Source organism: Tachysurus fulvidraco, chromosome 1 (genome assembly GCF_022655615.1).
Source record: "Tachysurus fulvidraco isolate hzauxx_2018 chromosome 1, HZAU_PFXX_2.0, whole genome shotgun sequence".
In the NCBI taxonomy this organism is placed as follows: Eukaryota; Metazoa; Chordata; class Actinopteri; order Siluriformes; family Bagridae; genus Tachysurus; species Tachysurus fulvidraco.
In genome coordinates, this window is record NC_062518.1 from 12717960 (window position 1) to 12861409 (window position 143450).

The 143450-nt window shown below is 38.4% G+C and overlaps 2 protein-coding genes and 1 long non-coding RNA gene across 9 annotated transcripts; 2 read left to right on the forward strand and 1 right to left on the reverse strand.

Moving 5' to 3' along the window:
• The first annotated feature begins 6312 nt into the window (after nucleotides 1-6312).
• otog (otogelin) lies at nucleotides 6313-100984 on the forward strand. Its single transcript, XM_047822785.1, has 57 exons — nucleotides 6313-6508; nucleotides 6695-6752; nucleotides 7076-7130; nucleotides 10138-10201; nucleotides 10635-10742; nucleotides 11043-11200; nucleotides 11754-11875; nucleotides 13710-13918; nucleotides 20848-20978; nucleotides 21065-21171; nucleotides 21401-21510; nucleotides 21642-21767; nucleotides 26161-26269; nucleotides 26379-26425; nucleotides 27778-27923; nucleotides 30614-30746; nucleotides 30858-31035; nucleotides 31355-31479; nucleotides 34169-34381; nucleotides 34480-34645; nucleotides 36560-36634; nucleotides 36756-36799; nucleotides 37109-37274; nucleotides 43416-43523; nucleotides 43695-43833; nucleotides 43945-44079; nucleotides 44619-44762; nucleotides 44957-45076; nucleotides 45943-46059; nucleotides 52980-53136; nucleotides 53327-53353; nucleotides 53584-53751; nucleotides 54386-54664; nucleotides 54744-54861; nucleotides 54950-55029; nucleotides 55304-57732; nucleotides 57984-58161; nucleotides 58282-58430; nucleotides 65219-65308; nucleotides 65984-66170; nucleotides 66267-66487; nucleotides 66576-66714; nucleotides 67040-67228; nucleotides 72360-72566; nucleotides 73694-73798; nucleotides 73873-73977; nucleotides 74324-74425; nucleotides 74521-74619; nucleotides 88689-88729; nucleotides 89891-89966; nucleotides 90073-90251; nucleotides 90385-90489; nucleotides 93979-94098; nucleotides 94275-94320; nucleotides 95072-95143; nucleotides 99906-99985; nucleotides 100155-100984. The coding sequence occupies exons 1-57, from the start codon at nucleotides 6433-6435 to the stop codon at nucleotides 100353-100355; spliced, it is 9438 nt and encodes a 3145-aa protein (XP_047678741.1). The 5' UTR covers nucleotides 6313-6432; the 3' UTR covers nucleotides 100356-100984.
• Nucleotides 100985-112096: 11112 nt separating this feature from the next.
• Nucleotides 112097-124435, reverse strand: tnnt3b (troponin T type 3b (skeletal, fast)). Of its 7 annotated transcripts, XM_027168426.2 has the most exons (15): nucleotides 124336-124432; nucleotides 123211-123250; nucleotides 123114-123124; nucleotides 122480-122494; nucleotides 121510-121602; nucleotides 120047-120064; nucleotides 117153-117171; nucleotides 116755-116800; nucleotides 116413-116529; nucleotides 115997-116074; nucleotides 115704-115817; nucleotides 115255-115364; nucleotides 115075-115165; nucleotides 112859-112899; nucleotides 112097-112588 (listed from the first exon to the last, which is right to left on the reverse strand). In XM_027168426.2, the coding sequence occupies exons 2-15, from the start codon at nucleotides 123228-123230 to the stop codon at nucleotides 112552-112554; spliced, it is 810 nt and encodes a 269-aa protein (XP_027024227.1). In that variant the 5' UTR covers nucleotides 123231-123250; nucleotides 124336-124432; the 3' UTR covers nucleotides 112097-112551. The 7 variants fall into 7 exon arrangements, with proteins under 7 accessions (XP_027024227.1, XP_027024228.1, XP_027024229.1 ...); XM_027168427.2 differs by lacking the exon at nucleotides 122480-122494 and having other exon boundaries at nucleotides 124336-124435; XM_027168428.2 differs by lacking the exon at nucleotides 120047-120064.
• Nucleotides 124436-133220: 8785 nt separating this feature from the next.
• LOC125146035 lies at nucleotides 133221-134270 on the forward strand. The gene is made up of 2 exons (XR_007144536.1): nucleotides 133221-133453; nucleotides 133971-134270. It is a non-coding gene; the product is annotated as an uncharacterized LOC125146035 (long non-coding RNA).
• The last annotated feature ends 9180 nt before the right edge of the window (nucleotides 134271-143450 follow it).

Below are 143450 nucleotides of genomic sequence, written 5' to 3' on the forward strand. Positions count from 1 at the left end.
TGGAAAATCCGTTGACAAATTGGCCGCTACTATGCTGGTCTCTGCTCCTAAAACAGCCGCTGCCATGCCTGCCTCTACTCCCAAAATGGCTGCCAACACACCTGGCTCAGATCATACAATGGCCGCTACGATGCCTGAACCCTTGTCTAGGAGGGCAATCCGAAGAAAACGCTTCGCAAGCAAGACTGCCGTGTCTGCACCTACCACTAAAATGGCTACCGTTTTACCTGCACCCGTTTTCAAGATGGCTACTACTGTATCTGCACCAGCTGTTAAAGGAGCCACTATCCTGACAACACCTGTCCCTCAGAGGGCTGTTACCATCCCGACACCTGTTGTCAAGATGGCTGCTATTCCTGTCTCCCAACCACTTCACAAAATGGCTGCCACATCCGAGCCACTCCACAAAATGGCTGCCTCACCTACCTCTCCTGTTCCTGCAAAGCCACAACTACTAACGTCTAGTCTACTGGACCCCCAGATGACGTCTGTACGGTTGTCTAAGAGCCGAAATCCAGTTATGTCAAGTTTAATGATCCCCAGGGTTACTGAGGTATGTTCTTTCAGCTCCATGCTTCCTGCATTTGCTATGGCACCGTGGTATGCTTGCTGCTCTTCTGCTTCACCAGGCAGCTCCCAAATCCATGACTCTGAACCATCTGACTCTTCCGGGGCATCTGAATTTTCTGACTCTTCTGAACCATGTGCACCAATTGAGTCACCGGAGTCATCAGAATCATCTGATTCAACCAGACCCACTGACCCGACTGAATCACCTGCCTCGACTGAACCATCTGAACAATTGGGTCACCGGAGTCATTCGAGTCATCTGAAACAAGGGAATCATCGGAATCCTCTGACGCAACCAGACCCACTGACCCAACCGAATCACCTGATCCAACTGCATCATCTGCCTCAACTGAATCTACTGAGTCTGCTGAATCAGTTAGTTTGGTCACTCCTTAGCTCCAAGGACTCTCTACCCCTGCCATAGCTGTGAACAACCCCCAGAGACTCTGTCCCATCTAAGATGGCCAACTATGAACTCTCTGCCTGTCCCAAGATGGTTGTTTCCAGGTTCCCTGAACTCACTGCCTGGCCTGAACCAACCAATTCTCCTGTGTTATCTGTCTTGTGGTTTATTTCACTGGCTTTGCCAGCCCCTCTACCTCCTGTCCCTGTTTACAGGCCCAGAATACCTCCAGAATCGCCTTGGATTGCGATGCTGACCAGTTTACGGAGTTGCTCTGCGGCACCACCCTGGTCTCCAGTCCCGCTCTGGGCTCTGGCTCTGCCTGCGGCACTGCCCGGGTCTCTGGACTCGCCTGCGGCATCGCCCGGGCCACCGGCTCTTGTCTGCGTTCTGAGCATATTATCGGTTCTGTCTATTGCCTTGTTTTGACCTTGCTTATTTTTCGTGTTTGTGAATGTTTGCTACCTGCCCTGACCTACGCCTGGATTATTGACTTCTGTTTTTGGATTTCCTTTGATGTTGGTGCCTGATTTTTGGATATCGCCTAATAAACCAGCATTTGGATCTAACCTGTTTCACGTGCATGACACATAGGGCATAATATGGTGTAATCTTTTGAACACTCCTGGGCAAAAAGAAAACCTTGCATGACTATTATAAACCAATGTTTTTTTTTTTTCAATAAAATGATTTAAAAGTCCTTTCACTCATTTCTAATAAACAGAAATAAGTAGTGTTTAGCTTTGTGACACTCTGTCATAATGGATATATTAATGCAATGTGGTACTCTGAAGGCAGAATTATTGGTGAGTGTATGCACATGCTTGCAGATATAAGCCACAACAGTATAAATCAGCATTATAAAGTATTAATTTAATACCAATGTAATGCTGGTATAATGCCTGGAAATATTTGTACTCAGTTTTTTTACATGCCAGTTTCCATGACTGTGACCTTTAAAGACTTTCAGTTTGCATGATTTGAAGGACCATACTACATTTCTCTTAGTTTGTCAGTAAATAGCTACAAGAATGTGGGCATTTTAGTTGTGGGGCTCTTTCTCCTAGCCCTGTTGGATTTCCTGTTGGGGCAGTGTATACAGTAGTTAAGTAGGAGTTCTATGTCACAGTCCCATGGTCGGTGTGGTGGCAGTTTGGTGGCTTTTTCTTGGCTGAATTCTTTTTGGAGGTCCCAGTATTCTGGGATAATGGGTCCTCTTGGTCAGATTTAAGGCTCTCAACTGCTGTAGCTCTGCAGGGTAGGAATAACTGTTTCCTAAAACATTGTATTTAGCAGTTAGTGGACCATTGTATTAACTTCTTTTGTCACCATGAGATGAGTAGATCATACGTTTGAAGCCAGGGAAATGCCAGGATGATGAGGCTGTTGGCTGAGGAAGTGACAAATCAAAAACTGAAAAATTGGACGTGCAAAATTATTCGGCCCCTTTACTTTCAGTGCAGCAAACTCTCTCCAGACGTTCAGTGAGGATCTCTGAATGATCCAATGTTGACTTAAATGACTAATGATGATAAATAGAATCCACCTGTGTGTAATCAAGTCTCCGTATAAATGCACCTGCACTGTGATAGTCTCAGAGGTCCTTTAAAGCGCAGAGAGCATCATGAAGAACAAGGAACACACCAGGCAGGTCCGAGATACTGTTGTGGAGAAGTTTAAAGCCGGATTTGGATACAAAAAGATTTCCCAAGCTTTAAACATCCCAAGGAGCACTGTGCAAGCGATAATATTGAAATGGAAGGAGTATCAGACCACTGCAAATCTACCAAGACCTGGCCGTCCCTCTAAACTTTCAGCTCATACAAGGAGAAGACTGATCAAAGATGCAGCCAAGAGGCCCATGATCACTCTGGATGAACTGCAGAGATCTACAGCTGAGGTGGGAGACTCTGTCCATAGGACAACAATCAGTCGTATACTGCACAAATCTGGCCTTTATGGAAGAGTGGCAAGAAGAAAGCCATTTCTTAAAGATATCCATAAAAAGTGTCGTTTAAAGTTTGCCACAAGCCACCTGGGAGACACACCAAACGTGGAAGAAGGTGCTCTGGTCAGATGAAACCAAAATTTAACTTTTTGGCAACAATGCAAAACGTTATGTTTGGCATAAAAGCAACACAGCAGATCACCCTGAACACACAATCCCCACTGTCAAACATGGTGGTGGCAGCATCATGGTTTGTGCTTGCTTTTCTTCAGCAGGGACAGGGAAGATGGTTAAAATTGATGGGAAGATGGATGGAGCCAAATACAGGACAATTCTGGAAGAAAACCTGATGGAGTCTGCAAAAGACCTGAGACTGGGACGGAGATTTGTCTTCCAACAAGACAATGATCCAAAACATAAAGCAAAATCTACAATGGAATGGTTCAAAAATAAACATATCCTGGTGTTAGAATGGCCAAGTCAAAGTCCAGACCTAAACCCAATCGAGAATCTGTGGAAAGAACTGAAAACTGCTATTCACAAACGCTCTCCATCCAACCTCACTGAGCTCGAGCTGTTCTGCAAGGAGGAATGGGCAAAAATTTCAGTCTCTCGATGTGCAAAACTGATAGACATACCCCAAGCGACTTACAGCTGTAATCGCAGCAAAAGGTGGCGCTACAAAGTATTAACTTTAGGGGGCCGAATAATTTTGCACGCCCAATTTTTCAGTTTTTTATTTGTTAAAGTTTGAAATATCCAATAAATTTCATTCCACTTCATGATTGTGTCCCACTTGTTGTTGATTCTTCACAAAAAATTACAGTTTCATATCATTATATTTGAAACCTGAAATGTGGCAAAAGGTCGCAAAGTTCAAGGGGGCCGAATACTTTCGCAAGGCACTGTATGCATGTCACATCTGCACTGGAAACACAAAATTACATGGAAAGGGATGTAGGCTTACCTCGGGGTTTGTGTAGATTTCCTGGGGCAGTTAGCACACAGTTGTCCTGATTTGCCACAGTAAAATTCAATTAAATTTATTTGTATAGCACCTAACATTTCTCAAAGCAGCTTGACAGAAGTATAGAAACAGAAAAAAACAACTAAATAAATAAAAATAAGAATAAAAACAAATGAATAAATACATAAATTTAAAGTTAAAAAATGATTTATTAATTTAAAAATATTCATTTAAAATTTAAAATACTAAATATCTGAGCAAGCCAGAGGTGATGGTGGCAAGGAAAACTCACTGAGATGATATGAAACAAAACCTTGAGAGAAACCAGACTCCTAAAGGAACCCTTCCATTCCATTATTTATAATGCTTTGGGTGACTCTGGAAAGTAAATAAATTAAATGTAAATAATGTCATTTATTACAGCAGATTATAATATAGCAACCAAGAGTTTCTGAGGAAGTAATGGGTCAGTGCAAACTCTGAGTTCACCAGGCACCCAACACTAATTCCTTTCTTGACAAAGTCTTCAAGTGATTGCTGATAAAGACCAGACCATCCAGCTGACTGATGCAACAATGGTTCAAATAAGGCATGAAAGTCTGCAGGTGGCCTCATTCAAAGCAATCCCATGAGTCACTGGCTGAGAGAGAGAGAGAGAGAGAGAGAGAGAGAGAGAGAGAGAGAGAGAGAGAGAGCCTAGGCTCCATGAAGGTGCAAATAAAAGCTTAAAACATTGCAGTACCCAAGTATCATCCTAATTCATTCATTGCAAAATTATTGAGGTATAGAAAAATGACATGCTTTAGCTAGGTTTTTAACATCATTTATAATGCATATAAGATGTGCTACAACTATATGACTTAATTATGTGTTCTTAAATTATGTGTTATGTTATTTTTTATTGATTATGAATAAAACAGCATTTTATGAAGCAGGTGGAGCCAGGAAATATAGAAAATTACTATGACCTCTACTCGAAAAGATGTTTGTTACTGTGGCCATGTCATTTTCAGACATTGTGTCACAGTAGTTTAGCTGATGCTAACAGGAATAAGACACATTTGCGGCTTTTAAAGTGATGAACAGACGGCTCTACTAAAGGCATCTGCCAGGACAGAAATCTCGGACTCATAATTTGGAGTCTTTTAAACGCACCCCTTGGTTTCTTGAATGCCTTGATCCCTGTATCGTCTCGTCTTCTAGTCTTCCTGTTTCGAATGGAGGGCTACCCCACCTCCACTGAAGTCTGTGCTGCTCTGCTTTATTGGCATTGTCGCCTTTCTGTATCTTGCCTGCGCGATACATCGCTCCATCTCCGTGCGCCAATAGTGCGCCATTTCTCCGACTCCCTGCGCGGCTGTCATGAATTAAGATACCCCTCTCATAAATGCTTATCATGTGGGTAGATAAATGCACATGGTAATTCAAACATCACATAATTTATTGTGAGATTTTAACATGTCCCTCTAGTGCAGGCGAGGTAACTTTTTTTTTGACAACGAAACATAAAATCAGCTGTTCTCTGAAAATGTAAAAGGAGGTAACTAAGTAAAATAATGGTAGTGAAGGGGCCGAGTCACCAGCGTCGATTTGAGGATCAAGCCGAATGCGTCGAAGATTCACTTCACCCAAGAAATTTCTGATCAACCAACAGAAACGGCACGACGCCATACCCAGTGTCACCAAACTTGATGTTGTTGATAATAAATGTAATGTAGCTAGTATAACACGAGGTTGTTTTTTGCTAAATTATTAGATGTAGTGTTAACTAGATAACATCACATTATCCTACAACAAATGGTGTATTTTATTTGTTACTCTCTTTGACCATTGATACGATGCAATATAGCTTATCGTCTTCTTCAAAGCTACATGTGATCTGCTCTCCAGAGAAAAGGAATCACACTGTGTTATCAACTCGGATATTTTTATCTGATTCATGATGACAATCTCACAATTGATTAGATGCACCAATAATAAAATAGGCTACTTTCTAAACCTTCTTCTTACTTTTAGAAATGAATAAGATTGTTTCTCATTCAAATATCTAAATATGTGAAGTTTCTGAGCATGCAATAAGTTGTACAATATGCTGGAGATTCATCTGGAAAATAAAATTCATAATAATGTTTAGCTATTTATGTGTTTATGCTATTTATGTGATAGTCCACAACAGCTACGTGTATGATTCTGTTGTTGTTTTGCCCAATTCTCGTCCCTTTGCCAAATTCTGTAACCTAAGTTAGAACTTATTTATCGGTGGGTTCAAATTATTCTTGCTCCTTTAGCCTAGATATTTGTGTAAGGCGTATAAAGATTAGAATCTATGTTTGACTGAATACATTATGATAATGAGCGCGAGGTTCTATTCTCCAGGTGAGCAGCTTGAAGCTACCGGAAACAGAAGGAGGAACAGAGGAAGGCGTGAGCACTCCTAAGCTGCTATCTCTGACAAAATGTGTCGGTAGTTCAGTAAAATCAGTTGGCTATAACAAGGGGAGAAGTTTAAGTGATTGCACTTAAAGTTGTATATATGACTCACGAATGGATCCTAATTCAAACCTAATCCAGAAAGGACTGTTTTACGTTTTATTGGTCTGTGTTTGTCTAATACATCAAGGTAAGCATTAATCTATTAGTAATTTATTGTAGTTTTACATTTTCTTTAAACTGAGTGATAAGTAATGCTAAACGTAGAAAGGAGCAAATGATTGAAAAGGTCATTCTGCCTGTACGGAGATGCTGCAGTTAATGATGCCGACTTGACATATAGGCTGTGTTCACTAATGTAGAAATCTCGTTTCAGTGTGTATTTTTTGGGCCGTTGAAAGCGTGAATTTAACTCACCAGCATGATCCTGAAAAGTAAGTTTTATGATCCCTGTTAGCATAATATACTGTAGTTAAGTAACGGCATACTAAACTGGTCGGGTCTTCTAATGCTGTGATATGCATTTATATGCATAGAAAGCAGGTTAAACTATATATTTTTAAGGCTGAAGTGCGGATTACTAGTAAGGAACAAACCTTGCCTTGTTCTCTCTCTCTCTCTCTCTCTCTCTCTCTCTCTCTCTCTCTCTCTCTCTCTCTCTCTCTCTCTCTCTCTCTCTGTGTGTGTGTGTGTGTGTGTGTGTGTGTGTGTGTGTGTGTGTGTGTGTGTGTGTGTGTGTGTGTGTGTGTGTGAGCAGCGGGAGCAGCGGGATAATACTGCCGAAATGGGAGACCCGTTCCCATGCCGAGCAGGTAGGAAACCTATGCTGAGGCGGTGAAGCATTGCACTCAGTGGGCTTCGACACGCCGGGTCTGCACACCTGAGCTAAATGCAGTCACATAAAGTTAAATGCATAACATCAGTTAACTGACAGTCATTACAGGACGCCTTTGGTGCATGGTATTAAAAAGGAAAGAATGTTGGTGTTTTCTCATGAGGATTAGAATTAGAGACTTTCGAAAGGGAAATTGTCTGCGTTCCACACAACCTTCAAGGGCTTCCCCAAACGGACCAAACTAAGCCCCTTTTCCCAGTTGATCTCAGCAGTAACATCGCAGTTGTACAATCTCCGATGTTCAGATGCGACAGGCGCTTCACATTCACTTTGCCACTATTCGGTAAATGGTGTATGTTTGTAGTAACGAATGTACTGACAACCAAAAATAATCCGTTTTCCTCTATTTTCCCCCACCAAAATTTATTTCCTGAGCAGAATAAAAGGCGTCATTGCGAGAGTACAACAGCCCGGTTTCAGGTGTCTCTGAGGTCAATAAACGGCTCTTTGAGCGGCTCTTTGTGAGCTATTCTCTCTCTCTCTCTCTCTCTCTCTCTCTCTCTCTCTCTCTCTCTCTCTCTCTCTCTCTCTCTCTCTCTCTCTCTTTTGAATGGGCGCTTTTTGTAAAAGTGAGACTAACCATGTATCTGAAATAAAAATATATATGTATGAAATAACATTGTATTTCAAACAGAACAATAGCATATGGACAAGAGTTGAATAATATGCATTAATGGATATGTCAATGAACATTCTCAGTTCATGATTAGCTTATTTTGTTGGATGGACATCCACAAAATAAGCCTCCAAATTCTAACCCCCGTGACCAACACTACTGGCATATTGTCAAAGCTAAACTGGAGTGGTTTAAAAGCAAGGTCCGAATCTGGTACTGTACAATGCCCCAGACAAAGACCAAATCTCAATGCCTCTTGGAATCCTTTTTTAAATTGTTGTTATCCAAAGGCTTCATTCAGTCTGACAAGATTAATTAAGATTTTTGAAGAATGCCAAAAAAATGTTAAATCTCTGCATTTTTCTGAAATGTGCAAAGCTGTAACATATCACAGATGGCTTGATTGCAGCCAAATGTGGTATTGCTAATTAAAGGTGAATACCTTATTGTAAGGAATACTCAGAGGCTGAATGTGTAGAATCCATGTGTAAAGTTTATTCAGACATACAAAGCATATACTGTAATCCAAAGCCTTAATCCAAAAAATGTAGTTAAACAGTGTCAAAAATCAGAAAAGCAAACAGTGAGGCAAACAGATCTAATGACAATGAACAGAAAATGTGGTCATTAGGCAGGCAGAGTTCTAGTAACTATAGAGCAGTCAATGTGGCAAACAAATAAAAAAAAAAACTCACTGGAAGGGTGTGAGGCTGGTCGAGGAATGGATGTGTGAATTTTGGCCGTACTCGGCCAAGGACAAGAACTCACTTGGCTGATTTGCCTTGGTTGAAGGTCTCACATTGTTTTATGTACTCCAGGTTTCTGTGTTGGAAAGAGACACATGACCAATTAATAGCCATTATTGTATAGCCTTATAGCCTACAGTGTTTTAGGAATACAGGCTACATTTGGTATAGCATGGTATGCATTGCCAAATAACATGTCAACACCTTATTGGACTGCATGTTTTGCAGAGATTTTTAACCTTATAAATAACAACCTTTTTGGTTTGATCACCCTGTACCACTTGTGAAACAGGCCACAGCTTCAGTGTGCTTTTAATTGTGCATAAGTGGTCTTTAATGTATTTGATTCATTATGAGATTCAGTGTTTGTTTATTGCAATATAGCTCTGAATAAATTGACTGTTAGCTACAAAGCTTTGTTGTTATCACTGAATAAAATATCAGTTTTACATGATTTATGACTATGGATCAACTGAATAACTAATGGAAATCTAACCCAGAAAGCTAACCATTCCTTGCATGGAGATCTTACATTCTCAACTTGCCAGCTCCAAGTTCTTTAATCATGCCATGCAGCCAGAACTGAACTAAATTACAATTTTTTCCATTACTTACTCAAAGTAAACAAATAGCTCTTCCAGAAATTTTGGCAGATTAATCCTATAATACCACCTGATTGATTCCCCCAACTTAATGTCCATCGATTGTATACATAAATACATTCTCTGCTTTGGTTATATTATGTGGAAACACTATAAATCTTACTACAAAATAATAAATAATGCAAAAATTATTCATGATTACTATTAGATTACATTAACCCTTGTGTTTTGTTCACTACTTTGGTTTCATCTTCATGTGTAATATTACTTTGTGCAGCTGAGACAGAATATATATATGGAATAACTAATCTGGAATACATATATACATGTTTTTGTATACAGTTAAGAGACACAAAACCACCCTTCATTCCTGTTTATGTATATAATCAGATATGACTACAAATAAGACATGGAATTCATGTGAATTTAAATATTTGTTATTTATTTTTGTGAAAAGCAGTTGGTATCAATTAATACTTTGCAACGTTTGTAATGTTTCATTCTTGTGTCAAAACGACAATATAATGTGTGTCACAAAACAGGCTGAAGGCAGGTGCAAAATTCTCTTTAATTTCAGTGCAGAGAAACTAGGGACAAAAGTGTAAAATGTGTCATTTTAATTTAAACAGACCACAAGAATTTGTAAACATATCAATAATTCAAAAGCTGAATAGGTCTATTGAAAAAATCAGTAAACATTAACTTTATTCATAACACATTTCCTCCAATGGGAATACCATGGATACTTTTTCCACTAAAAAATGGAAAATCCTTTGGAACGCTTTATCTCTTAGATTAAAGCAAACATTTGTTGCTTCAAGTTTTTTGTTTTACACTGATTTACACTTCAGTGTGAAACCTCTTAAATTAATGTGATTTTAATTAATTTTAAATGTTAATTTTAACTAATTAACATTAATGTGTGTTGTGTTAACTCCATTTAACACTTTCTTTTCAAAGCAAGTCCAGTTAAATAACACATCCTCAGAGCAGAGAGAAGCATGGGCTCCCCACAGATCCAGGGGTAAGGGCCACTTCTATGGATAAAGCTAGCAAGATGTATACTGATACTGATATCAATATCAATATTTATATTTATATCTATTAATTTTTCAGCATGCACAAGTGAACTAACTTGTGAAGTATTCAAGTCTGTATTCATAATCAAAATCATTGTTAACTTTGGAAATTTTATAAAAACACCAATGCTTTCATTTTGTTATTACACCTCATTATTGGAAATGGAATACATAATACTGAAGTTTTAACAAACAAGAATTATTGTTAAATAACATGACAAAAAATTAATATATTTATAATATACTCAGTTATATCTTTGATGGCTCAAAAATGAATGGATCCGAAGATTTTGTAATACTGGCATATTAGTTAATAGATATCAATATTTGTTGGGTACTTAGAAACAGATCATTATATGCCTAATTTAAATTCCACAGGGAGTAAAGATCCTTGTATGTTTCTATGCATGCATGGGGATCATTGTCTCTATCCAGGCTCCTGCAACTGTTCTTTCTCTCAGGCTACTGGATCACACTGCCGAACAGGTACATATTAACTTTTAGGACTTAGATTTTTAAATAATTATTTAATATTATTTTTATTATTATAATAAATGTTCAAATATGAATAATATATATTTAAACTATCCAATCTTAGAAACTATTTTGAATAAACATTTGGAATAAATATATTTGATATACTGTAAATTGACATTTCATGAATACTGTGATAGAAAATAGTAGCCACTGACATTATGACAACAAATTACGAAGAAAAATCTATTTTCACTCCTTGACTTGGTGCTAAATGTACTGAATATGTAAATGATATTGCACAATTTTAAGTTCCAAATACAGGTTTGGAAAGAGAGATGGCATGCAGATCATGGGGGCAATACAATTATGAGACATTTGATGGCCTTTACTACTACTTCCCTGGCAAGTGCAGCTACACACTTCTGAAAGTCTGTGAGGACAGCACAAAGTCAAGTGTGTTTATACAGGTGCAATTTCATTCACAGAAACATGTTATCCAATGTTGTTTAACATTTACATTGTTTTTTTGAGTAGATATAGTGTGGTATATAGTGTGTGGTAGCATTATAAACATTAATATGTGGCATGTACTTTTTAAAAATTCATTAGCAGTTTTTTTGCTTAGATATAGCTGTAAATTCCCTGTAGCACTACAGTAGCTGAGTTGTAGAGATGGCTTTGTTTTAGTGTGTGTATGTGGAGTACAGTCTTTGAGCCAGTTTAGAGACAATGATCTCATTACTGTAGTTATTTATGTCCCTTCCAGTTTCACAGAGTAATTATGGGCAGGGCCAAAACAGCAAACATCAGTGACTTTGTTCTCTGAGATTAGCTGATGGGAATTCAGAGTAGAGAAGCTGCTTTATCCTTGCCAAGATCATTTGCCACTAAATTAAAGGACTGTTGAACAGTACCTTTGTCTTTGATGATTGCTATAAAGAATTAATTTATGGACAGAAAGACATTTTTGTAGGTTTATAAACTTTTATTGCATATCTCTTTCTGTGCTGTCTTTTGCAGGTCCATAATGATCAAGACTGCAATTCCAATCCATACTCCTGCAGGCGATCAGTAAGCCTCTTCTTGCCATGGGAAGGCGAGATTAGATTACAAGGATTCAATGTAACATTTAAAGGTCAAAGGTAAAAAAATAATAAAGGATTTTTCAAACAGTAGGAGTGCTTGTGCAAATTAGACTTTTTTTTTCTTTTACAAATTTTTTAAATAAAATAACATAAATTTAAATTGTATTGGAAATTAAAATACTATTTTGGGGTGTGGGCAGCAGGACCAATTTACCTAGGATGTGGCTTGGTACACATCTGATGCCATTTGGCACCAACAGTATCTAAATGCCATTGAACAGGAGGGGAGCAGGATTGGTTCTTCTGTGTCCTCACAGATTTCAGTGGAGTGCAAGCCTGAGGGCATCAGCTGTGATTTATTTTTTGACACAGGGCGATATAGAGTTACCTGAACCTGAGAGAAGAGTGGCCAGCATGCTTCTCAGAAGTTCAGGCACTTGGCTGTTCTAAGTTATTCTAAATTTTTCTGGCCCATGTAAATAATGAAACAATATCTGACCCCCTCAAACCAGTGCCTCCATTCCCCCAGTGCTAGCTTGAAAGCTAGTTGTGTTCAGCAGTCAAAATCCTCTGGGAAAATAAGGCCAGTGATCAGATTACTTGGCTCACATGGGAAACATGGGTCTTGAATGAGGGTAGACAAGAATGTTGGCAATGATAGCCACTACAAATTTATCCTGCATGTCTTGAAGAACAACACTGATGAGGCACTGGAATATGGGGCACTAAAGACCATACACTTTATAGTATTTGTGTAGTTCTGTGAAGAACTTGGTGGAACAAAGTTGTTTAGGGTGAATGGGATGAGTGGCAGATTGTAATGGTACTGTAGTTTGAGTGACCACTAGAATTAGTACTGAAAAGGATATGCTAATTAATGCTAACTAATGAACACATTTCAGATATGTAATCTAGTCACTTTGCTGGTTGGGGGTGATGATACATCATGTTTAAATATGCAATGTTTTATAAAAAGAGATTGTAGTCCCTTGAGCTTCATTACATATCTCATTAAACTGCATTGTCTATGTAACATTTATGTTTGTACACATCGAGGTACAAATATATATATATATATATATATATATATATATATATATATATATATATATATATATATATATATATATATACGTATATATATATATATATATATATATATATATATATATATATATATATATATATATATATATATATATATATAATTTTATCTTACAGTTGACAGTTTTTGCAAATTCATTACTTATTCATTACAACACAACAGTTGTAATTATCTGCCTAAAACGATCTTTAGGTTAACATTATTGAGTTACTCATCCTTAGTTATTCATCATCATTAGATAATGTACTGTCTATTATGTTATGAACAAATAAATTGTGTGTCTGTATTACCTTGTCATACCCAGTGCCATATCAAGACCAATTGTATATATAGTAAATAGTCAATACCACAATTAGTAGGAACAAGTAATTTAATAATCTGAAAGGGGCACCTAGAAAATCAATTAAGGAAACTCTTAAGTAAGCTTAAGCTGTATATGGATAATTTCAGTATTGTATATATTGATATATCTTTCAATATTCTAAAACTCTGAATGCAGTACCAAGGTCCAAAATAGTTCTGTTCTAGTTAAAATATAGACATATATTGGAATAACAAAATCAAATTAAAACAGTAAAATAGTACATTATGGGTATTTCTCTGGTTGTAATACCTTGGACTACATTTACAATCAACAATGACATTTCTAAAGCTAAATGTGCCATCAACTTGTGCTGCAGATGTCTGCGGAGCAGCAACTTTACAAGAATATGCAGTTTGAAAGGTCACCAGAATTAAAATCACTTGTCCATATAATTCTAATAATATTTATTTGTACTCTTCCAGTTTACAGATCCCACATAATGTTCATGATATTGAGCTGGAGAGAATATCTGACTACATCCTGGTATCGCAGCATCAGGTTTTCATGCTGGCATGGCAGGGCCATAGCAGCTCCATCTATATTAAGATGAATCCAGAATTTGTGGGTCGTACCTGTGGGCTGTGTGGCAACTTTAATGCAGATGTACAAGATGATCTAAAAACCAGTTATGGTAGGTTTTTTTTTTTTTTGGTGGTGGTGGTGGTGGTGGTGGTGGTGGTGATGATGATGATGATGATGATGATGATGTGTGTGTGTGTGTGTGTGTGTGTGGGGGGGGGGGGGGTTAAGTAGTTCTACTTATGTTTAGAGAATCTGAAATCTGTAAATGAGCTTAGATTATCCAGTAAGTATTAATATCCAAATATGTATATTGATAAATTAATATAAAGTATATAAAATAAAATGAATATAAAACATATAAATGAAAAATCAATGTATATTAAGAGGCTTAACAACCTGTTTTAATACAAAGCACATTAAAAACAATAGTCACATGTTATAAACATAAGAGGAAAAAAACTCAATTCATGTGTCAGTCTGTGTCAGTGGCAAAGCACAGTGCAAATCTTAAATTTGAATGTCAGAGTGAACAGATTTTTACTGAAGTTTTCCTGGATAATTGCATATTGTATTTGCCACCATTTCCAAAAGCGTTAACAGCTCTATGAATCTACACCTGGTCACTTCCTGTGTTTTCTGTGATCGGATACCTAATCCGATCGTAAAAAGACCAGGTCTAAATGCCCCCTGAAACGGTTTCGAGACGGATATAAATCCGATCGTTCAAACCATTTCAGGAGGTGGTCTGGAACGCATTTCAGATGAAACTGGACAGGTGGAATTTATTTATTTATTTGTTTTTGTTTTTTTATTAATGCAAAAAGACACACACAGATTTTTGTTCAATGCCATACAACAAAAGGTACTGTATCAGTCACATTGCCTACCAGAAAAGAAAGGAAAAGAAAGGAAAAAAGTTACAAAAACTTGAATTCTTTTAAAATATCATGTTTTCTGAGTTTGTTTTTTCTACTTTCTCCAAAAGATTACTGTATAACTTGAAATCATTTATAAAACGGGACAGATTTGGTTTACAAAGGGCCCACTTTGTTTTGTGTATATGGTACTTTCCTAATACAATGAATAGTTGTATAATATATTGTTCATTATTTTCCAAATTATCTCCCTCAAAATAAAAAAAACACATCACGTACACCAATTTCTACCACACAACCCAATTTTCTACTAACATAATTTTCCATATCCTTCAAAAAACGTCTTGAGTAGATACAATGATAAAACAGATGCAAAATTGTTTCCTTTTCCTGACCACAAAATTCTCAAGAATAAGAGATATTAAGCTTAAATCTTTCCAAAACATGTTTTACAGGATAAATCCTATGTAGAATTTTGTAAGACACCTCCTTAATTTTATTTTAGATTTTGACACAATCTTGTTCAGTATTTTCCATGTTTTGTCCCAGTATATATAACCAAATAAGGAAGACCAAAAAAACCTTGCTGCAGGGAAAGAAACAAAACAGAGGGCATTTCTTATAATATAATATTATTGCTACACTTTTGTTTCAAGATATTAACATTGCCGATGTATAAACTACCACAAAAGTCATTATTAATTTGCAAAGAACTCGAATTCTTTAAAATAAATACAACAGTCTTTGGAATTGCATCAAAAACAATAGCAAAATCTCTTAGTTTAACTGGTAATTGGAATTTTTCAAGAAACTTTGTGTAAGACAACAAATTCCCATCAGAATTTAACAGCTATTTTACCAAAATAATCCCTTCATTAATCCAGATAAAAAAAAATAAAAAGTGATTTGTTTTTAAATAATATATCTTTGTTATTCCAAATGCAATAACTGTGTGGTGAAAAATTGTGTTTATAGATCAAATTCCATGCCAACAGGGCCTGTCTATGGAAACCAGCCAGTTTAACCGGAATTTTATCAACAGAAAAATTGCATTTCAACAAAAATTTTATGCCCCCAATAGAGTTAAATATATAATTAGGAAATACATTCCAAACACTATATTTTTCATAAATTCTATTAACCATCTAATCTTGAAATTATTATTGAGTGTACTATAATCCAGAACCTCTAGCCCCCCTTATTCTTTAGTATTGCATATGACCTCTTTCTTTAAATAATGTTTTTTTTCTCCAATAAAGTTATACAATATCTTATCCAAATCTTTCATCACAGTAGAGGGCACATCTAATGATAAAGAAGTGTATACAGATTTGGAAATACCTTCTGCCTTGGACAATAACACCCTCCCAAAAATTGATAAATCTCTCATTAACCACAAATTCAATTTCTTTTTTGTTTTTTCAATAATTGGTTCAAAATTTAACTAGCTTCTTTGTTTATCATTTTTGCAAATGACTATACCCAAATAAGTTAACTGGTGCTTAACTGGAATACCTTCTATATGTGTAAGGGAGCAAGTTTTTATGGGAAACAATGCAGATTTATCTAGATTCATTTTAAGACCCGACGCATCAGAGAATTCCTCAATAACTCTAATTATAACTGGAACCTCAATTTTGTTTTTTTAAAAAATAGCCATGTCATCAGCAAACTAAGTTTAAATTCTGCACCTAAAGCACTAATACCCTTAAGTTGACTTTTTTTAATACTGTATGTACTGCCAAAACTTGAGTGACTAACAAAAATAAAAAGAGAGAAATTCCACAATTGATATAAAACCTTTGTGAAGTTCCACCAGCAAGTTTAACCAAGCTATTACAACCGTTATATAATGTTTTTACTGCTTTTAAAAACAAATAACCAAAACCCAACTTAATAACTTTGAAAATAGATTTACAGTATCAAAAGCTTTATAGAAGTCAATAAATAAAATAAAACTGTCATCATTTATAAGGTGATTATAATCAATCATATCCAAGACCTGCCTAATATTATTCCTAATATGACGGCCTTGCATAAAACCAGACTGTTCTTCATCTATGAGTTTGTTTAAACCTTGTTTCAATCTTCTTGCAAAAATCATCGCAAACAATTTACTGTCATTATTGAGCAAACTAATTGGTCTCCAATTTTCGATAAGTAACTTATCTTTGTTAGGTTTGGGAATCAATGTTATGATGCCTTTTTTTAATGAAGCTGGAAATTCACCTTTATTTATTGCTTCCATAAAAACTAATAATAAAAAAGGTGAAAGTTCCTTGGAAAAAGTCCTGTAGAACTCCCCTGTTAGCCTGTCGTTGCCTGGTGATTTATTGCTTTTTAGCAGGCTAATACACTCTCTCACCTCCTCAATATTAATTTCTTTATCACACAAGTACAAAAAATCCTGATCTATTTTTTTTATGTCACTCATAAATTTTATTAAAAAACTATCAATACTGTAAGTGGTCAAGGTGGAGGAATACAAATTACTATAAAATGGGGCTACATACTTTGAAATAACTAAATGATTATCTACAATTACGTTGTTGATCATTCATTTTGATACTAAGGCAAATTCACTGTTTCTCTTCTCAAGGCCAAAAATATATTCAATATTTTTTAACCCCTTTTTCTTAACATTTAAGTCTAGATCGCACAAATGCTCCTCTTGGTTTTTCGTCATATGTGTTATCTAATTCAGTTTGTAATACATTTAATTTCTCAATCTCTGTAACACTCAAGGCTTCCTTTTTTGTTCAACTCAACTTTAATATTCCCTCAATAACGGATTTCTCTTTCAGTCTTTTACATTTTGCTAAAAGTTTTCCCTGGTTAATAGCTTCTGTTCTAATGTAAAACTTCATTAGTTCCCAGTATTTTCCATACAGGTTTTCTGTATGCCCAATATTTCTCAATAATTTGTTAAATTTGTATCTTGAAGCCTTCATTTTCTAGCAATTTACTATTTAATTTCCAATAATTACCATTTCTTTTACCTGATTTACCCTGCACCAAATCCGTTTCAATAAATATTCCTTTATGATCTGTCATTATTCATGGTTCAATCAGGACTGAGGTCACATTATTAATTATATTGTTAGACACTAACCAATAATCAATACGTGAGCACAGTGATGCATCCTTATTACTCCATGTATACTCCTCCCTGTTTGGATTTTTATAATGTCATACATCTATAATACACACATTGACCAGTTCACTACCAGGGCCAGGATATCTTTTAGGAGGCCATCTATCAAGTGTTTCATCAAACACAGTATTAAAATCCCCAACCCCCCCCCCCCCACACACACACACACACACACACACACACAGACACACACAATTTTGGCAAAAGGATATATGACAATAAAATACTGAATTCTAGACTCAATATGGGAAAAAAGTATATTATTGTTGGCTTTGTTGTTGGTGGCATAACAGTTAACCAAAATAAAAAACTCGTTCTCCTTTACTATAACAAGTAGTATCCATTTTCCACAATCATCCTTTTCAAACTCTAATATCTGCCCGGTAAATCTATCTTGTAAAATAGCGACCCCTGCCGATCGATTACTACCTAATGATAACCAAATTTCTTTTCCCCATTGACTTGTCCAAAATTTAGCATCTGAAGAACATGCATGTGTCTCCTGGATTAAACAAAAATCTGCATTTTTTCCTTTAAAATATAAAAACAAAGCTTTTCTTTTTAACTGATCACGAATACCTCTGGCATTGATAGAAAAAACAGAAAGTGACATAGAAAGAACAAATAATTACTAAGATCAACCACAAGAGTAAATAAAGAACTTAAACTTTCCCATAAATATTCCCACAAATATTCTATATTAATGAACTATAATAGCATGTTTCATATTATTATAACCAACATTTCAATATCAACACTTACATCCGTACAGTAAAATTAAGCCTTTACTGTCTGCTTCATACATTAGTTACATCATTGCTAGTTTATCTGTTTCCTTCTTCAAAACAAATTTCTTTCCCATCCACAAACGCCCTTGCTCCGCTGAAGTATGCATCATCCTTCCTTGCTTTCTCAACAGCCGGCCAAAGACAATTCCTTGCTTCTCTGTCCGATGCATTCAAGTTCTCTTTGAAGAGTAACCCTTTAATAGTTAGGTACTCGTTGTTTTTGGAATTCTTCCATATAAAATCTCTGGCAGTACGAGATATGAACCTCATGATAACCGGTCTTGGATTAGCTTTTCTGCCTTTATCCAAAGTTTTTTTGCATACATTTCACTGACCCTTTTCTCCAGACGTGCATTTGCATTTTTTAGGTTTTCATTTTCCTTCTGCAGCCCCATTACATCATTGTGCACTGAAGTAAAAGATTTGCCTAACTCTTCTATGTTGGACAAATTCTGCTTTACCATTTTTTCAATCTGATCAGATCTCTCGTTAATCTTTTCGGAAAGAATTTGGATGATGTTTTATTGCACGTCGCTCAAAGAGAGTTCCTTTTCTTTAGCCGAGGTGACATTTTTTTGCCGTTTTGTGGCCTGATTTTTGCTTGGTGTGTTTGGACAGGAATTACAATCTCCTCCTGTTTTTACTTTACAGGCATACGAGTGAATTTCGTTGAAGTTTCTTTTCTGATTTACAGACTTAGCTTCCATCTCTGCACCAACATGAGCACCCTCCGCCATTTTTAAACGTGTACAACACCACTTCGGAAAACTTTGTAGGAAATGTTTGCACTGTCCAAATACACAATTGTTTATATTATCGACAACCAGTAACAATCTTAGATATGTTAGTTAGCAACTATGTGAATATTATATCTTCATTTATGAGAAATACCCGTTTCTTCCTCAGCTTACAAAACCAAGACCTCACCGGGCACCATCTTGAACCCCCCCACCACTGGACAGGTGTAAATGCATGTGGTTGTTCAAGCATTTTGGGCGGGAGTAAAAAGATCGGATTGATATCCGATTCGCCAATACATGTGGCCTAATGTAAATGGAACAGTTTTAACAAATCAGAGAAAACACATGAAGTGACCGGGTGTAAAAAGGCCCTAACATGAACACATAAAGCAGATTCAATGAAGGCAGAAACATCCTACAAAGTTCAAAGGACTCCATCCTCATATCTGACTACATCCTGGTATCACAGCATCATATTTTCATGCTGGCATGGCAGGGCCATAGCAGCTCCATCTATATTAAGACTTTAATGCAAGAATATTTATTAATATATAAAGGCAACTTTAATGCAAATGTTCAAGATGATATGAAAACCAGCTATGGCACATTTTTTGGCTTAGGTTTACTTAGTAGTGCTAATTATGTTTGGAGAATCTGAAATATGTAAATGTGCTCAGATTATCCACTAGATATTCATATTTAAATATGTATATTGATAAATTGATGTAAAATATATAACTGAAAAGTCAATGTTTATTATATATTGGATAGCAGAGCTAACCCAGTCTGCTCCAGACTTGACAAAATCTTTGAATCAGACCACATGAATCTGGGCAAACCTAATCCTCTAATAATTTGTGATGTTGAATATTTGAGGTGAAAAATTAAGGACTTATCTAGGACTGATCCAATACTAGATTGTGGGGAGAATGTGGCAATATTCTATTAATAATACATTAATAGCTTTAGCAAATAAAAGCTTCTCAACAACATTTTTCACTTTAACTCAGTATTGAAATTTATATATACAAATACCAGTTAATCTTTTTTAATAATTAAGTACAAGACTTTAATCATTAAGATATATTTCTGGAGTTGCCTTTTCTGTCTTCCGGTCAGGACCAACATATTCACCAAGGTTATCCTCTTGAAGAACTGCCTTAACTAGATATTTTTTGTGCCGATCTGTTTAATGTTTAGAAATCACATATACCCCCACCCCCCAATTTTGAGGTTTGATTTCAACATTAACTAAGCTCTTGACCTGGATCTGTATGATTTTATGCATCGTGCTGCTGCTGAATGATAACATGAAGTTAATAACTGTGTATACTTTGTGACTACAGAAGTGAGACCAGAGCTTTATGGTGTCTGTTTAGTATTGACTTTAAGTTTACCTGTTTGTGTATTCTAGCACTGTTTTAGCAGCAGTATTTGGCAATGGGTATAATTATTGTGCTTTTTACGCTGTTATTGGACAGGTATGTTCACAGAAAATCTTGCCATGTTTGGGAACAGTTGGATGGAGGAGGAGCCACAACAGCTCACATGTCCAATGGTGCCATCTTTCTACCCATTTCCCTGTTCTACACAAGAGCCCCATGAACTGCTGGTATTGTATATACAAGCATGTGTGAATTAGTACTGTACACAGAAAATCTCAGAGTAATGCAGGACCTTTTGCACATTTTAATGCAGAAAGTGGCAGATGTGTGTACATCTTTACTGAAAGATCCATTTACATCCTGCCATGAATTTGTCAATCCATATTCATACATGGCCAGCTGTTCTAATGACATTTGCCTGTAAGTATATCAGATCACAGACACTATATTAGAAACAATATAAATTAGAAACATTGTAGATACCTTTATCTATCCATAACCAGTATAGGTTTTTAAACCTTTTTTCATAGTACTTGAATTTATTTAACTGATAATAATGCATAGACTTTATTATATTTGCCAACTGTGGACTATGATGTAACTGTGTGTGTTTTATATTTTACATGATGATACTGATTCCATTGGTTAGGTCTGGTTCCAGTGGTGATATTGTTTGCCATGTGTTCACTGAGTATACAAGAGCATGTGCCCATGCTGGACACCCACTGCACAACTGGAGAGCACATTTTCCTATGTGCAGTATGTAACACATTTTGTATGGTATTTGTATTTGTAATAGAATGAGTTAGACAATAAAAATATTATGCTGTTGAATATTATACAGAAATAATGCCACGCAGATAATTGCAGTTTAATTCTTGTTTGTGCAGAGATTGAATGCCCTGCAGAGCTTATTCACAGAGAGTGCATCACATGTTGTCCTGTGCACTGCAATACTGAACACATCTGCATTGACAGCAAACTACAGTGTTTGGATGGCTGCTATTGTCCAGAAGGTGAATAAGAAATTTCCATGTTTATATTTTGAAACAAGTGCCAACTCTAAATGAGTTATGACATATTTCATGAGCTACAAGATCAGAATGACTTGAATTTATTTAATTCCTTAATATTTAAATGCACAGGAATGTCAAGATCCCGTGCTCTTGTTGAAATGGCCTGGGTTCCATTCCTTGTCAGGGAGCTAACCCAGCCACTAAACTCAGTGCTGGTCCCAAGCCTGGATAGAATGGAAGGGGTGTGTCAGGAAGGCCATCTGGTATAAAACCTGTGCCAAATCAAACATGCAGAACAAATTATCTGCTGAACAGACCAAACAACAACATTGACATGTACTGTTCAAAAGTTTAAGGCAGATGTGAAAAAATGCTGTAAAATAAGAACGCTTTCAAAAATAGAAGTGTTAATAGTTTATTCTTTTATAATTGTTGTGACCACCATTTGCCTGAAAAAACAGCATAAATTCTTCAAATTAAATCAAATAAAATCAAATCAAGGTACACTTGCACACAGTTTTTGAAGGATGTTGGCAGGTAAGGTGTTCCAAACATCTAATCACAGATCTTCTGAGAATGTAAGCAGGCTCAAATCCTTCTGTCTTTACAGCCTCAGTGATGTTGAGATTAGAGCTGGGCCCAACCATCACTTGCAGTCACTCTTTTTGTAATTCTCTATGCTGAAGATAGTTTTTACTGACATTGACTGTATGTTTGGGGTTGTTGCCCTGCTGCAGAATGAATTTGCGGCTAATCAGATGCCTCTCTGATGGTTTTGCATGATGGAAAAGTATCTGCCTGTATTAGACACCATTTATATTGACCTCCAAAAATGCAACCCCAAAATGCAGTGCCTGAGCAGAATGTGTTGACAGCTGGGAAATGAATTTGGCCAGATACAGTATGTTACCATTCCAAGGAATGCCATTTCATGTTGAGTATTGCTGATATTTTTCTTTGGTCTGGCCTAATGCAGGACATCTCCAAAGAAAGTTAAGCCTCGGGGTTCATCCATGACTACCCATGCTCCTGCTCTTTATGTGTCACTGCCTCCTGGGTTAGCCCCTGCTAGCAGGCTGTTTCAGGGTACTAGTGCCCCTTTTCCACTGAGGCAGTTTGAGTGCTGGTTTGGAGTCAGAGCCTAGTTTGAAACCAGTTCTTTCTTTTTCAATACCCAAAGCACCCTCTCTGATCAAGGAAAAGTTGTTCTTAAGTAGCACCAAAACGTTGCTGGTTTAGACGTAAGAACCGCTTACATCAGAGGCTGGGGGCGGGCCTTCAGGCAAGGTTACTGTTAGTGCCTTTGATAATGTACCTTAAGTATACCAATGTTTAATACACTTTTACTTTACCGCATTATGATCAATTATCAGCACACATGATAGTAGCTAGCTACATGCTAAGGCTAACTTTTTTAATTATACAAATTACCTGGAGCTACAACAGTAATGCAACATCCGCCATTGTTGATGTTGTGTTTGTGTTTTCCGCTGCTGCGCTAACGTTGCTGTATAAAGTTGTATACAGTGACATAAGACTTGGCTCTGTTATGGCTCTCTAGCCCATGGAAAGGCAAACCGGTTCTTAGAAGGATCGCCAGTGGAACCAACACTTTTTGGTGGAAAAGGGGCATAGGTGAGATGAGCTAACCCCTCTCTCAGACCACCTGGAGGCATGGAAGCCCTGCCCCTGTCACAGTACGTTCTGGATACTGTGGGAAAAGGCTGTCAGGAGGAACCTCCTCTGTCAGGCACAGGGAGTGATTCTTTACACCCGCCCCAATATTTGAAACATCTTGGTGTGCCCCATGAGGGCTGACAAGCTCCTAGACTCCTGCCTCCCAACCAAGGTTGTTGAGACTACATAGATAAAGATATTGTTCACTGCCCTGTTAGTACAGTGGTAGGGTTTCTGCAGACACATCTATTTAAGTGCCTAATAATCCTCTACATTGATGTATACATGCCAGCCATTTCTGCAAGTCATGTGCCTGTTCTCTGGTCTCTCGCTTTCTAAGGCTTTGCTACAGACCGTGTTTTTCCACCTAGGATCTCTCAGTGGTCTCTGAGCCCCCTTTGAGCAAATGGAGTCAGACTCTGGGGAGTTTCTGACCTTGGAAACGGCTATTACGTGTTCTTTCTGTAGGCCTTCTGCATTCTGCCCCACTAGATGTCTGGGCCTGGACCTAAAACTCTTATTTTAATTCTCAATTTGTTTCAATCTGGGAGGCCATTATCCTCCCCAAGTCATGTTTTTCGCATGTACTCAATCCTAAAATCTGGACATTCTTTTCCACAATCAGCATCTGTGTCTTTAACTGCTATCCTTGTGTTTCAGAATCACCAGGAGTCACATTCTCAGCAGTGTATCCTGTTAATTTCATTTTCACTAGGTGTATTTTGATTTTGATTTTGATGGTTTTGTAGTCAGACTTTACAGACTTTTTTACAGACAGAAATTAACATGTGTCTAGCTTGAAGCCAATTAGTGTTTCATTTACTGTCAGTGGTACAATCCATTCAGCTTTGTCTAGTGTGATAGAAAATTCATCTTGCTTCTCTTCATCTGCATGTACTTTTGCAACACTTGGCAAAATGACAATTTTTTCCCCAGCTGTTGCAGATTTTGACTTAAGCTGGACACAACATAGGCATGTGTATGCCTCCACATCTTACACATTTACTTTTTGGGGTTTTTGCTCTTTGCTGATATACTAACAGATACCTGGAGATAGGATAGCATCAACTGAAACAAAAGGCAAAACATGGTTAACCACATACTGTAGGGCCTAAAAATCAAACAGAAAAAAAACAAATAGAAAAGGGCAAATATAAATAGGGCAAATACACAAGGAATAATGGGAAACATGTGATAAGGTGGGAAACAATTGGAGGGGTGGGACTCAACACACCTGAAGAAACACGTGATATAAACACATGACCTTAAACAACCTGTAGCAAAACATCTGCCAGCATCCCCTCTGGTGGTCTGGCAGGGAAATGTTCCAGCTTTTCCTGTTCAGTTTGCTTTGCTTTTATTACCATCATTAGTATGAAAGGAACTCAGATTGTTTCCTCTTTTTATTAAACAACTGCACTACATCTCTGGTAGCAACTCTCTGCAGATTCCTCTCCTCTTTATCCTGCACAACTTTCTTTTCTGCTTTTTCTTTCCTCTCCTTTGCATTGAGCTTGTCCCGCTGTTTGTTTTTTAGCAGAATGCAGGGCTTGTCCTCTGGCGTTTTCTTTCCCAGAATTTTGGCCATGTTAAAATGGGCATATTCCCTAGGATTATGTCACATGTAGTAGATATAAAAAGCCTATTATAGCAAATAAAAATATTTTAAAACAAATAAACAAATAAAATATTTTAGATAAAAAACAGCAAATAATCCTAGTTTGCAAAAAAAGTTACACACTTGTTACATATTGCAAAATACTTTATAAAATCCATTATCCTTAATTAAAAATAGTCTACCAACTTGGCACAGCTTGAGTTGGCAATGTTACTCCAGTCTTTTTGAAAGCCTTCCTGGTAAATTTTCTTCTTTAATTCTTTCTTCAGTTTTCTCCACACACTCCAACCTGCCTGTACTCACCTCTTAACCTCTTTTCTACACTCCCCATCACACTGGGTGATTCGCCCCAAAACTCCTGCACCTTCTTGAACTCAGCCCCCTGTAACCTCACTGTTCTACTTCCCTCCCTCTAGTTCATACACATGTATTCTGCCTTACTATGACTGACTTTCATTCTTCTTATTTCCAAAGTAGACATTCACCTTTTCAGGTGCTCCTCCACCTGTTCTCTACTCTCACTAAGGATCGGGGGGTCATGGTAGCCTAGTGGGTAAGGTGTTGGGCTACCAACAGGAAGATGGTGAGTTCGACTCCTACGTCCACCAGGTTCCCACTGCTGGGCCCCTGAGCAAGGCCCTTAACTCTCAGTTGCTCAGTTGTATAAAAATTAGATAAAAAATGTAAGTCGCTCTGGATAAGCGCATCTGCTAAATGCTGTAAATGTAAAATTTAAAATGTAGATCACAATGTTATCCACAAACACCATTCATCTCCACAGAGATTCCTGTCTCAGAGATTTTTTCATTCGTCTATGTTTGTGCATAGCTGTATTCACATTTTAAGTTTATTTCAAGACACCACAATAAAATTAAGGATGGGCAAGTATAACTTTTATTGTAGCGAAACAAGAAAAACCAAAAGGTGTCAAACATCAATAAACTGAAATGTTGTAAAGAAGAGTGGGCCAAAATTTGTATGATTGTATATATAAATTGTTTTTAGGCCCTGATAAATTAAAAAATGTAACTGAATAAGGGTAAGCATTCTTTTCCCATGCCTATATGTTATTACTGTACTGTGTGTATGTATTGACAGGGCTAATCTATGAGGATGGCATCTGTGTGAAGCCATCAGACTGTCCTTGTGAACACCGGGGAATGTTCTACCCTTCAGGACATACTATACAAGAGAAATGCAACAACTGGTTAGTCACAACCACTTGTCACACATTGTAATATTGATAATGATATATATCAATCATTATAGAAATATTTCTATTTACTCTGTGCCTGTAATGTCTCTGTCTCTTTTAGCACTTGTGTTGGGAGTGTATGGAACTGCACGGAGCACAGCTGCCCAGGTTCATACTCTTTCAGTCTTTAACTCTGTCCCTCTTTTTATTCAGTCCCTATTACTTGTACACACTCCACCTATGACTTAAATAAATAAATTACAAATTCTGAGTACTGAGTACCAATTGGAGTTATCGGGACAGATCATGTTTTTATTAAATCCAGTTAAATTAAAATTTATTTATGTTATTTAGAAATATTTAAAACAATGACCATTGCATGAAGCAACTTTAGATCCAAAGGCACTGGTGATGGTGGAAAAGGAAGGAAAATTTCCTTTGAGTGGAATAAAGAGAAAACCTTGAGAGGAACCAGGCTGAAAACGGAAATTACCCTCTTCTGGGTGACAGCAGATTGTGGGATCGTGACTTGTTATTCATCAGTTAGGGCAGCGCCACTTTCTTAACATATAATATTCATAATATTTGCCTTTACAGAAAGCTCTTCCTAACTTTTTAAATTTGTATTACCTTATAACAGGATTATATAAATAAATGGTTATCAGATCAGTGTCTGAAGTGTTCTGTTCCAAGTTATACAAAACACTGGAAATGGAATAAAATATGTGCATGACATAAAATTAATCAGTTTGAAAAATATCCCAGATGTATTGCAATGGAAGTCAAATATTGATTCAGAGTACCTGACACTATCGGAATGGTAAATTACATTTTGGATGTCGATAAATGTAAGCACAAACTCTAGGTTAAAAAAATAACTTGACAAAATTCTTTATAAGACAGTTAAATCATTTGTCTTGTATTCATTTACCTATTGTATTCAGTGTATATATTTATACCCTTACTGTTCCAATACTTTCAACAGGAACTGTAGCCATTAGAATTCATTACTGTTCACAAGTATTTGATCTGTACTTGTTATGCTCTGAGCCAAAAATGTTTGGAAGCAGGTAGCAAAAAGCTAACTTTGTTATTTCAAATAATTTCCAAATGAAGCATTTTTTTTACACCAGATGCAGTGCTTTATGGTTTGCATATCCCACTCATTCTGTGATGCATTTTACATTGGGTTACAAGTTTCTGTGTCTTCTTTCACTGACATAGTTAATATAAAATGCAGAATGCATGCTGATTGCATCCTGTTTAGAATGTGCTGCAGTGTGAGGAGTTTAATATATGATGTTCTTTCAGTCACATTTTATAATACATAGTGTATATGTAGCATAATTTATTTCACTGAAGAATAATTCTTAGATAGATTATAAATCTTAATAAGGTATTATTGGAAACAGGCTAACTGGATGTTATTATGTTCATGACTCTAGCTCTAAATCTTCCCAACAATCCTAATACGAAAGTAATGTGGCTGATAAACATGTAATGTGTGTTATATGTTGCAGGGGAATGCTCAGTTACAGGAGACATGTATTTCCAATCTTTTGATGGTCATATTTACACCTTCCCAGCTACATGTCAGTATGTTTTATCCAAAAGCCGAAACCCAGGCGGGTTCATTGTGACAATCCAGAATACCCCATGTGGGCCTGTAAGTGATTTAACACTGTCATTTTTCAAAATGTTTTTGATTCCACTCAAATGTAAAAACTTTCAGATAGTTTACTCTTTCCCATAGCTCCATTGTGTGGCTCATCAACTTTATACCTCTGTAGTTGCTACATCTATGCACATCAAACTTATTCTTAAAGATTCTTAAAGATTGTCACTATAACACTTCTCCTCCATTTCTCAGGCATATTTTCACTCTTCAAAATTGTGTTGAGCAATCTAGATATAAACTCCACTGCTGTCTCTCTTAGACACTTCCACACCTCCACAGGAATGTCATCTGGACCAACAGACCTTCCGCTCTTGATTCACCTCAGAGCCTTCCTCACCTCATCCTTTCTAATCTTTCCTATTTCTTGCTCTACAATATTCACTACTTTCTCCCATCATTCCCTCTTATTTTTATTTATCAGCTCCTCAAAATACTACTTCCATCTTCTCTGCGCAGTCTCCTCGCCTGTTAGCACCTTTCCATCTCTATTTTTAATCACCCTTATCTGTTGCATATCATTCCCATCTCTATCTTTCTGTCTCATTAATCTGTATAAGTCCTTCTTACCTTCCCTTGTGTCCAACCTGGCATACAACTCATTGTATGCATTTAATTTGGCCTTTACCACATCCCTCTTCACTCTGTGCTGTGATTACTTGTTAATCTGTTTACTTTCTTCAGTTCTAGCTAGCCTCTTCCTCTGAATGCTGTCCTGTACTTCCTCGCTCCACCAACATGTTTCCTTATCTCATTTTCTCCTTCCAGATGACACACCTAGCACCCTCCTAACTATCTCCATGATCACTTCTGCTGTAGTTTCCCAGTCATCTAGAAGCTCTTTCTGACCACCCAATGCCTGTCTCAGCTTTTGTTCCTTATGACATTCTACCGTTTTCAACTTCCAGCACTGGGTCTTCTTTTCTACTGTATCTTTCCTATCCTCTTATTCCTGACCACCAGAGACATCCTACACATCACCATCTAATGTTGTTTGGCTACACTCTTTCCTACCACCACTTTGCAGTCACTAATCTCTCACATATTACCTCTTCTGTGTAGAATGCAGTTCACGTGCATACTCCTACCTCCACTCTTGTAACTCTATGTTCTCTTCTGGAAATAAGTGGTAACTACACCCATTTCCACCGGCTTACCACCATCTGTTTTTGTAGGTTCCTTTCCTTAACAGCAAACCTGCCCATCACCTCCTCATCATCTCTGTTTCCCTCACCAATATGCCCTTTGAAGTCTGCTCCAATCACTACTCTCTCCTGTCAGTGCATACTCTCTATCACCTCATCTAATTCACTCCAGAATCTCTTTTTCTCTTGTAACTCACAGCCTACTTGTGAAGCATAATCACTGATGACATTCAATGTTACCCCTTCAATTTCTAATTCAAACTGACTAACTTGTCTGACACTCTTTTCACCTCTAAATCATTCCTCATAAACTCATCCTTCAGGATGACTTCTACCCAATCTCTCTTCCTATCCACACCATAATAAAACATTTTGTATCCCCCTCCAATTCTACATTCTAAAAAGTACATTCTAACCTTGAGCCTGGTCTCCTTCACACACAGTATATCTACCTTCCTTCTAAGTGTTTAGAGTCCTTATTCACCATTCTCTCTCCTCTCCTTCCTCGACCAACTGTAGCCCAATTTCCTGTTGACCTACAGGGTTAATCGTTGTTAACCCAGGGCCTTGACCAATCCGGTATGCAGTTCACACTGACAACTCGCATGTTTAAATTTGTCACGCTGAATGTTGTTTTATGCCCTTCCTGACACAACCTTCTCTATTTATCACTGAAATTACTGGCTTACAACCCCTGTGGCTAGATTGTGGGATGTCCTGTTATTTAATTTGCGTTAATCAGAATGATTTCATTGTTGACAGGTGTATGGTAATTCTTGTGAATCTGATTTTTTTTTTACAGGGTATGTACACTTTTTATATACACAGTGTTATCACTTGATATGGGACGGTGGCTGTTTCTGTTGCTGTTTATTGTCTTTTGTGTATTGCATTTTTTGTACTTTTTATATTGTCTTGTAAATTTGTGTCTGCACTGTCTTGTCTGTCTTGTTTGTCTTGTGCTGCACTCTTTGCACCAGGTTGCACAGTTGCACTTTATGTGGCTAAGACTACTTACATGTCCTTAGCCCTGTCTTTGTTTTATGTAGCACCATGATCCTGGAGAAACGTTGTCTCATTTCACTATGCACTGCAACAGCTATATAAGGTTGAAATGACAATAAAAGCTTCTTGACTTGACTTGACTTGGTATTGGCAAATATTTAATAATTACATTCCACTAGCTGTAAAGGAAACCATTTTAGTCACCTGAAACATAATGTAGTAAATAATTTTTTTAGAATGCTAAATATTTGTGGGATATAGCTGTTTATCAGATTTATTTTACTTTGTCACAGCTTTCTTTTACTTCTATGATCTCTCATGAATAATTGCCTAGTTACTGAGTTAAATAATTACTAACTTATCTAAAATGTAAGCTTTAGATTCAATATATTGTGTTACTTGTTTAGCTGTTCTTGACTGGTGCTTGTAATGAGTGTGTGTGTGTGTGTGTGTGTGTGTGTGTGTGTGTGTGTGTGTGTGTGTGTGTGTGTGTGTGTGTCTGTGCATGTACTGTACTGTACTGTTCTGTAGAATTTGGATGGGGCTTGTATTCAGTCAGTGAACTTGGTCCTGAATGAGGACCCTCGCACTGAGGTAATGCTCAGCCACAGTGGGGAGGTGTACATGGCAAGCCAGATCCGTGTCTCTCTGCCATATTCAGATGGTAACACATTGCTGTTTCTGCTACAGACAAAGATACATGTACTGTACTGTGTACTGAACATTATGTACTTATGTTTGACTTAATTGCACACATTTTTATTTTTCTACACAGAGATATTTCAGATCCAGGAGCTATCATCCATGTTTGTACAGTTAAAGACAGTGCAGGGTTTACGGCTACAGTACAACTGGAAAGAATTTCGACTGTACTTGCAGCTTGGGGAACTGTGGAGGGACAATACAGTGGGGTTATGTGGTACCTTTAATGGTAATATGCAGGATGACTTTCTGTGAGTATCTTGTGTTTCATCCTATTTTTGTTCCATGATTTTTCACTTCCTGCGTAAATCCCAAAGTTGTTGGCCACACACATTACTCTTGGTCACCCTTAATTTAACATTTTGTTTCAAGTCGTACTGCACCGATTTAGACAATCAAACTTTCCTATTTTAAGACTACAGTGTGACAGATTCAGTCTGATCTAGGCTGTTTGTAAACTTGATTTGAAAAATTATCCCCTGCTATAATCACAGTCTCTTTTGTCTCGCTATGTCTTGTGTTTATATCTTGTGTGTCTTTGTGTTAATTTGTCTATTGTATACTTTTTAGTGCACCCTCAGGTATGATAGAGAGCTCTCCAAACTTGTTTGGGAATGCTTGGCGCTTGCCATCAGCCTGCATGCCACGGCCCAGTTTGTCTCAGCTGGATCCCTGCGATACTCATCAGCAAACTGGTAACACACACAGACACATACTGTACTTTTAAAGAAATTATTATCTGTGCGTTGGGCCTAGATATCTGTTACACATTCATCAATCCCTGTGCAAAGTCATTTGTTACACACACTGTTATGTTTACATTTGTCATATAATTATTTTTGATCATGTTGAAGGTTCTCATATTGTAAATGTAAGGTTTCAGAGTTTAGATATGTACTCATATAATGAATGGCCACATGAGTGTCTCGCTGAATTCAACCAACTGTGCATATATATGTCCATCTTTTAAATGTCCTTTGTCATTAGCATATGTTAAAAACACATACCCTAAGCAGCCACAATAAAACTTTTTACTATGTCTTTTAAGCCTTCTTCTGAATGTACAAGGTTAAAAATTTGCTACAATTTAATTTATTAATTGTGGATGTCTTCAACATCTTACACTACAGATTTATTTTAGCGATTATTTACACTATATTGCTTACTGACTAAATAAACAGTCAATGCACTTTTATTTGTAAATGTAATTTCCATTTGTAGTTGCACTCACTGTGTCTAAAATTCATGTGTACAAATGTGAAACATGACTCTCCCTGCGGTGACAAATATTTACAGTTTGATCACCTCCCCAGTTTATCCATTTCAGTACTGCACCTGTAGATTTGAGAAAAAAAACATTGTAAATGTGCAACGGCAGCTTGTAATCATACACGAAGTCTACATATTTTTATGGAAAATGTAAAAGTTTGAATGTTGTGTGCATTCCGCCTTCTGCACTACCAACTGTACTCAACCTAGCTGCAACAAGTTGTTCAGACTTGTTAGTCATGTGAGCTGCACTTAAAGTAAATATTTTTAAAGAAAATATGAAAAAAAAAAAAAAACATTAAGGACATTCTTAAGCATGACAGTAAACTAGCTGGTCTTACTTTTGTTGTGTTCAACTAGCTCACATTATTTGGAGGCTAAATGCATACAGTACATTTCAGATTTGTCTTCATGCTAATCTTGTACATTTATGCTAATTCTCTGCCAGTTAATATGCTTTTCCTATAAGCCTTGATGAGACCTCAACCTCTCCCTCACACATACACTTAATATCCACATTAATAGGAACACTTGTACACCAGGGAACACTTGGTGAGACTGCAAGCTGAAACTCCTTGTTAATGAGAGAGATCAGAGGAGAATAATCAAATGAATAACCAAACTCAAATGTTTAGCAGAGCCATCCACGTCAAAGCTAGAGGTGAAACATGAGAATTTAGAACAAGAACAAGATGGGCTACATTAATACAATAGAACTAGAACAATAATCTGAGGCTCCTTGAAACAGACTCACCCAAACTGGGAATGGACCCAAAACTGTAGAAAGATGATTTTAAAGGTGATTTTACTGATTTTTATTTCAGTTTACATGAATCTATGGCCATCATAGCTTATGATTCTTGTGTTTTAAAGTCAGGAGTAGGAACCAATGTGGCCCTCTTCTGTAGTAGCGAATCCACCTAAAGATTCAATGTTTTGTGCATGTGCATCAGTATTTATAAGTGTTTAAAAAACATTATACATTACATTTGGATTAAACATTTAAACATAAGTTAAAAAGTAAAATTAAATTTTCATTACTCCTCCACTCAAATATGTAATTTTTCACTGATTACCACGCAACAAGTATGCTGATTGACCTACATTCTTTTGATGTATCACAAACAAGCTCTTATTTGAATTTCTGTACATAGACGTTTTTGATGTCGGCTGTACAGGCTGTTATACATATTTTTTGTTGTTGACTTTTACAAATCTTTATTGACAACCAGGGGCGGTTCTAGGATTTCATCTTTAGGGGGGCTTAGCCCTCAGAGAGAATTTAAAACAAGAAGAGTTTTATATTATATATTATTTGACTACTTAGTAAGCCAAAAGTTATGGTATTATTTAAAATGGCAAAAGTGGACACCAAAATTTTATGCATGATGTAATGATGCCAGTCTTGAATCAAATCAGTTCATGTACTGTACTGTATGTCTGCATTCTCTACGAACAGTGTGTCCAATTAATGCAGTCATTAATAAAAAAATATTCACAAGACAAAGACCAAACCAATAAATGTTATTTTTATTTAGTATTGAATGGATTGTTTGCATTAATATTTTGTTTGTGCTATCAACTCTGGTAATAAGAATAGTGAAATTTCACTGTTTTTGGTTGCAGTCTTTGCGGTTTTCCGCCAATTAACTTTATAGATAAATGCCTCCAGCTCTGACTGCGTGTGCACGCTGCACGTGCCTGAGCTCCTCCGTTCAAATAAACCAGACAGCTGATGACGCACTTTTGAAAGACTACAACGCACGTGCGTAAAAGCAAAGTAAAAAAATTGCTCTTGGATCAAACCGATAAATAATTTTCTTTCCCATCAACAACATGTCCTGCATTTTACCGTAATTTTTATTGTTTATTAATGAAAGTAAATATTAAACTTTTAGTTTTAGGGTGGCTGAGATCACAGACAGGGGGGCTGGAGCCACCCTAAAAAAGGCCTAGATCCGCCCCTGTTGACAACATTGTTACCATGTTAACACAAATATTTAAACATGAATACGGGAAAAAAAAGACTATTCCAGGGAATGATGAATTTAACATTATGCTTAGCCCACAGCCTAATTGAATATGTGTCTGTATACTTATATTGTCTGGATTCAGCATCCTATGCCATGGAGAAGTGTGACATATTGACACAGGAGGTATTTGCTGTTTGTCATGAGCATGTAAGTCCCATGGCCTTCCAGCTGCAGTGCCGTGCAGATGTGTGCAGGTGTGGAACACCGTGTCTTTGTTCTGCTCTTGCCCATTACACACGCACTTGTCGAAAGCATAATATCATCATTGAATTCCGCTCACATGTGCCTGAATGTGGTGAGTGAACAAAAATGCCTTTATTCAACTTCTAATCAGCACTACCAAACCTTTTATAGTCATTTATGTCCTTGTCCCATTCTCTTTATGTTGTGCAGCTGTGACATGTCCACCAACAATGGAATATGGCATGTGTGTGTCATCTTGTGAACGGCACTGCCTCTCCCTGTCACTCCCACAGTTTTGTGGAGATGAGTGTGAGGAGGGTTGTGTGTGTCCTCAAGGAACATATTACAATATGTACACACAGACCTGTATTAAAAGGTAAAGTGACTGAAACCCAGCTTTCCATGACTTAAAAGAAAGCCTGATATACTGATCTGTTTGTCACAGCAATTTTACCCTTCTTCACTGCAATGCTCACACAGACATCATAACAGTCAGGCAGTCCCAATTTAACACTTACAGTCTGAAGAGTTTATAAACACTTTCAATTAATCAATTCACTTACAGAATTGATTGTTCAATCTAAACATAAATATTAGTATAAAATAGAGCTAATTGTATTGTATATGTATAATTCATAATATATAACAAATATCAAAAGTCTACACATCTCTAATAAAATTGCAGGTTTTTGTGATGTAAAATATGGAATCAAGCTGTCTTCCAATTTTTTCCACCTTTAATGTGACCTATGACCTGTTCAACTGAATTGAAAAACAAACAAATATTTTAAAGAAAAGTAAAAATAAAAAACAAAATTAATGTGGTTGAAGAAGTGTGCACACACTGTTATAACTGGGGTGTGCCTGTGTTCAGAATTAAGAAATCAAAATCAAACTTATGTTAAATATGATACGTTTTAACAGTGAGATCCCTCTGATGCTTTGAAAGCTCTCTGCAGACAGTCATCATCAAGTGACAACAATCTCCGTATTTTTGATAGGTCTGAGCTATGGTCAGGGTGGCAAGATAGAAGACTTTTCTTTTAAAGAAAATCATCCAAGCCCAGCATGGATGCAATTTTGCAAAAAGACATTTGAAGTCTCCCAGAAGCATGTGGGAGAATGTGTTATGGTCTGATGAAACCAAGGTTGAACATTTTGGAAATAATTCCAAAAGGAATGTTTGGTGTAAAAACAACACTGCACATCACCAAAAGAACACCATAACCACAGAGAAGCTGGAACTTGGGCCTTAGTCAAGGTAGAGGGAATTACCATGCACAGAAAGCTTTCTGCTAGAAAGATGAAGATGAAGAGGAACTTCATATTTCATCATAACAATGATTCAAAGCTTACATCCAAATCAACAAAAGAATGACTTCACCAGAAGAAGATTAAATTTTTGGAAAGGCCCAACCAGAGCCCAGACCTGAATTGAAAATTTGTGGGGTGATCTGAAGATGGCTGTGCACAGAACATGCCCTTGCAATCTGACAGATTTGGAGCACTTTTGCAAAGAAGAGTGCAAGTCAAGATATGCTACACTGATAGACTCATACACAAAAAGTGATGTAATAAAATCTTAAGGTGCTTCAACAGTGTTAGTTTAAGGGCATGCATGTTTATGCAACACATTATTTTATTTTTTATTTGAAAAAAAAAAAGATTTCTGTTTATTTTTCAATTGATTTGTACAGGTTATAGGTTATATTAAGGGTGGAAAAAGGTCTGAAATTATTTATTATTACTAAATTATTATTAATTCTTGATATAATTTTTTTACATTACAGAAACCTGGCATTTTAACATGGGTGTGTATACTTTTTCTATCCACTGTAGGTATGAAGGGTAGTTTTCCACATTTTAGTCCTTCCTTTTTTTAAGGGCCAAATGGAAATATGTCCTTCAGTGGATAACATTTAGACCATGGTTGATAAAAAACAGTTTTTTCATTCATTCATTCATTCATTCATTCATTCATTCATTCATTCATTCATTCATTCATTCATTCATTCTTTTATCAAATACATTTAAGAACTTCAGTTAGATACAGCAGACATAACTTATATGCTTATAATTTTCTCAAAGCTAATAAGTTACCATGTTCATAATTATGACTATATAACATTCAGTTATAAAAAATATTTATAATACATTATTATGTGTCACACAAATGAGAATAGGTCCTCTTTTAAGTCTGGTTTCTGTCATGTTGCCACATGGAGATTTTCATTGCCATATAATGTATTGTAATTAAATTGTTAACGTAAGGCACATATGTACTGTGTAGGAGTGAATGCCCATGCTCCTTCCTGGGAGCTGATTACTCTCCTGGAGATGTGATTTTGACATCATCAGATATACAGTAAGATTCTGGCATATAATTTTCTACTGAAAGCATCTTGACTAATTTTTCTATTTTGTCAGTGTATAACTCTGTGTATAACTCTAAAAATTATATAATTATATACGTATTCTGCATGTAGAATTTGTCAAGATGGAAAATTTGTCTCACAAAGCATTATTACAGGTAAGTGTCATTAGTTATGGCTTCACATATCACTGAAATCTGAGCCTCAATGTTGAGACAGTTGCATTTGGTGCATTTGGTGTTTGTTAGTGTGTGCAGCTTGAAAGATATAAATAAATATTTATATATTCATGTACAGTATATCCCGAATCTTTACAAGGAGATTTGGAAGAACTGGGAATTTTGGATCTAAATAACATTGTTGGATCAACCATTATTGCATATGTCATATATATATATATATATATATATATATATATATATATATATATATATATATATATATATATATTTGTACTCTCTCTTCAGATAAATTTTGCCCTCCTGGGCAGGTTTATGAGGACTGTGAAAATATAGTGGAAGGACTTTCAGCTAGTAAAGGTTTAGCTTGTGTCCACACTTGTGAGTCATACCTTCTTAACCTGACCTGCTCCAGTCATGAGCCCTGTGTTCCAGGCTGTATCTGTCCACCAGGGTAAGTATACAGCTGGTTCTGTTTCTCGTTCATTTTTACTCCTATACAGTATTACTTATTCAACTTAGCAACAGTTATTTTAATCAAAATAGTAACTGTCAATTATTTGAAAATAAACACAAAATTATTTCTATATATAATTGCATTGATTTAAAGTATCGTATCTCATTTAATCTCATTAGATATTTAATCTCATTTTACTTACATTTACACTTACATTTACAGCATTTGGGAGATGCCCTTATCCAGGGCGACGTACATAAGTGCTTAAATCTCTAACATTGAATACATTAATGCTGGTTCACTAGGTTACATACTTAAGATACCATGAGTTGAAAACATTTGTTCAAAGTTACAATGAAAAAGTGTCAAAGGGGTTTTTTTTTTGTTTTGTTTTGGGGTTTTTTAAATGCAAAAGATAAGGAAAGAAGTGCTAGTTGAAGTGTTTCCTGAATAAGTAGGTTTTCAACCGCCGCTTGAAAATAGCCAGTGACTCAGCTGTCCGGACCTCTAGTGGAAGTTCATTCCACCACCTTGGTGCCAGAACAGAGAAGAGTCTTGTAGTATACTTGCCTCTTACCCTGAGAGATGGTGGAACCAGTCGAGCAGTGCTGCTAGATCGGAGGTTGCGGGGTGCAGTGCGAGGACTGATGAGGGCTTTGAGGTAAGAGGGAGCTGGTCCATTTTTGGCTTTGTAGGCCAGCATCAGTGTTTTGAATCGGATGCGTGCAGCTACCGGAAGCCAGTGGAGGGATCGCAGCAGCGGGGTGGTATGCGAGAACTTTGGCAGGTTGAAAACAAGCCGGGCAGCTGCATTTTGGATCATTTGCAGAGGACGGATTACGTTCTTAGGTAGACCTGCCAGCAGTGCATTGCAGTAATCCAGTCTAGAAATGACAAGAGACTGAACAAGTACCTGAGCAGTCTGTGTGGACAAAAATGGCCCAATCCTTCTAATGTTGTAGAAAAGAAACCGACATTAGCTAGTCAAATTAGCAACATGAGAGGAAAAGGACAGTTGATTGTCCATGGTTACCCCAAGGTTGCGAGCTGTGGCTGAAGGGGAGATCAGATCATTGTGCAGGGATATAGCAAGATCATGACCTGGGGATGAATCACCTGGGATGAACAGCAGTTCAGTTTTGCTAGGATTGAGCTTTAACTGATGAGCAGTCATCCATGATGAAATTTCTGCCAGACATGCTGAGATCCGGTCAGAAGCTGAGGGTGGGAAAGAGAAGATAAGTTGTGTATCATCAGCATAGCAGTGGTAAGAGAACCCATGTGATGAAATAACTTCACCAAGAGAGTGAGTATACAGGGAGAAAAGAAGAGGACCAAGTACTGAGCCCTGTGGGACGCCAGTGGAGAGTCTGCGTGGAGCAGATGTCACTCCCCTCCATGTTACCTGATATGAGCGTCCTTCCAGGTAGGAAGCAAACCATTCCCAAGCTGATGCGCAAATCCCAAGACTCTTGAGGGTGGATAAGAGAGTCTTGTGGTTGACCATATCAAACGCTGCTGAAAGGTCAAGGAGGATAAGGATGGATGACAGTTTGGCTGATCTAGCATCTAGCATGTAGCTTCTCAGAGACATCCAAAAGGGCTGTCTCTGTAGAGTGAGCTGCTTTAAAGCCAGACTGGTTGGGGTCTTGGAGGTTGTTTGATGTCTGATGGATCCAGAGCAGGTTTCTTTAGGATGGGAATAACCCTTGCTCTCTTGAAAGTAGTTGGTACTTGACCAGATGCTATGGATCTATTGACGATAGTTGAAATGAAGGGCAAAAGGTCTTGCGAGATGGTCTGGAGCATAGTGGTAGGGAGCGGATCCAATGGGCAGGTGGTAGGATTGCAGGACTGGATGAGTTGTAAAATCTCTTCTGCTGCCACAGTTGAGAAATGTGACAACGAAGTTGTAGGGGAATGCATACTCTGAGATGTAAGTGCAGTCGGGGCTGCTTAAGCATGGTTGTAAAGTAGAAGGGTCCAATCTGTAATAACAAATTAACAAATAACTAATAACAAATTATTTTTTATTTTAAATTATTTTTATATAGTTCCACCTGGAAAAACTTATTCTAGTTGTGTGGTTTCAAACATTATATTACAACATTCAGCCACAATAAGCCACGATAACAGAACAAGAATTTTTAGAAACTTCATAAATTTACTATACCATCAAGGGTGCTTGTAATGTTCAAGGCTGAAGTAACAAACAAAATACTCTCACAAATAGTGTAACAGACCAAAGAATGCATCGTCTTAAACAGAAAAAAAACAAATCCTAGTTCTCACATTCCCATTTTAAGTTCATATGCTAGCTAGAAATTCAATGTTTGATGAGAAATCTCTCAGCTTACTTGTTTAGCTATTAAAAAGTAGCACTGGTTTTAATAGTGGAAGCATTCATTGCTATAATGATTAAAAGATACATGTACATGTGACCAAGCTGATTTAGAAAGAGATCATTAATTCCCTTACTTTGGCACAAACTGGAATTGTTTTGATATGATGATTTTTTACCTTTACCTTTGACTGTCAAAGCTATGGAGCTTGAGTGTTTCCTGCTTAGCCTGTATTTGTTTGCCATTTGATATTTTTAATAAAGGTGAAACACACAGAGGTTGAAGTGCCAGAAAAACTTCTTTGACACAGAAGTGCCACAACAACACAAAGCCACCCTGAACTGTGAAGCAAATCCATTCACCAGCTAGTATCCAACATACAGTAGACAATTGATTTCAGGATATGTTGTGCAGTTTTAAACAAGTTCTGTTTGGGGAAAAAATGGTTTAATTATGAGTGTTGTATATACAACAAATACTGAAACTTTCAAAAGAGGGCAAAAATATACAGAAATGATGAAAACAATTCTGAACAAAAAAGTTTACAAATACAGTGCTGCTGAATATTCATCATGTAGGGAATGAGCACACCTCCATTTCTGACCTCTTGACTGTTATAACCCAGTCTATGGTTGAGCTGCAGAAAGTGATTTAGGGAACACAACACAACACAAGACACAAAACAGTATTTCAAAAAAATGTGTTGGTATATTTTCAGAAAGTGAATAAATTATATTGCTACAATGTAAACTAGTGGGATTGTATGACTTTGTAAAAATGTTACAATTGTGGTATCATGGCAATGGAATCCTAAGACTGAATTCTGTCATGTAGATGTTGATGCAAACTGACTGCTTGAGCAAGTTTACAAGAACCACTACAATGAGTTGTTTTTTCTTAAAATGCTTGTGATATACATATAGCACTGTTTACTTGGAATGACCTTTATAATAGCTACCTCTTTTATTAATTCATAAAAATTGGACAATGGTCATTGGGGTGGAAATCCCTTTGGGTGTGTCTGGTTACACACCAAAAGAGCGCCATTCATCATGACACTGTAGTCCAAGCTGTTTCACATGCAAGTAAGAAGCTGTTATTTAGTTCTGTGGTGATTTTATAATTAGGTAAATAGATTTTCCTATAACATTGTAGTTATTGTTTTTTAATATAATAATATCATGAAGCACCTTCATCTAGGTGTTTCAACTCAAGTACTACCTTGTCCTCTACCTATAAATGGCCATAGAATAAGGGTATTCAACTTATTTTATATTCAGTTGCTTTACACACATAACATTAATGCTAGAATTCTGGTCAAATAATCACTGCCAGAAACAACTGTACTGTATGCATTATTAAATTATATATATATATATATATATATATATATATATATATATATATATATATATATATATATATATATATATAATTTAAAAAGAGAAATATGTTTCTTGATGACAATAAGTGTCATCTAATTAGGCAATGCAGGTAGACAGTACAAAAGACTAAGTGCAATATTTCAGACTATAAAAAAATTCATGATTCATCATGAGTCTGGCCATTGTCTGTTGACCTCTTTCATTAGGCTTTTCTATCCCAAAAACTGCTGCTCACAGAATGTTTTTTTTCTTTATAACCAAATTCAGAGTAAACTCTAGAGACTGTTGTGCAGGAAAATCCTAGTAGATCAACAGTTACATAAATAGTCATACCAGCCCATCTGGCACCAACAATCATGCCACAGTCAAAATCACTATGATGACGTGTAATTGGCTAATGGAACACATTTGGCATATGCTGTTAATAAATTACATTCATTGCCTTTCTCACTAAATTATCACATTTTCATTACATCAAAATATGTATTTGTTTATGGTTTATGTGAATGAACATTGTCAAAAGCAGCATTAATTTAGGACACTGCTTCCTGGGGGAACATAACTTTCAATCACTCATTCACTTCTAGTAACCACTTTGTCTTGGTCAAGGTCACTGTGAATCTAGGGCCCATCTGGAACATTTGCAATGCACATTAGTAACTAAATTTCAGTTACTAGAAACTAAATACGTAATCCGAGGTTTTAAATTTCATTTAACATTTTTCATTTAACATATTCATGCTTTTTGTTTAGCTTATTTTACACTTCCTGTAAGTCATAACAAGGACCAACAAGTTATATAGCTCACTTAAAATCCTACTTTTGCTACATTATTGATTGTGTATTATGTTCTTGACCATGTATCACACACACACACACACACACACACACACACACACACACACACACACACACACACACACACACACACACACACACACACACACACACACACACACACACACACACACAGCCTGGGTTTCAGATATGTGTTATATGCTATTGCTTATAGTAATTTTCTAGGAACCCAAATTAAATTAGTAAAATTACCTCTGTAAATATGGCCTTCAAAATTCCAGAGTTTTTCTGAATAGAGATTCCTAAGATGGAGTTTGTCAATTGAATCCATTTGGACTAAAGAAGATCACTGTCTCTTCTTATCGGTTAATATATATAATAAGATGTAAGGTAAAGTAATAGAATGTATGAAAGAGAACACTGAAATGGCACAAGATTGAGGTGAGGAAATTTGGATTTTAGAAGGACAATGCCAGTAAATTTATTATTAGTTTCATATTTATGTATTTAATATGTATTTTATTTGAAATTATTATTATGCATTAATCACAAGATGTTCCAGTAGTCAATCGTTGTAACTCATATTGATTAAACATTCAACATATGTATTTATTCCATTTGTATTCTGCATGCTGTGCTTAACTACACAAGTCCAATGAACATAATTTTGAGAGAAACTCCTCACTACACACCCTGAGTACATCAATATGAGTTACAACGGTTGACTACTGGAACATCTTGAGATTAATGCATAATAATAATTCAATCTGAAAGTAACACAAATATGAACTATTTTTTCTGCATTATGCAATGACATTATATCTTTCTTAGCTGGGCAATATTTCTGAAAAGAGAAAAGGCTGTCTTAGTAATGTTATTTACTTTGCTTCTAATAAGGTAATAATCGATAATTGCAAAACAGTGTTCTAAGGTACTGCTGCACACAATACAACTGAAAGACCAACAAAAGTAACTTCATAATCAGAAATCAGAGAACTGATTGAGCTACCAAAAAAGATTCAGCATGTAGTTTGTTCAGTGTATGACCATTCCCTTGTATTTAGAAACGTGCACTTTGATTTTATCTAAGATTTTGCTGTATTGTTTCACAGCAAAGAGAGGAGAAAAAAGTGTCAGTGATATAGAGTATTAAATGATGTATGAAGATTCATGGCTATGATGGATGCTTTGAAGATTGTAAGTGATCGAGCATGCTGGCTGCTGGAGAAAGGGAACTGTTAGCACCTTTCTATCAAAGTCTAGCTTTCCACTGTACTCACAGACACTGCATTGCTTTTACTCATGTTCCATTCAGGGCCCTGAGAACAGCGAAAAAAATGATTTAGCTTTCAAGATTACAAGATTTTTATCTACAGAGAACTGAGACAGCTCTCTGTTTGTGTGTGTGTGTGTGTGTGTGTGTGTGTGTGTGTGTGTGTGTGTGTGTGTGTGTGTGTGTGTGTGTGTGTGTGTGTGTGTGTGTGTGTGTGTGTGTTTGGGATAGGGAGGAGGCATGGTAGGGAGATGGTGAGAATAACCAGATCACCAGTTTTTCCTTTGTCTGCAAAATAAAGTTTCTAATGCATAATTGTGTCTGTGTGTTTATCCTACAGACTTTTAAAGCAGGGTGATGAATGTATTGAGCCTGTTGCATGTCCATGTTTATGGAAGGGTAAAGAGTATTACCCAGGGGATAGAGTGTCCTCACCTTGCCACCAGTGGTGAGTACATACAGAATCGAAACATGCAAAATATTAAGGGAAAATATAGACAACATTGCTGTTTTGCCAATGCATTATCCAATTGAAATATTATCTAATTGAAACCCATCATTCAAAAAGAACTTCTGCAAACTAAACAGCAAGTCTCTAACTATGCATGTTGTGTGTTAGTGTGTGTCAACATGGTTTATTCCAGTGTGACTTCCATCCATGTGCATCAATGTGCACTGTGTATGGAGACCGACACTACCGTACATTTGATGGATTGCTATTTGACTATGTTGGAGACTGTAAAGTTTACTTGTTAAAGGTATGAGATGTCAAATGTCAGGTACATTATCAAAAAAATGTTATTTCTGTATTAATGATGTTTTTGCCAACATTTATGCATACCATCTCGATCTATGTGTGTCTTTTTCAGAGCTCAGCTGATGTAACATTAAATATTGCAGCAGAGAATGTAGACTGCTTTGATAATGGTGTGATTTGCAGAAAATCCCTTTTCATTTCCATTGGGCAGTCCATAATTTTTTTCGATGACGAAAGTGGCAAACCTGTGAGTTTAAAACTTTGCAAGATTTGACCGTTTATTCTTTACTAAGATATGTACAAAGATATTTAAAAAGAAAAAATCTAATATTGTGAAATATATTTATCACTTTCCATTATAAGTTGCTATTAATTTTATACTAGTAAAATAGGTAATTATGCATGTAACTCAAAAGAAGCGATGTCTGATGTATGATGCTAGAGTAATCTAGCAGGAATACCTCTAACAATGGTAAACAGTTAGAGGGGTGACAGTGAAGATATTAATAAAAGCATTTTAAATTGTGTTTTTTTTTGTTTCTTTTTTTATAACATCTTAATTTTGAACTATGTATGTTGTAATCCTCTTAAGGAATTGGGTGAGTTAAATGTTGCTTTCTCTACATACAAAGTTGATATATTATTTAAATAATGTGAAAGTACTGATGGAAACAGTTTTTCTGAGTATCTAATCTTAGAGGTTTTTTAATGTTTGCTAGTTAATTTTTTTTAACTCTAGGAATTAAAGGGATTACAGGGTGTTTATATTCTTCTACCTGTGTGCAGAATCCATCCAGTGTAATCGACAGACAAAATGTGTATATCCTGAATGCAGGCTACTTCACTATTATCCACCTAACACAGTATGAGATTTCAGTGCTCTGGGATAGAAAAAACACGATCCATATACAAGCTGGACACCAGTGGCAGGTCACACATACATATAGTTACACACATTAATTATACACATATACACACACATATAAACCCACCTCCCCAAAACACACACACATCTCAGATTGTGTGTGTGTGTGTGTGTGTGTGTGTGTGTGTGTGTGTGTGTGTGTGTGTGTGTGTGTGTGTGTGTGTGTGTGTGTGTGTGTGTGTGTGTGTGTAAACTTCAGAGTAAACTCTCTGGTCTGTGTGGGAATTTTGATCTCAAGACAGTAAATGAAATGAAAACCCCAGATAACATGGACGTGTCAACACCACAGGAGTTTGGCAACAGCTGGACAGCAGCAGAGGCAAGTTACACACATATAGTATACACTAAGTTACAACAACATGTTTCTACAGTCCAAGAGGGTGCAGTGTAAAATAATGCCTAAGTAATGCCCAATGTAAAAGTTACAGCAAACATACTTTTATAGAAGAGTAACAAATGCTGAGACTTTTTTTTTGCATGTTAGAAGAGAGAACAGTTCAAATTCTTTTTTTAATTTTTAATGCCAACATTCCTAAATCTCCAGTCGTCTAAAACCATGAAAAATTGTTTCTTTATTTTATTACTTTTCTTTTTTTTAAAATCATATGCAGTGATTCAAATGCCTTAAAGAGAATTTGTATAGATGGCCACTGAGCCTTTCAGGTATGTAAATTAGCAAGTGCTGCAAGCTGCTGTATGTAGCAACACTACAATATGATCAAACATGAACAATATAAACTACAAAATGTAATAGTTATAATAAAACATGATACTCACCATTGCAGACCCACAGTAATTGCTGTAGTTTTTCATAAGGAATGTGGGGGTGAAGGAACTTTGCTTTGCTTTGCTGAGAGTTATAAGTTGTCTTATATGTTAGTGTTGTTATATAACTATAGCTGGTGGGACGGTGAGCAAATTGTGGAGAAAATGGGGAAACGATAAAATAAATTAACGACAGATTATTTTAGGATAAATGCATTCACATTTTGGGACCATAAGAGATTTAAAAAAGTTCCATTGTCAGCAGGTTTTAAATTTCACATCCTCTTTTATTATAGCTTTTATAGAATAATTTCTTTCTGACAGAATTTCTAATCATATCCCTAATATAAATGTACATACAAAATATGTGGACTTTTTATGACTTTTTTATTCTTATTTTGCATGTGTGTGCATGTGTAGTGTATTAATAATCCAGATATAAGGCATCCATGCTCTTTGAATCCAAGCCGAGAATCTTTTGCCAAAAAGCAGTGTGGGATACTCCTCAGCGAAGTATTCCAAGCCTGTCATCCAGTGGTGAGTTGTTGAATTACTATAAACAGTAGAGACATGCAATATCAGAATAAAGGAACTGTTGCTTATTTTTGTGCATGCATAAGTGTGTAATTGCATTTACTGTATGCAGGACTACAGTATATAGTGCCTTGACAGGTATTTTGCATGTTTGTGTTTGTTAGATGTTAAAATGTATACGTCGATTCCAAAGTATAAATGAAATCACAGTTTAAGGGCTAATGTTACAGTGCAAAATCAAAGTTTAACATAAGCATGAAACAGTTGTGCTCAAAAGTTTGCATACCCTGATAGAAATTAGAAAACATTGCCATTTTTTGACTGATAATGCAAAAAATATGACTGATAATTCAAAAGAACTTTTTCTTGTTTAAATTGTTAAAAACTCCTTTTTAAGTCCTAATGATAACTAAAATCTGTTGCTATTACTTTTCTAAGTGATCCTAGTACTCAAATTGGCATTTTTTCCCATAGACCCCCGTTATAAAATTTGGAGGTTTATAATTCGGCAAGCTTTCGAACTGTCTACACCAAACTCGGCCAGCTCCTATAAGGTGATACTATGAACAAAGTTTTAAATCGGTGTACCGACTGGCCTTCCGGTTGTGCCACAGCCCTGCCCCCACCAGCCTTTGCAAATACTCGCCTCGTCAAAGCCAACATCAAAGTTTGTCGTGACGAACTTTACAAATCAAATATTAATGGTGCTTGCAAAGCACATTCTTATTATCCTGCATAGTTATTATTAATGGTGCTTGCAAAGCAACATTCTTGTTATTCTGCATACTTATTATTATGTTGGCTTTGTAGAAGCCAACATTCTGATTTCCGTTATAAGCTTATTATTATTATTAATATTATTATTATTATGTTGGCTTTGTAGAAGCCAACATTCTGATTTTCGTTAATAGCTTATTATTATTATGTTGGCTTTGTAGAAGCCAACATGATGATTTCCGTTATAAGCTTATTATTATTATGTTGGCTTTGTAGAAGCCAACATTTTGATTTCCATTAATAGCTTATTATTATTATGTTGGCTTTGTAGAAGCCAACATTCTGATTTACGTTATAAGCTTATTATTATTATGTTGGCTTTGTAGAAGCCAACATTTTGATTTCCGTTATAAGCTTATTATTATGTTGGCTTTGTAGAAGCCAACATTCTGATTTCCGTTATAAGCTTATTATTATTATTATTATTATTATTATTATTATTATTATTATTATTATTATAATTATTATTATTATTAGACAAAAATGTATTTAAAAAAATGCGGCCTAGGGCTTTCGAGCCACATGCACCAAATTCGGATATGTCGTAGACCCTGGTCTACGAAGTTTGTTGCTCCGATTTTTCTAAGCGATCGGAATTCCGGCATTCCCGGTACGGAAGCTCAAAGTGGCCTTTTTTCCCATAGACTTCCATTATAAACTTTTGAGGTTTATAACTCAGCAAGTTTTCGAGCGATTTACACCGAACTCGGACAGGTTCTTTAGGACCTTACTCCAGACCAAATTTTTATTCCGGAGTTCTGACGGAATTTCCGGCTTTCCCGTAGTCGACGATCGAACATCCCATAGACTTAAATAGGGAATTCCGAAAAGTCCTCTAAGCTCTCACACAAATACATTCAACATTAAGAATTGCATGTACTGTTCTATGAGGTATAATAAGTAGAATCCCATAATGACTGCAGTATTGACATGAAATGTCCAAACCCTCAGTAGCCACTTTTTGCCAAAGGTATTGGCACCCCACCGGGTATTCTGGTGACGTCACTCGACACCACGTGACGTCACGTGTAGTCCCGCCCCCAAAACAAGCGAAATCAAAAATTTGCACAACATGGACATGTGACATATCAAAACACTCAGCAGAATGAGGGGAACTGCCCCACGGGTATTCTGGTCACGTCACATGATGTCATGTGAGGTCACGTGACGTCATGTGAGGTCACGTGAAAATTAAAAATTTGCACAACAGGGACATGCGACATATCAAAACACTCAGCACGATGAGGTGAACTGCCCCACGGGTATTCTGGTCACGTCACGTGACGTCACGTGTAGCCCCGCCCCTAAAACCAGCGAAATAAAAAATTTGCACAACATGGACATGTGACATATCAAAACACTCAGCACAATGAGGGGAACTGCCCCACCGGTCTTATGGTCACATCATGTGACCTTACGTGACATCACGTGAAAATTAAAAATTTGCACAACATGGACATGTGACATATCAAAACACAGCACGATGAGGGGAACTTTCCACATTGGTGTTGGTGTTAGAGTTGGTGGCATGCCTTGGACAGCACGGCGGTCACATATGTTGTTGTTTCTTGGTCACATATGTTGTTGTTTCTGCCATTTGTATAACTTTTTGTTGTTTTCAACTATCAGTGTAGTTTTTATAATTTTTTATACAAATATCCTTTTAAGAACAGCAACGGCTCTTTTAAGAGCCACCCATTAATTCAAATTAAGTGCATGCTTTCTTTGTCTCCTCACATTACATAATTATTTTTTGACATGATATGACACGTATATCACAAAGAATGATAAGAATGACTTTAGCTTGGGTATTGTTAGACACGCCATTCTTCACATTCTTCACATTAGTGAATTAATACATAAAACCGCAAAGGCTCATGTTACCGCGAATCCGTTTAGCAGACATTCATGCTAATCCACCCTCGGACAGTTTATATATTTTCTAAAACTTTATAATAAAGGTTCATTAGTTGACATTAGTTACCACATTACTTAACATGAACTAATTATGAACTGCACTTCTACAGCATTTATTCATTTTGTTAATGTTAATTTCAACATTTACTAATACATTATTAACACCGTGTTAACCTTACTTAATAAAAAAGAATAAACTTTATTTTAACAAAGATTGCTAAATACAATAATTTATTGCTCATGGTTAGTAAATGTTAGTTAATACATTACATTTGAACTAATGATCCTTATTGTAAAGTGATTATATTTTTTCCCAGTAAAATCACTGATTGATGCTTTGGTTCAAGATCTGCATGGCGCTTGTTTCAGAAAAAGATACATGGATTTTCAGGTGTGCTCTTTTGTTGCAGGTGAGAAACTAGTCTGCAAATATAACCATAGTAACTGTGCAGCCATACCCTAGCAACCATGTAGTGCACCTTACGAACCATATTGCAATATAAAGAAGCCATATCAAGTGTGCTATTTTCAGGTGTGCTCTTTTGTCTATTTTCTTTAGGAAATGTACCGTTCTAGTTATTACTATTATTCCGGACACTTTTTCGGCGTGTAACTTGTCCCGCAGCTTTTGTCCTAGACCCATAAATGAGGTGTCAAATCGACCGGCTCATTGAGGAGAGGTGTGCTATCTATTTTTCCGACCAACGGAAAAAGCGCTAATTTTGGGGGCGGGGCTACACGTGACGTGAGCTTCTGTACCGGGAATTCCGGAATTCCGATTGCTTATAAAAGTCATGGCACACCTCTCCTCAATGAGCCCCATGGCACACCTCTCCACACTCAGCATGATGAGGGGAACTTGCCACGTGCAAGCACATTCACATTTTCTTTAGGAAATGTACCATTGTAGTTCTTCTTCTTCTTCTTCTTCTTCTTCTTCTTCTTCTTCTTCTTCCGGACACTTTTTCGGCGCATAACTTGTCCCACAGCTTTTGTCCTAGACCCATGGATGAGGTGTCAAATCGACCTGCTCATTAAGGAGAGGTGTGAAATGATTTTTATAAGCAATCGAAATTCCGGAATTCCCGGTACGGAAGCTCAAAGGGTGTTTTTTCCCCATAAACTTGAATGGGGAATTCTTAATTCTCTCTTTAGACGTGCTAACATCCAACAGATGGCAGCAGACACATGGACATGTCATATATCAAAACACTCAGCACGATGAGGGGGACTGACGTCACCTGTAGCCCCGCCCCCAAAATAAGTGAAATAAAAAAATTAGCACAACATGGACATGTCATATATCAAAACACTCAGCACAATGAGGGGAACTGACGTCACATGTAGCCCCGCCCCCAAAATTAGCGAAATAAAACATTTAGCACAACATGGACATGTGACCCATAAAAACACTCAGCATGATGAGGGGAACTTGCCAAGTGCAAGCACATTCACATTTTCTTTAGGAAATGTACCGTTTTAGTTATTCTTCTCCTTCTTCCTCTCCTTCTTCTTCTTCTTCTTCTTCTTCTTCTTCTTCTTCTTCTTCCGGACACTTTTTCGGCACGTAACTTGTCCTCCAGCTTTTGTCTTAGACCCATGAATGAGGTGACAAATCGACCGGCTCATTGAGGACAGGTGTGCTATGACTTTTATAAGCGATCGAAATTCCGGAATTCCCGGTTCGGAAGCTCAAAGGGTTTTTTTTTCCCATAGACTTGAATGGGGAATTCTTAAAACTCTTTTGTTCTCTCTGTAGATGTAAAGGAGACTGTCAATACATGTAACTATCAACTCCACACTATCAATCCAATGATTCCAAAAGTATTGGGCCCCAGTCAATACACTTTTTTCCAAAAGTATTGGCACCCCACCGGGTATTCACGTGACGTCATGTGTAGCCCCGACCCCAAAAAACTGTTCTATGCAGTATAATAATAAGTAGAATTCCATAATGACTGAATGAAATGTCAAAACACTTAGTAGTCACTTTTGTCCCAAAGTATTGGCACCCCACCGGGTATTCATGTGACATCACGTGTAGCCCCGCCCCCAAAATAAGCGAAATTATAAATTTTGCACAACATGGACGTGTCATATATCAAAACACTCAGCCCAATGAGGGGAAGTGCATCACGTGATGTCATGTGAACATTAAAAATTTGCACAACATGGACATGTAACATATCAAAACACATATCAGCACAATAAGGGGAACATATCAGCACAATAAGGGGAACTGCTTCATGTGTATTCTGGAGATGTCACGTGACGTCATGTGACGTCACATGACGTCACGTGAAAATCAAAAATTTGCCCAACATGGACATGTGACGTATCAAAACACTCAGCACAATGAATGGAACTGCCTCACGTGTATTTGGATCACGTCACATGCTCATGTCCGCTCACCTTCAAAAGTATTGGCATGCTAGTGGTCCAGTAGCTTTCACAATCTTTCTGTCTGCTTGTCTCCAAAAGTAACACTGATCCTTATGTCCACTCTAAAAGCACCGGCCTTTCCGAATACTTGCACTGTCAAAGCCAACATCACTAACTTTACAAATCTAGTTGTAATTAGTTTCTGTACAAAAAGAGATGATGTACTGACTTGGCTGGATACTGCACCATAGGAAAGACCGAATACTTGCACCATCAAAGCCAACATAAAAGTTTGTTGTGACGAACTTTACAGATCTAGTTGTAATTAGTGTCTGTACAAAAAGAGACAATGTACTGACTTGGCTGGATACTGCACCATAGGAAAGACAAAAGAAATGCCAATGGACACTGCATAATAAGGTAGATGAACTTTATAAAGCAGGAAAATTATATAAAAAGATACCTCAACACTTGAAAATGCCAGTCAGTACTTCAAACTCTGATAAAGAGGTGAAAAATTATAGTAATTGATACTAAGCCACGGTCAGCTAGACCAAAAAAGATTTCACCCACTGCCATACTACAAATTGATTAGGACACAAAGAAAAACCCTAACACAATTTTTGAGAGAAATACAGGCTGCTCTGGAAATAAGTGGTTGTTTCAAGGCGCACATTGAGGAGGTACACAAATGACACGCATGGTTGAGTTGCCAGGAGAAAAACATTACTGTGCCCATACCACATGCCTAGATAAGCTTCTGGAGCAGTCATTTGAAGTGTTGAAACCACAATTTATAGACACAACCATAAATGCTATGTTTGGAGAGGAGTCAACAAGGCCCAGCAGCATGCTATTGGAAAAGACTGGCAGATAATTTGCATTTTACAGCATGAAAGCTGTGCATGGGGGCAATCTTGGATGTTCCTATATGGCAGTGATCCAAAGCACACGGCAATGTTGACCCTCTTATGGTTACAGTAGAACAAGGTGAAGGTTCTGGAGTAGGCATCACAGTCTCCTTTTCATCACAGAGTGATGGAGAGATTTTGGAGAGATCTCAAACGTGCAGTTTGTGCAGGACATCCAAATGATTTACAGGAACTGGAAGCATTTTGTCAAGAAGAATGGGAAGCTATACCACCTGAGGGAATTTAGGGCCTCATGCACAATTATTACAAAAGACTGCATGCCCATGTTGATGCTATAGGGGGCAATACACGATATTAAAAACTAAAGGTATGCAAACATTTATATAGAGATTATTTCCTTATTTTCTTTTATGTTTTGTTTGATTATTGTGCCATTCTGTTATGCCTTACATATTAACTTGAGTCTTATAAGAAATAAAAAAAAATGTTTTGCCTTCTCACTCATTTTCATTAAAAAATGGTACAAATCTTGCAAATTCTGATAAGGTATGCAAACTTTTGAGCACAACTGTATATAGTGAAGTGAAGTATGGCTAAGTATGGTGACCCATACTCAGAATTTGTTCTCTAGCATTTAACCCATCCAAAGTGCACACCCACAGCAGTGAACACACACACACCATGAACACACATCCGGAGCAGTGGGCAGCCATTTATGCTGCGACACCCGGGGAGCAGTTGGGGGGGGATTCAGTGCCTTGCTCAAGGGCACATCAGTCGTGGCCAGCCAGAGACTCGAACCCACAACCCACGGGTTACGAGTCACACTCCCTAACCATTAGGCCATGACTGTGTACACATATATGTTAAAGCATGCATTCCAATGTACAGATGACTTACAAAGAAATCTCTAATAAAAGTTGTCACACTTTCTTGGCAGATTAGAATACATTTTACTATATGTGATGTGTTTAGGTGGATGTGACATCATATTATATGAACTGCCTGGCGGATACATGTAGCTGCTATCGTGGGGGTGACTGTGAATGTTTCTGTACAAGTTTGGCAACATACGCTCACAGCTGCTGCCAACAGGGATTTCCTATTGATTGGCGATCACCCTCCCTATGCCGTGAGTGACCACTAATACGCAAAATGAATGATAAGCACAACAATGTCACTGTAATTGTGGGATTAAGAGATTAAAAAGAGTATATTGTTTCTCAGGATGTCTTATTATGCTTTTTCATTCAATCATATAGAGCAATTAATGACTGATGATTAGAAGCAAGAATAACTATTTTTTTCTGTTATGCATACAGCATATGATTGTGAATACTACAACAAAGGTAAGCTAATAATTTACTATTTCTTTGGCAAGCATTACACAATATTTCGGGGGGGGGGGGGGGTGTCACTGTGGATGTTGGACAGATGGACCCAGGTAGCTGGGTATGCTGGTGGCTGGCTGCCTGTGGGTTTTTGTGTGGGTAAGTGGGTGTGTGGGTGATTATGTTTGTGGGTGGTTGCATGTGTGGTGCATATACTGTATGTTTGAAAACTAAATATCTTTGTATAGTTATAGGTAAAGGTCCTATTAGGTTGCTGACCTATAGAGAGAGAAATTTGCTATTGGCAGCCAACTGGACAAGTGGGTTGGTGTTTCTGAAGAGGGGGGTTTCCAGCACGGATGGTGTTGTGTCTCTGTTCATGATAACGCCAGGGCTCAGTAAAACCCGACAACATGGTAACACACGTACACACATGGTCAGACACATTCATACACATTTCATTTGATGGAATTGATAGCATGTATATTAACACATACTCTGTTTCAAAAACTTTGCAAATGCTGTTTTTACATACTGGAGAAAAATGTTGAACAGATTGGTAATGAAGGGAAAAAAGGCTTTTTTAAGGGCAGAAAAGGCATGGATTCAGGTTAAATGTGAAAAGGCTGAACAAAATTTTTTCCCCCATTTTTCATGAGCTGAACTCAAAGATCTAAGACTTTTTCTATGTACACACAAGGCCTATTTTTCTTAAATATTGTTCACAAATCTGTCTAGATCTGTGTTAGTGGGCACTTCTCCTTTGCCGAGATAATCCATCCACCTCACAAGTGTGGCATATCAAGATGCTGATTAGACAGCATGGTTATTGCACAGGTGTGCCTTAGGCTGTAAGGAACCTTTATTACTTAAAGTTGATGACATACTGTATGCGATTTGCTCCTTTATTTTCAGTCACTTTGATTTAGGACATTTTAAGCTTGTATATATTAATTTTTAATTAACTCAAATTTCTAAGCAAAGATGTAATATGGAAATTTTGCTTACTTTTAAGCAAAATGTAACATGATTGTCTTTTTGTCCGTTTAGATTCATCACTAGTATCATTTGAATCAGCAGACAGGCCAAATTATTTCCTCCACACAGAGGGCACTGGTCACTTAAGACTGCGCAAGTGGGAGGACAGTAGGCACTTTTGTGATGCAGCAACCTTTATACTGCATAGGGAGACTTGGATCACTGGATTTGATTCACTAGAATCACTTGCGTGGCCTGGATACTTTCTACACTACACGCTGTATAAACTGCAACTTCTGAAATACAATCACTCACCTCGTTACCGCAGAGCCACTCTCTTCAAACTTGCTGGTAAGTCAATATCACATCACAAAAAGGTTTTTATGCACGTACACACATTCATGCTCATACTGAATACTGTTTCTGACAGGCAGCACTGCAGATGTCTCAATAATTCCTCAGTGCCAGTGGCGGTATGAATCTTGTACAAGTCCTTGTTTTAGGACATGCAGTGATCCAGCAGCTATGAGCTGTGTGACCACCCTAAAGTAAGGACACACTCTATCATGTGCTTGTACAATTCTGTTCTTAAATTAACATTAGAGCAAAGATTTTGTTGTTTAATTCATTCTGCAGAGTTGAGGGATGTTTTCCCAAGTGTCCAGCTCATATGGTTTTGGATGAGATGACTCAGAGATGTGTCTATCTGGATGACTGTAAGACATACTGTTGTCTTTACTTCTTTTCTTATTGCTAGGTCTTTAAAAAAGAAAAATACTAAAAAGATTACTAAAGCTCACCTTATTGGTATTATAATTTATTTTATGTGTTTGTCTCTTCTCATGGCACTATATAATGAAACACACATTTAAATCTATTTGAGTGCATTGAAAAATTGCTCAATGGAGTGCTCATTCGATTTTCATGCTGGCTGTGTTACTCTTTTTTATTTACAGTTAATCATTTTATGGATGTTTTGTTTGTATGCAGGTATTAAGCCTTCGGTTACACTGGCAGAATTCAATTTAACACTCACTGCAGTCACCTCTTCCACTCTGGCCCCAGCAAATATCTTTACCGTCACAGCAACAGAGGCACTCAATACCACAATAAGTCATACTAAGTCTTCCCCTCCAGAAACTAGCGGAACAGCGTCCACAACTGTTACTATACACTATTCAACCCTGTTGTCTCCACCTATCATTACCTCTACCATACCAGTACCAGATGAATTAGTGAGGACATCATCAGTCCATCCTCATTTACTGGCTTCTAATGCAGGAACCATTACAGTGCCCAGTGCTACTGTTTTTACCCACAGTAAGACTACAACTCCAAGAGCAAGAGTAACACCATCGCTATCCAGTAGTACAAATTCCTCTGTAACCCCCACCATGGACATTTCCAACACCTCAACCAAGTTACTCACTAGGATAAGTCCTCTCCCTTCAAGACTAGCATACACCACTGCGGCCACTTCTGAGACAACACCAGAAACCCTCAAAGTACCTCTTGGTACTACCAGCCCTGAGCCTGCCTCATTTTCGAAAACCTCCACAGTTAGAATTACAACACCTCCTGAATTTTCTACAACCAGTAGTACAGAGACCTTTTCTGCTGAAAACTTTACATTAACCAAATCATTGGATTTGAGTACCTCTGCCAGCACTGCACATCCTAGTGTTCCTGCCCCATTACATCCCCTTACTGTTATGCCACCTACAATCACTCAACGATATACCACAGAGTTTATCACAGCAGTCAGTTCCTTCAGAACACTAAAAACAACTACAATGAGTGGTACCAGAGAACCTTTAATGGTACACACCAACGACAAAACTATTCCTATGTCTCCAGTTGTTGTGAAAACATCCACAACACAGTTTCTTGTAAAACCTAGAGAGACAACCCAAACAATGTCATTTGTGACTACATATCCTTTGTCAAAGCACCTTGTGACCACCAAAACTATATCAGACATCTTAAACACCACAACCCAAATCACAACAGTGCCTGCTATGGTCTCTACAGCTGAGTCAATGGAAACTACAACAACAACATTTCAACCAATATCTATGCCGTTTACCACTCATACACCCTGGACTACTGGTGTCCCACCTATTGATGAGACACACACAAACACTTCCTGGAGAATGAGCCATACCACGAGAGGGACCACATCCACAGAATCTATCTCAGCAAATCAGTTTGAAATCACAACTAAAGCTATTGTTCCAACTCCAACAAAAATCCTCCCATTGCCATCACACACTAAAATCTTTCCTTTAGCTACAGAAAATGATATGTCAACATTACCACATTCACAAACTTTGCATACTCACTTGACAACTCCCATAATGGTGAGCAATGGTACTGTAGCTAAAGGTACTACAGCTAGTTCCACAGAGTCACATTTACGTCCCCTTTCATACTTATCCTCAGCTTCTGCTCATCTCTCAGAGAAAATCAGCACATTCAAGACACAGCCTTCTACTTCAGCTTCTACAATAAAAGATGACATCAACATTAAAACAACACTTCAAGCTTATGCCCCTGCAGTTACAATGTTTACTTCTGCATCTACAGTGTCACCTCAAACACAGATGATCGGTTCAGTAGCCACATCCAGAACAACTGAGCCCCTTCTATCAACCATAGAGACTGTTTTTACCTCTTACCCACCCACTGTCAGTTCTGGGACCCTCCATCCCAAAATAGAAACGATTCATTTCCTTCCTCACACTGACAAATTTGACCTTTATACTGATAAATTCTTGCAACCATCTTTTATTAAACAGCCTACTTCCAGTCCCAGAATGACTTCACACACAGAGAGAGTGGAGACAATAACTCCAAGCATTCCCAAAACAACCAGAATCACAGTGACAACACACCTTATACCCCCAATAATCACTGAGAAAACAATTACATCCACAGAGAAAATACTAGATGCCACTATTTCTTTGGAGAGGGAAAAGCCTGGTTCACAAACTAGCTCTTTAAGCCCATTAACATTTTCAACCATTCATAGTGCAAAGACAGCACTTCAAAAGACTGAAAACCAAACTGCAGTGGGCCACAAACAATTAACATCAGTAGGCACAAGCACTGCAACCACTGCTTACATGGCCCCACATAATACAACTGACTCTGCAAGAACAATCTCTTTTAATATGACCCCATCAGATGGGCAACTGGTGGATAAAATGACATCAGCAACACACATAACTACAGAAGGGCTACAGTCACCAAACAGGTCCCAAACTTCCAGCTCTGCATTATTCATCACACCCACTACCGTTAACACTCTCATAACACAGACAAAGCAATGGATAACCCCAACAGAGGAATTTCTTCATTTAACTCCTTCGGTTTTGTCCACTTCAGCAAAGGATGTTAGTCCTATCAAAGTCTGCACTGTGAGTAAAACAAACTTTTTTCGTAAGCCCCAATACTGGCATAACATTAGGTAGTATTATTAAAATTTCATATACCAATTCATTTATTCTCAAAACTAAATTATGGTTTCAATTACAAAAAATCCCTACAAAGAAAGTAAAATAATATAAATGTAAATATATAAATGAATAAATTATAAATGTAGACATTTATATTGCTTTAATTCATTAACTGCATTATGCTTTGTGGTGTGTTTTCATTGTCTCTGTAGCCACCATACTCTTTAGTGGTAGATGATTGCACTAAGCTCATTTGTGTGAATGGCCAGCTGGCCTTATTCAATAAGTCCCAGAGTTGCCCCTTTGACTCCAGACCTCCAAACTGTGGTCTACTTGGCTTTGCTGTGCTGGTCAATGGAGACAAGTGCTGCCCAAAATGGGACTGTCCATGTAAGTCATATATACCTACACACATTAATCCAAGAGTATAAAAATATAGTATATAAATGTATGTTATCTTGTATGCTATTTTGAAGGGTACGTTTTTAATAGGTTATTGTTTGTGTGTAGGCCGCTGTTCCGTGTTTCCAGACCTAAATGTTGTTACATTTGATGGGAACAGTGTAGGCCTTTACAAAGCAGCAGCATATGTGGTGACACAGCTCATGAATGAGACTGTCACCATCCTGATACAGGAGTGCCATAGTTCAGAGAGCACAGTAAGATATATATTCAAGCATACTTTATTTTTTTATCATACTGTTATTATTATAATTAAATAAAAAACTTAATAAGAATTATTAAGCTTCATTTTGTCATTGTATTTTCTGATGCACACTATATACATTTTAAAGAGAAAGTTGGTAATTATTTAAAGAAATCCCCCCAAAAAACACAGCAATAGCAATAATCCCAATTTGTGCCTATGTTGTTCTGGATTCCAATGGATAATTTAAAGTCCTAGGTAAAATGTTCCACTAAACACACTGCTTAACAAAGCCCAACCATTTTCACCAAGTGAACTGTTTTGACCACTACATGTCTTCAAACATGACTCTTGTTCTTGTCTTTGCCTAGCCTTTCTTATTAAGTCTGTTCAACCCCCTTGTTCCTTTGCTCACTTGCATCTTATTGTCTTCCCAGGGGCACCACTAAGGGGGGAAAAGTTAGGATGATTCTAAGGACCCATGCACTTTTGGGGCCCCCAGAGGCTTGTATGTTTGATGCGAAATGGATGTGGTAGGGGGCCTAGTCTCATTTTCTTTCATAGGGCCCAAAATTGCTAATGGCACCCCTGTGTCTTCCTGTCATGTGAATGTTTCACTTGTTACCTCTGTGGATTGAAGCCCTGTCTCTTGTTTATGTTTTTGCTAAGTCTTTGTGATTGCCTGTGTATCACAAGCACTGTGCCTTTGAGATTGCTTATTTCTATGGTAACATATCTGGATTTTACCTTTGGTTTTGTCTCTGTTTTTTTACCTTGGATATACTGATTACAACTTGGACACAAAGAAACTGGCAATACAGCACCTGGTATTTACTAATACCTAGTCATGGTTTATGGGTTGACCAATGCCACAGCTGTATTACAGGCATGCCACAAAGGATATGGTAAATTAGTTTGTATTAGTCTACCTGGATGGCATTCTAATTTAAAAAATTCTCCAGAGACTTTTCAAGAACAACTTGTATGTGAAGCCACAGAAGTGTGAATTTTCATATCACAGAGGTCTTTTTTTTTTGTTTTATTGTCAAAGAGGCCAGAGTTGGTACATATGAACCTCAAGAATACTTAAGCTGTGAGAGAATGTTTTTGCTCTTGGTATTGCTCATCTAATGGTATCTCACATTCACCAGAGATTTTACTTCATTGGCTGCTCCCATTTCACTTTTTGTCTCCTGAAGCGCCAACCTGAGACCTGCCTGAACATTCCCACATTCAGTGTAATTGAGCCACAACCTACGCTCACTTTACCCCTGACTCATGCTCCAAAGGCTCCAACACCATCCTAGATCATCGATGGCCAGCCTGGCTTCATAGTCCACTAGTTGCTGGACTCTCACCAGGTTCATGGAGGTTCATTTGTGATTTCATGTGTATAGCAAATGATGTGCTTTACTACTCTTTGCGTTACTTTGTCTGATGTAATTCAGCTTGTCAGTATGGTAACATCTGTGCATTTTCTCTTTGAATTTGTGTGCTTGTGGACGGATTTTTGTATTTTTGTCTCTGGCTCTGTTTTTGACCTTGAATTATAGATTACAACTTGGACCAAAGAAACTATTTACAGTGAACTTCCCCAATTTTGATTTTGCTTTTAATTTTTGTTATTGTTTATGTTATTATTTTTGTTTTGTTTTGATCTCCCATCTCCTTTTTATTTTGGTATTTTTTTAAATTTAGCATTATACTAATTTTTGAGTTCCTGAGTCTGCTACCAACCTTCTCAAATGTATTTCATTTTATATCCTATTATTCTTTCAATAGTTCTAAAACTGAAAACATTTATACATGTTTATATATATATATATATATATTTAAATATTATGTATTTATATTATATTATTTGCTATTTCAGATGTTTGCTCATTGTCCTACTAAAAGATTCACTTCTAAGACCAGGGCCAGTATTCATAAAGATTATTAGTGCAAAGTGTTGCGCCTAGTGACGTAATTCTAAGAAAATATTTAGTAATGTGGGTGTTTCCCCTTAGATTAAAAAGATTCTAGTTGTAACGAAGCGGAGTTGTATGGATCCATTTGCAGCGTATTTAATAATATCGGCAGAACAGACAGGCAGGGTCAAGCACGGCAAACACAATATCAGAGAAATGGCAAAATCAGAATCGAGGGACAGGCAGAAGGTCAGGACAGACAGCAAACAATCAGAGAGACAGGAAACAGAAACAAAGTCAAAGCAATCGGAAAAAACAATCAGAAAAATGCCCAGAATGACTGCAGATGCAAGTCGAGACTTCGCACTGAGGTCAAGTTCATTTCCGTAACGGAGAGATGGGAGATCCACGTGTGCGATGCCAGGGTCTACCAGGAGACCGGGGAGCAGGCTTGTCCGGGTGCTGTCGGTGAAAGTCGGCGGTGAGTGAGGGGTCCAGAATGTCCCCTGCCTTGTTCCAGGATCAAGGGACAGTACCCCACCCAGCGGCCAGGTATTCCAGGCGGCTCCGTCGGCGCCCGGAGTCTAGTAGTTTGTGGACTTGGTATGCCTCCTCATCATCGACCAGGAGATGTGCAGGTGGTTCGGTGGGGGTCCCTGGGTCTCTCGATGGTCCCTCAGGGGGTTTCAGCAGATCATCCGTCTGATGATCTGGAATGGACCCATGAACCGTGGGCTGAGCTTACGACAGGGGAGACAGAGGCGGAGGTCGCGGGTGGATAGCCAGACCCACTGTCAGGGTTGGCAGTCGGAGTGCTCACAACGACTTCTGTCGGCCTGTGCCTTTTGCCTGTGAATGGCCCGTTGCAGTTGCCGATGCGCCGTGCTCCATGTTTCCTCGCTACGACGAAACCACTCGTTAATGGCTGGTAAGTTGGAAGGCGTGTCGGTCCAGGGTAACCGAGGAGGCTGAAAGCCCAGGATGCACTGGAACGGGGTTAAGCCCATGGCGGGTTTGAGGAGAGAGTTTTGTGCGTTTTCGGCCCACATCAAATACTTGCTCCAGTCGGCTTGGTTATTTTGTCAGTATGAGCGCTGGAACCGGACAAGGTCTTGGTTCAGCCGTTCCGTCTGTCCGTTGGCTTGAGGGCGGTCTCGAAGGCCGTGGGGAGTTTCGACAGGGGAATCAGACGGCAGGCTTTGGAGAACCGGTCGATCACGTTGAGATGAACCGTGTGGTTGTTCGAACAGGGAAGGTCAGTGATAAAGTCGAGCTCAATGTGGGACCAGGGACTCCGAGGCGTGTGTAGTCGCAACAGCAAGCCCGCGGGGAGCTGATGAGCGGGCTTCGAGGTGTTGCAGACTGCACAGGCCCGGACAAACTCGCGCACGTCCGTGGCTAGAGTTGGCCACCAAAACTGGTTCCGGGATAGGTGTATGGTGCCTGCGACGCCGCTATGGCCGGAGCTGGGGTTGGAGTGTAGGAGCTCCAGGAGGCTTGCACGCCAGTTCTCATTCACGTAAGTCCGTGACGGCAGACATTCAGCGGGTGGTGGTGTACAAGCGTTGGCCTGGGTGATCTCTGTCATGATGTCCCTCTGGATGGGCGCGATAATGTGGGCCTCCGAGATAATGGCCTCCGGACTGGGCTCTCAGAACATTCGGGACAGAGCATCAGCCTTGATGTTCTTGGTCCCCGGCCTATAAGTCACCAAGAACCAGAAGCGGGTGAAGAACATGGCCCACCTAGCCTGACGGGGTTTCATGCGCTTGGCGGCACGGAGGTACTCCAGGTTCCGGTGGTCGGTGAGCACAGTGAATGGGTGTAGAGCGCCCTCTAGCCAGTGCTGCCACTCCTTGAATGCCGCCTTCATGGCTAGCAGCTCTCGGTCCCACACGTCGTAGTTACACTCTGTAGGGGATAGTTTGCATGAGAAGTATGTGCAGGGAAACATCTTGCTGGCCGGGCCCTGACGTTGGGACAGTTTGGCCCCGACTCCCGTACTAGAAGCGTCCACCTCCACTACAAATGGCCGGTCTGGATCAGGGTGGTGGAGGATGGGAGCCGAGATGAAGCTTGTTTTCAAGTGCCGAAATGCCGTCGTAGCTTCGGGGGACCAGGTGAGTCAAGAGGACACCCTTTTGGTCATGGACGTGAGTGTGGCTGCAATGGTGCTGAACCCGTGGATGAAGTGGCGGTAAAAGTTTGCGAACCCCAAGCGTTGACGGTCTGTGGTCGGGGCCACTGTAGAACCACACAAACTTTGGAGTCAATGCCGGATGTGTTCCTCCAGGGTTTCGGAATATATCAGGATGTCGTCGATGTACACAACCACCCAGCGGTCCAACATGTCGTGAAACATGTCATTTATGAACGACTGGAACACAGCTGGACTGTTCAAAAGAACGAACGGCATGACCAAATATTCGTAGTGGCCAGACTGAGTCGAAAAGGCGGTCTTCCATTCGTCTATGGTGTGGAGTGGACCCGGGTAAATGCTCTATGGCACAGTCACTGGGCCGGTGTGGTGGCAGTTCGGTGGCCCGTGTTTTCCTGAAGGCTTCTGCCAGGTCTTGGTACTCCGCTGGGAGTTCGGATCTGGTGGAGGCGGAGCATACAGAGAGCGTGGTGCTGGGTCGCGGGGTTTCCATGGGGAGCGGCTGATATCGTCAGTATGCTGCATCCCATCTTTAGATGTGCAGGTCTCTCCAGGAGATAACGGGGTTGTGAAGCTGGAGAAAGGGGAGAGCTAGGATGAGGATGTGACGCAGGGAGCGGATGATGTGAAAGTGGATGTATTCTTGGTGGAGAGGGCCCACCTGCAGCTGGAGACTCTTGGAGATGTGAGTGATACGTCCCTCAACGTGCGGCCTGCTGTCTACCACCTCCACTGCCAAAGGGAAAGCACATGGGATTACAGGCACATCATAAGCCTGAGCGAACTCCCCCGACATGAGATTACCCACGGTGCCGGAATTGATTAGAGCAGCCAGACTAATCATTTCCCCCCGTATTTCAACTTGTACTTGAATAACGGCGCAGTTCAAAGGTTGTGGAGCGAGGGGACCAGGACTCACAGATGTGTTCCGCCTGCTGGGAGGTTTGTTGGGACAGGCGGCCAGTCTGTGTCCGGCTTCTCCGCAATAGAGGCAGAGCTGGAAGCGTAAGCGTCTTGCTCTCTCTTCGGACGTGCTGCATGGGACGTGAAGAGGTTCGTGTGGCGTGGCGTGTGTAGGAGGTCGACGTGACCGCATCAAGTTATTGCTCACCTCGGAGGCAAGCGTGCGGAAAGTCAGTGCATATTCTGCAGCTGAGCGATCACCCTGGGAGATGGCTAACAGACGCTCCTCCGTACTTTCACCCATGGCAGAGTGATCAAAGACAGCGCGGAATTTCGAGAGGAAATGTTCGAACGTGGGAAAGGCAGAGCCATCCTCTCACCAAACCGCCGTGGCCCACTCCAGTGCTTTTCCGGTGAGGAGGGTGCACACGAACGCTACGTGGCTGGCGGCGGTCGGATACAGGGACGGTTGTTGTGCCACGAAGAGTGAGCATTGCAACAGGAACCCTCCGCATTTTCCGGGATCCCCGTTGAACTTCTCCAGAAAAGCAAGCCGCGGGTTGGTGATGGCTGGAGTCGTATGGATCCATTTGCAGCGTATTTAATAATATCGGTAGAACAGACAGGCAGGGTCAAGCACGGCCAACACAATATCAGAGAATTGGCAAAATCGGAATCGAGGGACAGGCAGAAGGTCAGGAAAGGCAGTAAACAATCAGAGAGACAGGTAACAGAAAAGAAGTCAAAACAATCGGAACAAACAATCAGAAAAACGCTCAGAATGACTGCGGATGCAAGGCAAGACTTCGCATTGAGGTCAAGTTCATTTCCGTATTTATGCGTGTCAGCTGATAGGGAACAGCTGGCGCTGCGATTAGGCTGAGCGGAGTACGGTGGAAAGTGTAGTCCGGAAGTGTTCAGTATTCCGGAGATGTTTCTCTCCTTTACGAGTGAGGAGGTGAGGCAGGTGCGTTGATCATGACACTAGTAAAGATAAAGGTTTTTAATTAAGCCTCTTAACACTTAGAAAAGCTCTTAAAGTCAAAAAGTTTTATTTTAGACAATATGTAATAATGATAGTGAGTTAATAAGATGCTACAGATTAGATCATGTAAGGATTATTTTTGTGATGAATCATTTTAGAAATAACATTAGATGATGATATATGTATACATTTACATTACATTGATTACATTTGTAACATACAGATTTTTAGCTCATCTCTAATATGAATGGTCACGAACGTAATCCCTACACGATATAGCCTCAAATATCTTATCACAGAGACAAACTGAAGGCTTATAAAGGACCACATTTTTAAAGCTTTTTTTTTATTGGACAACAAATCTGACTTTAAAAGAATGTTTTCATACATACGATGTCGGCACCACCTCCTCTCTAAGATAAAAGTTTTTGTATTTTCCTTGCTTAGAGTTGCTCTGAGATTGATCCTGAATCACTCTAAAGCTAAGACCCCTAGTTAGACATTTTAAAGCTAAAGTTAGGAGCTCGCTGAGATCATTCTTACAATCTTTATGAATATGGGCACAGGTTTTGATCTGGTGTCTTGCTTTATTATTTTGAGATAATCTTTGCAGAATTTTAGAACACAGAAGGGTATTTTTGAAAGTTTTTTTTTTTGTTGTTGAAACATAGCCGCTAAGACAAACAAACCAAATTAAAACATTCCACAAATGTGGGAAAATGCAATGCCAAAGTGAAGATTTCATTTTCATTTTTCTATTCATTTTTTTTTATTTTAACCATGAACTATCAAGTAAATAAAATGGCACATATTTTATTTTATCTTATTCTCTGCTTGCCCAACAGCTTGTCTGGAATTTTACTCACTTGTGTCTGGCAGCTCTAAACATTACGCATGACTCCAAACAGGTGCTTGTTAATCGATTGCAGAGACGGGTGAGTACTGATTGGTTTACTGACTTAACAGGATTTGTTCATTATTTAAATTCTGAATTAAAAATGTATGACAAACACAATTGCAGTATGATCATAATATATACTATTTTTTACCATTAGCATGGAATTAGCCTTAAAATGATAAAAATCCGTTGATAAAACTAAAATAGAAAGTTTAAAAGTTGGCTGGTCTTTATTTCTTCCCATGTTATTATGTATTTAATATGCTTTATGAAAATGCTTTCATACAAATGCAAACATCCAGACTTAAATACTACATTGTAGAATAGACTGTCTTTTCTCTGATTATATTTTGCTCTAAATGTACTGGCTTAGTATTAGAACATAAATAAATCAAAATAATGTTCTCCCAAACAACATACATAGTACACCAATGTATACAATCAATTATGCTTGTGCTGAAATTAATACATGTAGTATATATAGAAACACACATTTACATTTAAATTTAAATGGTTCTACATAACTGGTTCTACATTTCTGGTACATTTGGTCTAATTTTATAAAAATAATAATAATAATAATAATTAATTTCTAGGTGCTTGTATTCTGAATATAGTTTTATAGATTTATTAATCTCTTTCTTACTCTGATGCTGAATGCATTTTGAATATGTAGGAAGGAATTAATTGATCTGTTTTTTGTTTTTCTTAGGTATATGTTAACTCAAGGTATGCAACACCACGTTTAAAAAAGCATGGTTTTGAAGTTATAGATACAGGTAACATGTATATAATCTGGACTCCTGCTGGCCTGAAGATCCAATGGTTCCACAGCACAGGCATGATGGTGATTGAAACAGAGACTCATGCCAACAAGCTCTCCACGATGGGGTTGTGTGGTATGCAACTAAATCATTACAAAAATATGAAATATGGGAATTCTTCTAAATTTTCATATTGCTTTTGACATATTTTTCTCTCTCTCTGTTACATAGGGTGTTGTGATGGCAATTCACTAAATGATCTGATATTACACAATGGAACTGTAGTGGCTGATGCTGAAGATCCCACTATATTCATAGATAGTTGGCAAATTTCTAATACCACAAGTTATGTTGGCCAGAGCAGGAGAAGGGAGGCTAACTGTTCTACTATTGATTGCTCTGACTGCTTCGAAATGCTCAACAACCTTACTTTCACTGCCTGTCATTCTTATGTATGCCACATGCACACCTTATAAAGTTTTAAATGTTTCTAACCATTGTATGGGCACATTCATGTTAATGTATGCCTGTGTGTATTAGGTTCCACCAGCTACATTTTGTGAAGTATGGGTACGAGATGTTGAGTATGTGAATAACCCTTGTGTGGCTCTTGCTGCATATGTTGCCTCCTGTCACAAATTTAACATCTGCATCGAGTGGAGAAGCAAACATCACTGTCGTATGTTTAAACACACAAACACAAATAAAAGTTATAAAAACCAAATATGATACCATGCTGAAAGAAAGAAAGAAAGAAAGAAAGAAAGAAAGAAAGAAAGAAAGAAAGAAAGAAAGAACTTTGTGTACTGTACATTTAGCTAAAGCATATGATTTTTCTGAATGCATCTAATGCATGTCAAATGTATGTTAGTTACAGTATTCAAGAGTTGCTGTACAAGTTATAAAGTAATAACAGTCAAATTTAAGAAGAGATCTGATCAATGCAGCTGTACAGTATGTGTCTATTTATACATTCAATGAATTCTCTTGTGTGTTCTGTGTAGCTTTTGTCTGTCCTGGGACACTGCAATACCATGCATGTCTCCCTGCTTGCACAGCGCCTTCATGTCCTAATAAGGAGTTTGAGTATGATGCTGTACAGTGTTCAGGCATTTCCGAGGGATGCATGTGTCCAGAGGGGACTTTACTTCATCAACCATTCTCTGCACTTTGCATCTCACCTGTCAAGTGTGGTATGTTTTTCATTTCTCCCCTCTATTTCTCTCTAAACTTTAAACATTTTCGAAGGGTCAAAGACAAAAAAGTCAACATTATTATGTCAATGTAAAAAGCAAATTAAAAATTGAAAATCAAATTAATGATTTTATTGACCTTTATATTTATTTGGCTAGCAAATAAACAAACAAAAAAACATTTAACAAAAAATAAATATTACTAAACCAATACAAATAGATACACTGCCTTTCAGTGAAGTAATTAAATATATATTTTAAGTTACATTCCATGCATGAAGTCCCTTGAGAATACACACACACACACACACCACACCACACAACACCATACACTATGCCAAACAAACAAAAAAAAATACTAAAAATAAAAAAGAACCCAATCTTATTATTTATAATAATAATGACACTGGTGAAAAAACACTCAATGAAACAAAAACGTCTCTAGGTTACGACCGTAACCATAGTTCCCTGAGGAACGAGACGCTGCGTTGAAACGCTATGGGAAAGCCCTCTGCGTGACCGCGCTCTGAACCACGTGTGTAATCTGACCAATAGGCTTTGGAACGTGACGTCATCGGCGGGTGACGTCGCGTAAACAGGAAGCTACAAATGGCTGCGAGATGGGCAAGACGCTAGCTCCTGTGAGAGAAGGTAAGCGCCGCAGGGATGCAGGGAGTGTGGCACAGAGACGCAGCGTCTCGTTCCTCAGGGAACTATGGTTACGGTCGTAACCTAGAGACGTTCCCTTTCGGAACTCGAGCTGCGTCGAAACGCTATGGGAACGAGTGTCCAATCACGACAAACTGACCAGACCCTGCTTCGAGAGTGAGGGCCTCCGCACCTGCACGTAGAACAGAGGAGCCCGGGGTGGCTCTGAGGTCAAGGACATAGAACTCGACAAAGGTCAGCGGGGTGGACCAACCCGCAGCGTCACAGATGTCTTGGAGTGCCACTCCAGTGGACCAGGCCGTAGAGGCCGCCACACTCCGGATGGAGTGAACTCAGACCCCGAACGGTGCGGGGAAGCCAGAGTCGTCCTGCGGAGGTAAGTGACCAGTGCTTGCACTGGACACAGTCGGTTCTGTCGCTCCTCTTTGGGGGCTGTAAATGGAGGAAGCTCTGGAGTGGAGAAGGGTCTCTCCTACCTCGGTAGAGAGACCAGCCGCTATAAACTGTGCCCCCTCAGGGGCCACAGCCACAGCCTCCACAGCTCTGGGCGGGGGTGCACCAGGGTTCCGCCCGCCTGTGAGAGGAGATCCCTCCTGGGAGGAATTTCCCATGGAGGGCCCTCGAGTAGGGACACCAGATCCGCAAACGAGGTGCTACAAGGAGGAGACGAACTCCATCCCGGTGAACTCTCTCCAGAACTCCAGGGAGCAGTGCAATTGGAGGAAAGGCGTACAGGCGTAGCCTCGGCCACGACTGCACCATGGCATCCAGACCTAACGGGGCTGGGTGAGAGAGAGAGAACCAGAGGGGACAGTGCGAGGTTTCCCGGGTCGCAAACAGATCTGTGTAGAACCTCCGCCATATGAACCCCACCACCTCAGGGTAGAGACGCCATTCCCCAGGCCTCGGCCCATGCCTCGACAGGGCATCTGCTCTGACATTCAACCGTCCCGGGATATAAATGGCCCTCAAAGAGAGGAGTCTGTCCCGAGACCACAAGAGGACCGCCCATGCTAACTTGTACAAAGGGCGAGATCGGAGGCACCCTTGGTGGTTGATGTAGAAGACCACCGCAGTATTGTCCGTGCGGACCAATACATGGCGATCTCTCAGGTCCGGGAGGAAGTGTTGTAACCCCAAAAACACCACCATCATCTCCAGGCAATTTATGTGCCACGAGAGACGTGGGCCGCTCCACAGACCTTGGGCGGAGTGGCCACTCATGACCGCACCCCACCCCGTGAGGGAGGCGTCCGTCGTTAGCGTCACGCGGCGACATGGAGCCCCCAACACGGAGCCTTGGGACAGAAACGTTCGGTCTTTCCAAACATCCAAGGCTCGAAGGGCACGCCGCAAGACCTTGATGGAACGATATGGGTTTCCCCTAAGAGAAAACCCCCTGCCCCGGAGCCACCACTGGAGGGGCCTCATGTGCAGGAGGCCGAGCGGGATTATGCTGGACGCCGCAGCCATGAGCCCTAGAAGCCTCTGGAACCGCTTCACAGTGAGTGGCTGGCCTTCCCGCACTCTCCTGACTGAGGTGAGGATGACTTCGACCCGAGCAGGTGACAACCGTGCCTGCATCCGGGCCGAGTCCCAGATCACGCCCAAAAAGATGGTTCTCTGTGCTGGAGAGAGCACGCTTTTGCTGGCGTTTAGCCGAAACCCAAGCACCTTCATGCAGGCGAGGACGACATCTCGATGACGCAATGCCTGGCACTCCAACTGAGCCAGAATCAGCCAGTCGTCGAGGTAGTTTAAAATGCGGATGCCCTGGAGCCGCAGCAGGGTCAGTGCTGCGTCGACGCATTTCGTGAAGGTGCGGGGCGAGAGTGCTAGGCCGAACGGGAGGACCCGATTTTGGTAAGCTTCCCCCCGAAAGCAAACCTCAGGAACCTCCTGTGCGCAGGAAGGATGGAAACGTGAAAGTACACGTCTTCCAGATCTATTGTGACGAACCAGTCCCCTGACCTGATCTGAGCCACGACCTCCCTGAGGGTGAGCATCCTGAACCTGAGCCTCCTGAGAGAGCGGTTCAAGGAGTGTAGATCTAGAATGGGACGCGACCCGCCATCCTTCTTCGGAACAACGAAGTACGGGCTGTAAAAGCCTGACTCTCGAACCGAGGGGGGGACCACCTCAATGGCTCCTTTCCTCAGGAGTGTGTGCACTTCTTGTTCCAGGACCAGAGCCTGCTCGGGTCCCACCAGGGTGGGACACATCCCGTTGAAACGAGGAGGAGAGGACGTGAACTGAATTGTGTAGCCGTCCTCTATGGTCCGCAGGACCCACCGGGAGACTCCTGGCAGCTTCTCCCAAGCTGTCAGAAAGTTCCTCAGGGGAACCAGCCCCTTAGGGCTGGCCTCTGACCCACTCAGAGCAGCTGGGGCCAAGCCCTGCAGCTGATGGTGCCTTGCGAGAGGCGGCGGATCCTCCCCCTCCACAACGAACCTTTGGGTGGAAAGGTGGGGAGCGAACCGCTGGAGGGAAGCCGCGCCCTGAAGCACATCTTGTGGCAGGGCAGACAGACCGGCCTCCATGACCCGATCGGCCGGAGCCACGTACTGCGGCCGTTGAGACCTCCTGAGAGGCGGCGGGCCTCCCCCATCCGTACAGAGACTTTGGGCGGAAGTGGAGGGAGGTGCCCGCTGGAGGGGGGCCGTGCTCTGAAGCACATCCTGTGGCAGAGCCAACGGCCTAGCGCCCCGGTGGTGCAGGGGAGGGATGGTCACCGTCACGTGAGGCGTGCCCCATCCCCCCAACCATAGATCGTCAGGATCTACGCACCACTGCCCGTTTGTCGGAGGCGAGGGTGACCTTCAGGTCACCCTGCCCCTTCCTGGGCCTAGAGCGTCGCCTTGAGCCCTTAGGCCCTGCCCGCGGAGATCGGGTGGCCACGCTCTGTCTCTGGGCTTCGCGGTGCCCGGAAGGACCAGGCTGGGGCTGCCGCCGAACAGCCCCGCGAGATCGCCGAGGGAGGTACTGCTGAAACGCAGCCGAAGAGCCAAGTCGGCAGTGCGACGCAACTCCTCAATATCAGCGGTCCCGGAGCTAAGTCCCTCATCCAAATCACGTAGCAGGTCAGCCTGGTATGCCTGCAACACACCCATGGTGTGGAGGCAGCCCGTGGCCTGACCTGCTGCCGCGTAAGCCTTCCCTACTAAGGCTGACGTAGCACGTAGCGGCTTAGTAGGGAAAACCGGAGCCTTTAGCGACGATGCTACGTTAGGGGAGAGATAGCTAGCCAGCGTCTCTTCCACACGTGGCATTGCCCCGTAGCCACACGCCTTAGCCCCAACCACATTCGCGTAAAGCAAGGAGTGACTAGGCGAAGTGCGCATAGAGTACGGGGTTTTCCAGGATCTGGACACCTCGGCATGCAGATCGGGAAAAAATGGCAGGCTCCGGCGCCAAGGAAGTGACACAGGGCGCAGGAAACTCTCATCCAGCTTACTGGGTGTGCGCTGCTTCTGCTGCTCCACCGGCCAATCTAAATCCAGATTGGCTACGGCTCGTGTCACGACCTTGAGGAGCTCCTCATACAGCACAGGCTGTGAGGAGTCCATGGGCTCGCTAGCATCCATCAGCTCTCCTTCCTCAGAGGGAGAGACATGTAATGCCGCACTGCTCGCACCGGGAGAAGAAGCAGCCATCGGGCCTGCTTCTCCGCGAGAGCCGGAGCTCGATTCAGCAGACGAGGCTGAAGAGGACTCATCCGCCTCCAATCCCGCTGCTAAATCGGCCTGCGAGCCCCATGAGCGCCGGCGCCGCTTTGCCTCGGCAAGAGCGGGACCGGAGCCGCGAGGGAGAGCGCTCTTCTCGAAGAGCGCTCTCCGGGAGCGAAGCGTGCACATAGCCATGCGGCTGCAATGCGAGCAATCGACTCCCTCGAGAGCCGATTGTGCATGCTCCACTCCCAAGCAAACAACGCATCGATTGTGCGAATCCTTCCCGGTAATAAAACGGGGACACGGAAAAACACACTTTCGGAAGTTCTGTCTGCTAGCCATCACTCGATCAGAAAAACACAGTATCAGAAAATAGCGCTTACCTGAACGAGCAGAAGCTAGCGTCTTGCCCATCTCGCAGCCATTTGTAGCTTCCTGTTTACGCGACGTCACCCGCCGATGACGTCATGTTCCAAAGCCTATTGGTCAGATTACACACGTGGTTCAGAGCGCGGTCACGCAGAGGGCGTTCCCATAGCGTTTCGACGCAGCTCGAGTTCCGAAAGGGAACAATGTTTTATGTTTTGATGCAAAAATATGTGTTTATTTTATACACTGCATTTTCACTCGCTTAAATCTCTTCACCTATCTACTCTCTACCAGCCTTATTTTATTACTGTTGTTGTGGTTGTGATGATAATTCATAGGTTGTGACTTCTTGTATGTTGTCTTTCTGTGCATATGTTCCTAAAATGATGAGGTGTTTTATATTGGATATGTATTTATTTCTGCAGCCTGTACAGATAGTTTTGGAGCTCCCCGTGCCTTGGGTGAGGTTTGGAAAGCGTCAGTGGATGGATGCTGTATGTATCGATGTGAGAGTGGTGGTATTGTGCCTGTCGAGTTTGAGTGCAGTGATATTCCTCATCCAGTCTGCAAAAGAGCAGGAGAGATCAGCGTTAGCCTTACAGATGACAACTGTTGCACCCAAAGAGTCTGTGGTCAGTTCCTTTTTTTGTGGATTATATTTTGAACAGTATAAAATAACTAAAATATTATATAATATTATAATACTAAAATGAGCTGAAAGCATAGCACATAATGCTTAAATAATTTTACTGCACTTGTGAACTCTTTCATTTGCTCTTTCATTTGCAATTCAAATTAATGATTTAATGCTACTTTTGTTACTTTTATAATAATTTTAGAACAGATAAAGACAGAGATTTGTTTCAGTTTTAATTCACCATATCAGAAATACTTATATTATAAAATTTTAACTTCTAAACCCCAAGTCAACTGTGTATTCAATCTGTGTGGAAAATGCCAGAAATTGACAGAATAACTTTTGAAGCTTCTTATAGGCCAGATGTCATAATTTGCACTTGTGGCTATTAGTGCCTGCATTTAGAGCCAGTGTTGTTTTTGATAAGCAATTTAGACAAGTTTTCAGAACAATTTTCAAACAAAGGTACCATGAAATGAGAGCAAATTTTCAAGCAAAAAAAATCTATAGAATCCTATAGAAGCTGTTTGGATTGACCTAATAAAGCATGTCCAAACAAGGACATGCAAGGCCTATAAACCTGTTACATTAGTTATGTCAAGAGGAATGGCCAAAATTCTGGCAATGTATTATACTGTAAGAAGCACGTGGGAAGGCTAAAAGTTTGCGTCTAAACTATTAAATGGCAATGCCTCCAGATGCTAACAAAGTGTATGTCTTGTGACCCAGTGAAAATCTTTCTCTTAGATCTAATTTTTAACTGATCTTTAATGGAACTAATATAGACATCTTAAATGACATAACACTAGTAATGTATGGTAACGTGACATGTGAAATATTGAATTTGAATGTTTTTAGCATATGTACTCCTGTATAAACTGTATGTATGTACACAAAAACTAAATGTTGCGTGCGATCAAACTAGATAATGATAGAACTGAAAAAATTTAAAGTGACAATTTTGATCTACATATTTTGATAACTAAGGGGTCTCTTATTTTACTAAGCCTTTACTAAATTATCACAGCTTTTTAAAAGATTTATGATTGCCATGCAATAAATGCACTATCCCCCTCCAAATATATAGTTGCTCAACATACTTTTGCTGCTTGATTTTTACAGTGTGTAATCAGAGTGCATGTGAGAACACTTCAGTGGGCTGTAAATTTGGACAGAAGATGGTCTCATACTTTAGACAGGACTCATGCTGTCCACAGTATACCTGCGGTGAGATTAATATAATATTTATGGTTGTGTGTGTGTGTGCGTGCGCATATACAGTAACAGTGCTTTCTTTGTAGAGTGTGATCCTGAACAGTGTGTGCTAGATGTCCCTGTCTGCCGAGAGGATCAAACATTAATTGCCACTCGCAACGAAGGAAGCTGCTGTCTGGCTTATATTTGCAGTGAGTCCTTGTTTTACTATATTTTCATTGAGTTAAACTTTTTCACTTGAAACAGAGGGAGAAAAACAGCAATATAATCTCTTTATTGAGGGATAAGGTGTAATTGTTTACAGTAACTAAACCCTGGTTGGCATGGTGGTGCCAATTCAGGGCCTCCACTTCAATCCTGTGTGTTTCGGACTGTGTTTGTCTCTACAAACTTTGCTCCAGGTTTTCACCATCTACCAAAACATAGCAATAGACACTTTTTACAGTGTAATCTTATTCTTCTTATACAGAGCTGTACCAGTAGAACAGAAAATGGAACAAAAATCAAAATCTTGTTTTGTTTGTTTATTTACTGCAGTGTGTGACATATGTTCAGAGGTTATTCCAGAGTGTGCAGATGGAGAGCTTCTTACAGTGGAGCTGAATAGTACAGATCGCTGCTGTCCCATATATCACTGTTGTAAGCCATTTCTCGTACACTACACTCTTTTGTAAAAAAAAAAAAAAAAAAAAAAAAGATACTCTTAGATATTGTGTGTATGTGTGTGTGCATAGTGTGTGAGCATTCCAGGTGTTCAGTCATCAAATGCCCGGTAGGAATGTTTGCTGTCTCCACTATAGTTCCAAAGCAGTGCTGTCCATCACAGGAATGTAGTAAGTCATTTATTTATTTTCTCTGTTGCAACAAGTGTGTGTGCGTATGTGTGTGTGCGTATGTGTGTGCGTGTGTGTGTGTGTGTGTGTGTGTGTGTGTGTGTGTGTGTGTGTGTGAGTGTGTGTGTGAGTGTGTGTGTTGTTCTATGATGGACTGTACTAAGAATGGAATACGTCCATGGCTTTTAAACTCACTTATAGTTAGCACTGTTTGTTTATTGTTTTTTTGTTTGTTTGTTTGTTTTGCTGTTTCATATTGACTGTGATTATATATATAGAGCCTGAATTATTACTGGTGTTCTGGCATAAGTAAAAAAATATATTTGTTTCCTTGTGTATACACATTGCCCAGCCTTAACATTAAAACCGCTGAGAGTTTTTTTATGCATTGGTAGAAACTTGGGCCAGAGCATCTTCAGAATGGCAGGTTTTGTGGCATATTTCCAGTATACAATAGTTAATACCTACAAGAAATGGTCAAAGTAAGGACAGATAATTATGGCAATGACTCATGGGTGCCTAAGGCTCACTGATCCATATGGGGAGTGAACGCTAGCTTATCTGTTCCAATCCCATAGAAGAGCCTCTATAACAAAAATAGGTGAAAAGCTAATGCTTGCTATGATAATAAAAGTGCATCACACTTAAATGCATATGGCTTTGCATAACCACAGACTGGTCAGAGTGCCTGTGCTCAACACTGACAAAAGTGTCTCTTTATTTTCCACCATGTGGATAGGTGAGTGCATGTGCATCAGTATGTCTTGAAATGTGTCTTGTACAGTGTTGTATAAAGTACTAGAAAGCAATACTTGAGTAAAAGTACAAGTTTCGTACTAGAAAAAGACTTTGGTAGAAGTGAAAGTTGCCTTATAAAATATTACTCAAGTAAAAGTCTTAAAGTATCTGATATATACTGTACTTACGTATCATAAGCAATTTTCTGATATTTAATCTACTTAAGTATTTGAAGTACAAGTAAAAAGTAAAATTTCAGTGATTTTCGGTAGGCATAAGAGGCACTTCATCCGGTTGGAAGAATCTTTCATTCCAATGTACAGAAACATTTCTTGCAAATACGGCCACGGGTGTATAACGCTATCTTCTTCACTCTGTTCACCATTATTCTCGGGGTGGTCGTCTACGACAGGGGTGGCCAACCCGCAGCTCTTTGCCCAGTTTCATGCGGCTCTTATGTTCATATCAAAGTTTGTGTGTCTTTTTATTGTGTGTGTTCCCTTCGCTTGAGTTCAATACGGTATTTTCGTCAAACGCGCATGTGAGTGGGATGAAAATACCTCAAAGTTTCCCAGTAGGAGCAAGATCATTTGAGTAAACAATTTCTCTCAAGTTCGCTCTCAAAATGGCAGGGAAAAAATGTGATGATCATGTGTGCCCATGTGTCTAATGCAGCTCTTGCAGTAACACGGTAAAAAATGTGGCTCTTGGTCCCTGACCGGTTGGCCACCCTGGTCTACGATAACGGGAGGTCCTCCAGTAGGTGCTTCAATGGCGGTTTCAGTTGTGCTTCCACCTCCTTTTGGCAACATTACGCCGAAATAGAGAGTGCGGAGCTGCGTAATACAATCTAGGGGCAGTGATTCGCCAAACCTCCCTTATTGCAGTCGCACACATTCATTCTGATTTTATTTTGTAGTAACGAGTAACGAAGATGCTTAGTGGAAATATAATGGAGTAAAAGTATACATTTTATCTAGAAAATGTAGTGGAGTGAAAGTTGACATAAATTTAAATAGAGAAGTAAAGTACGTGAAATGTCTACTTAAGTACAGTAACGAAGTATCTTTACTCCGTTACATTACAACCCTGGTCTTGTACAATGTGTTTTTGTTTGTGCTCACATGTTTGCCCCGCCAGATCCTTAATCCATTCCCGTCTCTGCACACCTGTTCCTTGTGTCTGAATGATTGACTTGTAGTGTCTCCTGGTTACTGTCTTCTGTTTTGTTTTTTTGGTTGCGTAGTCTTCCCTGGTGTTTTCCATATTTTTGTCTTGTTCGTTGTTTTACTTAATAAACCCCATTTTTCATGTTATCCCTGCATTTGTGTCTGATTCCGCTTTATGGAGACACCTGATTCCTCACACTTTACCATGCCATGCTGCAAAAAGTGTAGCATATAGAAAAAAGACCTAAAACAGAACCCTTGGAACAATGAACATTTCCCTTTTATTCATAGAGAAGTCATTTACATATACTATTTCATAACAATCAGTCAAAAATGACATGAGCCATGAGATCCAGCTCCAACATTTTCTAGCCTATAAAGGAGAATAATGTCACCACTGGTGTCAAGCAGCATCAACAAGAAGAAAAAACCCTGAACAGAGGCTAGTAGGTCATATCATAGCTTTAACTAGCACTGTCTCTATGATATAAGGCATAAATCCTGACTAATACAGTTCATGAATGTTACACTTATGTAGGAATGAGCATAACAGCTGTGCCACAACCTTTTAGAATATTTTGAGATAAAATATTGGCATCTACAGTCATGTGAAAAAATTAGAACACCCCATTAAATATTCAGTTTTTAATTAAGAAATGTAAGCATGTCAATTTTTGATTTGTTTTAATTTGTACCCATAGATAACAGTGAAGTAATGCATGTAAACAAAAAAAAAATCACTTTGTTTCCACTTATTAAACAAAAGAAACCAACAAAAATGAATATTTAATCTGAGCAAAATATTAGGACATCCTATGAACTAATAGCTAGTGTTTTCCCCTTTGGCTGAAAAACCCAAAGATTTTTTTTGACAGATGGTTCCTTAAGCACCTTCTGATACAATGTAGAATTCATACTGTAGTGGATTCTATGATGACAAGCTTGCCAGACCCTACTGCATCAACGCATTCCCAAACCAACTCTTCCACCTGAAAAGCTATGGTTGTTTGCTGTCAAACATGCCTTTTGTTATGGTGTCCAAATAAGTCAATTTTGGACTCATTCTTCCAAAGCATTATTCCAGAAGTCTTGGCCTTTGTCTCTGTGTTCTTTGGCAAACTTCAGTCTTGACCTCATATTTCTGTTAGACACCAAAGGATACCTCCTTGCACACCTGCTTGCTGTAGGTCCAATGATGATATTTTAGGGTTTTTGAAGATAAAATCTTTAAGCAACTTGTGGCCTGCTCTTGGTTTGAATTTGTTTGTACGGCCTGACCTGGACTTGTTGGCAGTGCTCTACACCAGTGATTCCCAACCCCCGGTCAGCGGACCGGTGCTGGTCCGTGGACCCGTTAGTACTGGGCCTTGAAATATTCCCAGAATTTTTTATTTTTTTTATAATAATAATTGTCTTTTTAAATGCTATGACCTGTCATGTTATTTAATCCAAAACATAAACAATAAATAAATTAAAATGTGTTTCTATGAGCGCCTTGCGATTGCTTAGCAACGTGTCGTATCTGAATGGACTGCAAAAAAAAGTAAGGCGATCATGTTAGTTTATGTGCGGTACGTGCATCAAGATGAGGTGCAGGAAGATTTGCTCTGTTGTCTTTCACTTCCAAGCACAACCACTGGCTCCAAAATATCCAAGCATATCGAATACGTTGCAGGCAGACTGGAATGGAAGTTTTGTGTCTGTGTCTGCACTGACGGGGCTGCTGCGATGGTTGTCGGGGTTCACTGCCAGGGTGAAAGAAGTTGTGCCAGAATGTGAGTCAACTTACTGCATGATTCACAGAGAGATGCTGGCAAGCAAGAAGATGTCTCCAGAGCTCCACACGGTCCTTAATAATGCTATACGTGTCACCAACCACATTAAAGCTCATGCACTGAATACGCGTTTGTTTGAATTATTGTGTGAGGACATGGATGCTGATCACAAGCGCCTGCTTCTACATACAGAAGTTCGGTGGCTGTCCAAAAGGAAGGCCCTAACACGAGTGTTTGAGCTAAGAGAGGAATTACAGAATTTCCTCTCCAACAAGCAGTCACCCCCTAGCAGCGCACTTCAGTTACAAGAGATGGCTAGAAAAACTGGCCTACTTGAGTGACATTTTCATGACCTTGAATGATTTGAACCTGACAATGCAGGGGAGGATGGCTAACACATTCAGGTTGGCGGATAAAATAGCTGGGTTTAAAGCCAAGCTGGAAACCTGGGCACAGCGCGTCAACCAGGGTGTTTTTGATATGTTCAGCAACTTATCCACTTTTTCCGAGGACGCTGAAGGACTTGGCCAGTTGATACATTGCCACCTGACATCACTGTCTGATGAGTTTGAGCATTATTTCCCATCTGAAAAAGACCCAAGGAATGGCAAAGTATGGATGCGCAACCCATTCCAAGGTAAATATATGCACATTACATAAAACGCCCCTTCCCAAAGTTTATTTTCTATTTAATTTTCAATTTGGCAAAATAGTAATTTCAGTATATGCAGACAAACAACAATAGGCTACTTTTTATATTTAATTACTTTAAATATATTATTTTGACTGTTGTGGACGCGCTCTTCCAGGAACAACGTGCTGAAAATAACTACCAATGAATTCACAATTTAATAAAATAGTGTTCTCATCATTATTATTAGCTGTGCATTGCTGTTTGAGCTGCGCGCGTTGAATAGACTCCGGTAAACTGGAGCACTTTGCTAGCGCTTTATTTAACTCAAAGAAACGTATCCTGACCTATATGATATTAATCATATATATACAAAATTAACATAACATTTACAAATTGTATCTGCACAAAATTACGAGAATGCACAAGTGAATTTGAACTAAATTATGTGCCATTCAGAATGACTCATGTTGTGGACTCGCTCTTCCTGGAGCAACGCAACATGGCAACTAAACCGAAATAATTCACAATGTTTTATTACAATATTATTCTCTTTATAATGTTATGTAATATGACAGTCCCAATAGTCATTATTAGTTGTGCAGTGCCGTTTGAGCTGCGTGCGCTGAAGCTGAGGATCACCATAGGCTACCCTTTACTACATTAATTTTTAACCAAATGAATCTCATGACCTATATGTCATGAGATAAAATAAACACAATATTACAAAATATTACAAAATAAACACAATATTACAACTCACATTTGCACAAAACAAAAGGCAGCAAATGAACATGCAAACTTATAGTCATGATGGTGTAAAATGGTCCCAAACATAACTCCGGTGTGCTCTCTTTACATGTTTTGCGGTTGAGCAGCACGCCCGCGCATGAACCTGCTTATTGTCGATTAATCGTTAACATCCCTATTTTGCACTAAAACACCAAAGCAAATTCATTGTATGTAAAAACTTTCATGCTGATAGAAGTAAATTTTGATTCTAATTCTGAAGATGATGATGGTCAGAACCAGCTCTCATCAAGACCAGCTGCTAGAGCTCAAAAATGACAGAGGCCTGAAAACTCTTTATTTCAACACCACTGACATCCTTCTGGATCAAAGCATCAAAAGAATACACTGAGATCAGCACCCTTGCACTGAAAACCCTGCTCCCGTTCCCGACTTCATACCTGTGCGAGGCAGGTTTTTCTGTCATGACTGCCACTAAGACCAAACTTAGAAACAGACTGGGTGTGAGGAATACCCTGCGTGTCTCATTGTCAACCATCAAGCCCCGGTATGATGTTTTTGTGGCTGCCAAGCAATCCCAGGGGTCTCACTGATATGGATATCAGACTGTAAGCTGGTTTTTGTTCATATTTGTGAAACAGACCTTTTCAAATTTCGTTTTATTGCATCCTGGAATTTGGATGCATATATGTGTTTTATGGGTGCAAATAGACTATAGTAATATCAATAAGCAGTTCATGTTCTGTTTTCATTTGTCTGGTCTGGTATTTTTTGTTAAAGGTTAAAGCTTAATCTCTAATTTTATACTTTTATTTATTGGCCAAAATTAGCCAAAATTATTGGCTGAAATCACTGTGTTTGCGCTATTGTATTCTAAAACTGTCTGAATATTGAAACTCTCTTATTTTCATACAATTAGCCTTTGTTGTCACCTATTGGTGAGTGAAAACACTAAGTTGCTGTTGAAGTGATTGTCTTTAGTGGTTTTGGAGAGTTTTGACAGGTGAAATGGACTGGTATTTTCATACATTTTGCCATTACTGCCACCTGCTAGTGAGTGAGTGCTGTGTAAGTTGCTTTTGAAGTAGACCTAATTGTATGGGAGAAAAGGGAATCATTTTGTGAACCGGTCTGAAAGTTCAAAAAGATTGGTATATTCCAAGTTTGTTGCCACCATGTTCATTATATGCAATTAAATGTTAGGCTGTTACTGTTTTACACAGTGATATGTTCCAAACGATGCATCTTAAAATTGAGGCATTAAAATTCCTCAATTCCTCCCTATCACAAAAAAAGGTTGGGAACCCCTGCTCTACACCTTTCCAGACAGTAGAATGGCTGATTACAAATTCCTTTCAAATCTTTTTATATCCCTTACCAGTGTCACAAGCAACGAACCACCATCCGAGCGTCACCATAGAGACCCGTCCCCGGAGTATTAGCACCAATCAGAAAAGTCAGAATCAGGAAACAGAGTCTCAACGGGGAAATCAGAACACAGGTAAACGCTCAGAATGACAGTACAAAGACAAGTCGAGACCTCGCACTGATATGAAGTTCAAGTGTGGTTGATTTGCCTGAGGATTCGGAATGGCCCCACTGAGCTTACGGCAGGGTAGGCGGAGGCGGATGTCATGGGTCGAAAGCCAAACCCACTGTCCGGGTTGGTATTCGGGATGTTCCCTGCGGTGTCTGTCAGCCTGGGTTTTCTGTGTCCTAATGGCTCTCCGTAGCTGTCGGTGTGCCGTGGCCCAATCATCAACGGCCGGCAGATCGGTGGGTGTGTCGGACCGCGGGAATAAGGGGGGCTGGTAGCCTAGGACACACTGAAAGGGTGTCAGGCCGGTGGCAGGTTTGATCAAAGAGATCTGGGCATATTCAGCCCATATAAGGTACCTGCTCCACTCGTTTTGATTGTGTTGACAGTAAGTTTGGAGAAAGCGGATGATTTCTTGATTGAGGCGTTCAGTCTGGCCGTTGGACTGTGGGTGGTACCCCGAGGTGAGGCTGTGCCCAGATCCTCATCCTGTTGGGTCATGATGCTCTGAGAGTCCAGGCTGGCTTATAATTGGAGATATATGCTTCTCACAAGCCAAGTGTGTTGAGTTGCAAGACACATGTGCTGGACAATGGTAGAACCTCATACTTTCCCCCATGTCAAAGTCACATCAACTTGAAGGATAGCTTATGTCTCACAGCTGAAGCACAAGGTATCCCTCATGTCTACAAGGGTGCATGTGCAAGCAGAGAAAATCTCCTTGGCTGTTCGGTGTTCAAGCACACAAGGGATGATGACAAACTTGTGTATGTTGAGGATCATATCTTCCTGGAGATCATGGACAACGAGTTTTTTAGAGATAGTGACAATAGCTGGGTGAGTCCTCTCCCCTTCAGATGCCCTAGACCTCTTCTTCCCAATAACAAAGAGCATGCTCTTATGCGTCTCTACTCTCTTTGTCGGACTTTGCTGAAAAGACCAGAGATGAATCAGCAGTTCACAGACTTCATGCAAAGGTTGTTTGAAAACAATCATGCAGAGTATGCTGCTCCCCTAAGCATTTACCAGGAACGCTGGTATTTACCATACTTTGTGGTTTATCACCTAAAAAAGCCCAACCAAATTAGAGTGGTGTTTGATTCCAGTGCTCAATATCAGGGTCTCTCACTGAATAGCGTCCTTTTGCCTGGACCAGATTTAAACAACAGTTTGTTAGGTGTGCTGATCCAGTTCAGAAAAGAGCCTGTTGCCGTGACTGCTGATATACAGCAAATGTTCCACTGTTTCACAGTGAGAGAAGATCACAGAGATTATTTGAGGTTCCTGTGGTTATGTGATTGAATGTAGGATGAAAGTCCGTGTTCGGAAATAGCCCCTCCCCAGCAGTGGCGATTTTAGGACTTCATCGGCTGCCAAAGATGGAGAGTTTATGCATGGGGCCGACACCTACAACTTTGTGAAGAGAGATTTTTACAGTATGTGGATGACGGTCTGAGGTTATTTCCGACTGCTGCTGAAGCTGTTGACTTACTTTGCAGGACACAAGCATCCCTGGCAGAATCGAATTTAAGGCTCCACAAGATAATGTCAAACAGCCCATTAGTGTTGTCAGCCTTTCTACCCAAAGACTGCGCTAAAGGTGTCATTCATTCATTCATTCATTTTCTACCGCTTATCCGAACATCTCGGGTCACGGGGAGCCTGTGCCTATCTCAGGCGTCATCGGGCATCGAGGCAGGATACACCCTGGATGGAGTGCCAACCCATCACAGGGCACACACACTCTCATTCACTCACACACTCACACACTACGGACAATTTTCCAGAGATGCCAATCAACCTACCATGCATGTCTTTGGACTGGGGGAGGAAACCGGAGTACCCGGAGTAAACCCCCGAGGCACGGGGAGAACATGCAAACTCCACACACACAAGGCGGTGGCGGGAATCGAACCCCGGCCCTGGGGGTGTGAGGCGAACGTGCTAACCACTAAGCCCTAAAGGTGTCAAAGATCTTGATTTTGGAGAAAAACTTTTTAGTCTATATTTCTTATGTTCTGTAAAAGCACTACACAATAGTGAAGGTAAGTTCGGTTCTTTTCCACAAACCGGTTCTTTCAGACAGTTCGATTTAATGAACCAGTTCAAAAATCCAGTTCACCAGTTCTTTTACGTCCTGACGTAATGACATCATTCACAATGACGTATTTACGCAAATTTCATCATCCTGCGGCCGGCAGATATTAAGACAATCAATTTAACACATTCAAAAAGTTCTTTGTAATCATAACTTTAGTTGAATACGTTTCTTACATTTAAGTTTTGCAATTAAAACACCCAGTACAGGCATTGATGTGCAAACGTGGATGTTTTACGTGTCTTAAAGATAAACTAAACTTAAACCAATCTTCATCAACGGCATATAAAAATACAGACTAACCTGCACAACAGTCAATAGTAAAATTAACTGACATTTATTGAGTGAACTTTTTTTGAGTATGATTTGAGATCTTTTATTGAGTATGATTTTATAAAAATGTTTAATAGCCTATGACTAGTTACTATGCATATCCCAATATGTATAATTTGCTCTGAAGGTTCACGCATGCGCAGTATCAACAGCTAATCGCTTCTCAGTATGTCAGACACGTCTGAAACAAGCAGTTCTCAGTTCTGTACTGATGATTCGCTGTATCGGTTCAGTAATTCACGCATGCACAGTATCAACAGCTCGAGCTCACAGTTCTCTCAGCACAACATGTCTCAGTTCTGTGTACAGGAGTTACATATACTCCGGGATATTAGTTTATTTAGAGTTGGAGGGGCTGTCAGGCATGATTTGGTGAACCGGTACCTCCAGTTCACTAAAAAGAATCGGTTCAAAAGAACGATTCCTTCGCGAACTGGCCATCACTACTACACAAATAAAATTTAATTGAACTGAAATCAATTTACATTTGCCAACAAAGTAAAATCCTACAGAAGTAGCTGACATGGAGGGATGAATGTATCACTTAAACAGAGATTGGACATAGACAATTTTCATGACAGTGTACTGATCATAGTACAATCTGTTGTTGCTGCTATGAGATTTGATGGTTGTGTGTGCCTCCATGGGAACCCCTGCATAATTGGGAACTGTTGTGGTTATGGTGCTAATATGAAAGGTGAGAGGTTCTGAGCTTTGGGTAATGACTACATTGATGATGGTCATCAGTAGCTTGGGGCTTAAGTGAATGCAGGATTAATTGAAATTATTTTGTGAGGTTGACATCTATGACATTCTAGAAATGTTAGAACAAAATCGTCATATCCAATCTGCACCAAAATCACAAACTACTGGCATGAAAAATAATACACAGGACTCACCGTGGTGGAGCAAGAATTGGCATACGCTTGCTCAGCTGTGAATTCCGGGTTCTGTACAGAAGCTAAAAGCATACTCAGCCATGCTCTGGGTTCCTTGTTTGAGGCTGATGAGCTGCTCATTGGTTTCTTTTCCCTCTAATGTATTGTCAAAAACCAGGTGGAATTGCAGCAGGAAATAGTCATAGGAATCAGTCTGCTCTTGGATTTATACAGTGGTTGACCACTCCAGAGCCTATTCTGTCAGCTGGCTGTTGAACTGTGGCCCTGATGCTATCAGAAAATCCCTCTTGACCTGCAAAGCAAACACTGCAACATGACTGCCCTAAAGCTGGCTGGATTAGCAGCAACATTTTCTGGTAGAACGATGCAACGTGATGCAGGTGGGAGAACAGCATAAACTGGAGCAGGATTAGCAGTTTCAGTGGCTTGGGAGCTCAACATGCTGATTTGCTGCTGTTTTTTTTTTTCATATGAAATGACTCTGTGCAACTTGCACCTGGCTACTGCTGTACCTGTTGGCTTTTAACTTAGTTATTGGCTTTTGTTCATAAATATATAGATAATGTTTGTTAGCATGCTTACTTTTCATACTGATGCATTGTATTTCTGATTTAAAAATTGGTCTTCTGGTAAATATTATCGACTACAGATCATTGTAGTGGATTATATACAACTGCGCTCAAAAGTTTGCATACCCTGAAAGAAATTGGTAAACAATTTTTTTCTCATTTAAGGATAGTGTCATTAATTATCACATGTTGTTTGACTCCTTTTGAAAACCTAATGATATCTGAAATAATCTAAACATCCCTGATCAAAAGTTTACATATCCTTGAATGTTTGGCTACATTATAAACACATAGGCTGGCACACAGAGATTTAAATGATCTGTGACTCATTATGTTGGCTTTGTAGAAGCCAACATTCTTTTATAAGTTCAAATGTAGTTCAAATTCCTTTATAAGCTTATTATTATTATTATTATTATTATTATTATTATTATTATTATTATTATTATTATTATTATTATTATTATTATTATTAATAATAATAATAATAATAATAATAATGGTGCTTGCAAAGCATCATTATTGTTATTCTGCATTCTTCTTCTTCTTCTTCTTCTTCTTCTTCTTCTTCTTCTTATTATTATTATTATTATTATTATTATTATTATTATTATTATTATTATTATTATTATTATTAATGTGCTTGCTAAAGCAGTGGTCCCCATCCTCCGGGCCACGGACCGGTACCAAATCTTACCGGGCCGCCCAAGGAACATAAAATTATTTCCGTTTTATTTACTGTGGTGTATTTCTCTCGGGTTTGTGTGACTTTCCATGGACGAGAGGTTAACTGAGAGACGTCACCTAAAGCCGCACCAATACCGCGCATGCGCAAAATATTGTGATATCGGGCCTGGTTTAGGTGACGTCTGGAGCTGAGCGGCTGCAATCGGCAGTGGCGTTGTAGCTTTGGTGGAGAGGTGTATATATATATATATATATATATATATATATATATATATATATATATATATATATATATATATATATATATATATATATATATATATTGTGGGATCGCCCACTATTTTCATGATTTTGATTCGTTAGGCCCTGGACTACAAATCTGACGCCTCAGTGTAGTTTTATAAGCCTCCTAGGACAAGTGAGAGCCGAAACAAAGGACAGAAGTGAACGTAATATTTGTGAGGCGAGCGTTTTGGATTAAAGCGTTTTGGATTAAAAGGCTTACATATTCCAGTTCCTTAGACTCTTGGGGATTTTTTACAAGCATTTGTTTTGGAAAATATTACCCCAGTGAAGAAAGGGAAACGTTTAAAAGTAAGTGAACAACTGGACTAGCGCTGCCTAGTTCAGGTGACTATCAACTTGGATTAAATTAGTATGATGTCTATAAATCATATTATGCTTTGTGTGTGGGCTTAATAAAATCCTGAGAGTCTAAGCTTTCAAACAGTATAACATTTAACCGTGTATTCAGAGGATTTAATGCTTAAAACTAGTGGTGGTGTGCCGTGGACGGCACGGCGGTCACATATGTTGTTGTTTCTGCCATTTGTATAACTTTTTGTTGTTTTCAACTATCAGTGTAGTTTTTATCATTTTTTATTTCACTTTAAACTAATGTCCTTTTAAGAGCAGCAACGGCTCTTTTAAGAGCCACCCATTAATTCAAATTAAGCTCATTTTTTCTTTGTCTCCTCACATTACATAATTATTTTTTAAACATATGACACATGTATATCACAAAGAATGATAAGAATGACTTTAATATAATAAAGCTTGGGTACTGTTAGAATCACCATTCTTCACAATAGTGAATTAATACATAAAACCGCAAAGACTTTTTCGTGTTCCTGAATGGCCTAGGGGATAGCAATTTTCGTTTAGCATGCAAGAGTTTCTGGGTTCGAAACCACCCTTGTGCAGTATTTTTTCTAACACTTTATAATAAAGGTTCATTAGTTGACATTATTTACCACATTACTTAACATGAACTAATAATGAACTGCACTTCTACAGCATTTATTCATTTTGTTCATGTTAATTTCAACATTTACTAATACATTATTAACACCGTGTTAACATTACTTAATGTACTGTGAAGTAACATGAACAAAGAATAAACTTTATTTTAACAAAGATTACTAAATACAATAATTTATTGCTTATGGTTAGTAAATGTTAGTTAATACATTACATTTGAACTAATGATCCTTATTGTAACGTGATTACATTTTTTCCCGGTAAAATCTCTGATTGATGCTTTAGTTCAAGATCTTCATGGCGCTTGTTTCAGGAAAAGATAAATGGATTTTCAGGTGTGCTCTTTTGTTGCAGGTGAGAAACTAGTCTGCAAATATAACCATAGTAACTCTGTAGCCATACCCCAGCAACCATGTAGTGCACCTTACGAACCATATTGCAATATAAAGAAGCCATATCTCAGTTACACAACATAGAACACTCAGCACGATGAGGGGAACTGACGTCACGTGTAGCCCCGCCCCCAAAATAAGCAAAATCAAAATTTAGCACAATAAAACATTTGCACGGCTTCTGTTCTGTGTTCTATGCAGTATAATAATAAGTAGAATCCCATAATGACTGCAGTATTGACATGAAATGTCCAAGCCCTTAGTAGGCACCTTATCTCCATTAAAGCTCAGTTATATCCTCCATATGGATTCAGCCGCCTCCACATGACAGGATTCTTCACCATTAGTGAACCCAGCAGATATAGCTTAGATCCAAGCTTTTTTAGCTTCTTCAAGCATTGCACAATTCATATGCACCCAGAGTGGAGCCTCTCCACATGGCTTTACTGGAAATTTTCAATAGATCCGCCTACTGCTGTAAAGGCTTCCTTTGCCAGTAGTTCCTTTTGTGTTTTTCAACCACCAGCCAGATGCCTTACACCAAGTGTACTTTCCTATTGAGTCTTCTTACAAGGAGAGCTTTGGATTAGGCTGCAGCAGTCTGGGACAAGTTTTTGAGAAAGGCATGGAAGACAGCTTTTCTAACATCTAGGGGGCACTATGAATATTTGGTTATGCTGTATGGCCTGACTAACGCAACATTAGTATTCCAAGTTTTGTCAGTGAAATTCTCAAGGATTTCCTAAACTGGCATGTTATAGTTTACATTGATGACATACTAATTTACTCTGATTAATCTCATGTCAACCATGTACACCGAGCGCATTATTAAAGGTTAAAGGTTTGATGGCATTTGTATGACCGAGAGTATGACTATGTGTAAAAAATGTTTGATGGCGTATAAAAAATGTTTGATGGTGTATGAAAGAGTATGGAAGACTATATATTGTGTGAGAGAGTAAAACGGTGGGTGATGTAGCTTATAATAGTGTGTAAGATGATGATAGTTTGTTAGAGAGTATTTATTGTGTGGAAGAGGTTTGATAGTGAATATATTATGTGTAAAAGACAATGATATGTGATGGAAATTTGATTATGTGTGTGAAAGAGTATAATAATGTGTGTGTCTGGATGGGGCCCATTGTGCAAGTGCTGGTGTTTAAGTGCATGTGGTTTTACACACACCTCTGTAAGTATGTTATAACTAAGTACTCAAGCTTTTCTCTTTCAGAATGTGCATGTGAGACAATCTCTCAGCCTAAATGTGCCATGGTAAGACAGTTTAGACTATTTATTATTTAGATTTAAGTAATTCTTTATCTTTACTGGCTGTTTTTCAGATTTCTTCACATTTCAAATAAATTTCAAATACACATTTCAAATAATTTCAGTTTAAAATGAGTACTGTATAATAGTCAACATACTGAAATGAGGTTTGGTAAAGAATTATTTGAGTTACTGTAGGTAACCTGTAAGCTAAAACCAGTTTGGCTATTCACTTCTGTCCTCTCTTATCAGCAAAGTATGTCCGCTTGCAAAACTGACTCACTGCAAGTGTTTCGTTTTTTGCAGTGCATTTTTGCAAACTATAGAAACTGTTGAATATGAAAATAGAAGGATTACATTTACAAAATCCTCACACAAGTCTCTATGATCACATATGTTTACGTGAACGTTAACTGAAGCTCTTGGCCGGTATCTGCATGCTTTCTTACATTACACTGCAGCTCCACAATTGGCTGATTGGAAAATTGCTTAAATGAATATACACTAGTTGTATGTTAAAATTATTGAATTCCATTAATTTCCTCATATATAATATATATGAAATTAATATATAACATGAACATATAGTAATATATAACATAAACACCATACCATGCCAGCAAAATGCCTCTGATGGCATAAGAGCCTCTGTTTTGACCTTTAATTTCTCATATATCTGTATATGCAGTGCACATGTGTTTACTCCAGCTTTGCTCCCATACCTGCATTTGTATATTAGCTTTTATGATAAACTCCTTACAATTATTTCTCAGTTGCTTTTCAGTGAATTTTGTACATTATTTATGCAATATGTAGTATTTGTTTTTGTTTACCGTGTATAAAATAATCATACTAGTATAAACAGTTTATTTGCTATTTATATATCTCTATATCTCTTTCTAATTTGCATTAACTCCATAGAGAATATTCTTATTATATATATTCTTATATAACTAATTCACATTCATTTAACTAACACATATATAGTTTACAAAAATCCACCCTGAATATTCTGAATATTACGTCCAAAGCTAAATGAAATCAATTAGTAAGTGATCTCTACTGAATTAATCTGGAGATTGAGAATTAGAAGTTATCTAACATAATGACATTATGCCAAACTACACTGTCCAAGTCATTTAGGTCACTTTTGTCTGTGTTTTAAAGGGTGAGAATTTGCAATTACACAGAGCATTTATGGCAGACTCTGAGAATCCCTGTGGATGCAAACATTATCATTGTGGTGAGAACAAAGAGATAAAGCTAAACTTTTTATTTTTATTATTTAAAATTAATTATTCTTTCATGTATATTTGTATGTGTCAAAACTGCAGCATTTGTGTGTACAGTGAGAAGTGCAGTGTGTGTGGATGGAAATAGGGGAATAATGAGACCAGGACAATCTTTGATTGAGCACAGTGCTTTGGGAGTCTGTTATATCACCAGATGCACAGACACATTTGACTCTGCCACTGGATTCTACCTCATAAAAGCAACCAGTATTAACTGCACTGCACAGTGTCAGCCAGTGAGTACTCAAACACATATGCACAATCAGGCGCATAAGCACAGAGAAATGCACAGAAAACAATACATGTATAAACGAATATAAGCACTTATAAACATGCATATTTATAAATATTATGTGCTTTGTATCTCAGAACCAGGTTTATGTACCATCTAAAGACCGGAGTGCATGTTGTGGAGTGTGTAAGAATGTGTCCTGTATGTACCACAATGACAATGGATCCATAGCTTTGTATAAGGTGAGAAAATGTAAATATATAATGAACATTAAACATTCACAAATTTGTATGGACATTTGTATTTCACAAAATTGTATGGACTAAGCCACACATTCTAATACAAATCAAAGGTAGTACAGACATTTGTCTGTACTACAAATCTGTATAGAAATCTGTACTTCTAAGTACAGGTTTATATGAAGTGTTTAATTTTTTTTCAAAATAATAAAGATTTAATTCTAAAGAGGACTTCACACTGCACACGACAAACGACCGCCGATAAACGGAAGTCATTCATTTCCTATGGAGAGTCCCAAAGTCACTGCGTGAGGTGCTGACAATCTGCGGATCCGTAATTTTCGGATCCGTTTTGAGCGGTGGATCCGCTAAAAAATTTAAACTTGTGCGGCTACACCGCATATGCCGACCGGATGTGATGTATTCCAATGTTGTCCAATCAGGTTCGTGTGCGCGAGGTGATAAGAACTATTGAAAAGTATCAATATTAACTTTAGTAATTTTGTAACTTTAAACAATATTTTTGTTTTAAATACATTGTTATTGATAAAAAGTAATAAATTATTAATTATTTTGTCCATCCATCCATCCATCCATCCATCCATCCATCCATCCATCCATCTTCTATCGTTTATCCGGGGGCCGGGTCGCGGGGGCAGCAGTCTAAGCAGGGATGGCCAGACCTCACTCCCCAGGGAGGCATCCAGGAGGCATCCAGAACAGATGCCCGAGCCACCTCAGCTGACTCCTCTCGATGTGGAGGAGCAACGGTTCTACTCCGAGCTCCTCCCGAGTGACCGAGCTCCTCACCCTGTCTCAAAGGGAGCGCCCAGCCACCCTGCGGAGGAATCTCATTTTGGCCGCCTGTATCCGGGATCTTGTCTTTTCGGTCATGACCCAAAGCTCATGAACATAGGTGATGGTAGGAACGTAGATCGACTGGTAAATAGAGAGCTTCACCTTGTGGTTAAGCTCTTTCTTCACCACAACAGACCGGTATATCGACCCCATAACTGCAGAAGATACACCGATCCGCCTGTCGATCTCCCGCTCCATCCGACCCCAAGATATTTAAACTCCTCCACTTGAGGCAGGAGATCTACACCAACCTGAAGGGGGCAAGCCACCCTTTTCCGGCTGAGAACCATGGCCTTGGACTTGGATGTGCTGATCTCATCCCCGCCGCTTCACACTGCAAACCGTCCCCGTGCACGCTGAAGGTCCTAATTTGAGGAAGCCAACAGGACAACATCATCTGCAAAAAGCAAAGATGAAATCCTGTAGTCCCCAAACCGGACTCCCTCCGGCCCCAGACTGTGCCTAGAAATCCTGTCCATATAAATAATGAACAGGACCGGTGACAAAGGGCAGCCCTGCCGGAGTCCAACATGCACCGGGAACAAGTCTGACTTATTGCCGGCAATGCGAACCAAACTTTTGCTCCGGTCATATAGGGACCGGACAGCCCTTAGCAGAGGGCCCCGGACCCCATACTCCCAGAGCACCCACCACAGGTCACCACGAAGGACACAGTCAAATGCCTTCTCCAGATCCACAAAGCACATGTGAACTGGTTGGGCAAACTCCCATGAACCTTCCAGCAACCTGGCAAGGGTATAGAGATGGTCCAGTGTTCCATGACCGGGACGAAACTCACATTGTTCCTCCTGAATCCGAGGTTCGACTATCGACTAGACTTTTACTGGGAGGCTGAGGAGTGTAATCCCCCTGTAGTTGGAACACACTCTCCGGTCCCCCTTCTTTAACAGATGGACCACCACCCACGGTGCCTTCCCACTGAGGAGCTTCTCAACTACCTCAGTGACCTCAGCTTGGGGGATCGACGAGTCCACAACTGAGCCCCCGGCCTCTGCTTCCTCAATGGAAGACATGTCAGTGGGGTTGAGGAGAACCTCGAAGTACTCCTTCCACTGTCCGAGGCTGTCCCCAGTCGAAGTCAGCAGATTCCCACTCCCACTGTAAACAATGTGGGCAGGGCACTGCTTCCCCCTCCTGAGGCGCCGGACAGTTTGCCAGAATTTCTTCTAGGCCAACAAATAGTCCTTCTCCATGGCCTCACCGAACTTCTCCCAGACCCGAGTTTTTGCCTCCGCAACCACCCGGGCCGAAGCTCGCTTTGCCCTCCGGTACCTATCAGCTGCCTCCGGAGTCCCCCGAGCCAACCAGGCTCGATAGGACTCCTACTTCAGCTTGACTTACTTCCGGGGTCCACCACTGGGTTCGAGGATTGCTGCCACGACATGCACCAGAGACCTTACGGCCACAGCTCCACAGATCTCTCTGACCGGAGACTCTGTCAAACTTTGTATCCATGTTTCCTCAAAAAATTATGTGCGGTCTTGCTGGATTTATTGTTGCATTGATTGTTTGAACTCCTTCAATAATTAATTCCTTCATTGGAGAGAGAATACAGGCTCTTGCTGTTGCTCTCCTTTACTGGAGACGCAAAAGAGAACATTGCAAATTAGTGTGGATAAAACACTACCTGACTCAGAGAAAAAGTCTCAGTGAGTATCACCGTTTAGTGCAAGAGTTGCGTCTTAAAGGAGAAGATTTTTGTGGTTATTTTTGGGTGTCACGATCATATTGTAATGGGTTTTCCGAGACCACGAGAATGCTTCTCTCCCATGTTGACGTCTACACGATCATATCGCACATTCCGTGTGACTGTCACTAGGGGGCGAAATCTGACAGTCGTGTCCATTTTTTTGTGTGCAGTGTGAAGGCCACTTAAGGCTGCATAAAAAGTTGCCTATGAATGAAGTATATTACCATTTCTTCTTCTTCTTCTTCTTCTTCTTCTTCTTCTTCTTCTTCTTCTTCTTCTTCTAATTACATTGCAGAAAATTTAATGTTTTGCTTTATTTTATTTTATTTTATTTCGAGTTGTATGTTAAAACTGTGGCACTCAAGTTTTGTAACATGATTTGTTTGCACATTCAGAGAATATTGGATTATGCCATAAACTGTTAACACATGGTACAGATCTGGCAGCATTGTTGCTAGCTGATCCTTGCACAGTGTACCTGTATGTAATGTATAGTGGAGTGCAATCTTGTTACACTGTACAATCAGCATTTTCTGACCTGGGAACTTATTTGTAAGCTCAAAAAACGCAAAGAGATTCCTGAAACTCACAGAACAATATACAAAACAGTTGAAACAGTTAATATATAGTATTATGATATATTAATATATAGTTAATGCATACTGTACTGCACAATTACTAAATGTGTTTAAATGGATTTAAGTGTGAATAAATAAAACAAATGGAATATTTCTTACATGAGCATATTTGAAAGAGGTTTTATAATGTTTTAAAATTACAGAGCATTGTTTTGTAAGTCATTGTACTGAATCTTTTATGAAGCATAAAAAATTAAGAGTTAAGAAATATAAGATAATTTATATACTTTGATAGCATTATATGTGATATGCTGTGAAAGGTTCTCATATATGTTGCTGTTCCAGCCTGGGAAGAGCTGGGTGTCTGAGTGCATGCGCTATGAATGTACAGACACACAGTCTGGACCAGTTCTGGTGTCTAACTCCTATAGCTGTCCCCCGTTCAATGAAACAGAGTGCATAAAGGTAAACAAACATGTGTATACCTTTTAATGTTTGTATTCTATTTCTCTTAGCATTTCTCATAGCATTTGTAATATTAATTTTTGTTCTTTAATTAAAATGTGCTCTATCCTGTTTTATAAATGCAACTGAAATTTTATAATGCTCTCCCATATATGTTCTGAATTTACTTGTCCTAGATCGGAGGCACAGTAATGACATACATGGAGGGATGCTGCAAAACATGTGAGTTTTATCATTATATTATTACATCAATTTAAATTAGTTAAAGGACAAATCCAGTCATTCCACTCTCCAGGACTGAAAGATACTTTTAATGGAAAAGTCAGAAGATCACTATGCTTGTAACAAAGATTGATCATTTCCCAACAAGAAATTTTAACTGCACAGCCACCATTTGTCTGAGTATTGATTTATATTTTTGTTTACTTTGGTTCCAAAATCAATGTTGTACTATATTTGGTGTTCTGTGTTTTTTAATTGTTCTACAATCTCGAGAACTTTTGTTTTATATTCATTGAAATATAAAGAATTGAAAATCCTTAACATATGGGGCTTAATTTTTGTGGCAGCACAATCATATTTTTGTGTCAATTATTTTAGTTGGCACTATGTTTCTATTGTTACAAAAAATAAATAAATAAATAAATAAACAACTATTTTGGACATCTTGTTCACACTTAAAATACAGTTTTGTGGATGTCTGCCACAAAAAATTGCTAACTGTAACCAATTAAAAAACATCTAACTAAAAATTTCATGGGATACCTAAGCAGTACATCCAAGTTAGCTCCTAATATGACAACACTAAAAACAATGCTCTGCTCCTGTTCATTGTTGTTTTGCATACGATATGATCATGAAAATAGAGTCCATGATGTTAGATATTTATGCATGCAGGTTTTATATATTACTGTTTAATAAATGGATAATTCCTGTTTAATATGATAATAACAGATTGTACCAATCTCTTCAGGCACTGGACACTCAATCTTCCCCTTCCTTGTTAACACACTGAAACCCACCACTAGTACTAACTGTGACCGAGGTACCCAAAATGTATATTAATTATGAAGGCTCACCATCACCATTGTTGATTTCCAACAATGTACTTCCCTATTAACCTACAGGAAGCTAAAAATGTTTTTAAAAAAAGAGCCAATTACTAAATTAAAGGGCATCCCATTTTGTTTGGAATTAGTCTAAACATATTACCTTCTTTATAATAATCTTTCCCCATTTTGCTCTGTTGGGCAGTGCATTGTTGATTGCCAACAATGTACTGTTGGTAGTGGCCAGTTGATAAATTTTGTTTATCTATTTGCATGATTTCTAAAGCCTGGGCAAGTAATGTTTTGTGTTGTATTTATGTAGTCTGTGGTTCTAGAGTGTAGTAATATTTTGGGTAATATGGCAAAGACATGAGTCTAGACCATTTAAATTCATAATAGACTGTTTTCATGAGTAGATTTCCACGGTTCCATGATTTTTAAAAAAAGCAGCACTCTGCCACATTACCCAAACCATTACAGTACTTTCGAGCTCTACAATGTAGTTCCTGTTCTACTTCTAGTTTTCACTGTTTTTATTTGTACTTGTTTGGGGTGGTGGGACATTTGTTTTCTGTTTTACATTATATTGTAGGTACAATACCATAGCATTTTCATGAAAATAGTTTAGTGTTAGAGTGTTAGATATTGTCCAGCCAAGTGGGGAAAGAATAATGCTCATATAAATGGTCAGACTGTGTATGCTTCTCTAAATTTGGTACCTCACTAAGGAATGTGGGTGGATGCAGTACCCTCTACACTATACAGTATTTGAGTGTGTGTATATATAATGAACACATTGTGGCTTTACTGTGGTATCATTTCAATATGCTTATGCAATGTCCCAGCACAAGATCTGTATTGATCTTGTATTACTGATGAGAAAGTTTGACTACTTCATAAATTATTCTCCAGCACATCCAAACGATTCTCAATGGGGTTAAGATCTGAACTCTATGGTGGCCAATCCATGTGTGAAAGTGATGTGTTATAAACCACTCTTTCACAATTTGTGCCAAATAAATCCTGGCCTTGTCATCTTGACATATGCCTGTGCCATCAGGGAAGAAAGTAAGCAGGCAGGAATGTGTGAAAGTGATGTGTTAGAAACCACTCTTTCACAATTTGTGCCAAATAAATCCTGGCCTTGTCATCTTGACATATGCCTGTGCCATCAGGGAAGAAAGTAAGCGGGCAGGCTTGTAAGGTGGACATCTACCTCTCTTATACTGATGTACCCAGTATTTTACAACAGGGTAAATCGGGAATCAGATGAAATGCCCCTTTTCCATTGCTCCAGAATCATATATTTATGCTTTTAAGCAAATTTAACTTTTCAATTTTATGAAAAAAAAAACACTGGATACTATTATGCTGAATTTTGGTTTTCATTTTCGGAAAATTAACTACATTACATAGTGAAGTCTATTGTGTTTGAATCACTAACTTGTTATTTAGGGCAAGATCAATTGCATATCAAAAATGCAACATTCTTAACTTTTTCCCACAAAATGGCTGAGAAAACAAAGAAACAAAAATCTGTTTGGCTTTTTTTGTTGCAACAATATTGGCTAGTTTCACATCTTTCTGTGAACCATTTGAATTTTGTGTTATCTTGCAACCATACCCTCAAGCTTTTACAAGTTGTTCATTAAAATTCAAAATCAAAGTATAACCAGATGTTTTTGCTACATTTTTTGGAATTTACACATATTGCTGAGCTAAATTGAAAGGGCAGCTTTAAGGACACTCTGTTTACCACTGAGTATCGTGTAGGTCTCAGTTAAATACAGTAATAATGTTCTTTATAGTACACAAACCCTGTCAGCTGAACAAGCAGAGAAGCATAGTGTGTCTTTAAAAGACTATAGCAAAATCTGTGGATATTTGAAATGCTTGAACACAGAATGAACAAGAATAAACAAGAATGAACACAGAATGAACAAGAATAGCTACACAATAGCAAAAACCACCATTCTACAGTGAGAAGGATTGTTTACAAATGAAGAGCCTCCAAGAAAGTTGTTAGTCTTCCCTGGATCATCACACCTACTGTAATTCAATACAAGGTCAGACCAAAAAGAGAAATAAAAAAAACATGAGCTATGCTATGTCTTTGTAAGCACCTTAATTAAAAAAATATTGAGCATGTATGGATTTCATAAAGAGTGGCTAGAAAAAATACTTTTTCCTCTAAAAATAATTTGGCATAAAGGTGTGGTTTGCAAAATGACATCTGAACAAACCACAAAATATATACAACATTATCCATTGGACTGATAAAACCAAGATAAAAATATTTAGTTATCAAGCACAATATCAGCATGCTTGGCAAAAACTAAACACCAAGTATCACTATAAACATCTCAGAAAAACTGTTACGCTTGGTCGTGAAGCCGTGGAAATTTGGGGTTGTTTTGCATTCAGAGGACCTAAGAAATAGCAGTTATTGAGCCAAAACCAAAATAGTCTTGAGACAAAAAAATTGGAACCATGAACAATATCACAAATTAGGTAGAGTATGAAAAATTAATTCCCCCAAGGTTGTGGACAACAGAGTAGTCAGTCAAGAATGTCATGGCTTGGGATTTAGCACATCTCTGGCCAGTATCCAAGTTCAAGTTTACCTTCATTTTTTGAAGGATTTGAGAATTTCCTGGAATTCCTTCAGTGAATTCTCTGTTTTCCACATTGGTGACTGAGTGGAGTTTAGGCCTTTCTCCTAACTGCTATGACAATACAGCCCCTACTCTGTTCTCTGAAGCATACACACATAGGATCAAGGTATTTGAGGCACTGATATGAAGGCTTCTGCAAGCTCCTGAATGCTTTATATGATTTACTTTATTTTACAGTTTAAGTTTGATCATCAATGCATAAGCAGTTGGCTTTAATGTGCATCTACTTTAATGTGTTTAGACAGTTTTGTTTTATAAATAATTTTCATCAAGCAATTTTCATCTGAACGTTTTTATTATTAATTTTGTATTAAAAGAATGACACTACATTTAAAATTGTGTTATTTACTGAAGCCAACAACCGGTAATCTAAAATGAATTTTATCACTGTGAGGAATTTACATAGGCTAAAGGATTTGTTACAATTACACGACTTGTCTTTACATTGTAACTTCATATGTCCAGCCTATGTGAAATAAGATTGACAAGTTGTGTGCACTGATTCAGACCCAAATGCAGGATAGCTAAAATAAATGCGGGTTTAATAACTTAAAAAACACGAGGCAGAGACTAGGACAAGACGACAATGACAGACAACAGGAGACAACAGCGGATTCCGTGCTGCTCAAGGCAATGAGGCTCAACTAATTACTAATAACAATCAGACACACGAGGAACAGGTGTGCAGAGGTGGGGAGGAAGAGATAAGGGCGGGGCAGACATGTGACACCAAACAGAAACAAAAGCACATGGCCAAAGTCCTGACACCCAGAGGGAGTATCAAGAGTAGAATTTTGTACTTTACATAGACATGGCTGCACAAGGACTGCATGGTGTCTCCATACAAGGCTTCACTCAAGCCAGCTACACACCTCCATCTAATGAGAGCATTTAGCTGACACCCTTGTCTAATTTACATTTTATACAATTGAGAGTTAAGGGCCTTGCTCAGAGGCCCAGCAATGGCAGCTTTGTGGACCTTGGATTTGAACTCATAACCTTCCAATCAGTAGTCTAACAACTTAAACACCGCATGCTTGAAATAACTCAGATTTATTATTTTGCTTTTTTCTACTACTTTGGCTTGTCAGTGATTTTAGTTGCACACAAACACACAGCTCTTTGCTGCTCAGCTGTCTCATTCCTGCAATACTAATCTTTCCCCACTTCTGCAGCTCAGTGCAACACAAAACAGACATTCCAGCAAACCCAAACATGTGTAGATCCTTACCACTCACTTTCACCACCTTGAACTTGAGCAGATAAAGTCCCAAATATGGGCAATTGTCCACATAGAAGGTAAGGGCTCATCCCAATAGATATTATTGCAGGGTGATGATGACCCACATGATAGCAATGCAATCCTTCTCTATTTTGCAACATTTACCCCATTGCATTGAGAGCTGTTGTACAGTATGGGGCAGCTTTTACTTGAATCAAAGCCTGCTGTAATTGCTTTGCACACAGAAACCGAATCTGCTTCTCCCTTTTAATAAGATCAATGACATATTCTATGTCAATCAGGGACATAGAATAATAGCCAGATAGTCCTAAGAACTGTATCACCTCCTTTTTAGGCAGGGAACAATTACTGCAGTCTTATCAGTTTGGTGATGCATCTGCCCATGTAGAAGCCCAGATACTGCAAGTCCATCCTATCTACACACCTATCCAATTGCACATTTATTTGGGTTTATTGTCCTGCCCATCTCATTAATCTCCAGACAACCCTCAGGTGCTGCATGTGCTGCTTCCTATCATTAATATAAATTAATGATAAGTAAGCAGTGTCATAAGTAGATTCTGTCCATGAGCTGCTGGAATGTTGCAGGGGCTAAATACAATCCAAAATTAATGGACAAATTGGTATAACTCAAACATCAATTTTCTTGAAAGATATTTGATTCAAGGGGATCTGGCAATATCTCTTTGTGTTGCTACCACTCTTTAAAGTTTTTTTTATCAATATCTTTTACTTTGTCAGTTGATAAAACACATATTGTCAGCCCCCTTTTCCACATCCATCAGTTATGTATTTTGATTGGAAAATTCTGCAAATTCTACCTGCTTTCATACATTCTAGGCAAAGAGGATGGAAAATCATGTCAGAAAGTCACTGTGCGGATGACAATAAGGAAAAATGACTGCCGTAGCAACAGACCGGTGAGTTGGCATCAGATTTTTCCTGTCTGTTTATCTGTCTCTTGCTATGACTTGCAAGACGAGTTTATGCAAAAGACCCACTAAGAAACTTAGCTGTAATCTATAACTTGCAGAAAGGCTAACAATGTTTCAGACTTGCATCATGTATTGTTTTCAAACTAATTTACAGGTGAACATAGTGTCCTGTGATGGCAAGTGCCCTTCAGCAAGCATTTACAACTACAACATCAACACTTATGCACGGTTTTGTAAATGCTGTAGGGAGATGGGTCTTCAGCGGCGCTCTGTTCAGCTCTACTGCAGCAGCAACTCCACATGGATAAACTATTCAATCCAAGAACCTACAGACTGCTCTTGTCAGTGGTCATAAAACACACACACACACATACATACATACATACATACATACATACATACATACATACATACATACATACATACATACATACATACATGCCTCAAATAAAACTGTCAGCTTTACAACTCTGAATGTTCATATTCTCCATAAAAACAAAGGGCATTCTAAAACTGGATACAGAGTTATACTGTTGTAACTTGAACAGAATGTGTTTCTGAACTTAACATATTTTATACAGTCACACTGGCAGACATTCAAATATATTTACCTAGCTGAATATGCCTTTGCTTGTGGCTTGTACAGTTCTCCATTTGGAATTGAATATGAGTGGGGAAAACAGCAAAATAATAATAATAATTAAATAAACTAGCTAAACACATTAGATGCATTTATCGAAAATAGTGATATTTAATGTGATTCTTAAGTGATTACTGAATATATTAATCTGCTGCTTTGTAATAACTACAATTATGCTGTGTTTTGTGAACATTAACTATTCCTAATATTATGCAGCAAACTTCAAAGCCCATGAGAACTAGAACCCAGAATTCAAGAAAAAATTAAATGTTCAAGCTGATAATGGAAGTATTACAATTAATAATGAGTATTTAATTGCAATTTTAAATACTGTATGAATCTTCTTACACAAGCATTTTATTTTCTGAAAATACTGTGTATAATAGTTAACATTATTTGCAGTGTATTTTCATTTTTAATAAAACAATTTTTTGTTAATTATTTGATTTGCTCAAATGAAAATAAACTAAAGGTGTTTTAAATCACTAAGCATCAGGCAAAAAAATTCAAAAAATAAAATTAAAAATTAAAACATTTTTTAGCTGTGCTCAGGTTTTCTAGGTTGATTATTGCAATTCAATCGGTTCACTCACATGGGGCACATTCAGTTTTGGTGACAAGTCTAAAGTATCAACCAATATTTTCTAATAATTTACATAAGCTAATGTTAAATCAGAAATAGAAAATAGCATTTGTGTTGACTTTGTATACTGTTTAATGTACATAAAACAGGTCATGGTGTTTAGGAGATGATATGAGGAAGAAATTTTGAGAGGAACCAGGCTCAGAAATAAACTCATCCTCATTTGGGTGATAATGAACAGAAAATAATGTAAATGTAAATTATGTCATATCTCAGCGATTCTTGAGATCAGGGACAAAACATGTCCACCAGATAAAATACAGTAAAAAAATTACTTAATATTACACATACACTTAACTAAAAGACTAAAAAGGATAATGAAAGCACAACTAAATATTATTTCATGTCGTATAAATATAAATGTTATAAATGTTTATAAATGTTTTTAATTCTAAATGATAATGATATGTGACCAGTGTCTGTAAAAACCCTTGTCCGGAAGCAAGTGTCATTACATTCCAATAGCTTAAAAACAATTAAAAGTAATTTTAAATTAAATGTTATATTTACTATGTGTAAGTAGTTCAGTAATTAATTTAATGAGCATCAAAAGTTAGAAATGAAAAACTGGTTTTAATGTAGTTTTAAGACAATGAACTATAATAAAACTAAAATAAAAAAATCTGGAATTATTGAGGGCAGCCAAAACTCTGAGGGCTCCTTTATCACTTCCATGTTCTTTCAAATGCCATGAGACCAATCTAGCTCTGGTATGTTTTTAATATTCTTTTAAATTTATACCTACTTGTTAATACTTTGCAGGTCACAACCATAGTGTGTCAACACCATAAACAATGTAATTTTAGATTTTTATGATATGTTCTGTTAAAAAGTAAAAGTAAAGGTAACAAGAAACAAATGTTAAACAAGATGGCTCTTGTGAGAAGCACATGTGTTATGAGAGGAAACATGGTATTTTGTCAACTCCGTCACATGTCAACACAATCAGGATTTCTGACGGTGTTGACTCTTTCTAAGACGGTGTTGACAAATGCCAGTATGGGCATTGTTCCTCATTTTAGTGTTGTTTACTTCAATTATATTACTTACCAAACATTTGATATTACTGTTGCTCAGTTTTATGTTGAATTCAACCAATTGCCATATAGCTTTATGTTTTGAATTTGTTTTGATTTTCATAGCCTCTTGAGTACTTGATATGTTCAAGGTGTTGCTTATGATTACCCATAATTTGAAGCTTATGCTTTTCCATCAGAAAAGTATTCTGACCACATAATGATATGCATTTCGGGCTAGAATGGCTAGGGAGACGCTATCAGTGGAGGAACAAAAGAGAAGGAATGGGGAGTAACAAAAAAGAAGGCAAGAAAATATTTACAGCCAGCCTGAGCTGAAAGAAGAGTTGCTGAGAAATGAGAGGGAAAGATGGGGAAATAGGGTGAAGGAGGGCAAAATAAAAAACATCACTGATTTGGAACAAAGAGACAAGAGAAAGTTTTGGAAACAAGCACAGAAAGCGTCAAGAGAATGCAAGAACAAAGCACAGGAAGGCAAGCATCTAGACACCCCACCACAGAGTCCTTTGGATATCAGTTTTGAGGAGCCAAGGAGTAGTGGACAGCTAGTTGCTGGTGAAAGGGAAAGATGCAAAACTAGAAAAAGACACTCCAGAGAGATTAAAGCACTGAAAGACAATCTTGACAAGTTAAAAGAGAGGGACAAGCTGAGAAAGTGACTTGAAGGTGGAAAACGTCTTCTAAATGAGAAGACACAGTACTACCCTCGAACCAAAACAGATATGATGGTTCAAGGGAGTCAATTCAGAAATCCTTTAATGAAAAGATCACTGCGCTTCCACCATGCAATGATTGCAGAGCTGAGAAGAAATGCTCCTCGCACCCACAGAAGAGGCAAACTTGCATCCCAGCATCCAAAATTGTCTTTGTCTGTCCAAATTCTCAGGAAGTATCGCCACAGGGTTCATGAGTTTGCCCTGACTTACAAAACACAAAGAAAAAATACCAAAACAAAGGAAGCCTCGGTTCCTCCAGACAATATCCCTAAGTGTTCACAGTTTTTTGGAAAACAATGCAAGGATTACAACAGACAAGCAAGACACCATTACCAGGAAAAAAAGTAAAATATCAAAGGATGATTCTAAATGACACATTGCAAAACCTTCACATTGCATTTGTCCAGCAAAACCCAAACATTAGACTTAGTTATTCGTCCTTCTGTGCATTGCATTGTAGCGATTTTGGCTCGCGAAGCAAGGTAAATATTTATGAGAAATTATAACACGTTATAGTGACTCTAAATATTTTAACCTAAGTTGAAATTAACGGTAATGGAATTAACGTTACACTTATTTGGTCTGTTCGTCCGGCAAACAGTCTGTGTAACCTTTATTAATTCTATGAAGGAGGTATCTTCCCGGCCAAGAAAGGTTCACTCCCCTTTTACTTTATACCATAATTTTAAATTAAATTAACTTAATAGAGCATGTAGTTCAGACCAGATGTTGCAGGTACCTTAATTTTGTGAGCGATACTCAGAGACAATCACTTGTGGCACAAAAATATGACATTTAATGAATGAGACAAACACAACTTAAAACTAACTACACAAACAAATAAAAGAAATAGGGAAAACAAAGATGAAAATAAAATAACATTAGAGATTAGAGAAAGGAAGGAAAGGAATGGCAAGCTTAAACTTCAAAAGTAATCACACCCTAACTGGGAAATCGTCACCAGAAACTTAAATTCACCTTAAGACTCAATACAAGGTTCAAACTTAAAATACGCATCTAAATTGGTTGGTAAAGGAAACGGTTACTTGCATTGGCTTACTGCAAAAGAGTCCAGATGCAACAGAGAAAACTCTGAAAAGTCAGTAAGGGTGGGGTCAGATATTCTTCCAAGTTTTCCTGAAGATCAGAGCAATTGTTGTTCTTGGAAGTGAAGCTTGCTGGAACTTCTTTGAAGGAAGATGGAGTCGTCTCCAAGCTGTTCCGAAAGTCTGACCACGGATTGGTGGTGTTTGTGACAATTTAAAGGTCGCGATCTCCACCCATCTTTGGGGAGATGGCCAATACTACGGCCAAGATTACGGGGGAAAAACTCCCTTTGTTTCAGGTGTCTGTGGGCGTGGTTTAGCTATCAAACTTTTAGATGACTTTAAAGTTTTATCCAAGGTGTATTAAGATGGTATGGCACCTTTTGTGCTCAAATAAAATACACCATTGTTTGAAAAACGAGTAACCAATAATTTTGTGGTTATTTGGATACTAAACATGAAGGGTAATGACAGTATAAAGGCATTACATTACATACACAGATCAGTAATCAAAGTGTTACTGATGTTAATACAGTGTTGTGTTCTGACACATGAATAAGATACGCCCCTGTCAGGAAAGTAAGGAGCAAATAATTTTAAGTCAGGCAAGCTTTAACAGAAGAAACACATTACAGCAGGGTTATAAGAATAAGAATCTTAGAGTATCTTATCTACTTGTTTTATTAGTTAAAGGAATGTCTCATTGTGGTGTGTGTGTGTGTGTGTTTGTGTGTGTGTGTGTGTGTGTGTGTGTGTGTGTGTGTGTGTGTGTGTGTGTGTGTGTGTGTGTGTGTGTGTGTGTGTGTGTTCTGGTTGAGGGCCCCTATGAGTTCAATCAGAGAAGCCACATGGGGTTATCTGGTCTTTTTGTAGGCTCCAGTCATTCTGGAGCCAGTTGTGTGTGTGTAAAACTGGGTTGCTCATCGGTTGATTGAAGATTAGATGCCGAAGTTTAGGGTGCCTTGGACATGAAATCTAAATGACCTGTACCAGACGCTACAGCATCCATTTCACATTACATCTCCAGCAGCACCAGGGTGATATATACCTGTAACAGATCAGCAGAGGTCATGGATTTCATAGAAGAGGAACACTTGAATCGTCTGTTGCCTGGTGTTTAAACTCCATCGACTGCCTTGAGAAGTCAAATGTTACATTTTTTAAGCAATATTTAGCTGTCATTTTGACTATGGATGATTTGAATTAGTTTATATACTTTATAAGCAGTATATATTTGAAACTGTTGTAGACTTTACAAAAGGGGTTCATTTCTTTTTCTATTGCCTGTAAAGTCCCTCTACTCCCATGAGATGAAAAATTGGTTATATAATGTGTTTTCTTCATATCTTGCAATGTTATGATATTGTGAGCAGTCAAAGTTCCATTTGAATTAAATATTTTTCTTTTTCTTACAAGTTTTGTCACCACCTTCAGTTTTGATAACACAGTTGATGCCTTGTCAACTCCGTCAGAATGATATATTGTTGTTGTTGTTGTTGTTGTTGTTGTTGTTTTATAAAAATGAGCTGTTTTGTTTCCTCAAGAATATTTGTTAATAACATGGTTGCATTTTCAAAGTTATTGTGTAATTTGTACGCTTCTAGGTATCACTGTTCATTATGGAAATTAAATGATAAATTCATTAATCCATACAGCGTAAACCGCAATCATTAAATACTGACTAATCTAACTTTTAAAAGGTGATATGATTATTTTAAAAACAGCATCCAAACATCCTATTTGACCAAACACTCTATGCCACCAAATCCTCCAGATTAGTTCTTTACCTGAGAAAATATATTCATAAAAATCTAAACAAATGTGTTTTCATCCTGAACTTAAACACAGAAACTGTGTATAAATCCTGAAGGCTGTTCCATAACTACTGGTCTCTGTAAGAAAAAGCTCTGCCCTGTTGTAGCCTTTACTGCTTGAGGTACTACTAAATAGCCTGCACCATGTAATTGAAGTAGTGTTGACAGATTTTAAAAAAACTCACTCAGGTACTGTGGCGCTAGACCATTCAGTGCTTTATAGGTCAATAATAGTATTTTATAATCAATGCGAAATTTGACTGGGAGTGAGTCAATGCAACACGGATAAGACAGGAGTGATGTGTTCATATTTTCTGTTTCTAGTTAGGACTGCTGTATTCTGGATATCTATCTGTGCATCATCAGCATAACAGAGGTAGCTAATAACATGTTTATGAATAATTGTACAAACAAATTTTTGTACAAAAAATTGCTAACACAGGCTATAGGGAGAAAAGCAGTGGGCCTATAACAGAAACTTGTGGAACACTGAACATAATCTTAGTATGCTTAGAGACGTCACCATTAAGATCTACAAACCAATAATGATCAGTCAATTCAGACCAAGGACAGGGCTGTTCCCTTTACACCAACAACATCCACCCATGAATGGATGAATCAGGGATGCCATGCTGACTGAACACCTCCTTCAGAGCGGATATGATTGTGGCTGAGATAGACACTTTATGTCTTGCTACCTCAATATACAGAGAAAAGTAATCAACAACAAGGAGATAATTCTCTGTATCCCAGAAGAAAAGATCAGTGCCGACACGTTGCCATAGATATGTAATAGATTACGTAATCAAATCAAATCAAATAAAATTTTATTTGTCACATACACATACATACAGTACAGGGTACGACATGAAGTGAAATGCTTTTTGCAACTGTCCAGTATATAAGCAAAAAAAAGGAATGCAAATTAGGATTAAAAAAAAAAAAAAAAAAAAAAGGAGATAGATAAATAAAAAATTATAAACTATACAAAAAATATATACAATATGAAAATATAAGTGGAGATATAATGTATATGTATATGCATAAATATACATATGCATAAATATATGTATATGCATAAATATACATATACATAAATGTGTATGGTTTTTTAAAGATTGTTCTTAAAGTGTCCAGGTGCAGTATGGTGTGTAAATAGTGTATATACTGTAGTTTATAAAGTGGCACTGTGCTGTGCAAGTCCAGAGTTAAAGTGACAGTGACAGTCCAGAATTAAATTGACAGTGATACAAAGCAGAAGCTCCAGAAGGCGGAGGAGATGAAAAAAAGTCTGGTTTCCCGGCAGACTATGTTCATGAAAGCAAAATCAAAAAGTGAAGCTGCTGTAAATGCTGTAAAGCTTTATTGTGGCAGCAGAGATTGCAAAATCTGCCCGGCCCTATAATGAGGGAGAGTTTATCAAAAAGTGGATGGTCAAAGTTTGTGAAATGAACACCACTGATGTGTCTTTTATTGCGAATTTAATTTCTTATGTGTTTGTAATATCAAGCTCTGGTTATTCCAAATCCTGTGTTTAAGCAAAACTAAAGTTTGTTTCCATATGAAAAAGGTTGAACATTACATATCAGTTGCAGTTAATTTTTCAATAAATATTCACTTTGGCCCGTGACTTTATCTCAGTTTTATATTTTGGCCCACTGTGAATTTGAGTTTGACACCCCTGGTGTAGATGGTGCAGGTGTAGAAAGTCTTTAGCACCTGAGAGGGTAGTCTGAAGTCCCTTAAGCGTCTCAGGTGGTACAGATGCTGCCAGGCCTTCTTCACCTATTGCGTTGATGTGACAGGACCAAGACAGATCCTGTGTGATGTGAACACCTAGGTACCAGTAAACTACGTTTAGCGGTTGGTATGACTGCTCCTGCTTTGTGCTGAAGTCCACTATCAACTCCTTAGTCTTGCTGATCTCTCCAGGATTTAGTCTCCTGTAGGTAGGCCGTCTTGTCGTTGTCAGAGATCAGGCCCACCACAACAGTGTCATCAGCAAACTTGATGATGGTGGTGGAGTCGGAAGTGGCCACACAGTCATACTGTGAGTACAGCAGGGGGCTCAGAACACAACTCTGGGGAGCTCCAGTGCTGAGGGTGAGGGTGGATGAGGTGTGTTTGCCCACCCGTACGGCTTGTGGTCTGTCTGTCAGGAAGTTGGAGATCCATTGACACAGTGGCAGGCTGAGTCTCAGGACCTCCAACTTAGAGGTGAACATGGAGGGAATTATGGTGTTAAACACTGAACTGTAGTCCACAAACAGCATTTTTGCATAATTCCCTTTTCTGCAGTCCAGATGGCTCGTCATGGTGTGGAGAAGATGAGCAATGGTGTCCTCAGTAGAGTGGTTCTGGCGGTACGCAAACTGTAGTGGATCCAGTGTGTCTGGTAGTGATGCAGTGATGAAGTCTCCTACAAGTCTCTCAAAGCACTTCATCACTACTGAGGTCAGAGCCACAGGGCGGTAGTCGTTGAGGCAGGCGGGCTGGGGTTTCTTCAGGACAGGAACAATGGTGGACTGTTTGAAGCATGAGGGGACAATAGACTGTGCCAGTGAGAGGTTGAACACCGGTGCTAGCTAGTCAGCGCAGGCTTTCAGAACTCGACCTGTGATGCCGCCTGGTCCTGCAGCCTTCCTGGTGTTCACTCTCCTGAATGCCCTCCTCACATCATGCTCCAAGATGGTGAACGTGTTTACCTCTTCAGCTCTCTCAGTTTGCATGCTGTTTGTGCTACTAGCACCGCTAGCGTGGTTAGCTGCAGCCTTGAAGCGAGCATAAAAGGTGTTTAGCTCACCTGCCAGAGACGATATCTCCGCATTCCCCATTCTAGAAGCAGGTGTTCGATAGTCCGTAATTTTCCTTAGTTCCTGCCACAGACTCCTAGAGCCATGCTGGAACTGTGACTCTACTGTAGTTTCCTTCCATTGTGCCGCTTTGCTTCCTTCACCGCTCTGCTGTAAGATGCAGCCTTCTACTCTTCCATGTCCCCGGTGGCGAGCCCCATGTTGTAGGCAGCGGAGTGGGATCTCAGAGCATCGCAGATGGTTTTATCCACCCACGGCTTCTGGTTGGGAAACGTTCTGATGGTGGTTTTCTGTACCGTATCATCCGCTAGTTTCCCAATGAATCCCACAACTGCTTCCATAAACATGTTGCACCTGAACATGTCCCAGTCTGCGTCATCTAGAGTGTCCTGCAGAGCGGCGCCCTCCCTCTGAACTGGAGCTTCCTGTTTCAGCCTTTGTTTGTAAACAGGCATGAGGAAGATGGCACCATGGTCCAAGTTCCCAAATGTTGGACGTGACTGTGCCTTGTAGCTGTTCTTAAATAGTGTGTAGCAGTGGTCCAGTGTCCTTTCACCCCTGGAGGGGGAAGTGATGTGCTGCTGAATGTTTGGTAGTGCGCATTTGAGGTTGGCACTATTAAAGTCTCCCACCACAATCAGCACAGCATCCCGATACTGTGTTTGATGGAGCGTTAGTGTCTCTTGTAAGTCCCATACTGCATTGTCCGGGTCTGTTTGAGGTGGAATATAAACGGCACTGAGTATGACCTACCTGAATTCCCGAGGTAGATAGAAGGGCCAACATTTGATGGTCAGTAGTTCCAGATTTGGTGTGCAGGAGCGTGTAAGAGGAACGATGCTCACGCTGTCGCACCAGGGGTTGTTTACCATCAGATTGACCCTTGCCCTGAAGTCGTTGAGCTTGTTTTCCAGAGACTGGACGTTGGCTAACAGGATACTAGGTAAGTAAGCGTGGTGTGCGGGTCCCCTTAGCCTGTTCCTGATGCCGGCACGTTTCCCTCACAGACGCCGGTGCGGGTCGCGTCCTTTGTTCCAACTCAGGATCTCGCTCGGCCAGCATGGGTCCGGGATTGAAAACGGTGAAGGGTGAGGGTATTGTACACCAATAGATATGTGGCTCTGTCATATCTAATGATGTCCATCTTCTATAAAGAAAACGGTAACTATATACATAAATATATAAAATAAACAAAAAAAGGCAAAGTGTATCCGGAGCAGTCGCATCAAAGCGCATCAGTCTGAGATGAAATCTTAAGACAAGAGAAAGGAGTTGGTCCAATGTTTTGGTTCTCAGCAAAAAGACAAGTCTTGTGATCCTTTTCAAGTGTGAACTTCAACTGGGGTTGAACTGAGCTCTATTTTCAATCTCTGAAAGGCATCTTACTGGGGCATGTTCCAACCCCATTAATTTTTTTCTGACAAAATATCCTTTAATGGACATGTAAATGAAGCCAGCTGTGGCTTCATCCCTTTTTATGGCATTTACAGCATTCTTATTTACGTGCAGGGCACTCTTTTCTATTATGCCTCTTTAGGTTTCCACATTTTTCACACCCCATTAATTTTTAATTTTTAAAACTTTCTTTATCTACTGTGCTTGGTCCCTTTTGTTTTGATCATTTCACCGCATAACTTTATGTTGATGTATGATCATCTCCAGCTATTTATGAACGTCCACACAGGATGGGCTGCTGTCTATTCACAGCCTTACTTTGCCTCACTTTAATCATGGCTTTTTCCACTGTGAGCTCAGGATCAAGTTGCAAACTTTCAGACATGACATGCATGTATGTCAACGACAATTCTGTCTCTTATCAGTTTGTCTCTTAGGGCTCTAAATTGACAATGCTCCATGAGTGCATGTACAGATAATAAAAGCTCTTTCAAAAATCATGTTATGTTTGCTTACATAATGGGGAGTGAATGCCATTTTTAACTGTCTCATGTGACTTTTTCTCCTCCTCCGTCAGGGGAAGAACATTCAGGATATCCATACCATTGTTGGGTATATGGTATACATAAATGTATTAACTTGATATTCTTGCAACTGCTTATCCAAACTGGACGCAATTCTATAACGTTCATCTATAAGTGTCTCATCCATTTGGACCAATCATTCATATCACTGAAATCAAACTTGCCTGGGGGCATCAGCGATGGCATTCGATGTGGCACACTTTTTGTTTCATCCATTGTCACCACCTTTTATTGTTTTGATTTTTTTTCTCTGCTGTTTCCCACCAGCTCGCCTGTCCCCTTCTCTTCGTATCGCTCATTTGCGGCTTTGTGAACAGCGATTTTTTCTGTTCCTTCTCCGCAACAGAGATATGCTCACACTCTCTAAAGAGAGTGGACAGTGTATCTAACTAGTTTACTCCACATCTGACACCATGTTTTTTTACTTAGAAACACAAGACGGGACACCGGGACTCAATCGCTAAGAAGTTTACTTTACTTCTGGTTCTTGTTCCCCCTTTCATATAGGTCCCCCCATCAACACAATTATTTCCTTTACAGGACAATAACCATGTCATTGTCCCGTTGGCTGCCAGCCTTTAAAAACAATGGCAAATCTGCCCCTGTGTGTGTTGGAGATCTTCACAGCTGTCCTCGTTATTGTCATTTTTGGGTCTCTCCTCAGATAGAGGAGTTACTTAAATCTTTAAGTAACTTTAAGCCATCAGTAACATACAATGAAGTTGTATGTTTTTATTTGTTGCAAATCATTTTCTTGTATTTAGTTACTATTTGGGTTAAATACCCTGTTTGTTTTGAATTGTGGTGACAAATGGTGTCACTATGAGAGGGCTTTTAAAAGTCACATTTTTGAGCCAGAATTTTATCATGAAAAATTTTAAGTGGGACGACATCAGGGCAGCATAGTTATACCAACAGAAAGCAAATGACTTTTGCAAAGCAAAGATAGCAGTATGTCAGCAAATTGTGTTTTTTTCTGCATGACAACAAGAATTCTAAAAAATATGTTTTATTGTTCTGTTTACCTTTTGGGGGGCACGCTGGCTTAGTGGTTAGCATGTTTGCCTCACACCTCCAGGGTTGGGGGTTCGACTCCTGCCTCCGCCTTGTGTGTGTGGAGTTTGCATGTTCTCCCCGTGCCTCAGGGGTTTCCTCCGGGTACTCCGGTTTCCTCCCCCGGTCCAAAGACATGCATGGTAGGTTGATTGCATGAGTGAATGAGTGTGTGTGTGTGCCCTGTGATGGGTTGGCACTCCATCCAGGGTGTATCCTGCCTTGATGACCGATGACGCCTGAGAAGTTCGGATAAGCGGTAGAAAATGAATGAATGTTTACCTTTTGTTTTTATAATCAGAATTCCATTTTAGAAAATCTATGTATTTGTAATGACAGTTCGTGAGACAGAGGATCCATTTGCACACTTTTTAATGCAAGCTCGAGGTACAACAGGCTTAGGTCAGAATCAGCAAACACAATGTCAAAGGTGAGGCAAAAATCAGAAACAGTAATACAGGCACGAGTTCGGGGCAGGTGGCAGACAATCATAGAACAGAGCAAAATCAAAACAGAGTCAAAAACCAGGAATAAACGCTCAGACCGATAGCAGAGGCAAATCAAGAATTCGCAGTGGAAGGGAGTTCAAGTTCATACTTTATAGGAAGCAGGTGATTGAACGCAGGTAGTGCTGTAATCATGACAGGAGCGGGGGTTTGTGGGAGCTGTAGTGTGGAAGCTGCTAGAACTCGGGCGAAGGTTCCCTCTGGTGGCGGTCGGGAGACGAGGCAGGTGCTTCAAAAAATCAGTTTGAGCAATCTGAGAAATCAGGCCATTGCTTCAAATGGTACAGTGTTCTCCATCAACAGTTTACTTTCGGCGACGAGCAGCAGCACCCTTCTTGGAGCTGTGATGATAAGTAAATAGAGAGAGAAAGGGGTTATGATCTCAATGGACAGACAAATTATTCTCTTGTATAAGTCCCTTTTACAAAGTGAGAATACAAATCTGACACCATTTTGTGTAAACTTCAGACTCAATATTTGCTAAAAAATTTAAAGTAGTCAAACTGACATGGTCAAACTAAGAGAACATATGCTGTATTCTAAGAGAATTAAACATTTTTTAGCACATGACTTTGTGCATTGCATTGTGTGGGTAAGTTACAGCTACTTACTGCTTTTGCAGCTCATCAATACGGTTGCGAAGTGAGATTACCTGAAAACAACATATAAGCATATTTAAAGTAGTCATATACTAATAATATTACCATTGACTTTGAGACATGCAAACACAGTTTCACCAAGATTTGACAGGGCATAATGAGTCTGATATTGTTACCTCTGCCTTTAGTTTTTATTAATTAGCATTACCTTAACTAAGCCATTAATAGGGCTTTGCAAGTTTTACACAGCTACCCTTTTACTCTGTATTTACCTTCCCAGATTTATACCACTAACAGTTCAAGCTACCATCATATTCTATCTACATTACAGAATATTATGTGCATAGTAACATGCTATTAACTTAACAGCATTTTACTGGCATTGAAAAAAGAACACTTGTGTGTTCTCCACACCAACTTCTACAAGCAAACTAATAAGCTCAGGTGAAAACTAAACCACAGACCTCAAAAAGTAAACCAACAGATGGGGAAAAAATATTTAAACTTCATAACAATAAACTTCAGTAACATTTTAGCAACAATAACTTGAGTGAATTTGTTCTATACAACATTCACCAATGTTTGAGACATTAATTATAACTTGGCCATTTCAATATCTTGATTTTATTTTCTTCTTTTACTATTCAGATATCGAGTTGCTGCTGTGGTTGCAAACTGGTTCCCTGAGAAGGGCTGACGCTATGGGAACACTTCTTTGAGGGAGTTGTATCTGAAGATCTGTGCTCTGTGCGCACAGAAGGAACTCCAGCACTGTACTGACCGAGGAACTCCAGCACTGTACTGCAGGAACTCCAGCACTGTACTGACCGAGCAGTAAACTGGATCCTAAAAGTGTTCATCGCACCAGAAGCAGAAAAGCCTCCACTTCAGAGCATACAGCTTTCTGATGGAGGGAGCCATAGCATTCAGTACTCAGTCACCTCAGATAAGAAGACTGCCTATAGGAACTGGTCCCCCTTACGGGTCAGAACAAGAGCTTCCGCATCTCAGGGTGGGTGTTTAGGATCACCTCCTGTGCCTGAGAAAGGAGATCCTTCATCATGGGAAGCACTATGGAGTGCTGTCAAGGATGGAGACCCTAGAGTCCCATAGATCCGCAGCTCAGGTGGGAGAATCTGTCCACATGATGACTATTAGTCGTCCACAAATCTGGCCTTTATGGAAGAGTGGCAAAAAGAATGTCATTTTTGAAAGAAAGCCATAATAAATCCCGTTTTACAGTTTGTGACAAGCCATGTGGTGGATACAGCAAACATGTGTAAGAAGGTGTTCTGGTCAGATGATATGCATAACATGTGGTGGAGACCTAAAATTGCACTTCACCCTGGTTCTACAGTACTGTCAGGGAGCTCTCTGACTATTCTCCCGTGCGTGCCCCACCCGCACGGAGCGGCTCGCCGGCGTACTAATTACACACACCTGACTCACATTCCACTCTCATTTGCCACCATATATAATCCCCTCTCTCACCAGCACTCACTGTCAGTTATTATCTATGGTTTGCTGTTCATTCCTCTACACTCCTGTGTTCGTGATCACCCTCGCGCTTCTCCTAAGCGCTCCCCTGGATATTTCACCGACTACCTCTCATCCCAATACTCTGGACCCAGTGGGCCGCGCTTCCACTGCGCACCACCGGATAACACAGACTGCCTTCGTAGCTCTGGACCGTTGTGGGCCGCGCTTCCACCGCGCACCACCGGATTACTCTACTTCCGTGTTTTTGCAAATAAACTCTGTTTGTTTTCACTCCGGCTTCCTCCTCTGTGTCTCGCATAACAAGTACAAAGTATTGACTCAGGAGTGTTGAATACAAATGCAGATATTTGTTAGAAAAATTTGTATTTTGGACACCATTGATTATTTTTTCTTTTCACTTCACAATTATGTGCCACTTTGTGTTGGTCTATCACATAAAATACCAATAAAATACAGTTATGTTTGTGGTTACATAAATGTACAGTACATGTGTTAACATCACAAAATGTGGAAAAGTTCAGTAGGTATGAATACATTTGAAAGGCACTGTACATATGCACAGAAAGAAAATGTTTTTGTCAGTGTAATTTTTCAGGACAATCTGCAATGCATGGTTTCTGCAATCTGTTTCTAGTAACTTTAAATAGGCAACACACATATGATTTGGCTTTATATATATTGGGAAGAAAGTATGATACAAACAAAAATCATTATTACATAATACTTACCTCGTACTTTTGCCTCTTTATCTTCTCAATGTGGTCAAATTTTTCAGACTCAAGATTGTACATCCAGTCCCACAGCTCCTTGGCTTTATCCCTACATGTTTTTTTTTAATTCAGAATTATTAGTGATTAGATATCAGACACCAGTCTAATATTTGCTGGACCATAAGTATTTGCACAAACCTCAGCTTGTCTTCATTCAGGTGATCAATGTTCAGAGGCTTGCGTCTGTCAGCCAAGATCTTTTTTTTTTTCTCTCTCTCTGTCTGTTTCTTTCCCTTCTTTTGGTCAGCCTGTATCAGAAATGATAAATTAGTGTTAAAGTGTTAGAACTGAGAGCAAAAATCATGATTACAGAATAGCCAAAAGATTTGAAGTCCCCAAATTGTAACAAGTTAAAAACCACAATTAATACTGACATAGTTTCTTATTGGGTATCTTTACCTAAACTACTATGACTACTACTACTACTACTACTATGGTAGGACATGGGTTTGGGTAACCCAGAAAGAAACCTTGCATTAAGTACTCCAATTATAGACAATGCTATTACATGTTATTACTGAAATGTTATTCCATACATGGCAGGTATGTGATTTCTGAAGGGTAAGGAGCTATGATCAAATAAGCACCTTCTGCAGATAGCTGCTATAGTTGGAACCCATGCTTGTCAGAACAGATTTCTTCTTTGCATCCTCCTCTGCCTTTTTCTTTACATCTGCCTCCTCTTTCCTCAGTCTTTCCTCCTGGTGCACAAATGTAAATATGGTGTTAACTTGTAAGAAAATATAATAAAATACTTATTTGTAATGTAATTTACATATATAAATTTTAAAAATAAAACTTTTTTTTAACTTTCTTGATTAGTATTTTGCTTATTCATCCATCAGGGATCATTATATAACATACAACAAGTAAAACATACCTCACGTCTTGCTTGACGCTCTTTGTCCTTTTCGGTACGGAACCTCTGCTGCTCTGCTCTCTCAGCCCTACGTTTTTCCTACACACACACACACACACACACACACACACACACACACACACACACACACACACACACACACACACACACACACACACACACATAGACCATATTAAAGCTTGGGCTTCAACTGGAGAGTGTGGCATGACGCTGCCTTGCAGCTCCAGGGTAATCCATTTACTTGCAAGCTTGGGTTACTGTTCTTAGAGTTGCTTAATTGCCCTTAGGTGTGAATGTGTGCATTGCAATGGTCTGCATTCCCATTTGACATGTTCCTACAGTAGAATTTACCTGATCATGCCGAAGGATAAAGATCAATGGACAGTTATTGATCAATGGAAAATAAAGTCACTCACAATTCTATCCTTCAGAGCAATAAGTTCCTCCTCCTCCTTTTTCCTGCATTCAAAATGGGCATCAATTAGTGCCTGCAGCTCGATGAGATCCTTATTCTGTCGCTTTTTCTGGATGTCCTATTACATCATTCATAAACACATACCCACATACAAGTTAAGTTATTGGTCTTAAATTATAGATTGTTATATATAAACAGCAAGCAGTGTAATGTCTCTTCCAAATACATCTCTAATCGATTGAATTGTTTCAAATATGCTATAAAGATTTCCAAGGGCAGTGAGGAAGGACTTTGAAGAAAAATTCCAGACGGCCTTAAAAACAATGATGTTGGCTTGGCTTACATCAAAGTCCACTTTGTCTCCTTCTGGGATTTTTGGTGCACTGGGTCTGAACAGACAAAGGTGAGTGACACACACACACACACACACACACACACACACACACACACACACACACACACACACACACACACACACACACACACACACACACACACAAATGGTTATGATTACTTGCCTGAAATTGTGAAAGCTTTTACTTTGTTTAAAACGAGCATACTTTTTCAGTTCACAAATTATTTATCAACTATATTATATATTTCTGAATATCTGTATTATGTTGTATTGCAACATATTCTTGTTTATTAATACTGCTTATGTTTCTCAGAAGAGAGCTATATAAAAATTACTGCACAGAAATTTGTACCAATTAGAGGACATATAATGGTAAAAATACTTACCTGAACTTTGGCTTTTCCTCTATATATAAGAACATGAAATAGGAAGAGGGTCAAGTTACATTATTAGGTTAATGTTGCTCATAAATCATCTAATAAGCTGTACCAATGCTGTTCATTATTTCACTAAATCTTTGTCAACTGCTCAGAAATCTGTACCAATACAAAACAATGACAACCATAATAAACTGTTGGAACCATAACTGTTGGAATACTACACTCTAAAAAACGCTGGGTTGTTTTTTCAACGAAAATGCGAGGCCGCTGGGTAGGACTTTGGGTTGTTTTAACCCAAGTTTGGGTTGAAAATTGTCTTGAGCTATAACCCAGCGGCGCTGTGTTGGGGAAACGGACGTGAAAGAGAGCATGCACGTCAACGTGAAAATCGGACGACACCAGTGCGAGAAGCCTTTATTTTCTTTGCGACTTCAGATGAAAGCGCGTAAAATTCTGTCTGAAACGTGTTATTCAGTATATATTTAACGATGTTCATAGCCATAAAAAAATCTGCTTTACTGTATAAACTAATGTTATATGCGCAATTTTGGCTTTCAGTCAGTTAAACTGAGACTACCTCACGGCCAAGTGACAGCCGTGCTCCGACTCTTGACAGATCCCAGATCAGCGAACAGGAGAGCATGCGTGGCATCTTCATCGGAGCTTGGAAGGAATAGGGTAAATGCTTTTTAAATATTACTTTTGTACGTGTTAAATCTACTTTATTATAAATTATTTCTGTGTTAGATATGGTTTTGATACGGCAGAGTTTACTTGATGGTAACGTATTTTGTTAGGACATCCAATTTCTCCATTTTGTTTAACTTCGCTGTAAGCTACAGTACATTCAACAGCAAAGGAGATTCATTCACTATGAGCATACTACATAATATATAGTTGTTGTTTTTTTTTTTTTTTCAGGATTAAATTTAAATTCCTATACTCCTGTACAGCCTGTGGTTAGTTTGAAACAAGCGGGAATGTCTGAGGTCAGCTCAGGCTAAATAAGGTTTGAAACTAAACATGTTCGACCGTCATTTTATTCGTGACAGACCCAGGATAATTAGGATAATTTAGGAGCAATTCTTGGATAAAATGCCTTTTGACTGACATTAATATTTTCTATGTAATTAGTTGACTGTTCCCTGGTGTGGCAGTTTCTACAGACTGTGGACTTCTTGGGAGGAGACACCAGCAGTAGGAGTTCTGCAAGCATTCATTTTTATTTTTTATTATTAATTAATCTGTGTATAGTTAATAAACTTTTATTATTATTATTATTATTATTATTATTATTATTATTATTATTATTATTATTATTATTATTATTATTACTGTGACCTGACTGCTCTTTATTGAATGTTCATTATTCTAAATTCTTCTATTTTTCTTATACAACACTGAAATTACATTGCAATTAATGATTCTTACTGATGATTCTTATATCTTCAGATACTGAGGTTTATGTAAATTTTATGAAATGTTTTCATATTTTAAGTTTGTATTCTTAAAGTAAATTTTTCTGACTGAAGTCAGTGATGCATTTTCTGTGATGTTTGATACATTTTCTTAGAATGCAAGCGTTTTACATGCTGTTATGTCGAAATCAGCTCCGTATATTAGACATATTATATATAAGATTTAAGGTTTGCTATTTTAGCCTAGACATCCTTTACAAAAATAAGAAAATGTGTATTAATAAAACGAAGGACGACATTTTATTTAGATCACCTAAATTGCACATAATGTACTTCCGTGTTTCCCGTGGGTGGGGTTGGATTACCGAAGTAAGTATTGCTGTAGATTCATTATTTTAATTACTTAAATTTCTGACCCATTTTGGGTTCAATTCAACCCAGCAGTGTAGTCTTTTTTAACTAATAAATGGGTTAAAATCACAACCCAGCATGCTGGGTTAAACATTATAACCCAACTAGTTGGATTGCCAAAATGACCCAAATTGTGTTGTTTTTAACCCAGCAGTTTTTAGAGTGTAAAGATAATAAAAACACAATTTTACAAATGAAAAAAGGAGAGAGGTAATAAAAGGAAATAAATTATTTTTTTCTTCAAATCTGCTGTAAATGTTTAAACTAATTTAATTGTGCCACTCTAAGTACATAACAGACGTCAGACTTTATAGCCACCCAATACACATTCAATATGCACTGACTCAATATAAATATACACAAAATGAACTCAAGATTCAAATGTTTGTATTATTACTTTTTAACAATAATTATAAACATAAAAACAAATATAGATTTTATGTAGGTTTTAAAATAGATTTTAGAATTACTTCATGATTAAACAATAAAAAATATAACAGTAGTAATTGTAAGACAAAAAAACTTAAGGATCACTATTTTCTCCAGTCTAGCAGTCTAGTGTTAATATTAAACCTTATATGTCTAAGGCTTGCTGAGGCAAACACACCATTTAATATTGAAAATATTCAAATATATTTTCATTTAAATATACTGAAACATTGGGAGATACTGAACAAATTGGGAGTTGTTAACTTTAACTATGGGACCTAAAACAAAAGCTCTGTACTGTACACACAAATGTTTCTATCTATCTATCTATCTATCTATCTATCTATCTATCTATCTATCTATATATATATATATATATATATATATATATATATATATATATATATATATATATATATATATATATATATATATATTGTAGCACTGCATATTCCTTCACCCTTCTCACTGCATATTCCGTCACCAAGTACAGTGCCCAAGAGCTGTTGAATTGCTTTAAAAATTGTGTAGCTATATATTTTCTTATATCTTTGAATGACCGCTCATGCATTGGCGACCTATCCCCTGGGACTCACCAACAAACAGAATTGCAAAAGTACTGTAGGAAAATTACCAACATACCTTCCTCTTCATAGGTCTCTACATGCAGGAAGCATTGAAAGCAAAAGCAAAACAAATAATATTAGATAGACATGGTATTTAGTAGAAATAATATCTAAATAAAAACTGCTGTGTTGATGTATAAAAGAGAAAATAAAGAAAAAAAGAGCACAAGCAATTGGAATTATTATTAGTAGCAGTCATGGAAATGGCTTGGAAACTCATTCATTCATTCATTCATTCATTCATTCATTCATTCATTCATTTTCTACTGCTTATCCGAACTTCTCGGGTCACAGGGATCCTGTGCCTATCACAGGCGTCATCGGGCATTGAGGCAGGATACACCCTGGACGGAGCGCCAACCCATCGCAGGGCACACACACACTCTCATTCACTCACACACTCACACACACCACAATTTTAAGAGTTGCCAATCAACCTACCATGCATGTCTTTTCACCGGAGGAGGAAACCGGAGTACCCGGAGGAAACCCCCCGAGGCACGGGGAGAACATGCAAACTCCCCACACACAAGGTGGAGGCGGGAATCGAACCCCAACCCTGTAGGTGTGAGGTGAATGTGCTAATCACTAAGCCACCGTGCCCCCCCCCCCCCCGCTTTGCCTGAGATTTGCCTGCTTTTTGTGTTTAATAATAAAACAAAAAAAAAATTAAGATTTGATATTGTTTACTACAGTGACATGCTATTTTATTATAATTTTGTATTATGAAATTGCTTGAAAATAGGGCCACAGCAGTTTAGTCTGGTGACATTGTCCCAGAATTCTAATCAATTAAACTTTAAAATATGAAGATATAATTTTGATCCAATTATTGTAATGCTAACACCATCAGGAGAGGCAATAGTAATCAGCTAAGTCAGTTCTCCACTTTGTGCTAGTGGAAGGTGCTGATGTGGCTCTAAAAAGGGAGAGAGAGTGACAGAGATCCATGGCTTGTGGGATGGATTTTATTTCTTTATTTTTTAAATAAAATTGACACTTATTAATAACTTTTTAAGCAAAATGATTTACTAAATTATTTTTGATGTTGTATATTTATTAAAGTACCTGTTAGCTCTAAAATTGGTAGAAATTAACACCAAGGTAAGTGCACAGCAGTCCAATTCCTAGAATTTGTTAGATGATCACGTTTAGCAACATGCAACATTAGTTATAAAAACCTATTTTTGCAAATATGCACAAAATAAAAAGATTCATCTGAATTATAAAAAATATATGCCATGAATACATTAATAGCAAATCACTCATCTGCATCAGCCATTCTCCTTTGTCAAAGGGAGAAATTTTTTAATTTAAGTAAGCACTTATGAAGAGATGGTATTTGGCTTGGAGCAGTAGCTAAATGAGCAAGATTCTTTAATAACTTGATTTGGGAACTAGGTTGACCTGCACATTCAGTGGCTCTGGTTTCAGGTGAGAATGTGTACGGAAGGATGAATGAATATACATGCCACATACCTTCCTCATGCACCACTGGTTCTGGCTCAGGTTCCTCCTCAGGCTCTGCCTCTGGCTCAGCCTCTGGGGCTATCTCTACATCTACTACCTCTTCTAATGCCACATGCAGTAAAGCAATCAGGAGACAGAATGTGGTGACAGTTATTGGATTAAAAAAAGAAACAGCACTGTTATTTATGAAAGATTAGACAGAGTAAGAGAAAGAAGGAGAAATAGCAAGATGAGTAGTTTTGAGCACACAAGAATGATGGGAGAACTGACAATCACGAGATCCTTTTCTACTCAAGATCCCTTATTCTATGCTATTACGAACATTTCTTAACATAACATGATATAATATAGCCTATGGGGTAGAGTACTAGATCTATATATGACCTTATGTTCAAATAGGGGCCACAGAGACACAACTCAGATCAGATTTATTGCTATATTTCACCTGTCATCTCTTTTAAATTGCTTTAATTAAAATCATCTCTGAAAAATATCAATCTTTCCTTTTGTCTTACATCTTATCATTAGCCGATGTTTTATATTTAGCTTAGTTTTAAAAAGTAATCAATCTTTTTATCTTATAGATTGCCTAGCCTGCCTTTTCAGTTCTTTCTGATTCATATGCACATCTGGTTAAAATGTAAATCATGAGTGTAAGTACAAACATCCTTAAGTCTGACACAAGCAATATTTGTGTCCTTAGCTAACAGAAAGTTAAATGTTTTTATTTTAAATGCAAATGTAAATTAAGTTTTCCCTTTTGTAGACACACACAACCAATTAGAAGTTAGTTTGACACATAAATAGCACTGTTTGTAAAAAAAACTCCTTTAACTTTTGTCATTCAATAATCTAAAGGTAAATACCACACGATGGAGAAACACGGTGAAGTTTAGAATCAGGCATATTTCAAATATTAGAGTGAAAGTGTGGATCTGTATTCTGTAAAAATTTATAACATCTATAGTTTTTCTTTTACCTTCCTCTTCGACCTCTTGATTTGCCAGAAAAGAAAGCAATGAACACACAAAGTTAACATTATAATTAATACTACATTACAATTGATTTCATGCATACATACCAATCATTGCTCAGCAGTCTGGCCTGAGTGTATAGGTTGTTTTTTTTTCAAAGGTCTACTATGTGATTGGTTATTTTATTATTCTATTATTTCAATATTTTATTACAGTTAGTCATAAACCCGTTAACAGCCGAGATGCCTTCATTAATATTTGACTTTTAGAGCAGCAGAATAACACTGCCACCAAATGTATTATATTATATTATTGATATTATATAATTGATTTAAATGATTGGTATGCAAATTCCTTTTGTGCAAAATTTTGGATTTTCTATCATAAACAGAAGTAACATAACATTGTGGATTCTGTTAATGTGCCTGCATAGTAAATAACAGTTGAAAAGAAGCAATAGTGTTGATATGAATTCTACAACTACTTCTTCTACTTCTTCTACTACTACTACAAAGAAGAAGAAGAAGAAGAAGAAGAAGAAGAAGAAGAAGAAGAAGAAGAAGAAGAAGAAAAGAAGCAGAAGAAGAAGAAGAAGAAGAAGAAGAAGAAGAAGAAGAAGAAGAAGAAAATTCAACTCACCCTCAAGCCCGCTAAAAAAAAAAACATTGAATATCAATAAACATATCATATTTTCAATTGATTAATGCAAAGTAAAACAAAAGGCAAAAATACTCACACATCCTCTGTGTCAGACATTATGTTCACAGACTTCACACCTGAAACACAAGACATATTTCCTCAGCAATTATAAAATAAACTATTAGATTAGATTTTACTTCATGATCAGTGCCTTGCTCTTGTCACAATGAGAGAAGCAGTTCTAATACTATACTAAAAGTGACTCCTAACAATTTATTGAGACGGCCTATCTGACTTACAATTGAATCTGACAGCTATCCACTGATAAATTTCACTGTTCACATTCACAAAGCTTTTTATAAATTTGGTGCGGTTTTAGCAGTTATTTGGTCATACTTAAGGGTCACGTTACTTAATAACCCAGCATGAGTTCAAGTGATCATGAAGTAAAATTCTTGCATGTGAGAGCCTTGGTTGTGTTCTTTCAAATAGAGCCTTAGAACAGCTGCTAAAATTTTTGGGGGGATTATCAGAAGATCATATGTCCTGGATCAACCCCTTCATGGTCCCCTCAGTGGATATATGAGGACACAGCTTTTTTCTTTTATCAAATTAAACAACAGATGATATTAAAGGCCATATAACTGAACTTCTGAAATTAGCAAAATGGCTTGAATGGTATATGTTTAACTAAATAAAGGCAATTGTAGTACTTAATTATTCCAAATTTCATAACAATGTATTCTTCCAATGTTTTTATAGAACTAACTATATAGTTGGGAATTAAAACTTTAGTACTTCAACTGTTAAGTACAATGTGCTTTTACCATTTTTTCATAATCTTGCCATCCATCCTTCACTACTGTCACTGCAAACATTGAAGCTACTGAGTACAGTAGAATACAAAATATAGTAATTCTCTTATTGCATTGGCCATAAGGGACTTAGAGCCTAATAAACTATTGCTGATAGACTAGATAATAAAAAAAAATCTAAAAATAACATAAAAATATAAAACATAAAAATCTATTTCCTAATAGCTTTTATTAACATATGCTGATGGTTCTAATGATTAGAAAATAATGAGCCTTAATTCCCTATTTTTGCACATATGAATATCATATAAAGAATCATGATGAAGCTGTAAAATAAAGAAAATAAATAATTTCCTATTTATCATTTCAAAGACAAAAAATCAATTATGTTATCTCAACAATCTTACCTCAAAGAAGAAACAAGAGGAGAGTGTCCAGTAGCCTGGCTGTAAGGTTTTGCTCACGCCTTCCCTTACTGATCCCGTGTTATATACTGTGTGTGTATATATATATATATATATATATATATATATATATATATATATATATATATATATATATATATATATATATATATAGAGAGAGAGAGAGAGAGAGAGAGAGAGAGAGAGAGAGAGAGAGAGAGAGAGAGAGAGAGAGAGAGAGAGAGGAGAGAGATATGATATTTAATCTTCTAAGGACCCATATTGGCTGAGAAGGTCAGAAAGGCAGTTGGGCCAGATTTGCATTTTCAGAACCAACCCAACAGACCTTCAAACACCCAAGCCAAGTAAGGATATCAAAAGAATGGAGATGGAGATGGAAGGAGAGTCAAGTCTGAACAGCTGAAAACTATCATTGCTATATCTGTCATACTACAAGGAGAGCAAACATAAGGCCAAGCTGATGGTGTGAGAAAGCCTGGACCTTTTACACATCAGACAGGCATGCAGAAAATGACTCTGAGGCCATGCAAAACTGTCTGCTGGAAATAAAAGCCATAAACAATATACAACTGGATTCATAATTTATGACCTCAAATTCAGACAAAATTAAAAACTGACACTGAAATATTCCAACATAATGGAAGTCACCACATGCCAAAAATGAGTTTACCAGTAAAAAAGTAAAACATTCATATTGCTGGTAATTGTCATACTGAAAATGTCAAAATCTTGCAACGTGGTATTCTCACATCAGTAAACAGTACACTGTATTGAGTACATTGATTATGTTACTCTATTAATTATAGTATTATGTTAATTATATGACTTGATTTGGTCACATGTACACTTTTTAAAAAATTATGGGATAATAGTAACTAATTTGTTCTCTCTATGTCAGGCTGTATGTGCATGCCTTCTGCCTGTTGTGATGCCAGTGCTTTATCCTTAGAGACTTTTACAGTTGTGGCTCCTCTTCCCATATACTTCCTAATCCTGCCTGATTTTTCTGGATGCTGTAATTCTGCTTAGTGACTCTACACTAATGACTTACTTTCTGACGATGGTCCATGTATAACCTATAGATCCGCCTTAGGGAGACTTATCAGTGGATCATCTCAACTCCAAGAACACCACTAATGGTCAGATTACAATTTCTCACACTGGAGAACTTAGTGTGAATTGGTATGATTTGTCTAATACTCTGGATAATGTTAATGAAGACAAAGATCGCAAATAAAGCACAGGTGAAATCATAAGAGAGATGCTTTGTGGTCTAAGGGGTTTTTTACACCTGGTCACTTCAAAGATCAGGTGTAAATGCCCTCCGAAACGGTTTCAAGACAGATATAAATCTGATCGCTCACACCACTTCAGGAGGTGGTCTGGGACGCATTTCAGATGAAACTGGACAGGTGTAAATGCATGTGGTTGTTCAAGCCACATACGTCAGCGCGATACTCCTCCCAAACGGAAGTACGTCACTCGCAGGTGACTCGCGAGTCGTGCATCACGCCAGAAACAAATATGCTTTCCCACCAGCGCTGGCTCTGATCTTTCACCCAGGTGTCTCGTTGGGTCTTAAAATGCACTGCTGCCGCCAGCGAAAATGCAGCAAACAGTAAAGGCTGTTTTTTGTAGCAACCGCATACACCAAAGTGTTTTCCATTTCAATTACCCCGGAAATGAGGTACAATATATTTGTATTTTGGGCGGGAGTAGAAAGATCAGATTGATATCTGATTCGCCATGAAGCATTTATGTGGCCTAATGTAAATGGAACAGTTTTAACAAATCAGATAGCTATCGGATCAGAGAAAACGCTTGAAGTGACCAGATGTAAAAAGGCCCTAAGAAGAAAGTTCACCAGTTGGTCCTGACTGAAGCTTAAAGAGACACACAGAATACAGAATACAGTAACATATTAATATAAAGATTTTTTATGCTGAAGAGGAATATACTGTAGCATTATTTCTAGCATTGCTGAAACAAGGTAAATGATAGAGAGCCCCTGTGCAGTCAATATTTGGGATGCTGTACTCCAGATGTTGTCCACTAAGTAGAAAATCATAGAAAACAAATCAATCAGTGGAAAGTAATTAAAATTAGAAAAAAGGTAGATATCAAAGAACAACTCACCTGCCCGTCCTCCTTTGTACACAGTAGTCCTCTCTTTGATGCAGAAGTTAAAAGAAACAGCTACAAATCTACTGTATTAACCGTATTTCAGTGTAGGCCGTTAAATCATAAATCTGAATGGCAAGAGGACAAAAACTTTAATAGAACAGCTAAAGTATTTGGGGTCTTAAAAAAAATCTATGCTATGAAGACAAGATGGACCAGTGAAGGACTGGCCCTTTCCTGTGCTCCTGGCCTCCAGATCCACCAAAACCCTAAATAGGCAAAAATGGTTACTGCAAGCATATGCTGTAAAACAAATTCTGTTGTTTTGTAATTTAATAACCTTTTGATTTTGGAATATTAGTATACTAGTATATAAACTATAAAAACCTTCTAATAAATTAATGCTGCTATTACAGTGTTAGAATTAATAATGTTTTAATAAAATGGTTATTGTTATTAACTATAAATGTAGATATAAACGAATCAGTTATATTTTTGTGTTTATATTCACACTATGTGTCATAGCTTTATTTATTCAGACCCAAAGGTTTATTAAATAAAAACACAACACAAACAAAACCGGGGTACACTGGGGGAAAAGAAAACTGAAACTCAATAAACAAGACACAGACCACAAAGACAGTACTATGACAAAACAAAGACGTGGATTCCGTGCTACTAGAGGCAATGAGAGATTTTCCTCCTTTTCTCTGAGATACACCACTAGGGAAAGGATAGCAGCCTCTCTCCTCCTTCCCACAATCACCCAGTAAAAGGACATTTATAGACACAGCAGTAACATCTCACTTAAAGACAGAGGACTAAGCTGTGGAAAACATCTGACTTAATATTTCACTTATAAGCATAAAGTTACCAGGCAGTGAGCATTCATTGTGTTTCTGGCCACCAGTCAAATTTATGTCCAATATTTACTCCACGGGACCAGCACAGTACCACCCAAATAACTACTAGAAAAAACTGAATTTTCTTTTTGTAATGTTGCATTTAGTCATACCTCTTGCAGCATGTTCTTTAAACTCTGAATATTAATTTTTGCTGCCCCTCCTATTGACACCAAGGACATTATTTTTGGGGAGTACTGGTCCAGTTTTGCCATAAACGTTGTATCCAGGTTAACAGTGGTTATCCTACTGAATTCTTCATTTATCTGTATAAAAATAAGGTGCAAAGAAAACTGTCACAATTTTTTAAAGTAGAATATTTACTAATATAGCACATACTGTAAAATGAAAAAAGTTTACCTGAGTTGCATCAAAAAGAGCAGCCCATCTGTCTTTTAAGACTGTTTGTGCTTGATTGACTTCCTTGATCTGACAGTTGTTCCTTTCCTTTATTTCATTAAGGAGCTCCACTCTTTCATGTTCCAAACCTCCTTTGGATTCTCCTTGTGGGTAAGTACAGTAGTTTAAATCTGCCTTTTTGAGCTTTTTGATATTTTTTACAGGTGCTTTTTCATGTGCTGGATTCTTTTTGAGAGAGTTCACATCAAGTTCAGGGCATCCATGCCCTCTAAGTTTTGATCTATACTATGCCTATTTTCTATTTTAGTCTTTGTTGCCACCCATAGCATCCATTATATAAACCTATTTCTTTCAGGCATGGATGCTTCTGAATTAGTGCCTCAGCAACATCAGACAACTGTTGGGTACCCAACTTGTTGGGTAGGCAAAGTTGCTGAAAGATACTGAAAAAGCCAGTTTCTCGAGGAGGTCTGGAAGGATTGTGATAAAATTAAGTTGAATCTTCCTACATCCTACTTGAAAGCTTAATTTCCTGAGGTAAGCACAAGTTCTGTCTCATAGGCAAAGTGAGGTACTGGAAATTCAGTAGGACACCACTGTGATGCTGAGTGTTTAATTCAGTTGATGAAGTAAGTGTGTTTAGTTCAGTTGAAAAGATCAACAGATAGAAAGATAATATTATACATATTAGGCAGAATAATAAAAGCAATAGCACAGAAAAGTTCTGATTGAATCACTGAAGCTAATATCTCACTGCTTGAAGTAACAAGTGAAAGTTATTGTACTCAGAAAAGCCTCATCATTTTCATTTCACATTTATGGAGAATTATGCAATTATCGATTATGCCTTTTATGGGGTCTTGTGATTTAAGTAAACAAAAAATGTTTACAAGGTTTAACTTTGTTTTCTATGGTAAATAATTGTAGCACTTCTTACTGTTTTAAATGAACAATAACACTCCCAATAATGACAAGGGAGATATTATCCAGCATGGCCAAGTCTATAATGCTTTAAGAGATTGTTTCTTGCAAATATTACAGATCCAATTCATCTTCAAAAAGCATTTAAAAGTAATACTTGAACTTAAATTTTAGGTGATTCAATGCTTTAGTGTTTACAGCATCAGTTTTATAGTAATCTATAACATACAATAATTTATAACTTACTGTATGTTGCCTATGATGCTGAATTATTGAGATTGAAAAACAAGAACAAATCGGCTAACAAAAAGGCATGATCTGACAATTAATCCTAATGAAATAAGCTATTTAAAAATAATTGTAATGATTGCAAACATAAAGAAATGTGCCAGCTGCCTAACCATCAAACATTATGAAGCAGATTGTTAAATGAAAAAAAGGGGGGAAAAAAACAGACAAATTTTGTAAGGACAAAATGAGTCAACTGTGCAAACTTCAGATAAAAATGATGCGCACACGCAATGTCATGAGTTAGGTAATGTGCTTAAATTATTATTTAAGCACATTATTTTATTTAGCTCATTATTTTACCATGTCTTTTTCTATGTTTCTACAACATGGTGCTTTTCTTTAGCTGTAGCATAACATTTAACCTCACACAAAAACAACTAGGTCATCAACATAAGTTTATTTAGCTGCCACTATAAAACTGTTCATAAAGTCTGTTTAGACACACTAGCTAGCTAAAACTCCATTACATTTAGAATCAATGAATAAGCTTAGGACACAATGTAATTTTAGTTTTAGTGTCATGTGACAATGATTTCCTGAACTGTGTGTAACTTTACTGAACTGACTAAGCCCATGAATCATTTCTTAGTGTGTAGGAAGCAAAGTATTCCCATGTTGATACGCAAATTCCGATTCGCTGACCATATCAAATGCTTTTGAAAGGTCGAGGAGGATGAGGACAGACGACGGCTTGGCTGATCTAGAAGCATGTAGTTTCTCAGAGACATCCAAAAGGGCACTCTTTGTCAAATGTGTTGTTTAAAAGCCAGACTGGTTGGGATTTTGCCGGTTGTTCTGTGAGAGATAGACTGACAGTTGATTATAGACAATGCTTTCAAGAATTTTTGAAAGAAAAGAGAGACGTGAAAAGAGAGCAAGGTAAGAGTAGGGAAATCTGTCAGGGTGAAGTTCTGGCAGAAGTGAAGGTCCAGCAGATTTTCTCAATCTTCTCATGGTAAAAAGTCTTCCTCAGTCAGGGAGTATGAAGCAGGTGGAGCCTGGGGTTGATGTTGTAAAGCTTATTAGGGTCTTGTGCTTCTTTGAAATTGCCAACCACTGTCAGAGGGGTTGCTGTCTGAGAGCGCCTGTGACTATGAGGTGACTACAGAGATGGGTTGAGGCACATATCTGCAGTCAACTAAAAGTGAGATTTAAAATATTGTTTGGTAAAATAGATCAAAACAGTACTAGACACTTATTTAAATAACTAAGCCCTGCCAACAATTCATGATTTTAAGGGAGACAAACTACTCCTGATTAATCATCTGAGAGAGCTATAACTCTAGAATAAACCAAGTTAAGCAGATAGTACACTATATATCAATCAAATATAAGAAAAATATATTCAAATAAAGAGTTAAGGCATACTGAAGAGTGAGCTGTTCACATTCAATTTAAACGAGTAAGACCTGCCACAATTCAGATGACCACCATCGTCCCCATGCCCGATGATATCCCTTCAACCCATCCTGACCAAATTCTACAGAGGGACCATCAAGAGCATCCTGAGCAGCTGCATCAGTGTCTGGTTTGGGAACTGCAGAATCTTGTATCTCGAGACCCTGCAGCGGATAGTGAGGACAGCTGAGACGATTGTCAGAGTCTCTCTTCCCTCTATCATGGACATTTATACCACACACTGCATCTGCAAAGACAGTGGCATTGTGATGACTGAACACACCTCTTACACACACACTCCTTATCCTCCTGCCATCTGGAAAAAGGTACCTAAGAATTTGAACCCTCACAAGACTGTGCAATAGTTTCATCTTGCAAGCCATCAGACTTACACACAGACACACATCTGACTTGCCTACACTTGCACACCTTATTTCAATACCTTGTCAATACTTCTCTCATAAATGAAAATACGTCTACTTAAACCCTCTTTTTTACAATCCTCCAGTTTTTGCACAATGTACTTTATAATATACAGTATTGTGTATTGTCCTGTAGTGTATTTTGTCTATCTGCACGGTCTTTTGTCTCGCACTGTTTGTACTAGTTTGCAACACACATTGCACTTTATGTGCCTTACTTCAAGTCCTTAGCTCAGTGTTGTTTTACAGTATGTATGTTTATGTTGTATTTTGTAGCACCATGGTCCTGGAGAAACGCTGTTTAACTGCACTACATCATATATAACTGTTACAAACCCCTTTTGTATGTGTCTAGGGGTCAAGGGTGCAACATTAAAAAACATTGAACGTGTACTGGAAATAAGTAATAACTGGAAACCACCAAGTCCACAATAGTGTCATTTATTCTAGTGAACCATCACCAACTAGTCCAAACAGTATATACATAAATTTACAAAACTATGTACAGTCGAGAACCAAACCCAAAATAATTCACATTAAAACAGGGACAAGAGAAAAGAACAAGACCTTGCCAAATCAAGGAAAGAAACAAAACAATCTTACTAAACCGGAAACAAAACTTCTAATCTAACTAAACTGTCATGATAAACCATACAAACGAAAAGAAAAATCTTCAGCGTGCAAGACGCCCTAAATACACTACACTTACTAGAAACAAAAATACAAGGGGTGGCACGTGTCACTAACCTAGTGTTCTAAACAAGTAGCAGTGGCTCAGTGTTGCACATGTACATCACGTGATGTCTTACCTGTTCTATCTCTTTCCCCGTTTAATACTGGCATTTGATATTTGATCAACCAGATAACAGTCGATAGGAAACAGAGAGACAGGACCAGAATGAGGCATGGAACACTGATACAGCAAAGAACACAGACATAACCAACAAATTAATGCAAGGATGGTACAGGACAAAACAAAAACCACACGGGTCAACAACCAGACAAACAAAAGATGTTGCGTGCCAGATAACTCCCGCCTCCTGCACAGGTGCGCCTTTTAAATCCCATGTAGGGCTCCCTCATTGGTGGAGCTGTGCGTTGTCATCACCATGCGTCACGGTGATTGGCAGACACAAATTGACCTGTTAAAGCAAAAGTGAGGACAAAAGAGTAGGGAAGAAAGACAACAACAAAACACCATTCCAAAAAAAAAAAACAATAATATGGGGACGTAACAATAACTATATCAGCTATATATGGTTAAAATGACAGTTAAAGCTTCTTGACTTGACTATATGTTTCAGCTAAGTCATATATGAGTCACCAGCTCTTCTTACAGAGCGACTTCCGCAATCCTGATGTTCTACCATTGGCTAGATGTTCTACCATTGTCTCTTTGCCCGGTTGTCAAGTTGCCAGGGATTGATCTGCATGGTCAGCCAGGGTCTCATGGGATTGTTGTGGACAAAGCCGCTGGAGACTGTCATGCCTTCTTTTGAACCAATGTTGTGTCAGGCAGCTATATGGTCTAGTCTTTATCAGCAATCAGGTCTGTGCTGAGCTCGGAGTTTGCGATGATCCATTGGTTCCTCAGGAGCTCTTGGTTGCACTATTGTAAACTGTTGTAGGAAGGACATTATTTACATTTACACTATCTACTGTAGAGTGTCACCCAAATGAGGGTGGGTTCCCCATCTGAGCCTGGTTCCTCTCAAGGTTTCTTCCTCATATCATCTTAGGGAGTTTTTCCTTCGCCTCCGGCTTGCTCATTAGGAATAGTGATAGATATATAGTATATTAAATTTTACGGTAATCTTTTTAAAATTAATTTAAAAACTTCAATTGTTTATATTCATTTATTTATTTTTATTCAAATTTTTTTCTTCTCATTATTATTATATATGTATATACTTCTGTAAAGCTGCTTTGAGACAATGGGAAATTGTTAAAAGTGCTATACAAATAAATTGAATTGAATTTCCTTGCCACCATCATCTCCTGGTCCTCATTAAGGAAAATTGTAACGCAATAGTAACTCAATTTATAATTTTTAACTTCTGTTTCTATATGTAAAGCTGCTTTGAGACAATGGGAATTGTTAAAAGTGCTATACAAATAAATTATATAATAACAGTGACTGTGTCACGGCGAGGCAAAGGCGAACGAGGATCCAAATGCAGTAAAGAGATTTAATGACCAAAAACAAGTACACAGACAAGCAGGAAATACAAGACCGAACACAGAGATGACAGGAAACAGGAACATTGAAACGACTAGCACCAGGGAAGTGAACAAACAGAGAATATATAGGTGACAGGAACCAATAAAAAAGCAGAAACAATCAGACACAAAGACAACACACCTGGAGGAAAGATTGAGTACAATTAGTGTCCATGGTAACCAAGAAGTGGGCGGAGCAAACAATTAACAACAGGGCAAGGCAGCAGACAGAAACAGGACAAAAATACAGACAGACTTCTTACAGACTGTGAGGCATGAAATGCTGCATGATACAGTATTGATTTCAACATTTTAGCACTGTGTTAGGTGGATGTGGTAGCTCAGTGGATAAGGTGTTTTCCCATTGACCCGAAGATTGTAAGGATCCCAGGGCCACCAAGCTGTCACCCCTGGGCCCCTGAGCAAGGTCCATAACCCCCATTTTCTCAGCTATGTAGGATAAATGTAAGTCACTCTGGATAAAGGCATCTGCCAAATACCTTAAATGAATTGTTCATAGTGTAAAAATGTAGACTAGGTGCTGCTAAAGCTTTTAAATTTATTCAGGAGACCTATTTTAGAAAATACAATATGCACTTATTTTAGAACAAAAATTATCTATCTCTTCTATTGAACAAATAAATGAGCCAATATCTTTGGAGGAATTGCAAGTAGCTGCATATTCTATATAGAAACACAAACCTCAAAACATTTATTGAAACTGTTGGACTTAATTAGTTACTTATTCCTAATTTATTAATTTAATTCCTAAACTAATTTCAGACAATATAATGAAAAAAACTTAAGAGAAAACATCTTCATCTGTGTAACACTGAAGACTGTGATTATAAATGTCCTTTCTACCAATGTATACAGTCAAGTGAAATTGTAAAAGTTGGATCTTTGTGCAACTTAGAAATATAAACATCAGTGTAATTTCTGAATTAAATATATATTTAACATAAATTCTTTTCTCCCAAAGCTCAGGATCAGGCAGGTCCAAAGAGCAGAAACAACAAATCCCCCACACATCAGTGAGCCTTGGGTGCAAATGACCCTGTTGCCATTTTACCAGTTGTTCTTCCTCAGACCACTTTTACTTATGGATTTTTGAAGATTTGGCTGTTCTCAAGGACTCAGGGGTAGACCTGCCAGCAGAGAGTTGCAGTAGTCCACTCTCAAAATGACAAGAGACTAAACATGCACCTGATCAGCCTGTGTGGATAAAAATGGGCAAATCTGTTTGAATATAAAATATGTTATTCACTTATAAAGCACTAAATGGTCTTTTGCTTCAGTACATTTTTTATATGCCATGCCTACTTTAATGAAAATGCAGAGGCTATTTGTTGATTCCTTAAATAATGCTAAAATTGATCCCTTAAAGAAGGCTAAAGAAAGAGAAAGAGCTTACAAAGCCCCACAGTTCTAGAATGGCCTTCCAATTAATGTACAGGACTCCCAGTTTCAGTCTAAGTTTGAAAAGAAATTGTTGAGTCAACCATTTTATGAATAGCCCTTTGTTTTTATTAGGTAAATGAGTAGATCTGTAGATGAGTAGATCCTTTTATTTATGCCTGCCAAAATTCATAAGAGCTAGATCAAGTCTAAATAATCAATTAATTCATTTACATCACCAGTTTATCTTGGTTAGGGTCAAGGTGAATGCAACCAGTGACTCAATAGGATCCATTGCAGGGTACCATGTGCAGACTGATTAATGCGAAGCACATGCACAGAGACTGCACATATATAATAACTCAAGCTACAGGGATGAAGGAAAACAGTAATGAGGATACTGAGGCTTCCCTGGATTGCAGCAGCTAAAGACAGAAAAGGATGGAAATTAAAATTACAGCAGTCAATACTACAAAATGTAGGCCTACAAAAGTACATTTTCCAATATACAAAAGTATCCTTTACCTACAACAAAGTACTATTACTAAACTATATATGTAATATGTATTGTATTTTTTATCACACTGTTTTACATTGTTTGATGATGAAAACACAGCTCAAATGCTATTTTTTCATGTAGGATTGCTGGTTCAGCATAAAATCTATTTACACCTCTGTTAAATTTATCTCACATGATGTACGAGAAAAAACTCAGATCTAAAAGGCATATTGCATTCACAATGAATCATGGACAGAAACATGGAAATTGAAATAAAAACAAATCTAATAATGCGTTTCTAAGTGGAAATCATAAGCACCTTTGGAAAAGATAATCCAGAACAGTCATTACTTCTACCATCATATCATGAAATATCCAGCTTTTACCAATCATGATCTACAAGCAGGTTACATTGATGGCTATTATGTTAATTTCCAATTTTCAAAAAATGTCTGTAATTCTCTAATTAATGATGTTTACACATTCACTTTCTCACCTTCCTTTTGTCTGTCCCTGCTCTCTTCCAAGAAAAATAAATAAAAAAAAGTCTCCTTTTTATTTCATACTATAGCAGTTGAGTATTTAACAAACTCAATCAAAACAGTACCGGGTACCCACCAGTTAGTAAGCCAAATAGCACACAAACAAAGAAAAATGCATAATATTATTTTAATAATAGAAATATTTTTTAATAAAATTAACATAGAGATAAATAAAAAGACCAATAAAGACACACATTTTCTCATGATACAAATAATAGACAAGGAATAAATGAAAATTCAATTCTAAATAAAAAAAAATTAAAGCATAACAGTTTTAGAGAATGACATTTATGCAAACAGTATTCATAACAGTAAAAATAAACATTAACTCCCAGTCATGATGATAGTTACTGAGAAACTTTAAAATAGATGTTGACATGCATACAAACAAATACATAATCTAAAATTAGGGTGTCAGAATTTCTTGAGCTGTCAAAGGCAGTCCATGTATATGTATTGCCTCAGCCTGGGTCTCCTTGAGGTAATTTAAGAATGTCACACTGAAGGACAAGAAAAAGAAAAAGAAGCATGTCCATAGAAAGCGTGTCAATGATGTATCTTAGCTACAGCTTTGAAACATCAATAGCGAATGGTGGTTCTACAAAAAACTAACATTAAATTTGTATTCAAAAGAAACACCACTGCATAGCATATGCAGTTACAGAAATTAAGGATGGACATTTTAATGTATTTTATAGTAAATCCTTGTAACACATAAACGATTTAATATGTTATATCTCTGAAAAAATTTAAAGTGTGAAACAAAGAAATATCCTCGTGGGACCAAAGAAAAAGAAAATAATAATCTGGTTGCATAAGTATGCACTCCCCTTTAACTAACACTTTGTTACAGCACCCTTTGCATATAAATACAACACTCTTCTCTTGTCTTTTTTGGGTATCCAAATACCAACTTAGCACATCTTAAGTTGGCAAATTCATTACTCTTCTTTAAAAAAAAAACCCTGGGCCTTTTTTTATAAAGATTCTAAGAATCGTTTCTTAAGTTAGCTTACGAGAGATTCAGGACCAATCTCAGAGCAACTTTGAGCAAGGAAAATACAAAACTTTTATCTTAGAGAGAAGGTCACTCTATTTGTGTAAGATACTTAATTGTTTAATTACTTCAAGTTATAGTAACCCTAGGTGTACTGGCAGTCATTTAATACAGTATATGTTTGTGTGAATGCATTTTTCACTTCAGGGATTGCCATAAGTGAGTGAGAGTACATGTGCATGGTATGCTTGAGAGTTGCTGCTGACAAAGTTTCCTACCACATGTGTGACCAGAGTAAAAACATGTGAAGGGCTATCATTTGTTATTTTTCTTATTTTTCTTATTATAAGTTTTTAGGTGAACCCTGCACGGCCACTCAGTTACAGCTGGCAATGGTTTTGTTTTGGGATTTGGTTTTATTTATTTCGTGGTGCAGTTTTACATTTGGTGTTTTGATAACTTAATGCCAAAAGTTCTTAGATAGTTAGAGTGTGTATGTTTAATGCCGGGTATCAATTATGTGGTGTAAAGGTAAGGAGAACTTGAATATATATAGCCCAGAAGTACCATATACGGGAGTTCCTGTTAGTGACCAATGGCGTAAAGACGTAGCTCCGGGAGCTCCTGCAGAAACTTTTTATAAAGACTATCAGGGTGTTTTCGACTGACGTGGTGTGTACAGATTTTGAAATCATAGAGCCTTTTTGATTGTATTAAATGCCGTTATGCCTCCAAAACCCAGAAATGCGGACAACCAGACGGAATCGAGAGCACGGCCTAACGCGGGGGCTACTTCCACGGCCCACCGTGGTCCTGTCGGACCGCCGCCTCATGACGGAGATGGCGTAATCGTCGCTAGCATCATCACAGCTTCGAGTGTAGCTTCTGCGGACTTTAAAGCCGAACCTCTTGTTGAAGAGATGGTAGGCATTTTCAAGTCTGAGCTATGGATGTCTATGACTGAAAACTTATCCCAAATAAAGTCAGAATTGCAAAGTGTGAAAACGGAGCTGACGGCTAACCTAGCCGCTACAAAACCTTACGTAGGTGAGCTACGGGGGACTGTGATTGCAATAGAGGAATCGCTGTCGTCTTGCACAGACGATGTGGCGTACCTCAAGAGTAAAGTGGACAGCCTGTCTAATAAAGTTCTGGCTTTTGAGAATAAATGTGAAGATTTAGAAGGTAGATCTCGCCGCAATAACATCTGTATAATCTGGGTTATCTGAGCAATGTGGCACGGTTACCGCGGCATCTACCTCCGCTTTGCTTAAGGAAGCTCTTAATTTGGATAAAGCACCTCTTATTGATCACACTCATCGATCATTAAACCCCAGGCCCAAACCCGGAGAGCGGCCACGTCCAATAATAGCATGTTTACATTATTACGCAGACTGTGTCGACATCCTTCAACAAGCCAGGACCCAGCAGCGGATCAAGACTAGTGACTCTACAATCTCCATCTTTCCGGATCACACACGGGGATTGTTAGGTCTAATACATGGGGTTTAGTTGTTTTGTTAATGACTCCTAGTGGTTTCTGCACCGGTACCTTATCGTTTAAGAATGGGATAATAGTAGGTGTGGGGGGAGGGGGGTCTGGGTTTATCTCTTATTTGTGTCTCCCCCCCCCCTTTTTGGAGGTTGAATTGTGGTCAGTTACGATATTAATTAAACATGACAAGTATTAAAGCTTTAAATCTGAGATTTGTTATTTGGAATATCAAGGGTTTGGGGCGTGCTGTCAAACGCTCAAAGGTGTTTTCCCATTTAAAGCGTTTAAAGCCTGATATTGTTTTTCTGCAGGAGACCCACAAGCAAAATAATGACCATACACGGCTGAGGTGTCCCTGGGTTGCGGAAGTATTCCATTCCAGCTTTAATTCTAAAGCCAGAGGGGTTGCCATTCTGATTAGTAATTCAGTTCCATTCACACAAACCAAAATCATTTCAGACAAGGATGGCAGGTATTTGATCATTTTAGGGACTATATACCAGGTTCCAGTGCTACCTGTCAATGTATATGCACAAAATTTTGATAATCCTATTTTTTTAAATAATCTGTTTAAGAAACTACCATCTTTATATGATGTATTTTTAGTATTCGGCGGGGACATGAATTGTGTTGTGAATTCCCAGCTAGATCGTTCTACAGTCAGCTTGAATCAGTCACAAATGGCTAGAACTCTAAGTAGTTTCATGTCCAACAATTGCGTGTCCTCACGTTTAATACCTCGTGTTAGAGATGAGTCGGGGATGTTGGTGGAGGAACCTGACCTTATAAATTCAGTATTTTCATCCTTTTATAAATCTTTTTATAGTTCTGAACCTCCTTCGGATTTGACTGATATGGATGTGTTTTTGCAAGACCTAGACTTTCCGGATATGAGCACAGATGCAATTGATTATTTTCTTTTGCCGGTTACATAAACAGTCACATCTGCGACCATCTCCGCTGTCACGGTTGGCTTTTTGGTACCGCTCGATGCTGCTTTGGATTTCCTCGTTTTTAAGTCATTATTTATATATTTTATAAAATATAATGTTATCTAAATACAATATGTGATGCTGAGGTTTTTTATTTTATTAAAAATAAGCTCATGTTCTCTGAACAATAAACACTGTTTAACACATGATTTTTAGTCTGATTATTTGCATTGAGCATATCGCAATATAGAGGTTGTTGTTATGTAGTTATGTACTAATTTAGCATTTTTTTGTCTGATTATTTGCCATTGAGGCATATCACATTAGAGAGATTAACAACCTGTGTGGCGCAGATCTACACATGAGATCAATGTCACGCGAGAGTGATAAGCTTTTGAATGGCTCTCGCGGAACTTTGATGTCATAGATTGATCTTACTGCGCAGTGCTGCATGCAGTCTAATACATGTAAACAATACACCTGTTTCATTACGTTCAGGCCGAATACAGATGCCCCTACACCAGGGGCGGTTCTAGTCCTTTTTTAGGGTGGCTCAGGCCCAGCTCTACAGGGAGGCCAGAGTGGGCCTGGCCCACCCAATCAGAGGCTTGGCCCACCCTGGCCCCGAACCACATAACAGCCAATCACAAAATTGGTGCGATATTCAATTCAGCTCGAGATACGTTATTTTCTCATTTCTGCCCAACCCCCTTTTTCCCCTCCTAGACAGACAGACTTAGCTCATTCATTCACATTTGTCGGACGTGCTTATAAAGCAATAAACGACAGTCACAGTAACTTTTTTAGAATTGTTATTGAACTTAATTAACACACTATATATAGGCTCATAAAATATAACATGTACAGATTTCTTGTTCCGAAAGGACAAAAGAAAACAACTGTAGCTCTCCAGGACACAGCTACCACCTCCTCATCCATTTGCGGTAATGAGGTCAGAGAAATGGATGAGTCGAGTTCATCTGCATCTTCCGATAGTGTCAAAAGCACAAATACACGCACTCAAAATCCTTACCAGCCACTTCTGAAATCATACCCCCGAACTCTTTTTGGAGGGAGAGAGATGTTTTTCGGCCGCTTGGTATCAGTCACGGCCGTGGCTTGAATATTCTGTAGATCGCGATGCATGCTTTTGTTTTCCGTGTCGAGTGTTTGGTGTTGCGTTCTCTGAAAATGACACGTCCGTTTCGACAGGTTTTCGAAACTGGAAAGCAGCATTAGAATGTGACCGCGGTCTTCAAAAACATGCATGCAGCCAAGCTCATTTACAATCCTCGACCTCATGGACAGAGTTTTACCGCCGATCGGTATCGGGGGAGACCGTAGCATGTTTGCTCGGCCCCCAACAGATAGAAAAGAATCGCTATTACATAAAAAGCATGGCAGGTGTTGTTAAGTTTTTAGCAGTCAACAAGCTTCCACTACGCGGGAATTGTGAAACACGTGACAATGAGGAAGATTGTGTAGCTGCTGGGCTTTTTGCCAAGTTGTTTAAATACACGTTGGAAAAAGATAAATACCCGGCTGACATTACATCAGGTATCCCACAAAATGCAAAGTACACTTCCAAAACCATCCAGAATGAAGTGATTGAAATTTTGGCATCCATGGTTCTGAAAAAAATAAAACAGAAATATGACACTGCTGATTCAGCTGCATACTGTTTGAAAAGTGATGGCACAAGGGATCGGTGCAACACTGAAAATTTGTCCATTATAATTTGTTTTGTGCGCAATGGTGTGCCAGAGGAAAATCTCATTGGCTTGTTAGAACTCCAGCAGCTTGATGCAGATTACATCACTACTGAAATATTACAACACTTGTCTGAAACAGGATACAGTGCTGATAATATAATGAGCCAGTGTTATGATGGAGCATCACTTGAGTGGGGTACGAGGTGGTGTTCAGGCTTTATTACAACAAAGGTTGGGCAGGCATATCCCCTACATCCACTGCTATAACCACCAGCTTCACCTCACTGTCATACATGCGATTCAAAGTGAACCTTGTGCTAAAAGATGGTGTGCGAGGTGGTGTTCAGGCTTTATTACAACAAAGGTTTGGCAGGCATATCCCCTACATTCACTGCTATAACCACCAGCTTCACCTCACTGTCATACATGCGATTCAAAGTGAACCTTGTGCTAAAAGATTCTTTGACTTGTCAGGCTCCCTGCACTCTTTTTTCAGGCATCATTTTGTCTCTCAGAGATACAATTGCCCGTATCTCAGGAGGCTGTTGGAAATCCGCTGGACAAGTCATTATGAAGTCACAAAATGTGTGGTGGATAATGAGGAAGTCATTCTTGACATTCTTTTTAAGGTTTCCAATGATGACAATGCATCAGTTGACCTTACAAAAGAATCATCCGGGCTTCTCTCTCAGCTGAAGCTACGCCATTTTTTTAAACTTGGCAAATTTCTGATACATCATCAAGCCATTTTAAAACTAGCTAATGCCACCCTACAGTCTCACAATGTTGAATTGTGCAGTGCAGCTGAAGTTGTACAGGGATGTCTTGTTTTAAATTCTCACTGAGGTCTAAGCCCCCCAAAGATGAAATCCTAGAACCGCCCCTGTCCTACACTCGCAATATATTCATTTATTTAAAAAAATAATTAAAACGGCGTCACCCTTATGTCCATGTGTACACGTGTAAAATAGAATATGATTTTTTTTTTAATTATGCATTATATATTTTAAATATGCATTATTTATGTCTCCCCAGTCTTTATTTAGCTGCTTCATAACATTTAGCCTTGATAGACCACTGACACAACCCCCAGTACTAATCAATCTCCTCTCAGGGATTCAAAAGAAAACCGTTTTTTTTCCCCCCTGTTTTCACCATGTTGTGGGGTGATTGCAGTTACTTTGTTTAAAGATGTTAGCGAATCTATAATATAGTTGGTCATGAACATACTCTCTACATGATAAAGCCTTGAATATCTTAAAATAGAGTCAAAGTAAATGGCTTATTTTAAAATGCTCATTTTAAAAGAATGTGTCATACAACAGAGTCAGCCCAACCTCCTCTTCTCTAAGATAAAGGTTTTTGTATTTTCCTAGCTGAGATTTGCTCTGAGATTAGTCCTGAATCACTCTTAAGCTTAGATCCCTAATTAGGGAAGCTCAGGAGTTTCAGAAAAAAGAAAAAGCTTAATCTTAAGAAAAAGAAAAAAGGAAGAAACAGATTTATTTGTTAAAAAAACTATAGGCTTTATTCCTAGGACAAATAGGATAAGTAAAGAAGCTGGGTCATCTCTATATATTAAACTGATCTGGTGTTGTCACAGAGGCCTTATGTGCTTTAGATAATATACAATTCATAAAGTGATAGGGTGACATTTAGTGACATCAAAGGGAGTACTGTAGGCAGCTCTTCCTTACTTGCTCTCAGTCACCCTCCTTTATTGCTTGGATTTATTTATTTATTTATTTATTTTTTAGTTCTTGCTAATTCTAAGGAGTTTGGTCTCCTTGCTTATCGTCCTGCTTAATATGGGGGAGCCAGGAAGAGCTAACGTGTATTAAAAAAATAAAAATAAAATCACCATAAATCATCATGAGTGCGATTTCTAGTTTTTTTTTTTTTGGTTCGTTCCAAAGGTCAGACATGTATATCATTAAGTCCAGAGAAAATTTAAGGTTTTGATATTAAGATAATCTTTTTCACAATATAATACATAGTGCTTGTAGGTGTTTTACAGTACTTACATTCTTCCACTTGAGTAAACTTCAAAAGAACAATCAATACTTACCTTATATCCTACTGCATGCAACACTGCTACAATGGTGTGACTATACATGTTCATTTAAACATTTAAATTGTATTGGTTTATTAAATATAATACACAAAGCAATTTGCAGGTGGAAGCAATCGCAAATTCAAGAGGAACATAATGTGAAAGTTAGATACCAGTTGAGGTGCCAAAGACTGTTCAATCTTGTATTTATTCCTTTCCCGCAATACTTTTGCCACATTAAATAAGTATATAATAAAGTCACATAAACCAAAAAAAAAAAAAAACCCAAAAAAAACCAAAGTTTGACTTTGATGCTGAACTGCCAACCTAACCGGTGACATTCTTCCAGGACTGTCAGCTGAATTAACCATTTAAAAAAAAAAAAGTGTCCCAGTAACTTGTCCATGACTGACGTCTCTGTTTATCACTTGGGAATCTACAAACAGATTCAGAATCAGATTATTTTACTAAATACCATGTCAGCAATCAAAAGCTATTTTCATGGCAAAATTCAATTCCAAAAACACAAATATCATATAAATGCAATAAAAACAAAACAAAAATAAACAGCAAGTCATATTATACATTTTTTTATTTTAAATTAACATACGATAAAAAAAAATCCAAAATATTTTCAGGCATAATGTCATTAAATATGTACTTAAGTAACTTAATAAAAGAGCATTCTGCTTGTGTTAAGTCCAGGACAATGTAATAAAATATGTTTGTCAGATAAGGGAATCTTATAAAACATTTGTAAGTTGGGTCTTTTCACCTTTAAGCAATTTTTAACGTCCTTATTAGAGCTTCGGAATCTACAAACATTGTCGGTTT

Excerpts from the sequence above, each read along its gene's own strand:
- otog (XM_047822785.1), top strand. The coding sequence starts at position 6,433 with ATGGATCCTAATTCAAACCTAATCCAGAAAGGACTGTTTTACGTTTTA. Across the intron at positions 31,036-31,354 it reads AATATGCAGGATGACTTTCT|TGCACCCTCAGGTATGATAG; the intron begins GTGAGTATCTTG and ends TATACTTTTTAG. Across the intron at positions 66,488-66,575 it reads TCACTGCCTGTCATTCTTAT|GTTCCACCAGCTACATTTTG; the intron begins GTATGCCACATG and ends TGTGTGTATTAG.
- tnnt3b (XM_027168426.2), bottom strand. The coding sequence starts at position 123,230 with ATGTCTGACACAGAGGATGT. Across the intron at positions 116,530-116,754 it reads GAGACAAAGTGGACTTTGAT|GACATCCAGAAAAAGCGACA; the intron begins GTAAGCCAAGCC and ends ATGATGTAATAG. Across the intron at positions 116,075-116,412 it reads TTGCTCTGAAGGATAGAATT|GAAAAACGTAGGGCTGAGAG; the intron begins GTGAGTGACTTT and ends GTGTGTGTGTAG.